Source organism: Parambassis ranga, chromosome 21, assembly GCF_900634625.1.
Source record: "Parambassis ranga chromosome 21, fParRan2.1, whole genome shotgun sequence".
NCBI lineage: Eukaryota > Metazoa > Chordata > Actinopteri > Ambassidae > Parambassis > Parambassis ranga.
Window position 1 is genome coordinate 8,223,749 of NC_041041.1, and position 144,179 is coordinate 8,367,927.

General features: G+C 40.7%; 7 protein-coding genes across 10 annotated transcripts in view; 3 read left to right on the plus strand and 4 right to left on the minus strand.

Moving 5' to 3' along the window:
• The first annotated feature begins 3,534 nt into the window (after nt 1-3,534).
• nalf1b (NALCN channel auxiliary factor 1b) lies at nt 3,535-65,419 on the plus strand. The gene is made up of 3 exons (XM_028393877.1): nt 3,535-4,808; nt 62,138-62,309; nt 64,053-65,419. The coding sequence occupies exons 1-3, from the start codon at nt 4,077-4,079 to the stop codon at nt 64,352-64,354; spliced, it is 1,206 nt and encodes a 401-aa protein (XP_028249678.1). The 5' UTR covers nt 3,535-4,076; the 3' UTR covers nt 64,355-65,419.
• A 28,378-nt stretch (nt 65,420-93,797) lies between these two features.
• On the minus strand, nt 93,798-109,526 carry cckbrb (cholecystokinin B receptor b). The gene is made up of 5 exons (XM_028393910.1): nt 109,361-109,526; nt 101,803-102,057; nt 99,324-99,585; nt 96,173-96,300; nt 93,798-94,385 (listed from the first exon to the last, which is right to left on the minus strand). The coding sequence occupies exons 1-5, from the start codon at nt 109,524-109,526 to the stop codon at nt 93,847-93,849; spliced, it is 1,350 nt and encodes a 449-aa protein (XP_028249711.1). The 3' UTR covers nt 93,798-93,846.
• Nucleotides 109,527-114,897: 5,371 nt separating this feature from the next.
• On the plus strand, nt 114,898-120,190 carry pdzk1 (PDZ domain containing 1). The gene is made up of 8 exons (XM_028393233.1): nt 114,898-114,976; nt 116,307-116,516; nt 116,639-116,852; nt 117,761-118,093; nt 118,178-118,374; nt 118,447-118,671; nt 118,746-119,054; nt 119,841-120,190. Exons 2-8 carry the CDS (start codon nt 116,310-116,312, stop codon nt 119,892-119,894), a joined length of 1,539 nt encoding a protein of 512 aa, XP_028249034.1. The 5' UTR covers nt 114,898-114,976; nt 116,307-116,309; the 3' UTR covers nt 119,895-120,190.
• A 30-nt stretch (nt 120,191-120,220) lies between these two features.
• si:ch73-390b10.2 (Golgi pH regulator) lies at nt 120,221-124,452 on the minus strand. Its single transcript, XM_028393234.1, has 14 exons — nt 124,212-124,452; nt 123,669-123,728; nt 123,481-123,584; nt 123,297-123,403; nt 123,043-123,144; nt 122,783-122,903; nt 122,520-122,600; nt 122,302-122,411; nt 122,094-122,182; nt 121,813-121,905; nt 121,601-121,696; nt 121,176-121,265; nt 121,015-121,080; nt 120,221-120,926 (listed from the first exon to the last, which is right to left on the minus strand). Exons 1-14 carry the CDS (start codon nt 124,251-124,253, stop codon nt 120,720-120,722), a joined length of 1,368 nt encoding a protein of 455 aa, XP_028249035.1. The 5' UTR covers nt 124,254-124,452; the 3' UTR covers nt 120,221-120,719.
• A 477-nt stretch (nt 124,453-124,929) lies between these two features.
• LOC114426083 (OX-2 membrane glycoprotein) lies at nt 124,930-135,302 on the plus strand. Of its 2 annotated transcripts, none has more exons than XM_028393235.1 (7): nt 124,930-125,084; nt 125,737-125,817; nt 125,904-126,224; nt 127,756-128,085; nt 131,181-131,465; nt 132,588-132,689; nt 133,705-135,302. In XM_028393235.1, exons 2-7 carry the CDS (start codon nt 125,745-125,747, stop codon nt 133,719-133,721), a joined length of 1,128 nt encoding a protein of 375 aa, XP_028249036.1. In that variant the 5' UTR covers nt 124,930-125,084; nt 125,737-125,744; the 3' UTR covers nt 133,722-135,302. The 2 variants fall into 2 exon arrangements, with proteins under 2 accessions (XP_028249036.1, XP_028249038.1); XM_028393237.1 differs by having other exon boundaries at nt 133,689-135,298.
• Nucleotides 135,303-136,746: 1,444 nt separating this feature from the next.
• On the minus strand, nt 136,747-140,458 carry LOC114426084 (B- and T-lymphocyte attenuator-like). Its single transcript, XM_028393238.1, has 6 exons — nt 140,337-140,458; nt 138,982-139,299; nt 138,858-138,911; nt 138,661-138,780; nt 138,553-138,584; nt 136,747-137,661 (listed from the first exon to the last, which is right to left on the minus strand). Exons 1-6 carry the CDS (start codon nt 140,404-140,406, stop codon nt 137,362-137,364), a joined length of 894 nt encoding a protein of 297 aa, XP_028249039.1. The 5' UTR covers nt 140,407-140,458; the 3' UTR covers nt 136,747-137,361.
• A 1,705-nt stretch (nt 140,459-142,163) lies between these two features.
• raph1a (Ras association (RalGDS/AF-6) and pleckstrin homology domains 1a) overlaps nt 142,164-144,179 on the minus strand; it is a 38,045-nt gene continuing 36,029 nt past the window's right edge. For all 3 annotated transcript variants that reach the window (XM_028393124.1, XM_028393126.1, XM_028393123.1), the window contains one exon: nt 142,164-144,179. This exon is cut by the window's right edge and continues 1,740 nt beyond it. In XM_028393124.1, the coding sequence (XP_028248925.1) occupies nt 143,553-144,179 (627 nt within the window). In that variant the 3' untranslated portion in view covers nt 142,164-143,552.

Below are 144,179 nucleotides of genomic sequence, written 5' to 3' on the forward strand. Positions count from 1 at the left end.
TTTTATTGATCGGTGTATGGTTTGAGAATTTTCTAAACATTAAACGCCACAAATTTTCTGTTTTTATATTCCTGATGTTGTGCAGGCCAGACTATTGACTAGAAAGATGCTAACTATTCATGTTTGATTACCTTTTAGAATAGTCAGTCAGTCATTTCTTAATAAGAAATGTAACAATAAAATCCAAAAGCATTATTATGTACAATAACAGCCCAGCGCTTCTATAACAATTTGCAAGGCAGACATTTATAATGCATTTTATTGAGAGGTACAGTGGGGTGTCTCGCTCTCGTCATCTCCTCAGACATAATTTACTTACAATCTCTTTTATCACGAGGCTGAATTTTATTACTAAGCAAAACTGTATTTACCAAAGTAAAGTAAGTAGGCTAGTTCATTTAAATATTTTTATGTACAAACAATACACATATTTGGTTAATTAATGTAGGAGATGATAGACAAATCGGTCTTGCTTTTCTAATTTGTCATCATCCGGACATCAAGCCTGAGCAGAGGGTGTTGTCTTGTCTGACCAATCAGATACACTGAGCTTGTCTCTTTCATCCTCTCTGACGTCAGGCAGATGAAAGGCCAAAAAGAGAGAGAAAATAGGCTGATGGTGAACGAGAACAGAGGGGGACATATCACAAGGGTCATATTGGGTTAACTGACTGAAAGAAGGGAGAGAAGGAAGGAGAGAGATAATATCAGAAGGAAAGATGAACAGAATGGTGATGGGTTACTGAAATGAGAAGGGAAAAAATAAACTTAAAATGAGAGGATCTATGAGCCTGCCATAAAGAGCAAACAAGGGATGGAAAGAGATAAAGTGACAGAATCACTTAAAGAGGTCCATTTCCATGCTGACACGCTGTGTAGGAGGTGTGAAGGTTGTCGATTTGACACAATTTGGCAAATGGCCATGTCAGCTAGATGATGTCACCTGTCTCTTCTCTCTCTTCCCATTCTCCTCCTGCTCCTACTCTGATTATCAGCAGCATCCACCTCTCAGCTTCTGCCTCTCTCTCAGGATGGTGTTCTTGACAAAAACTTAAAAGCATATAATTATGAACATATTAGAGACCAACAGTGTCACCCTCTGTTAAAACTCTATGTATGATGCACTGCACACCATTCAGCAACATCTCTGGTGCCATTTTTCGTAACCAGAGAAACTTCATTCATTCATTCATTTACCAGAAACCACGCGTCATGCGGTGGACACAAGAACTGCTCTTTAAATAAATATATCATGCAATATTTATTTCATATTAGCCTCGGTAAACCACCACACTACAGTTATTGGCCTTTGATTAGTGTGTTTTATTTTAGCAGCAACTAGCAAAGAAGGAAATAAGCTCAGTGCATTCTGGGTGTTGTAGTTTTGCCACTTGTTTGGCACAAGACAGTACCTACCTGTGTCTATGAACAACTTTAAACATCGAATCTGACTTCCACATGCTTTTAAATCTTATTTTTATTAGAAAGGTAAAAGTAGTTTTTTGGGCTTCCTCTGACGTCCTCTGCACTTTGGGCATAACGTGATATAAAAATAGATGTAAAAGACTGAGTGAGTGCTTTTATATTACTAAAAATATTGACAGGTGAGGCTACTCTGTTGAAATTACCTTTACATACTATATTATGTGTCACACACACACACACACACATTACCTAGCATGGATAGTGGTGTCATGTTACTGTAATGGCTCCAGATTTAAAAGCCGGTAATCTACACTTCTTCTTCTCTCTCTCTGTCTCTGCCCTTTTACATTCACACTACTTTTTTCTCTCTCCACACACACACAGGTAGGAAAATATTCTGGTCTAAACTGACAACGCTCTGCTCTTGCTCAGGCACACATTCTCTACGTTGCTGATGGCTCTTTTCTCATGATCTGACAAGTTAGACTAGAACCGCTCAAACGGAAAGATATGGGAAATGGTGTGTCTATGAGACAACTGGCCGGGTACCAAGAGGAAACAGGTGCACACACATACATACATCATAGTCAGGGTCAAAGACAGAGCATGAAATTGAATAACTAGAGTTAAAGGCAGACTAGAGAATCCCAGCCAAAGTAGGACATCTATCCCCATGAGGCATGATCGCAGCATCCTATGTGAGACGACAAATGATGAATGAGCATCCAGGCACCCCTAGCAATGACACAACAGATGTTTGTTATATCAGCAGCCATGACTTTAATGCCAGTTAATGCTCCTACACAATTATTGCCCCTGCATACTGAACTTTACTACCGGGGTAATAAATCAGCCATTCTGTCCTCCCTGTTCCCTCCACTCAGGTCAACACGACAGAAGCGGCCTATATTAAAGATTATAATAAACTTTTTGATGCTTAAATAACTCCGAAGTACACTTATTGGAAGCTGTAGTGCTGTCGACAACACAACAAGAGAGAAGCTCTGTTTACGTTTTTACAGAGAGAAGCTGCAGCCACCAGAGGACAGAAAGCAGAGAGCTATCCGTGGTGCTGAAATCCAAGACACATCGTTTTCCAGGGATATATTTAATTTGGATTAAATCCCTGCGATATTTGATATGATGTTGCATTGTTTTCTGGCAGAAGGACACCAGCTGCACTAAAAATTATTACATTGGTATTAGACCTGCCTCTTGCACGGCTTTAGGCACAAATTAATCAGGTAATCATCTCTTGTCCTCTCCCCAATATACAGCCCATTAACATTAAGCAACACTCTCTTGTCTGTTTGGTACCACTCCAAGCCATGCACACTGACAATGATTAGTAGCTTTAAGGATGAGGATAAATACTGTAATTTACTTTCAGCACCCTTAACAGCAAACTACTCTCCAGCCCGCCCTCCCTCGTCTCCCTTCTCTGTCACACACATTGCATACAGAGCCATACCCTCTGACCAAACACAACACAGCTGATAAGATGGGACCCACTTGCAGGAAACAGATAATATTGTTAAACCTACACGCACAAATCTTATGCTTGTTCAGCTGCTTTCCACTTATTCAGAGCCTGGATAGTTTTCAAAGCTTTTTTCTTACATCTTAATTTCGCCTCAGTCTCCTCAGAGCAACATTTGGAGACTGTACACACATGGCACACCTAACACTGCGTTTAAACGTGAGTCTTAATGAATATATGGAAACAGTGAGTTTCATTAACTGCACTATTGTCCTTGTGAATGGACTCGTGTCTATCCTGCACCAAAAGCAAGATGTCGCCACAAGTGTGTGTTTATTTCCTGCCAGGACATTATTTGGCGACTGTAACTCACAATGAGCTGAGTGGATACAGCCAAAACAACATTAACCACCTTTCTGTGTCTGTGCTCTCTCCCTCACCCTCCGCGCTTGCGATTGAGTGTGTGTGTGTGTATTCGGGTGTGTGTGTGTGTGTGTGTGTGTGTGTGTGTGTGTGTGTGTGTGTGTGTGTGTGTGGTGTACATATAGGTAATAAGCTGCTCCGCCACTGCGCAACGATGGAGCTATCGCAACGATGGAGATGACGCAAACAGACCCAGCTCTCCGAAAAAGTGTTTCAAGACGAACATGGCGGCAACTTAACCGCGGTCCAAGATGACAATGGCCAACAGGAGAAAGGATTTTAGGCTTTCCGCCCAGGTACGGGACAGAGAAACCAGCCTGCCTGCATCAAAAGGGCTCGTTGCTCTCCTTTAAGTGAATCTGCAAACCGAACGGAGGCAGACGCGCAGCATCAGTACCGAGAGGCTCGCAACAGCTGGTCTCCCTGCGCTCCTGACAAGAGAACAAACCCGGGGAGGGACGGTAAGGAGAGGGGGGCATGCGGTCAAAGAGGACGCCGTTTCCCCCCGGAGAGCCATGGAGAACCGGGATGCGGCAGCGCGAAGCTTAATCTGTGCGGGCACGTTAATTGGATCGGAATAGCACCGATAGCTGCGGGCGCGATAGTGGAGCGCCCTGGACCGGCAGAGGCACGGCACCCCACCGTTACAGACGAGAACCAACCGGAGTCCATCTCCCAACAAGTCAATGTGTATTGTGGCAGAGCAGCCCCCGCGGTGGAGTCGGCCAGGGCAGCACTTTCCTAAAATATGACCAGGGGTGCTTGGATGCGTCGGCAGCATGACGAAGGCTTAAAATACTGGTTTGCACCCCGAGAGAACGAGAAGCCATTTACCGAGTCGGAGCGGGCCCAGAGATGGCGACTGTCGCTGGCCTCTCTGCTCTTCATCACCGTCCTACTCTCTGATCACTTGTGGTTCTGCGCCGAGGCGAAACTGACACGAACCCGTGACAAGCGGTCGGACGAGGGGCTTGCAATTACGGACATGGGCGAGTACCCAAACTCCCTCCACCGACAACATATCCCATCATCACCTGACCCCCACCGTCTCGCCAGAGAGCAAGATGTTATTTTTCTAGGGAATTCTACCAAACCTCTGTGGCGAATGGACACCTGTCACCCTGACAGTCTGTCCAAAGACTGCTTTACTTTCACGGACGCGGAGACCGTGTGCCTGGGCCTCTCTGGTGGAGGGGAAAAGGGGACACAGTTGGCGTACGTGAATCTGAGCGATTTGTACCTTTCTTTTTGTAATTCCTACTCACTTTTGGATTTGTTTTACGGGTTTACAAGTCCGGACGATTTGAATTGCACCCTGGATATGGCCATGGGGGTGGACCTGCTGGGATGCAGTGAGTGTGTCCAGGCTTATCAGCGTCTTGACCAGCAGGCAGAGGAGAACTACCGGGAGTTTGAACTGCTGGTTCAGAAATACGAGACGGATGCATACTCGGTTAGGACGTGCATGGAGGAGTGCAAGGTAGGACTAACGAGGCCGGGTCACGCACGCACGCACACACACGTGCGCGCAAGTGCACGTGAGGGGAGGTGGGTTCGCGGTTGTCATAGCAACCATTGGGCATATCTGTCAATACATTGGCATTTATTTTTTTTGCGTATTCAAACAGCAGGCTACTAGTGTCTCCACAGCATCATTTGACCTGCACCAATCTCACAGCTGCAAAACAGCATGGAGGAGCAGATCCACAGATTCTCCTGCAGTCTGTCTCTCTCTCTCTCTCTCTCTCTTTCTTTGTTTCTCTAGCTTTCCATCTTTTTTAAGGACTGCTTTGTAAACTGTGACTGCAGAAGTGAGGTTTGACATTTGGAGCAAGGTCCAGGCTACAGTTTCTATGAAAGGGGTCGAGCCTGTAGAGTGGTGCACATTTCAATATCATTAATAGCACTCCAGTGATTTCTGCACCTAATCCTAGCTTTTCATTGTCCCCAGTTTGCTTGTTGTTCCAATAGCACGACAGAATTAGAGCAAATATCTCAGGCTTAGATTTTGTGCAAGTCAACAGAGAGCTATACAGACTTGAGGTCTGTATCATCTGTACACACAGACTCAAACGCTTGTGTTTCCTTAAACATCAATGCATCATCCGCTGTGTTGAAAAACGAAAGCCTGTGAAGAGAAACAGGCTGGGGATGTGTCAGTTAAATTACACCCAATCTTTTCCATTTGTTGTGCACTGGACTGTTGCAGACGCTTGTCTATCTATCAGCAGTGTTCACTGTCCATGGTGCTGAAAGGAGGCCCCTGAAAAAAGGCCTGTCAGTCAATGGTTATTTTGGTTCAGCTGTCTGGGGTGTTTGGCAGTTTTATACTAAGTTTACCACAGGACATTTTTCACACCTGAACCTGATGTGCTTTCTACTTTGATCCATGAAGGATATAAAGTATGCAGGATTGAGAATCAGTGGTGTGGAAAGTATGGAATATGGTTAAAGACATGAGAGATAGAATGTGGGAGTAAGACCTGACAAGGACAGCAGAGATTTATTATTTCAGCCGTGCTTAGTGAAGGTAAAGTACATGCATCATTAGACTGCATGTGCTATAGTGTTATTTTTCACTTTTCATTAATGCTGTGACATTTTTTCTACTTTGATGCACATTGGTCACTACAAAAGTTTCACTTGGGTTACAGGAAATCTTCCCTCAAAACTGTTGCCATAATGATCCTCAAACCAAAGTCGTTTTTGTTAAATAGATGTCATTGAAGGTCAGATTGTCAAGGTACTGTGAGTGGTGATAGTCCATGTGAGTGGGAGGATATGCAACAATGGAATCATAGTATCATGTGCTGTAGTATGTGTTTTTTTTTATTGTGAGTCATACCTTATTGTTATGCCTATTTGTCAGCGAGTGTGTCCATGCATGTACGTGCATGAATTTATTTCCTATGCAATCCTATGGCTGGCTGTCTGTTATGCTGTTTAATCAGCAGTTTGCATTTGCACTGCTACTCTTTGCTAATGTAATAAGACTCAGGCAGGGCTGCAGCAGCCTTTTAGCCCCTTTACAATCTGAATTGCTAATCTGCTTCAGTGTTCGTGTGACCTTTGTGAAACCGCAGCACCCCAGGCCTGCATTACGAGTCACAAGCCACTGCTCCTTGAAGAACCACACTGCTGGACAATAAAAAGACATTAAGCAGCTTGAAACAATTTTTGCTGTTCACTCTTATCTCTCTTAGTTCTGTCAGTGCAGTCGTCTCCACTCTTGTAAAGTCTTCATCTAAATTTAATCAAGACTTTCTTTTCAAAAACTAAGTGCACCCAAATTGTTACATAACATTGGGTTTGGATGTGTGTTGTCATCACAGTTATGGCGTAAGTCAGGGACATAACAGGATATGTAACAAAAGATTTAATGTGGGACAACAATGCTGTAAACTATCACAACAATTAGCCCAGTTCTAAACAGATCAGAAGCAGCTTTCATCTGGATTCTATATTTACTGTCTGTGAGAATGATGTGTAACTAGTCTGCCAGAAGAAATTCACCAAAAACATGAAGGCAACACAAAAATATCCACATAAAACATCCGATCTGATCATCCAAACACACACAACATTTTGCAAACTTTTAAAAGTAACTAAACTGTACATGCTTTGATTGAATATTGTAAAAACTAGCACTGAATGTACGTCGTCTATGTGTAAGTCAGAGAAGGTTGATGCATGATTGGTTTGGACTCTCCTTTGTTGATCTGGGGTTCAGTTATAGGTTCATTGTGAATGTTTTCTCAGTAATTACCCAGTTTATTGTACTGTATGTAGAAGTTTTATTGCAGGCCTTTTTTTAGTTTTAACAATATTTTCCATATTAATACGAAAACACTTGACCAATATATAAATTAAAGAAACATCATTTTGGCATCAGAATCATCCGTGAGGAATGCATAGCCCTTAACGTAATTTCAGTACTGGATATGAGTGACTCTCAGGCTCCTCTTGAATGTGTGTAAACATCCCATCACATTTGTTAAATAGCATCCTTAGCCAGATTCTTGTCATTAATGTACTCTAATCCTGAACAGTCTCATGTGGTTGACCTTTTTCAACGTATGATGAATGATGGCAGAATTCGATTTGAATGGCTATTCAAATAAAACAAATGAAAATAAATATCAACCTTCAAGGGTGGAAAATACTCAAATACCCACAATTGAGTCAGTCTTCATTGACAAAGTTTTACAAGAGGAAAGCCTTTATAGATAATTTCTCCTGTCAGTGTTTACGTTGTATTAAATGTTTATTCTCTGGTTGCTAGCCATCTATTATGGCACCATCCACAGGCCTCAGCTCATTACATGTTTTGGATTGGCTGGGTGTGATGTCATATATTTTCATATTTGTCCATCTTTATAGTCTTTGGAGCCAAGTTGTCCAAAAGACAAGAGGTGCATGCTTTACTGTCCACTTGCAGGTTTGTTGACCTCAGGGCTGCTGTCACCTCCTTTGTCACCTTTGTGTCTCTAGACCACACACATCTACACATTAAACTACTTTCACTGCATGGAGCTCCTCACACACTGTACACTCTGCCCTCTGTCTGTGTCACGGCATAGGGTGCTTATCCTCCCAGTGGGTGGCTTGTCCAGACAGACGTCGACCCTCTTCCTTCTCTGCTTCGGGTCGGCAAGCTCTGTGCATCCTTGTTGCGGCCTTGTGTGTTGCTTTGTCGGTTTGCTCTCCTCCCTGAGTATGTTCCATTGTGTTTCCCTTCCAGCTGGTTATTGTGCCTTCTTTGGCGGTGTAATGCTTCCTCACAGCTATACCCGAGGTCCATTGAACTGCATGTTCTTCTAGGGTTGGCTAGAGAGCACGTCTATCAAAAGTAAAAGCTCAACCAGGTGGCATGTAGTGGTATATGCTGTATCTGTACCTCAGTCCTCACCTGCTTGTGTTTTTCACACCTTCAAATCTCTGTTGAATGTGCCTATTTCTCACACACACACACAAACACACACACACTCGCGCATGCATGCACGCACACACACACACACACACACACACACTTTGTAATATTTAATCAGATTGTCTCAAGATTAAGGCTAATTTTTTAAGAGACCTATGCACATGACATAATCACGTCATGTTATCACACACACACACACACACTTGCATAAAGAGCCCCATGCGCAGTGTTTCCTGCAGGTCCAGACCTGACTGTCCCTTCCGGTGTAATTTAATTTGCACTCCCATAATTCTCTGCTTCTCTGGTGACTGCGTCTCCAGGGCTCCGTCTCAACATGTTGATCTCCCTTCTCCCTCTATCTGTCACTGTCTCTCTTACTTTCACATCCTCTCCCTGTTTTGTCTTCGTCCCATCTGTGTTAGAGCTCAGGGAATCAGCATCACACATGCACATGTCCAGTATCTGTCTCTGCATCACCTCCTCCCCTTTGTCCCTTGTCCTAGTAGACTTGTCTTCCCATCAGGGGCTTTGCTTGGTTGCACTTTCACTCTGCCTTTCTGGAATTGTGTAAGCGTTGAGCTCGCTTTTTCTGCTGGAGTGATAGATACTGATCAAGGTTAACGTCCTTTCCTTCACTTCAATTACATGGCTGTCCACACAGATCCCTCTGCATACTCCTCTACTCTGCCTCTCTCGTCCTATGCTTATTTAATTACCATTTTATCACATTCTATTTCTACAAGACCATTCAATTTAGTTTATGTGTAGCACGGAATGCTGTTGATATTGTGGGTAAATAGAAGGCACACAGGAAAGCTTGATCACCATCATAATGATTACCGTTTATTCTGAATGGAGCAATAACACATGCAACATATTTCAGGGCAACCCATTCACTAGTTGAGCCTGTTGATTGGGTGAGGGATTCCTGTATGGTACTGTGTTTCTTGGGGATCAATAAAGTGTCTATCTATCTGAGTGGTTTGCTGACACTATTGCTCAATATATGGAACATCCAGAAATACAGATTACTTTTAGGTCTTTTGCTTTGCTTGTGCTGTAGACTTGACAAAAACCTTCTCTGAGGTGGTGTCAAGCTTAGTGTTCATATGAAGCCAGTTTAGCTGTTTATTCTGGCTTCTTGATGGTAAACACAGTGCCAGCCTTTCAGCCAATCAGAATTCAACCTCTGCTAATTGTCATCACCCAGCAACAATGAGTGCCTGCAAGAGCATCTAGTTAGGATCCACATAGGTGGAATTCCAGTAATCCTATATATTATATTGTAGAGCTAAACCTGAACCTCCAGTCTTTATACAACACTATTCTTATTTCTGATGTAAAGCTTTTCAAGCGGACCGTATTTTCAGTCACTGTTTGTTAGTTTAAGATTACACCATGTTTTGTCTGAAAACAGACTCTTTCTCACTGCGTAACAAACTTCTTAACCCTGTATCTATCCATTTTTTAAAGATTTCATATGCACTTGTTTACATGACCACAAGAGGCCACATCGCTACCAAACTGTCCTATTTTATTTTTAAATAAAATCTTTACTGTAATTTTATCTGATAGAGCCATGTTTTAATGAGGTTTTATTTTTTTCTCAAAACTATTCAGGTTTTGTGGAGATTTTCTCCTGGGAACCAAGGTGTCATCTTGATGTCACCAGGTGCAAAGTAGATGGATTAGTAGAGTCGATAAAACAGCGTGGCTGTAGGTGTGAAATTTCATGGCAGTCTTCAGAATATGTCAAATAAAATCAAACAATTGCCATGGAGCTCTCCACAGTTAAAGATAGAGTTATATAATGTATCACCATGTGTCTGTTGTTGAGACCTATATATTCATAGGTAGTAACACTGTAATAAGCCACAGCTAACATATGTTTCTGTTAACACATTCTTAGTACAAATTCACATTGTGCAAAACCTTCGTTTGTGGAAATGAACAGCTTTTCATATAAATTAAATGAACCGAACACATGCTGCAAATGTACAGATGGTTCTGCTATCAACACAGACGGCATGGCCCTTGTGGATGTCCTGCACTTTTGTCTCTCTTCCTCAAATTCAATTAGGGCTCTGTTGCTTCTCTACACTGCTCAAATAGATCTGGGGAAACACCCCTTCGTGTGAGCTGCCAGTGTTTGTTTCTCCCCAGGCAATAGATAAGGGAATGCGTCTGTTCGAGAAGAACACAGCAGCACTCCCATGGAAACGCCTCCTCGTCATTCTCTATTCCCTGTCTACACAGCACAATAAGACCGTTCAGCTCCCTCCTTCACTGCCTTGAGCCTCAGCTCTCAACTATTTCTATTTCTTTCTTACCACATATTTTCCCACTTTCTTTTTTTTTTTTTGCAAGCCACCACACTGTGAGAATTCTTTTCATCACTCATCATGCTTCTCTGATGCATGTGTCCTGCTTGGGTCTGTTAAAAAAAAAAAGTTAAAATATTAGGGCTGTATGCTTATCAATGTGTGACTGCTATGAGTTGTGTGTATTCAGAAAATAGATGTGGACCAAAGCCCAGTCCCATTCATGATGATGATAAAAGTTACAATAAGTTCTCTTAATGCATCCAGTTCAGTCAAACCTATGATATAAACAAACTGGGACTTCTACAAAAGCAAACTTAGCTATCGGTCTCTTCTCTCTTCTCTCTCACTGGTATGCTTAGCTGAATGAGTTGATGCGTGGGTGATGTGTTATGTTTGATTTTCGGTGACAAAGTGAAGGGAGAGAAGGGGTGAGAGAGAGAGCGGAAGTGGCTTTATAAATCCATCCAAAATGTATTAAACACTGGAAGCATCACATTAGTAAACATCAGGAATTTATTTGCCTGAGATAATACTATTTGAAGATGTCTAACATCCCATATAAAGTCATAAGCATCACAGGAATAACAGTGGCCATTTAACTTCAGTGCAGATATTGATTGCGATATCTCACTTTTTTAGGCAGTGGTAGATGATGGAGTGCTTAATGTGTAGAAAAAATATGTTTCTGTCTAAGCCTGTTTAGTTTTTTAACCTAAATTTATTTAATTGCTACAGCACACAGACATCAGAGTGTTTTTGTCATACACTGTCAGACACTGCTACCGAGACGGAGTCATCCAACAACCAACTAGCATTATAATCAGGAATCAGACCTGTCTGGAGGGGTGGGAGTCTTTAGTGGTATCTAGGGAAGCAGAAATGAGGCAGGAGGTCCATTGTAGGATAAAAACAAGAGCTGGCTCACCCATTAACTGTGTTTCCTAATGGTTGAGCTTCAGCCATCTTAGCAATTCACTGTCATATGGTACCAACTGCCATCAAGCTGCTAAATTCATTGCAAGACAATCCAGACATATTCAACACAACGCCTATATGTAACATATATATCTATATATATATATTCTTTAGATAATTACAGTTAATTTTTCTGAGTGCAGCAGGGTTGCATAGTTTAATTCAGTTCTTGTGCATAAGCCTGACAATGATCTGCAGTCTGTATTGTTTATTTGAAAGGAAGAGAAATTTGCTTTTGAATGGAATGAGTCATTGATAAAAGTGGAACCCATTTAATCAGAGTTCATTGAAGCAGCTCTGTGGAAGTTATTTATAAAGTGTGGAGTGGAACTGCATGCTATTTGGACATTATATTTAGAGCTGCATCATTGAACTTCAATGATATTGTACATGTCGGCGGAGAAATAGAATGGAACAGCACATTACATTTCATTTACATGTAAATATGAAGGAGGGTCAAAGAATAAACAAAAACATGATTGTGCCAATGTTGATTTATTAGTGGTTGTGTCGGAGCTGGTTAGAAGACTGAAACACTGTAATTACCATTTTATTCAGGCTGATTCTGACAAATGTGTATGTGGCTCCTTATATATTCTGCTGAACACTGTCCAAGCTTACTGCACCTTTTCCTCACCTCCCCCGGCTGCAGTCAGCAGCTCTCTTACTCTCTCTAGATGAGCAGGGACTCATCTTAAACAAGCTTACAGCTGTGATCAAATCAAACCGCATCCTGCTTGCTTGCACAAATACCCGACTACTTTGTACACATAACTTCTGAGGCAGCATTTCCATTAGGCTGTGAGAAACAAGTCCACATTTTGAAGGCTAACACATTGTAAGGTAATGGATGGAGATTTTCAGCTTTTATGGATGTTCAGAAAATACCACCTGCCTGATGTCATCATTCCTGTAAATACATGTACCTACTCTGCTAGGGTTGAAGCTACGGGTCGGCCGAGGCATGAAGATGAGCCTGAATTGTTGGCTCTCTGCTTTAACCCTGTGATGGACTGTTTAGGGTGTTTACTCTGCCTTTCATTCAGTGTTTACTAGGATAGGCTCCTGCGCCCTGTCACCCTCCGCAGAAGCAGGCATAGCTAATGGAAGAGTGGATGCATATCCCTGCCATAATAAAAGCAATAGAAAGAAAGCAGAACAGCAATTTCAACACATAGGGGTCATAGGAAAGGCATACTGTGCTGCTGTGGCATTTATCTGACTGCAGATCAGTGCATACACTCAATGATATTGCTAGTTTATATTTTTACTATCTCCAGGAAATAACCATATGCTTGCAATCCAAAGTTCACCCAAAGTACTACTTTGCTGTCTCTGTAAACCAGTAACCAGCATGTGTAAGTGTGTATGTAGAACCTGAAACAATTCACAGGTGCTTAAGTGATTTGCGGTGCTGTATGTGTTTGTGTTCTGCTAATGAGTCTGTCTTGATCTTATGTTATTGCATTACTGCTTTTGATTTGCATCTACTGCAGTCTGGGAAGTAGTAGTCAGACTTTTGGTTAATGGTGATGTGTTTAAGTGTAAACACTGTGTATGAAATAAGCCTCTTGTAGTGGGGTGGCAGAGAAGGGAAGAACCAAGAGAAACTTAAGGCAGCAATAGTGAAGTGTGCCGAGAAAAGCTACGGACAGAAAAGCAGTCACAGTTCCCAGACTCTGGTGACATTCTCACATTACTGAGTCATCATCATCATCAGTCCCTCACAGCATGTCCTGATTCAGAGAGAGCATTGCAGAGCAGGGAGAGAAGACAGACACATGTACAGCCTCATGTCCACAAACCCATACTGTACTGTACATGCACACACAGAACACAGAGGGAGGCTGCTAGACAATGGAGCGGAAGGAGGAGTATGACAAATGCATGGTTGGATTAGAGTAAAATACCCAGTGATGTGTGCAGCATGATGGGCTTCCATCACACAGGCCAGACATCCCTCGACATACTGTATTTTGTCTGGGTTTTATACAAACAATTGATTGGAGCACCTGGTCCTGTAATCCTCTCCATTTTAATCAGCCTAGTGTTTCTCTCAATGAATGAGTGTGCATATGTGTATGCATGAGTGCACGGTAGCACATGGAACACTACAGTGCAGTGTGTTGTGTTTGATTCTGTGGTCACTGGAAAGTGGGTTTTAGATTGATTCTCTTTGTTTGGTTTCTAATATCTAGAATGATGCCATTCTCTTGACCATCAGCTGACTTTGCCAGAACAGCTGTGGGACCAAACTGCGTTTTTGCAGAGTATTTTTTTAATTAGTCAACATCTAGGTGGATTTTGTTACCTGAGGAGAGATTTGCTCTGACAACGTGAGGGGAAAATTGCACAACCAAACCAAGAAATCCCAACAAAATGCTTGGCACTAACTAAGACCTTCAGTTCTATTTTGGCACCATTTCTATCAATGTTAGCTCACCTAAACTGTGGTTAAGCAAAGAAATGTGGAAACAAGATCAAATTAAATCTATTAATCCACTTTCACTCTGAGAAAATCCAATCCAAAAATGGCTGAACTGCATACCAACAAAGTCAAAGCATACACTGCACTTCTATCGTGTCTCATTAAATCTATGAGTCTATTAACTGGAATGCTAACAGTAGCTAAGAGGAACATGATATATAAGCATCAAATCTACTCACACATTAGGTTTTCTTAAGAAACACGAACTATCAGCTAAACAGTAGCCAGTGAACTTCCTGTCAATAAACTAATCAATCAAAAGCTCTAGCTGTGACGTTATGATATTTGACCAGTGAGGCCATTTAGACATAAAAGCTCTGCGGGGCTGCTGATGCAGCTGTTCGACTTCTCTGGAAACTAAGGCTGAAAAAAAAGTGACTGTGCTTTGATCTGTTTTCAGTCCTGATGGATATTTTTTATCCTTGTCATGTAATTACCTTTCCCACGATGGAAGGTTTAGCATTTGCTTTTTTTCCAGTTAGAGGTTTGTGTGTAATTTCTTAAAAAGAAATTTCCAAGTGCGGTGGAAAAACCTCCAAAACAGCGTTTAGACTGTATTTTACACTAAATGCCTCCATTTAAACCCAATGCAAATGAGTATGTGTTGTCCTCCTCACAGCCTTCATTATGAAGCCAAAGAGGCTGATTATTCACATCATTACTCCAGTGGCACCTAGCAACCACCTCACCGCTGAGGAGCAGTTTCTGATGCGCGATGCAGGCCTGCATGCAAGTATGTCAGGAATAGGTTTGGTGGTCAGATTTTGGATTTTGTGATTGGCCGGAAGCTAAAGCAAACTGCACGCCCCCCCCCCCCCCCCCACACCTCTGACAGAGTAATTTGATTGTGGATGGAGCAAGGAGGAGAGAGAGAGAGACGGGGGGTTAGTGATGGGTACAGATAGAACATGGAAAAGGAACAAAGCAAGACAGAAGAGGAATAGAGGGGAGCTTGACCTGATGATGGGGGTCTTATCAGCACCTCTTCGTAATGGTTTTTCACCTGGTGTGTGTGTGTGAAAGTGTGTGTGAAGTGGACGGATGGCGGAGGGGGTGGTGAGGTTTTTCACTTGTGGAACTTTTTCTTTATGTCTAAAAGACTTTTTTTCATTTGTCTTCAGCCTGTATGCTGTTTGTCAACCACAGCACTCTTCACTTTTTTTACTCCAACCTTATTCTTTATTTTGTTATATTACTCCCCATATTTTTTCTATTTGCAAACTACCTGTTTGGCTTGAATAAAGGTCGGATCTTGTCCCAATTTGTCGTTTTGTTGCAGCTTTTCTTTTTCCAGTGGCACTGAACAGGCCTTCACTGATGCTCTTTAAATTATTTATCTATCATCGACTTTTCAGGAGCACAGAGGAACTGGAACACTCCTTTCCTTTTGCTCCCACAACATTTTGACTCTCTGCTGTACCTCAGTGTTTGTTCGGTACACAGACGCAGAAGTATTAAAATGCACAAAAACAGGAAGTTATGTATATTTTTTACACACTTACTCCCGTTTAGATTACTGAAATGTGTGGTAACAGTACATTTTAAATTGACTTTAAGTGTTACAGATGGCTGGATGATTTCAGAGATAACTACACTTGATTCACTGTGGTTACACAAAAGCCAAAAAAGCACAACAAAAAAATCACCTGGGAGATCATTTCAGCTTTGGAAATAACTATCATTATCTTTAATCTACCTCTGCACCTCCTCTTTACACAGCAACTGTAAATAGACACACAGTTGTGACTCGTGCCTCAGCATCCAAACTAAAGCTATGTTTATGCTGTTTGCTCTGCCTTATTGTTATTAAGTAAATTATAAATAAAATGATAACATACACATTTATGTGTCATAATGAATGTCCCATATACTTAAAAGCACCACCCTGTGTCCTGAATCTGACAGACCACTGCAGCCGAGTGTGCAGTTGCTGAGTAGGGATGGGGCTTACTTAAAATTAAGCTGTTTTTGAAGATACTGTCTTTCCTTCTGTAATCCTATAGAGCCTGACCTCTGTATTGACATTTTCTCTTCGCTGTCATCCCCCAGCTAACCCATTTCCTCTTTGCATTTATTCCATTTCTCCCTTCCCATTTTGGTTGTTGTGGTTACCCACCTTGTCACCTCCTCAGTCTCTCCCCATCTCACTCTCTGTAGTCCTAATCCTCCTGTGCAGGCTCTTAGCTGGATAAAAGCTGTCTCCCATCCTTTCTCTTTATAGCAGGATTTAGTGGTACCCCTTCACACCCCCCCCCTTTTTTAGCACTACTGTGGAAACTTCTGCTGTTGGAAGGTCATGCTCTTCGGAGATCATAAAAATCACTTGAACAGCAGAAAGAAATTCCTCTAAGGTCGCTAAAAACACAAACTAACCACCATTGAAAAGGTTTGAATATCAGTGCAGTTAGTGGGTTCAACAGAAAAGGGGAAATGTGAAAGAAGGACAATTTTTACACAGATAATTCCACACATGAATAGGAGATGATGATAATATATGTATCTGTTTTACATTCATTTAGACATTGTTACATTAACTGTCCTATCCATTGAAGACATGTCCATTAACGTGATTGGCAGGAGGTTAGAATTACGGACTGTGCTACTGCTTTTTCCTCTTGTTAGGCTGTATCCAGACAGAACACAACACTGACTCACTATCCCGTTGTGTGGTAGCAAGTGGTATTGCGTGATGGTACATGCTAGCACTAGCTGGTATATGGTGATGCAAAGTAACCTTTGCAGATATCCAATATGCACTGTCTAACGGTATATATATCAAATATGCACGTATGTCCACTTCACTGCAGAAACATCAGGTCTCTCCTATGAATATAAAGATTGTTAGTATGAAATACTCTGAGAAATAAATTCACAATATATACATAGTTAACTTTGAGATAGCATTATATATGTAATTTAGATATATTTTCGAGTGAATTAACACATTAGTACCTTCAGTATGTGTACAGTATTGCAATAATAGCAGTGATGGAATGGGAAAACATTTTATATGTGACTGCATGTGTGTGTGTGTGTGGTGTGGCTGCATCTGTGAGTAAGTGAAAAAAGTGAGAGAGGAAGGAGGAGGAGGAGGAGGAGGAATGAGTTCACAAACGTACTTATTGATTTCCCATTTGAAAGCAGGGCTGAGGTTTTTAGGTGGGAGCGAAAAAGGAAGGCATGAAAGAAAAGACAAAAAGAGGGGAGGAGAGGGGGTGGGTCTGAGACTGTCAACAGGATAATACAGACGGTGATTTGAAGCATCTTGTGCAGAAACACACATGTAGAAGTGGACAAATGGGTGGGAGGACTGGTGGTGGGAATTGACCTTACACCCCCCCCCCCTCCTCCTCCTCTTATTACAATGATGCTTTCAGTCAAAGCACACGGAAGTTGGTAGCACAACTCTGGCCTAGAGAATGATGGTGATTAATTAAGAGGGGATGATGAGGATCACATCATGTACAGAGGACAGTAGGACTATTACTGACAGAGCCTCTCTGTCATCTCCTCCCCAAACCACCATACTAGCATCTCCCTCTCCCTGTATGCTGCTTTTGTTTCTTCAAGACCTTTCCAAGCAAAGTTCGCCTCCTGACAATACAGACATCATCACATTCTTGTCCAACACACACACAGATAGAGCTGTATAATAACGACTGTTGTGACAGACCTGTCAGCAGCGGGGCTTCCCTCCACATAATTACATGCTTCTGCATCTCTTTACCAACACATTTCACCTGTGTACAGCTCTGTTTTCTTTCCCCGAGACCAAAACTGACACGCAAACAATGTAGCTCTTTCAAAAGACGCTATGGTTTTGCTGTTAACAAGATGCAACATCAGTCCTTATTTTCTGAGCTGTTTTGTTTGTTGAGCTTTGTTAACCCCATTAAGAATCCATATTTGTTAACTAACCGTTACGACTCTTTCTCTGCACATTTTTAGTCACTGTGGGTTAGTTTTTCACATCAACCTTACACTAATGCCACCACCATGCCTGGAAGAAGTCAGATTTGTCTTTATGTGCAGTACACACATAGATGGAAGAAGAAAATTTTTTTTTTCTGTAGTCACAGCTGATTCCAATCTTGAAAAAAAAAAAAGAAAAATGCCATTTAACCATTTGCAATTTTAACAACTTTGGGCATTAGCTAATAGGTTGCTCCATTTTTGTTACTTGACTGCTGGTCTCAAGTGAGTCAGCCCTAGCTTACCTGATAAGTTGAGGAGCGCAGAATTGTTTGATTTCTTTTGTGCAAAGAGTTCGATACATTGTTTTTATTAAGAATAAAATGTGAAAGCCACCGATTGTTTCTGTTTCACAGTTTGTGGTTGTGATAAACGGTATCGTCATAAAGTAAGCATCAGTTTAATGAGGTATTTGGGGCTAATTGGTCACACAGTAAAAACCTGCCACCGCCTTTAAATTAAAATGCATTTGTGCAGGAGCAAAAGTTTGACTGGTACAATCCAAATTCTCTTTTGCTTCCTGTCTGGATATCTGTCTCTGTTTGTACGTTAGCTGCAACAGACACACAGTACAAAGCAGACAGTAGAAAGAAGATCACAGGTGGAACACAAGATGCTACAGTATAACCAGTCTTCAACCCCATTTATGTTTGTTTGCACGACTGTGATGGTTAGGGCATGTGTGTGTGTGTGTCTGTGTGTGAGTGTACAATTGTGTTCCTGTGTGTTCTTGCAGCTCAGTGTAATCACAGCTCTAATCTGTCTGCTAGGATTCTGTGTGTGGGTGACATTAAAGTTCTCATTAGCACTGTAACTCAGCACCAATGTCACTGTGAAGACACCAACCACACATCCACTGCAGCAAAGTCTACCCACCACGCGTGTGTGTGTGTGTTGGAGAAGAGATAGACAGAGAATGTAAAAGCTTAACAGTTTCAATGATTTATTGTGCCCATTCTCTTCATTTTCTTTTCTTAGTCATCATTAACGTGCTGTTGATTTCATTACTCATGCAGACAGAATTAGATAAAACAGTGTTTCTTTTAATAGAACACACTATTAAAAAGTTGGGGAATAATAAAGTAATGTCGACATACCATGTAAGATAAAATGTATCGCTGCGTTGCATTTTCATTAAATATCTTTATAGACATAAGGCTGGATGGATGATAAAAAAGAGGTGGAAAGAAGGAATAGTTGGGAAGGTGGAAGAGATAGGTTGCTATGGTAACAGGAAATGGGTTGGAATTGAGTGAAAGATGTGGTGTAGATGTTTTACTGAGTGGAAACCATAATAAAAGAATTAGTGTTCATGGCAAGTTCTGCCATTGCTATTGCAAATTTGTATATTTTTCTTCTGGGTCCTCAGTTCCATGTTGTGTCTCAGCATCCTGTTTCTATACACTATCCTTAGACCCACCTCTGAATGCTGCGCCAATACTATTCCTTTCAGTACTCTGCACCAAGTTAGTCTTAGTCGTTTGTGGCAGCAAGCACATTAAATAAAATGAACCAGAGAGAGTGAGAGAGAAGTGGGTCAGAGGGAGGATGTGAGTCAGGTCGTTGATGTCTGATTTCACATGTCCTTGCTGATTAGCAGCTAGCACCTAGCATGCTCACAAAATGCTAACATAGGTATGTTACGATTGATTTTTGAGGACAATGCTAACATAAAACTAATTAGATTTTTTTAAACACAGAGTCAGCAGAGTTTTGGTGCTGGACAAGCACCACATTGATTCACAGCTGGTCTAATGTTAGCTCACTTACATCCTGTCAGGTTATGTCTGTTGTTGGCCGCAGCCTTACTATTGGAACAGACTGGATTTTGTGGTAGTTTTCCCTGCATCACAAATGCTTATTCTCTGCATGAACGTTAGCCGATCCGTTCGACTTGTCTCCTGTGTCCTTGGTGACGTAGATCTGCAGTTTTTCTGCAGCAAGAACAACACAGAGGGAGAGAGACGGAGACAGAGGGAATACATTTCTAAGGGTCAGGGGCGAGAGACAAACACTGAAGCTCCGGGAGTGAACATTCGGCACCTGCAGTGGGACTTGGCTGCTGAAGTAGTTCTATTTTCTGGAGAAAATGGGGTCTCTGATTTACATTATGCAGCATCCTAGCTGCAATGCCAGCTCTGCTGCAAAGTCCAGAGTTTGTTTTAAATGATGTATGTTAGAATGTAATGCAGGAGCTTTGCTAGCTGTCAATTAGAAGAAAATTAATGAATATAATGTTAGGAAAAAACACTGTATGCAGTCATAGCTGTTACGTACATCAAGCCTAATGATATAAAGTAATATTGTTCTCTTGTTTGTAGAGGTAAATGAGGCAGCCAGCAGGTTCACTTAGTCATGCAGAGTTAAGTTGATGACAGCCACAGGCTTTTATTACTGTTCTCACTTGCTGAGTGGTGCTCCTGTTGTACAGCAGTGTATTACACTCAAGTCATGTGCACAGACACTCACTTTTACATCATAGTACAAACATAGTTTCCTGTACGTACACTAATATTTATTATTTATTGATCATTTTTTAGCAGCAGCTTTACTACACAATGCCACTTAAGCTAGGAATGCACAGCATCTATATGACTATGAATTAGAAAACATGCAGGGCATACTGTAAAAGATGGCTTCCTTGGAAAAACAGAGGATGTTATTACCATACCAATCGAAGATGTTTTACATAAACTACACAGAGTTCATTAAATGTGTGCTTTCCTCTGTGCTGGGGGTTTAAATTTTTAACCAGCCATTTTTAAGCTTATCTAGTCAGAGTGGGTCTATAAATGGACCACTGAAAAGTTTTTGCTTAATTAATAAAGGTTAATGCATTCAAGATGGAACACTTAATCCTGCAATACAAGGGCATTTGGTTGAACATTCACTTTCCGTATGTTTGATATCACTTTCGTCAATATTTAATGTAGAAAATGAAGGAAAAAATGTAAATGATCTTTCTGCTCCTTTAACAGATTTGTTCTTCCAATGAATAAAGCATTTTGTTCCTCTTCCCCCCCACTACTTTATTAGTTTTAAAATATGCATATAGAGAGCATAGGACTGATGGTCACTCACTGGAGTTTGAATCTTATCACAAGAGAGAGAGAGAGGTGGAGACACAAACATGATGGGATTTAGCATAATGAAGAAGACGTCTCAAGAAGATTGAACCCAGGACCCCCAAAAGTTGTGCTTCCACTGCAAATGTGCCCAGAAAACATGGCTACGTGAGGAGATCCTTTGTTATCCATAAATGAATGATTGGATGAGTACAGGGACAAAGTGATTGCATTAAACTTCTGACATCATTCCAAATTCTCATGAAATCCCGTGCCATGTCCACCCACAGTGCCTGGGACAGGAAAGCACCAAACTCTGGCTGCAGGCTAATCCATGCTGCTCAGCACATCTCATCTCTGACATGCTGCCACAGTCCAATCTGTAACTAGATGCTTTATTTTGTTTAAAAATCCAGCTCTGTGAATTAAAATGAGTGTTACATGTGAGAAGTAATAACTCTGAAAAATGATCAATGCATCCACGCCAAAATTAGTCGATAATACAACACTTACATCATGCTTATGTTAGAAGCTTTGATCTCTCTCTCGTTATAAACTCATAAATCTCTGTGACTGTTTATTGATTGTATGCATCAATTTTTAGTTTATCTGCTGTCAAATCATTCTCACTGCTTTGATAATGTATCTAAATGATATATAAATGCAGCTTTTTGTGTAAGTTCAGGAAAAAGAATAAATGACTCTGAGTTTCTAATTAACTGTCCATCAAACACTCTGGGAATCAACCAGTGATTGCTCTAGCTGAAAAGTATTCAACTACAGCACAGCTGGTAATGTGTTTTTGCTGTAACTGCAGTTACTTTGCCTTTGTCACCAGTGTCAGGCTCCATCTATGCTTCCCTAGGGGGAAAATCTGAAAGGGCTACACATAAAGAGGCACTCTTTTCTTCAGTGCCCGCCAGTTTTTTTTCTGGAATCTAAAAAAAACTGTCCAGTGTGAACAAGACAGGATGGCAGGAGTGGAAACATTATAAATAAAAAGGCATCATGGCTAACCTAAGTCTTTGTTATGAGTTCAAATGAAATTAAGTTAAGAATTTATTTAGGACAAACAAATCAAGGCTTTTGCTGCAGTAAATCCTGAGGAAAAAAACATCCACCATTAAAAGCCAAATTTCTTTCTCTATCAATGTTATAAACTCCTGTCACAGTCTCAGATGTCTTACAACTGCCTCACTATAGCCTCAGTGACGGTAAAATGACCAACATTAAATCGAAGCACGTGTCCATAGACTTTATATTAGACTATATAAATGAAGCAGGCTGCTACCTTTTATAGAATTAACACAGAATAAAACACCATTAGGCAGACAATGCAGAGATTTATTAGCATTATAAAATGACACAGTGGCTGCTACAACTGCAGAGTTTTAACACACAGTTTACTGCTCAAAACTCTAAGTCTAGTGCACACTATTATGTTTAGTCTAATTTCTACCATAATGAAAGTAAATATAAGTTCTTGTCTTCTTCTCTTCTCTTTGCAGGATTGTCTTTGATGGTGGGCTATTTTTTGACATAATGAAAAATGCATACTAGTTCATCCAGTCTAATTAAAATCTTATAGCTTGTCATTAGCCATCTTAAATGTATGTTCCCGGCTCCGCCCTGGTCAGCACACTGACTTTATCTTCTTCTATTAAGTACTGCGAGAAGACTGATGGGGATGTGTGCAGGTTGTTTTTTATTTATCACACCTCATGGGCTGTTTTCATTGCAGCCTTTGTGGATGACTGACTGCGATTCTCCTGCTGCAGTTCACTGTCCCAACACCCTCCCATGGCCATTTCTCAGCAGTAACAAATTAATTGTGGATGAAATTTGTTATAAAAACTAGAAAGTGATGTTTTTTACTTTGATTTTTCTTTGTTATATTTATTATAGTACAGCTATATTACAGCTAGCTTAATAAAACGTTTCCCTCTCCTCCTGAGGTGGTACATTGTGCTTTAACCCTTTAACAATCGGCTCTTGTATTAAAGTACCCACTACACCATGTTTTATGAAAAAGAGACATTTCAAATAGTGAATAAATATCTACGGTAGCTATGATTTTTACTCTCAATAATAATTGTTGAGACTAGCAGGAATACATCTTGGCCTGCAAACACTCAAATAGTACAGAAAAAAACACAGTTCAATCACACAAACACAGGTTATCAATTTTAGAACATGTATTAACCATATGCAAGAGAAAAAACATCCAACCCCCTTTTATAGAAAAGCAAAAAAAAAGAAAAAGATCAAAATTACCCGGGTGATAATTTTGTCTTAAATGTCAACTGTCGTATTTTGTCTTTATCTTTTGAGCGCACTGCTCAGCTTCTGCTAGCTAGCGTAGCCGAACTCGCGCTAGCTTCGTCTAGTAAACACGAACGCTTCGAGAGCGAGGGAGAATCCGAGGCACACATTCACAGCACAGAGTCCGACAACTGTTCACAGTCCCTGTCTCACAAACACGCCACACAGTCCACAGCTGTCGGCTCTCCGCCATTATCTCTTAGCTTCTTCACCATTGTCTCTTAGCTTCTTCACTCAGGTTTTTGTTGTTGTTGTTGTTGTTGTTTCTTCTTCTTCTTCTTCTTCTTCTTCTTCTTCTTCTTCTTCTTCTTCTTCTTCTTCTTCTTCTTCCCGGAAGTGCCCATCTACCAAAGGGGTCATGAACTCTCACACGTAATAGAAATGAATTTTTTAACTTCTTAAAAGTATTCCGAACGCATGGAATTGTATTTTAAATTCACACAATTTAAACACAATCAATTAATTATACATGTTAATATCTTATTTATCTCAAAGTATAGTTTATGCAATTTTTAACCTCTCAACACTGGCACCCATGAAAGAAAAAAAATATGTATCAGAGTATTACACATGGAACCCAGTTACACAGCATTTTATGAGTTCGTAAATCTTAATATAATTCTAATCAAGATTATTTGTTATAGAGATTATACTCTGAGCAATCTATTAAATGGTAGTGTCTGTTTCTGTAGAGTCAGCTGCATGAATACACTGATATGTTCAAGTAGGAGATACAAAAGGACCAAAGGGTGTTTGACCACATCTGCTGATACAATCAAGACAATGTAAACCTTTGCCTGTTTGTCTAGTCTTTAAACACACACATAAAAATAATATTATTATTAGATTAAAGGCTAAACTGATCCTCAGCATATACAGAGAAAATCATATTGGAACAGCTGTGGTTGTGTATCACACCTGGTGTTGTAAGGGTTCCCCTTAGCTGTCAGAGGTTTGCCCCTGTAAGTGCCTCTTTGTGTGTGTGTGTGTGTTGCCTTGCACCCTAACAGAGGGAGAAGAGAAAGAGATAGAGCCGGTGTCAGCTGTGCACCTGTGTGTATTTGTGTCTAGTGTCAGCATGGCCTCTCTGAAGCCTGATGTTATCAACCTCTGGTGATGAAAGATAGATTTTGTACTATCCAGGTGTTGTGGGAGAGAGAGAGAGAGAGAGAGAGAGGGGGGGGGGGGGGCAGAGAGAGAGAGAGAGAGAGAGAGAGGGTTTTTACAAGTTCTCTGATCAACTTTCAGTACATGGGTGGTTGCCTGTTATTAAGCTATTTCATGCAAATCTTAAATCCCTTTGGATTTATTATCAGTCTTTTTGTATAATCTCTCACTGGGCTTAAGTACCTTGAACAGTCACCACAATAATGAAGCACCTTCTGGCTGAAGATTAAGTAACAGTCCCAATTAAAATATTTTCAACCTTTTGGAATTTTTTTGATCACTGACTCACTTATTCAGTGGAATATACCTTCATATACACCCCCTGTGCTGTGAAGGTCATCTCTCTCGTTGTGGTTAACCATGTGATGGGACACGTGATGATCAGTTGATCAGTTTGAACCAACATTTTTTACGCTGTTGCAGCAGCAGTGATGCAACACTGAACTGAAGAGCAACGCTGCGAGGAATATAGTGTAGCCTCTGGTAGAGGTTTTAGGATTCTCCCTATACTGTAAAAAAGAAACTCAGTGTTTGAAAGAGAAGATATACAATGAGACAAGGGCACACACCACATACAGCAATGCTATTAGCTCTCTGTAATAACATACTCTGAATATTTTACAAATACCAACCTGTCCAATCAGACACAATATTTTTTATCTGGTCTGAGTCATTCATCTTTTTTCCAGCACTTTATAGTGAGGAACATGTCACATCAGTCTGTGTTAGGAAGCTAGTCAGTGTTGGGCATTGAGGTGTGTAATACCTCTTACTGCCAGATGTAGGAGATACCGTAATAAAATTAGTAATTGTGACTGCTACACGATGAAATCCATACAATCAAAGCAGTATAATGATGAAATGTTCTAAATTAGCATGTGGCTGATATCAGTGTGATGAAATTTGAATCCACAGCTAACAACAACAACTAGCACAGATTCCATCCGAGATTCATTCAGTATAAAAACACAAACAGTAGTGTATCCTCTGTTTTCCTCAATAATAACCTGGTGTTTATTCAGAAGCAGCACGTTGCGGCACTACACCGCAACATATGGTCCTTTTCTCCCTTACAGCTTTCTCATTTCCAGTATTATCCCTCCCTGTAGCACGGCGCCATCACTGAAATATTCAGCAGGAGCTTTGTCACCTAATATTAACTCAGTGTCCTGAAAGGTAGGAGGTCTGTGTATTGTGTTGTTCCCTGGCCTGACCAGTTTTATTTTTTTTTAACATCATAAGGCCAAGATGCAGAGAAGATGAGGAGCGAAGTAAAAGAATCTGCAGGTTTTTCTGAGGATAAAGACGGAGAGGAGAATGTCAAAGAGAATGAATCATCTGAGGTTAAGGAGAGGAAACACTGTATGTTGGTGCTTTCAGACACAGTTTGAAGTGATTGATTCAGCCCAAGAACCATGACCACTGCTAATTAATTTTACTTGGAAGATGGCAGATGTTTGCGAGCGCCTCTGTTGTTGTCTTGAGTCTTTACACGTGCCCTTTTTGCACAGAGATATGCACTCACCTCTAGTGTTTTAATTAATGTGTCTATTAGCACAAACTGAAGCTAAAAAAAACATATATATAATGCATGGATTGGTGCGTAATTATTTCACCAGCAGATGAAAGGCAATTAAACTGTAAATATTAGCATGCTAAAAGCTAACCCTGTCTTTTTTTCCTTTTTCTTTGCTATGGGGGAGTTCTATTCAGTTACCTCAGTGTTTGGTATGTTTTTCACGGGAATGAGTATGTGATGCCTTCCAGGGAGCCGCTGGAAGGCTTTTAATGAGAAATATGTGCACTGGGATCGCTGAGTACACCCAATACAATGAATGGCGGTGGTTTACGAAAATATAAATGATGCTTAGAAAATGGTGAAAAAAACACACAAGCTTTGACACTTTACAGTCATTTTCTCTGCAGGTATCTTAGCCAAAAGAATTGAAATTCATCAAAATCATGTTTAACTTTCTGTATCATGCGTTAAGATTGATTACCTGAACCTACCTTAATCTTCATCGTTCTAAAATAGCTGTCACGTGACGTGTTAGCACCAACTTGTGATGTCATTTTTTCTCATGTCAACCACTGTTAAGGTGCATTAGACCATCTATAGTGACAATTCCTGTGTTTACATTGGGACTCCCACAGAGTTAAGGAAACACAGTATTACTTAAAGAAGCCATCTAAATACAGTATGTTTAGGAACAGGAATGAAACAGTGATCTGTGTCACATTGGCAGATCTGGATGACATATTGTAAAAACTGTGATCGTATCAGCCCTGAACGTATTGATTCTTTGACAGTGGTCAAAGAAAAATAATGGAAAAATAATTTAATAATATGCTTGGAGGAACCGAATCACTATGGAAGATAACAGGAAGGAAATAAGATGAAGGCAGTGCATCTCTACGTTTTTTGTTGTCTGCATGTTGGATGTGGGAAAAATGTAAATGGTGTATAGATCTACAGTTTGGTCTCAGTGGAGACAAACATGAATTGTGCTGGAACAAGTTCGATCTCTGATGACTGGACCACGCAGCTTCATAGGCCTCTTTGCCAAGCCACTGTCACAAGAAGAGAGTTTTTAGACCGTCTGTGTTAACTGGCTTGCTCTTTTGTGTCTGTGTGGCTAATAAGTGCTTTCCTTTGAGGGAGTCGTGGCAGGAGGTAGCCGACTACTGTTCAGGCCGCCTCATCTACCCTGCTGGCTCAGCTGGTCTGGAAACCCACCTTAATATAGATCAGGCACCTGGGAGAACAGCATGGGGTCTTGGCCCTCTGGCCTGTACCAGAGCTTTATTGATAGGCACCGAGCCGAGCTGCCAATATCACAGCAGCACACGGACCTACAGGCTGTCGTTGAGTGTGTGTTTTTGTGTGATGTGTGTTTATACTGTGGCACTTGTACTTTCTTTGTTTTTGTTTTCCATCTTTAAAAATCCTTTTGGGCCATTCTCATTCATGCTGCATAGCCAGGAATCAGATAAGTATGTCTGATTCAGGATCGGATATGCGTCTATACAGACTTGAAAAATTCAAATTTAAATCACAACACAAGGCAAACAGAACTGAGTCATTCAGTCTAAACGTAGCCTGTTTTTTTTTTTACCATGCTGCTGCTGCTGCTCATTTTTTAATGTCATGATTTAATCCATCTAAATAATGAGTCTATGATGTTAAATCAATATGGTGGAAAATGACTGCAGAGAATACACATGTACAGCTCTTATCTCTACCCCATTTTACAGACTTCATCTACACAGCATGAAAGAATGTGAGACATTTGTGAAAAATGGGAGTAAAGAGGATGGGTAATAAGAAACACAGGGGAAAAAAGTATAGGAGAAGGCAGACAGAATAGAAAGAAAATGAAGATGTGGTTAATATTTCATTAGTTAATTAGAGACTGTGCAGCGTTCTGAGCGAGCGTTCTGTAGCTCTAGGCTCCTGGGTGTCACTGTGGCTGGCACAGTCATCACTTACTGTACCAGCCTATTTCCGATGGCCTCGACTTCACAACAAATACAGTACCGGGACTAGAATGCCTCTGTTGGAGTCTGACAAACCAAGAGAAAGCGGAGTAAAAAGTGTTGTGAAGTAAAGTGCAGTTATATTTGTGGCCAGAGGTGTGTCTTATAACGAGGTAAACTTTGAGTGTGAAACATTATATAACCCATTATTTAAAGGAAGGGTAAAAGATTTTGAAAACTCAGTGAGAGTCAGCCAGATTTTGTAAACACACGCCCCTTTCTCTCGGAGCTCACCCCGAAGCCACGCCTCCCAAACACATGGACGCGCATTACCTGAAGACGAGCTGTGGTCTGTGACTTCGGCCATCATGCACGTACCTCTCTGGTGCACGCAGAGCAGGAAGAGAGTGACAACCAGCCAACTCTCCGCGCAGGGTCATCCCGGAGGATTGGCTGATGTTTTTAGCATTTTATAGCTTCCACAGATGATTAATATTCTTCACTTTAAAGCGAAACTGCTGAACTAATCGGTTGCTATCAAATTGTAAGGAGAAGTTACACTAATTTAACAAAAAGTGCATCAGAATGAAATCTCCTACCCTACCTTTAATAGTCCAACTTTTTGAAAACACTACTCTGCCCTCAAAGTCTCACACATTGGTCCACCAGAGTCACAAACAGACCAAAAAGCCCAAATGGAAATGTTACAATGGCCTTCAGTGTCAGTTGGCACAAATTTCCATAGACTCCCATGTTAAAATTGAAAACTTGTATTTTTGTATGCTTAATACAGGAAGTACGGGTAACAAGAACTTATGAAAATAATTGTAGTATGTGTACAATCACTTGCCTTGTACTTTGCCTGGCAGTATCACCAAGAATATGCAATGGATGATACACAAAAGCCTTAATATAGCTTCAAAAACTGTTACTTTTTGTGTGTATTATAAAAAGCAAAGAACTGAAGACCTTTGAAAAATCAAAGCTTCTTTTAAATGATTCCTTTCTGTCACAATTTTTATTAGAGCCAAGATTCTGCTGCAGACTTCTGGCAGTACTTGACCAGAGAGAGTGATCACAGAGAGCTGATCCTGCCATCTCACCAAGTGTTTATGGAAGATTATTTGGAGCCTGAAAGCACTGTGTGTAAACACAAAAACACGGACATGGAATTAACAGAAGCAGGAGCAGAAAGAAGCAAGGCTATCAGAACTGAAAAACTCAACACTCTAAGCTCAGCATGTATAGAGTGTAAATCCCACTGATAAGCCAGAAAACTGTCTCATACAGGGTCGGTCCATCTTGTGCCACCAGAAGAGTTCAGACTCACCACAGTGAGTGAGTGTTGGTGCGGGAACCACAAATCTTACACATCTTTTATTACCTCGAGTATGCGTTACTGTGATGGGATTGGCTGATTTTAAGACCTCTTTAGTTAGTGCATAACATTATTAGCAATCGAACACTTCTGTGGAGCGGACTGATTTAAAGCTGGTGGGCAGTCATACTTGACACTAGATATACAGTGTGTTGCTAGATTGTTAAATTGTGCTACTGCCAAGCCCTCAAAATAAAGTAAAGCACCATAACTTTGGCTGTCAGAGCTTTGCTTTTACTGCTTCTGTGCACAGACCAGGTCCAGAGAAGCCCAAAAAGAGGGAGGAAGTGAGGACATGCTTTAAGGATAATCAAGGACAGAAGGGCAGCACTGAGGAGAGCAGTGGGAGGTGTTGGCTTCCTCTGAGAGAAACCACAGAAATGTCACAAGGTACCTCGGGCTTCTGGGGAAGAGCACAGACAGAGAGTGGAAATGTGTGTTGTTTGAGAGACATACAGAGAGGAACATTTGGAGAAAGAGATTCAGCTTTTGACACGTGTCAAAAACAACAAGAGCCAGGTCTGCTGTGTGTTTGCCAGTTCTTAATGAAGACTCATCGCTATTTCAGGCATCAGTGTTAAAGCAGTGGTGAGAATGTTTGTGATGTGAGAATGTCTTAATTATGAGTCATAGAAATCACAATAGAAAGTGAGTGTGTGTGTGTGTGTGTGTGGGGGGGGGGGGGTATTGAATAAATAGCTCTAAATAGGAAACCCTGATCAGTGGTCTCAATAAGTTTGGAGTGTTTTGGTGCACACATGCAGTGGAAATGAAAAGCGAGTCTCCTGTAGAATAACATCTTGAATAAAGTTTTCCACAGAGGTGGAGCATGAGCTGCGGCTGATTCTTATCTGTCCAGAGGGAAACTAAAAGCTTAATTCTTCATCTCATTTCTTCCTCACTGCAAAACCAGAGAAGTCAGACTAATGCTCTATATATGCATATATAGATATATATACACTGTTCTAAGCTTTTATATTCGTGCACTGTTGTATCTGGACACTGTGGGATCACATAGGTTCTATGCCACTGTTAAATTTGTATTTAAGTACTCTTCAGGCGGTGCACCATAACTATTAATGAGTGAATATGTTAACATTTTCAACCTGCTATTTTTTGCTGAACTTACTCCAACACTGTATGATTTGTTGTACAAGCTATTCTATTCTATTCTATTCTATTCTATTCTATTCTATTCTATTCTATCTATTCTATTCTATTCTATTCTATTCTATTCAAGACTGAAATGTTTAGGTGTATCTAGCCACTGAGTGACATGGTGTTAGCAGTGGGGATGGGCGGCTAAACTTTTTATCACAATAATTTCTGCCATATAGCTGGTTACAATAATTATGAATAATCAAGCTAGTTCTAGCATTTATTTTTTAAAAATAAAGTACACTGGAAGTTTTCGGGATGAGCTTTTCCATTTCAATTACATCTGTGTAGAGGTGCACGTCAGGGTGTGTTGTAAAGCTATGAATGTCCAAGGCATTGATCCATTTTCTTAATGTGCTTAGTCAGGGTCACTTGAGACACAAGCAACCAATCACTGTCACACTCCTACCATGGCCAATTTAGAGTTCCACATTAACCTAACATGCACATGTTTTTGGTATATTTAAGGGAGCTGGGGTACCTGGAAAAAAAACCTACACAGGTATGGGGAGAACATGCAGACTCCACAACCTTTGACAGAAAATACAAATTAAACATATCAGAATATGTATGAGTCAGTAGTATGTAGTGCATGGCAACAGAGTTTTTATTTTATCACTAAAAGGTAAATATATATTGTTTGCTGTAAAATGAATGATAACTGATGATGAGGTTATGAACGTACAACAGATTGTTTTTTATTAGAGCTGTTTCAGGTGATATTAGGACTTACATACACAGCTTTTCATTCGTTTTGACCTTTTGCTGACACACAAAAGGTCAAAACTGTTTGTAAAAATCCTTCAAGGAGTGAAAATATTAATATGAATGAAAAATAATAATAATAAAATTACTTCTGCAAGGAACAATTTATTGTATTCTACATCTCACATTTTTCTGTTCAAGTTTGAATGACATAACTTGACTCTTATACTGAAATGTGTGTGGCTGACTGGCCTTAAGCCATTTTCTGTTTTCTATGTGATGTCTCAGGCATTTAATGTGAGCCTGAAGCGTGTCGCTGCAGTCAAGGAAAAAAAAAACACACACACAGCGCGGTTTCTGTGAGAAGTTTGAGGGCATTATGCAACCCAAGCCACCATACTGTTACAGTATCCGAGGCAACACTTTCATATCACACCTTCAACATTTAAATGGCTGAGACTGTATAAGCGTGAGTCGCATTTTGCACTTGAAATAAAACTTCCACTCAGATCCAGGCTGGCAAGTTTTCATTTTCAACCTTCAGTGTTTCACTTGAGCTGTTTTTTTTTCACATTGAAAAATTAACATTCTACAGTAGCTTTCACTCTCACATCAGGGTGTTGTTGCTGCTGTTTTTAGCAGCTTTCACTCCTACACTCCTGGTTCTAGCCAGCCATGACTCAGGACTACTAATTGTCTTCATGGCATGAAGGAAGCCTCAGGGGCATCAGAAAATAACCTTGAGTGATAACTCACGTTGATACTTTTTTTAGATTGGGCCTTCCAGGTAGATCATGTGATCTACTGGATGTCTGTTCACTGTATCTATCTATAGAAAAATACACAGAAAGTGCTGTTCTAGAGCGACACGGCTCCGGCCCTTCGAATCATGAACTCCTAAGACCTTCAAGGGTGTTAATGTGTTGTTACAGCAGATCACTTTAGTCCTGTTAATTGTGAGTTGGTGCCACTGTGGTCATGGCTATCACCTTCATTGTTTGTTCCTCATGCCACTGCTGCTGCCTTTTGTTTTGTCCACCTTGTCAAAGTTAATGATGTTTTAATGCTGTGGCCATATCACCCACATCAACATGTACTTCAGATTATGAGAAATGACTGCTCAGTTTACCAGCTAGCATACTGCAAACATTGATGTACACCATTTCAATGCATGTAATCAAAGTTACATGCTTCATTTGTGAGTGTTACATTAATGGTTTGGCTTATTAGTGTACATTATCTCTACAAATTAAATGTTCCCAGTTGTATTTCTCTATAGGATAGCATGTGTGTGTGTGCACTGATGCAACTGTGTTGATTTCTGCTGTTGGATAAGACAGTGATGACCTGGCAGTAGTAGTGTTTTTTTGGCTGACAGAAGACTCTGGTCCTCTCCAACCCTCTGCTGTTCTGATTACTGACTCCTGACTCCTGGCACATGCAAGCTAGTAATAGGCCAAGGCAGCTACAGCCCATAATCACTATTGATACCTGATAATCCAATTAGGAGAAGGCAAACTGCCTGTGTTTTGGCAAGACGAGCTACTTCTTTTAATACTGCTGAGACAGGAAGGAAGGAAAGAATATTATATTATCAGACAAAGGCACACAGTGGATCCGATCAGACGGGCACTGCTGGAAGTTTGTCACCTTTTTATTGTATTGAGGTGTGTGTCTACATCGCATCACACGTGGCCACTCCACTCAAGACCAGTCAGAGTTTAGCCAAAAGGGAACCGATAAGTGTTGAGCTATGCCTTGGGATTTTCCAGGGCTTCCTACCCTGCAGAATATAGTCCCCTGTCATGTGAAAACAGCGGCCTGTAAAATGTTCTAAAGGTGTGAAAGCATGAACAAAGGTGCAAGTAGCCTGTTAGCTCCTCCCCTTCTCAGTGTGTCTTGGATGCTTTCAAACTTGTACTTGGATCATTAAACAGATTCTAGCAGCAGTAAAAAAAAAAGTAACAATTTTGGCTTCAATCCACAAAATTGCTCACCTGTATGGAGTTTTTACAGACTCTACCACACTAACACTATCAACACATCACACGTCTGAGCCAATAAAGGTAAAATGAGCTGAATAAATCTTACATCTAAAGTCTTCACCCTTTAAAAAAATGAAATCCTTCAACTGTCCAGAAATAACTTGAATAAGCTAACATACATTTGTAGTAAAACTCTTCTTACGTTGGATGAAGTCTTTGAAAAATGAAAATTTAGAAAATTTTTCATTTTGCGGAGTGAAAAATTAATAAAAGCACAGTAATAATCAACTTTTATCTCCCATTCATGTTCACTTCTTGCAGTGAGTTAGGCAGAATGTGACACCACATGTGAGCAATATGGAATTAAATAAGTCATATATCTTTTTTAGTGTTCATATCATATCATATCATATCATATCATATCATATCATATCATATCATATCATATCATATCATATCATATCATATTATATCATATCATATCATATCATATCATATCATATCATATCATATCATATCATATACATCGACAATGTAGAGGAGCAATAAGAAAGCATAGTACCTTGTTTAGAGAATGTTTCAAACCAAATGCATGTAGCCCATGTTACACACAGGCCTGATAAGTTGTGACCTTAGCTGTGTGTGTCTATTGCAAGGACGAATTATAGTTGTTGACTACACCCTAAATTTTTAAAAATTGAGAACAAGTTTCTTTCTTGACATGTTTGACTCATTTCTCGCTGACCAGATGCAAAATATTAAGTCCATTAATGTCCTGTTACAATTATTCCATTGCACCAAAGAGCATTTACGCCTCAAAAAGCCATTAAAAGGTAATTCATGTTACATCTTCCCTGTCCTAAAAGACTTATTTTCTTTGTAACAGTTCAAGAAAGGGTGCATCTGTGAGTGCTGTCTATTTATGATTCAGTCCATTTGGTATAAGTGACTTATCAAAAGGATTTAAAAAAAAAAGAATTTGGCTTCGGTTTAAGAGAGTCAGATGAAACAGATTTAGAGAGAAGGAAAATAGAGAAGAAAAGCACAAAGGAGGCAAATGAAAAAAAAAGAGGACGGATAGGTTAAAAAAACAGCTTCAGTTAATCTGCGGTGTGGGAGATGAAGAAAAATGGAGATGTTTACTGTAGGTGTATGAGGCAAAACTGAAACAAGTACTAAGACATAAAGTAGATGTTTTTTTGGCACACAAGATTCGTGCATTATATCATACTGGAAGTCAGCAGCTGTGAAAATGAATACATATGTTTTAATCATTGCGTAAAATAAAATTATAGGCTACTGGATAGGCTACTGGACTCTACTGTCTGCATCACAACATGTCAGTTTAGTGAGAAATACAAATTAAATATTTTTAAAAACCACTTTAAATTTGAAGGAAGAACCTTTAAATTTATAGAAAATCTTTGATACATTCCCCATAATGGTTAAATGTGTGAAAGCAGGCATCTACTGCGCTGGGTGGCATAATCCTGGCCATCTGACTCCCACGCTCTCTGCATCTCCACAGCATGGAGCATCCACTGTCTGTCAACACTGTAATGGGAGGCAAACTAAACAACGCAGAGGGAATGGGACCAGAATGTGCACAAAATACACAGACATAAACACATTTTTAGGACAGTGGTTTTAACACTTTGTGAGATGATTCTGTTTTTAGACAATGTGTGTCGGACAGCTTGAGTGGACTTTTCCTTCCGTGTTGCATTTCAGCATCATTACTTCAGTGTAAAGAGGCAGCTGTGACAGCTGTAATATGATTATGGATGCTGCAGCTTGGTCACAGGAGGGGGGCAGGATTTAGAGGGTCATTACAGCAAACACTGTTAAAAAGTAAGAATAAACTAAATCCACATAAGACGAAAACCAATTAAGGGGATAATGTAAAAACTCCTTCGTGACATATTGACGAATATAAAACCTCTGTCCTTTTTTTTACTTCTTTTTACACGTGTATAGCTTTAACAGTGCTTGCAACAACCTGAATGATGATTAAGTGACTGAATGCATGATAATTGTATTTACTGCAATGCACACATGGGGTCAATAATGAGTGAATTATGCATGGCATGGTGCAGTTAGCGGTATACAGTGCTGCAGGGCCAGATCATGTACTTCCTGTTCTCTGAATATGGGGTCCCATCGGAGACTCATGGCAGAGATGGGAGATAAGTGGGCTCTGGATTGATGTTCTCCTACAGCAAAGCACTGCAGAGGCCTGAACTTTTGCTCCTCTCACAGCCCCCACACCCACACCCACACCCGCCCCACCACACCACTGCTACACCGCTTCTTCACTCACCTGCATTGCACCAGTTATTTCTCACCTCCAACTTAACATCTACTCCTGTCCTATAGATTCAGTGCTCTGGAGTGCTCCCACCTCACTTCTTCTGTGCCCCCCCACCCTCATCCTCTCTCTCTCTCTGTACACACTGCAGAGTTGGTTCATGTGTGGGCCGACTTCAGGGCAAATATAGGCTCATAATCTCACTGTACACACTGTGTAGGAAAGGTGAGGTTTAATACTGGAGCATGCAGCACTACAGATGTATCAGTAGTTGAAGCGGTGCGGCCTGTCACCTGTAGTCTCTCATATTTTCCAAACAAAAAAAAGTGACCATTTGGTAGATGTTTTCTTGATGCCAGCTGGCAATTTCAGTGGCAAATACATTGTTATTACTCTAAAAGCCACCATTTAAACGTGTTTAATGCAGTGAGCATGCATGCAGTAAGAAGTGTTTTACACTATTGTAATATGGCATTAGGAAAGATTAAAGCTGACATTATTTAGATAAAGTTGCAAATAGTAATACTGGATTAACCTATAAGCACATAAGGTCTTTTTTCACTGCAAGAAGACAGCTGGTTTCTCTTATGTGGTTTGCTAAAGCTGTGATCTGATTAGGAAGTACTTGCAGTTGGTGACGATGATGGAGGAAGCCATGATTGTTTGTTCGCTCACGTGGTTCTTGTGAACATTCCTGTCCCTTCTAAAACACTGTGTAACAAACCATCTGGCGCATCAGGGTAAGGAAATCCTGGCAGACGCGAGGTCATTTATAGGAACTGTTCCCTTAATCACTCCTTTCAGCCTTTGTGTTGCCATTGTGGTGCAGGGTTCAGCAGACTCACAAGAACAAGATGATGTAATAAACTGAAATGTCTTCAGAGCACACCTTCATCTTTTGGTCCATTCCTTCCATTCATCTCTTTTTGCCTTGGTTGCCATCTTTTGTGCATGTTCTCAAACCACAAAAGGTGCAGGCCAACCTAACATGATAGTAGTGAATGTTAACAATAACGAATGACCATGTGTCTTGTGCATTTAAACACAACAGATCAGTGACACTTGAAAGCAGATATTTTAAGAATTCATTCAATTTCTGCTGAGTTTGTTCAGTACAAAATACACACACACAAACACATATCCACCTAAGCGCACACAGGTGCTCTAACCAGTAACTGATTGAATTTATGGCCACCTAAGCCTGGTGAGCGGAGCCGAGAGAGCATCCATGGCGTGTGTTTAGAGGTCCCCCAGGACTATTAAATCAGCCCAGAGTGGATCAGGAAGTCATTGCCATAGTGACGGGGTAACGAAAGACTCAGATTTATGGTGGACCCACAAAAGTGTGAACACATCATGACCAATGACACACACACACACACACACAGACAAGAGTCTGATTTTCCTCTACTTAGCCGTTTAATCTCTGGGTTGATGGTGCAAATCTGGGTCCTGTACAGTCCAAAGCTCAGTAGACTGTTACGGATCACAGCACAGTCTGCCCACCCTGACTCAGCTCCAGAAGCAAGCCAGGACCTTCTGTTAGTGAGCAAACAGTACAACATTTTTCATGGTTGTATTGGTGCTATGAGGGGACAAGCTGTGTCAGCAGTTTGGTAATTTAGCAAAAGAAGGTGCTGCAACCATTTGATCTTTTTGTTTTGTTTTTTCTTTACAGTGGCGACTAAAAAAATGTATTGCTCTGTTCTATGGAGATATAAAGACCATACTCATGTGGCTTGTAGATGAAAGCACTGTTCTGTGAAAGGGGACCAGTCAGGTAAAGGCCACATCTGCATCTACAATAACATTCATGTGTGTTAGTAGTCATCCTCTCTTGTTTTTTGTCTGTTGCTTTGATGCACTTGATGATTAGAGTAGTGTAAAAATAAGTGGCATCAGATGGCTTATGTTTGAGCTTATGGGAGTTTGATTCAAAGCAGGGATGGCCAACCAGAGCCTGAACTATGTGGTTTATTTCAACCCACTGATTCGTGCTCTGTCAGGCAGAGGGGAGGGGGTGAAGTTGTCACTAAAATCACCTGCTGAGGTGGAATTCTAAATCCCACAGGCTCCCCACAGCACATGGCTGTCTGCGTCTGATTTTACTGAGAATCTGTATGAAAATCTGCCATCATAAAATCGCTGTTTGTGTTTCAGTACTGGGCCAAGTAAAAGCTCTGTGTGTTTTTTTTCCCTGATCCTTTCCAAACTTGCAGGAAGATGCTGTTGTATGACTGCCATTGAGAATCTGAATTTTGTATTTACTTCTTAGTGAGGCGAAGGTTTTGTAATTTTCTTGGCACATGCCGTCACCACATTCTGTTTACTACAGTATGTGCAGAATAAGCTCATATCCTAAGTATTAGAAAACTAAATATGCCAGCAGGGACCTTTTTTTGCAGCAAATGCTGAGATTTGATAGAAGAAGATAATTTAGAGGGAAGCTCTGCATTTTAAAAAGTGATTATTTTGGCCAGTGGAAACATGTTAAAAGCAGCTTGTATACACGTCTAGCAGTTATGATCAATTCATATAGTTACACAATTTTAGCATGCATTATACAGAGGGCTTGTGACTTGTAAGTTCAGTTACAAAACATGTATGTATATTAATGATCATTGGGCGGCAGTGGCTCAGTGGTATAGCAGGGTTGTCCAGTAACTGGAAGGTTGGTGGTTCAATCCCAACTCCTCCCTAGTCACTGTTGTGTGTCCTTGGGCAAGACACTTTACCTGCATAGCCTCCAGTGTACTCACTGGTGTATGTTGCTCTTTGCTATGCTGCCTTAAGCAATTTCCCCATTGTGGGACTAATAAAGGTTTCAAATTTAATTTAATTTAAAAAAAATTAAATTATATTCAGATCCTGGATGAAGTACCAGTAAACATGTAAATCTCCATATCCTGTCTAAAGTGACATTATGGTTTCTCCACAGTGCCTGGTTTGTTAGAGCTGTTTGTGCTGTTATGATAATATCTATTGTTCCATATTCATGTCTATATTTACCATCCGTGGATACTTTAATATGCACTAATAGAATATAAATTTAGCTTTACTGCTAAACTCGTTCTAACAAGTGCTGTTGGTGGATCTAGGTCTGTGGTTGTCATGGAGACCACTCTATTCATGGCGGGTGATGTATGGCTGCTTCCTGCTAGCTCCATCACTGGACATTTCAGCCTAATCGCCTGGAAACAGGTCAAATATAAGAAAAAAAATTATGACATTTACAGTGCAACAGTTTAAATGTACATTATGGCTTCATGTGGATAAGATGTAGTATTTTTCAGCGGGTTTGACTGTGTCTGGCAGTTCAGATTCTTTTCTCAACCTTAGCAGGCTGTCTCTATAGAAGGAGATGTGATGTCTTCCTCAGTGCTCACAGTATCTGACCAGCAGCTGTCAGCTCTCAGTTCTGAAGGTGAGGATCTGTCTGTGTAAGCTCTAAGCGATTGGCCTGAGGCGATCACTTTTCAAAGTGGCTGGAAAAGGCCTTTCAGCCAGCCTTCAGCTCCTCCACAGCTAACATACTGAAATGACTGCATTAGTTAAAATATGAGAAAACAAATGATTGAGAAGGAATGACTCAGCTTTGGTATTGTAACTCTTTCAAACAAAAAGCAGCTGCGTGATATTGTTTCGCTGGATTCTCATGCAGAGAGCATAATGCAGCATTGACATAACAAAAGTCAGCTAGGAAAAACACATTCAGAAGGAATGAAAAAAGGCATGAACCAGACAAAAGAAGGGGCACATAAAAATAGAGACAAAAACCTAATGCTGTGATTTGCGGTGCCAAAAACGAAGATGAAATGTACTGACACTTTCGTCAACGAATAAAAACGAGACGAAATTATTGATGGAGACGAGATCCAATCAGAGCAAATTTAGTTTGTGGAAGGGAGGGACGAATCAGGAGACGGCGGCAGAGAGCCAATCAGAAGTGATCTCTCTGCGTAAGGATGTTACCCCGTGATGTTGGAAGAAGGCGTACTCATGCATGGTAACTCAGAACAGAGAAGAACAGACAACAGACACGTTTGATGTCAAGACAAACAAGACGGTTTGCAAACCGTGTGGAGCGACTATCAGCGGTAAAAACACAATAAACGTGAAGCGACATTTGCAGATGAGTCATCTTAACTTCCGCTCAAAGATACACGTGACAAAATCTATAAATTAAGACACCGCTGCTGATGGTTTTACAGCATGCGACCTGTTTCTAAGTTGTCACTGAAGTATTTTGCTGTAGTTATGGAGTATTCATGAAGAAGGTCATGACTGAACAGCGTATTCAGGGAGACCTTTTTGTGAAAAGGTAATAGCAATTAAATAAAGAGGTGTTTGTTTCAAACAACAAAAGTTAAAGCTGTGCCTGTTTTTATTGCACTTCAAACCTTAATTATTTCATGAAAAAATATATATCAAAATATATAGCATGCTCTCAGCAGCTCAGTTTCTGGATGGTCACCACTGGCTGTATCCTTTACAAGGCTTATGCAGCTGCAGCCTCTCTCTGCTGCAGTCATCCAACACACTGTGTAAAGTATCCTTGTCCACAGTATCCTCAGGACTGTTTGTTTACAATACAACAAACCCTGGATTTGAATTTCAAGTGCCAAGAAGAACAACAGATGTTGTACTTAAATCCAAGAGATGCTTAGCACAACAAAATGACCCCTACTATCAAACTGATCACAATAAGGTTGAAAATTGGATCGGAAGAAAGAAAAGGAGGAACATTGCAGGAATTCAGGTGGGCACCAACCCAGGTGGGGTCCCGGTCATCAGCCTTTTTTCAAACTAGTATTGTATTCATTCAGTCAAATGTTGCTAGCTAAATTTTCTCAAACTATCACTTGAGCGTAGTCACTGCTATAACTACAGGCAGTTATAAGTGTACAGAAAATAAACAAATTATCTGAAATTAATTTACAGACACAGACAGTAAATTAAAAGCCACTACAGGAAATAAAAGTAAAGCAAAATAAATGCATAAAAACAAAAACAAATAGAGTAGTTAACATCTGTACTCTGGTGAATATTTATATCTAATTGATGCTGTTTGTAATCCTCCTCTGTGACGTATTGTTCATGGTCACCCTTTCTTGCTCTGACATCTGACCTTTCCCCATGAGGCTGCACTCCAATCACAGAAAAACAGGAAGAACATTGCCTCTGACAGCAGGCGTTACGAGTGGCCTCATGGGAAATGTAGTACTGGCAATCTAAAGTGGGGTATGAGTCACCATCTGTCTCCTTCACTCAGTCATTACACAAACCCTGCAAACGTGTTGTGTGTGTGTGTGTGGCTGCATAAACTGTTAGTGGTTATTTAACACAGTTTGTCCTCCAGTTTGAATCTCTTTGACGATAAGGAAACTGTCAGTTGACCTTGTGAGGTACCAGGACAGTCTTCCGTCTTGTGGTTGTGTGTGTGTGTGTGTGTACAGGTATTTTTTTGAAAGTCCGGGAAATGCTGTCGGGGATGTTGACATACACTCAGAGGATACTACTGCAACACACAAACACACATGCACACATAAACACACCACCTCAAGGCTGAGACTGTCCTACTGTGTCTCTACTTGGCAGCACATTTGGGTATTCCAGGCAATGCTCACAGGGTGTATTGACATTCCTGTCTCATTGCTTGCTCCATTGTGCATTCTGTGAGAGCTAACCCTCTGCCCCTCCCTCCTTCCTCTCTCTCTCTCTCTCTCTCTCTCTCTCCCCCCTCTCTATATGTCTATTCCTTACTCCACACCGACTTATTATCCTTACACTCTCAGCAACTCAGCAAGGGGATGCATAAAACAGACACACGTGCAATGACATCCACAAAAAGCTGTGATCTTTCAGCTTGTTTTTATCTAAGCCCTGACACACTGTTGTTTATCTGAACACTACAGAAAGGAACTTAACACACTGCCTGATCATTTTAAGCAGTTCGTTAGTTGTGTATTCTTTATCCATGAATCATGCATACAATAATAAAAAAAGCAAAACTGAAAATATAATTAAACATGGATCCATTGAAGATATGAATTGAAAAGGCCTGAAATAGAAAGTAGGACTCATAATCATTACACACACATAGTAGATATACACACATTTGCACACCTTCAGGAGCTGGAAGCAAGGTACCTTCCTTCTATCACGCTGGCCTGTGATGTTGGTTTGTTTATGTGTGCCGAGGGAGTGATAACCTGCTACTGTTGCTAACATTTCCAAACAGCTCCAGCGGCAGCTCACACTGAGAAAATGAACGGGCAGATCTGGTCTCTCTGTCTGTTTAAAAAAAAACACCCATGGGTATTCATCTCGACCATGCTGCCTCCTTATTCTCTTCTCATCCACATCATACCTCTCGCCACTTGTCAAAAGTTGTTATCCGTAGTAGTGGTGAAGAGACATAGAGTCTTTTGAGTTGTTTTAACTTACATCACTTCAGGACACTTTCTTCCTGTCTGCGTCTGTGGATTACAGGTCTACTGTAGAAATGTGAGAAGTGAGCAGCTACTATTTGAAGTGTGCTCTGGATACCAAAACTGCCTCCATCAAGGACATTTATTAGGAAATTAATCAAGTCAGTGTTTCAAAGTTAGTAAGCTATTTTCCTCTCTCATGCAACCGGAATTTACTTCAAGCACTTTCATTAAAGAAAAAGGGAGACAGGGGGCCATGAGTGATAAAACAGGAAGAACCTTGACACTGATGCTAGAGGAGAGGGATACAAGAAAAGGAAAAGACTGATAGAGCTCCTGATGGGGGAGCAAAACAATTGGAAGAGAAGAGGCAAGATAGAGGACATAACTCAGGGAGTAAATTGTGCGGAAACTTTTAGAAAAAAAAAGGACAAAACACTGTCAGTTTTATGTCAAAAATATTAAGCTGTCAGCTGGAAAATAATCAGCAACTGCCAAGAAGTTTGACGAGCCAGTGTAGAGCGAAGTACAGAGTGAGGAAAGGCTGTCCTCACATAAAAACTCACAGAAAGTCCATCTCTTAGTGGAGGACCATATCAGGGGACCATAGTTTGGACCAAGAATAGTCCATATACCAACATGGCTGTCACTTGAGCACACTTTAGTTTCAACCCCATAAGTCTGGTCGTGTTCTGAGTAGAGATGCATCAATTTGACTTCTCTGTCCTGATAATAATACTGTGTTTTGCATATCAGCTCATACCTGATCCAGTCCATACAGATCTGAAACCCAGCTAGCATGAAATACTATTTGGCTACGTTTTTGTTCTATGTCATTGTTGTGGGTCAGTTTCTACGGGCATGGTGTGCACACTGCTGATATAGCATGAGCTGCAAACACAGAATCAGAATCAGAAATACTTTATTAATCCCTGGAGGAAGTGAAAAGATCACCCTGATATTTGATCAAGCTTTTAGGTCCACATTCAGTTATCACAATGACACTTGTATGACTTTGGGTTGTGTAGTTTTTTATACGTATCTTTAGCCCCTTAATGTTATATAAGCTGCTGTTACTAAATTCCCAATAGCCTACATGCCCTCAATATACACCACACTAACAATTGACTATTGTGAGCAGGGTTTTATCGAACCGTTTAGCATGAACACACACATGCGCACACACAGACACAGACAGGCCTACTGAACTGCATTAAGTAATTCGGCATTGATCAGAACCCCAGAGAGTGGACCTCTTAGCTCTGTTATTAATAAGTGATACAGGCTAGGGGAGCGCTGGGGCGCTCATCTTTACTTAGCATATTAAGGCAGGAACCTTTTCCTTCAAGGCTTAGAGGCAGAAGCCACTTATGGGAGGTTTGTGGCTACTGTATTCACATGCTGATGACATTTAGCTGAGCAGGGAGTCAGGGGACCTTATTTAGATGACAGAGACATTAAGACATGGCTGTAAGCAGGCAGACCAAAGTCATATTATCAAACCAAATAATGTGAAGTACAGTGCATTCCCAAGAGCCACGCTTACTTGCTCTATTATCATACATATTTGTCATCGCTGCGTCTTTTACAGAGGTAAAAATAAAAAAAAGTTGGAGTACAAAGAAAAATAATGAGGTCTGATTTATTTTATTTTTTAGTGTAGACAGGGTTTGCAGACATCTATTTTCTGTTGTAATATAGCTAACTTGTTATGTCTCACATGGTGAAAATCACTGTGATTCAAAGGATAAGATGTGTGATAGTGCAGTGGAGCCAACCCTGCTGGTGTTTATACTGCAGCATGCTGTTCAGAAGGCCTGCAGGTCAGAGCTGCAAGCAGACAGTAGTTTCCCCCTGGTGAGGGGGGGGGGGGGGGGCAATCTCATACAGACGACACTATCCACCAAGATGCCACTAAGCTGGTGCTGACAAAAGCCAGAGGGTATGCAGGCAGCACACATCCTGGCATTTTCTCTGTTATGTAACTGCTTGTGGAACATTTAAGGCCATGCTGCACCCGGAGCAGCAGATGCACATGTTTTCTTTTTTTTCTTTTTTTCTGGTGTTTCAATGGACACATGAAAGAGTCATGCTCTCAATGAAAGAGCACATGAAAGAGTCACTGGCTGACTGATCAATGTATAAAATGTGGTCAGTAATGAAGCTGAGGGCTCTGAGTCTACCTTCCTCATAAAGGGGGAGCTATATATGGTCTCTGCCATGCTGAGTCTGCTGTTTCATTGTGGACAATGAAAAGGTCAAAGATGCAAAGCGTAGAATTAGAATTTAGAAATATAATTTTATTAATGCAATCTTTATTAACATCATCATCACAGCACATTTAAAGGTTTTTTGACTGTAATTTCTTTTGTTGGACTGTAGGACATTTTCTTGTTTCCTGTTTCATAATTTAGTTGTGTTCAGTTTCTTAGTTTAGTTCAGAAGGTTGCCACATGTCCTGCCTCAAAATGTCAGCATCTCATATTTTCTGAGCCTGCATATATGAAACAGTCATCCTCAGTGATATTGCTGATTTTTCTGTGTGATGTGGTTTCCTGATTTAGATTACTACTACTACATTTTCTACAAGTTATTGTTCCATTGAAAGGCAGTGATTCTGTCATTACTGTTTTAGGGTCAGGCACCAAAATGCACCCTTTAACAAAAATTATCCAACCATTTCTTCTCGTTTTTCTCTGTTGCCATGGGGAAGTCCCACCCTATACAAGCTAGCATGCACTTAATCACACAACCACAAGAGATTGCTGACATAATCATGGTAACTTCCTCTTGTTCACCCTTCACAATCGCAAATTTACTTGCCCATATGGCAATGATGTGCAATAATAATAGCTGGAATGAAAACGAGCTGACTGCTGTCTCAGTGCTGCTTCCACTTCCATTTTATTGACTTAATTCAGTCAGTTTTGTTTAGAGGGCTTGAAAATATGTAAAGACTGAAGAAGGACATGCTGTTATGAAAGATAAGCTCTTGCAGGGTTGATATCAAAAGGCCTGGTAATGTTATGTGCGTTAACATTACCAGGTGTGTTATGCGTCAGTTAATTGTGTCTTCCCAGCAGCATAATTTCCCCCGGTTGACAGAACGCAGTAGACAAAGGGTGTCCACATAATAAAGTCATCACTAAGGAAGCAAAGAGCTCACAGTCGTGCAGGAGTCATTGTATTTCCCTGATAACAGCACAGATCCACACACACCCTGCTTCCCTCTTTTGACCTCACTTTATGTGTGTGTGTATGTGTGTGTTCCAGTGAGTCCAGTTTGTGTTAATGCATGTCCGAGTGTGCACACCCTTTGTGCATAGTATGCGGGGGAGGAGGAGGAGGAGGTGGAGGAGGAGGTGTCGAGCACACAGTGGTATCCAGGAAAAGATTGTTCTGTTCTTGTAGATGTGTGTGGGAGGACACTGTGGAGTGGAGGGGTCATCATCTGGGACTGTGGATACTCAGGGAATTAAGGAATTACTTACTCTGTTTTCGATTTAAATGCAAATTTTGGGAATGCAAGCTTCTAGAAGTGGGCAGAGACACCACGAGGAGACCAAAGTGGGCTACGTATGTGTGTATGAGGATGTTTAGAGGCCTGGGTATATTACCCATTATTGGCTGCTGTTTGTAAAATCTCCAAGGGCACAACCTGGTGGGATCATTACGTCTCAGAGAGAATGACCTGAAGAAGGTCAGGGTTGTCTTTGTGCCAGCTTTTAATGCAAAAAGCTGTTAGTTACTGTTCATTCATAACGCCATGGCGACTAGCTACAGTCAGGTGAGGACACAGCGTATGTACAGTCCTTATAAATGTCTGCCCCTCTTTCATGAATTCCCAGGGGCAACTCCTACAGGCTCATTTATACATAATGGAACAGGACAGACTCATTGGGGACTGAGAGCATGCAGAATTGTGCTCCAAATTTTCAATTTTATAAAAGACGTCACTGTGGCTGAGCAAGCCATACTCAAATACTTCAGAGCCACACAGAGTATATTATACTTACTCCTACTTTTAGTTGTAAAATTAAATGGGAACTGAATGAGCAAAAGAAACACAGGAAGACATGAGAAAGGTGGCAAAGGGGTGAGTGGACAGATATCAAGGACGGAGGGCGTAAGACTAGCCACGGTGCAGCCCTTTAAGATCAGACAGATAGTGGAAAGGTGCCAGATGTGCAGTGTATCACCCACAGTCCGTTCAACTCATTAGGCTAAACTTTAGGTCTCCACAGGGCAACTTTTACAACCTCTACATGAATAACTTAACTTTTAATCATATTCCAAAATGCCTCACATGCAGCTGACCTCAGCATGCTTACAAAATAAAAGAGGTGTTGGATAGGTTCCTGACCTACAGAGGGAGTCCAGCAATTATTATCTGTCTACAGATATGTCTACATTCTTCCCTGCTTCCTATTTGTCTGTCTTTATGCCTAACTCCCAAATGATTTTACTGGCACTGTCACGCCTTTCTGTAGCCATTAAAACCAGAGCTGGGTTAACAAATACACCATTTTCCCCAGGTTGGGTAACATTTGCTTAAATCTACATCATGATCAGGCTGTCTGCTGTAGACGTAAGTACTGTAGATATTTATGCCTTCAGCACAGATAAAAGGGCTTAAAGCTGAGAGCCACAGACTTGCATGTTATTGGTTTTGGCCATTCCGTGGTATTTGTCGATGATAGCAGGACATCACAGGGCTAAATGTGAGCTGAATGGTCGTATGGCTGGAACTGTAATCCCACAACTTGGCACTAACCCATCGCCTTAGAAGATTTATGTGAAAGGGCCCTGAGCTCTAATGTCTAGCTGGGCAGACCCTGAACTACAGTGACTTATAGGCTATCAATTATTGAGGTGAGATATGGGTTATCTATTATTGCTGTGCACAGAAAAAAAGCATTGTACTTTCATCTGTGCAGACAGTTGGTAAGAATGTTCTTCATTAAGCAGGGTCCTCAGTGAGTGGGTGACAGCTGATTAGTGCTAAAGAGGACACATATACTTGATGAAGCTGACGTGTAGTATTCGTTTTTGTTACATGGGGCATGTGTTTGGAGTGGAGCAGAGTGCGCAGAGAGTTCCTGTGTTCTCTCCTCCTCACAATGGAGGCGACGGAGTGGAAAATCTCTGGATTATGAAGAGCCTGACCCAGGGACATGTACACACACACAGACACACACTCGGCTGCAAACATGCTCCACCCACCCCCATTTATGTAAAACCCTGCTTTGTCCATGTGCCTACAAACACAACATATACTGTACAATGATCATGGGTGCTGCAGGTATTGCAGTGTTACTATTATGGGAAGCTGCAGCTGCTCCCCCCTAAGGTGCTCTCCTCTCCTCTCTGCTCCAGTCCTCTCATATATCAACTCCCCTAAGCTGTGGTGAGCTGGGCCTCGAGGCTCTTCCAGCCAATGATGCTATTAGATGATCCATTTTGTCATCACAGCCCAGTGGAATTACAGCCATGTTCCTGTTCAGATAAATATTGGATGTGAATAAGGATGACTTGAAAGAAGACAGCTTAGTGTGCCTTTCTCTGTCACGCCTGCCCATTATCTGCTTTTCTCTTGTAAGTCCTAAATGCAAGTGGGTTTCATGTGATAGTATGGTTTAGATTGATGATAGGAGATGACAGGCAAGGTGTTTGAGTGGGCCCTTGAGTTGTAATAAGCCAGCAGGGAATGGGACGCAGCCATGTTCCTACACCGCTTCGTGTAATGGAATATACAGGATAGCTAAGATTAATGGACCTGTCATTGGTCTATCTGAACATACGGTGCACATTCACCTCAAAAACATGTATTGGATTTTTGTATGAATACAACTGAAATCTATTTTCCACTGTTATTAATATTTAGAATGAGTTTCTTTTTTTGTAGCCGTGCCAACCAAAAACTTGGCAGTTAGGGTTTGCTTTGCACTACCACTGTACTGAGGACCTGCGGGCACACACAGAGTTAACGGTGGGTGAGATGTGTCAAGATTTTTTGTCTAGATTTAAAAACAAAATATGGTCTGCCAATAAAAGCAGGAGGACCATTGCCCTCTTAAAAGAGGTGCAAGTAGTGAGCTAAAAGTTTGAAGGCCCTTGTGCATACACTCACTTGGCTAGTGACCTGCAACTAAGGTTGTAGCCATGTTCTTCTGCTATGTTTGGAGATGTGGACTCTGAGCTCAACCAACACAACAATGGATGAAATCCCCACTATGAACTAGGTAGGGTAGGAGATTTCATTCTGGCACTTTTTGTTAAATTAGTGTAACTTCTCTTTACAATCCGATAGCAACAAATTAGTTTGGCAGTTTCGCATTAAAACAAAGAATATTAATTATCTGTGGAAGCTATAATACGCTGTAAACATCAGCCAATCCTCCAGGTGGACCCTGCTCGCAGTATTGGCTGGTTGTCACTCTCTTCCTGCTCTGCGTGCACCAGAGAGGTACGTGCATGATGGTCAAAGTCACAGACCGCAGCTCGTCTTCATGTAATGCGCAGCCATGTGATTGGGAGGCGTGGCTTCGGGGTGAGCTCCGAGAGAAAGGGGCATGTGTTTACTTTCGAAATCTGGCTGACTCTCACTGAGTTTTCAAAATCTCCTACCCTACCTTTAAGGAAACCAGTGGGTGCTGTCACAGAGGGTCTATCTATCTTGGTGACGATGATGTAGTCAACACATCACCACATAAAAATGCCACATTTGGTCAATTACACATCTATCTGATACAACACATGGTTAGGTTTATGCTAAAGGCACATGTAGACGACGTATTACCCAACATACGTGTGTAGCTGCTGTCTTTTTGATAGCTGACTATATATATTTACCCAATCATACTATATGCAATTGTGTACACCTATGTACATGTACTACAGGAAGTGGCCATATATGGTCTTACAAAGTCAGTCTTTCCTCATATGTATCCTTAGTATGTATTTTTAGTATACCCCTTTCATCTCATTGTGTCTGGGGCATTTCCAGCCTTTTGTTATTTGCTTCAGTGCTGTTATTCTCAAGATTCTGCATAATTCATTTTCCTCTTGATTAAGATCTCTTGGTGGTTTTCCCAGATCTCCTTTTAAATACAGATGCTTTATTTTAACACCTCTTGTAAAAATTTAAAGATGTATTGTTGGTTAGAGAGATTTTAATCACTAACCTATGATTTTAGACAGCTCATCTCAGAGCTGCTGCTGTTTCAGGAACATCTGGTGCTGATGCTACAGTGGCTCTCGTGCAGTGGATAGCAGGCCTTTTATGGAGCTTTTTTATATGCTTCAAGCATCACTCATGCACACACACACCTTTTTTTGACGTGCTCAGAAATACAAACCTTGACAGGCCTGCTATGCCTAGTCATGGTTATAAGCTTTAACTAAGCAAGCTGTGAGTTAGTTTGTGTAATCCTCAAATGGCTTTTCATCCACAGTGTTTTCTCTCTCTCTCTCTTTCTAAGCTGATGATACATATAGGATGCATTTTGACACATACTTTCTAGGACCTTGAATTTTTAACTCCATCATGATAGTATCCTCCAAGCTATCATTATAATTCAGTGTAAAGTCGATGCCTTTCTCTGCAGTAGGCCTAAAAAGCAGTGCGGGGGCTGCTCTGTTCTGCTTCTCCTCTGCTTTGCTCAAACTCTCATTCTCTCCTCGATACAGGGGCTGGAGATTATTCTGGCAGCGGCAATCAGATTAATAAGTAAACAAGCTAGTAATTGGCCTGAATGAAATATTCAAATGATACGGCTGTTTACTAAAAGGATACTCATCCTGGAATTTCAAGCATTAACCACCCATGATGATGTGACATGTGATTACAAATGCCATCTCTCCCCCCTGTCTGCCCTCCACCACCCTAACCTCTTGCATCTGAGTACACTCTATGGTTGTCTGTGTAACATGCATGTCATTTCCTTTTAGTTATGGAGTATTTTAGCCTTGCTGCAGCATACTAACTGATACGTAACTTAAATTCTAATTCTGAAAATATAAAGCGCCCATTCAAACATGCATCTGCTGTATGTATTTGCCATCGCATACATCAGATTTCTGTGTTAATCCTTTCATCTCACAGTGTATGAGTGCCCATGTAAGCTTGTGTGCCTCTCTGATCTTGCTTTCTGTCTAAGCACAGCATTGCAGAGCACAAGCTGCATACTAACCCAATCATTAAGACATAAATGAGAACATCAGAATCTATCTGCAGTCTCGCACACAGTAGTCCTGAGAGAGAGAGGCAGAGGGAGGGGGAGCGACGAGGGGAGGGCTGACCAATTTATCTTCAGTCTCTCCTTCCTCCTCTTCTAATGTTTGCATCTCCCCATTTCTGTCTTGCTCTCCCACTTCCTTTCTTTCTCTGACAGATAGAAGCACAGGGGCGGAATGTGGCCTGGTTGAATACATCAGACTCAGACTTTCTGCCTGTAGTTTTTTTAGCCTAATTGGGAGCAGCAAAGCGGCTACGTCTCAAGCTTGGCCCAGACGATGTGACCCCACTGGATTCTTCCATTCCTTTCTAATTTTGTCCTGCATTTCAAACCCTAGCCAGTCCTGGCCCACTTTTCCCATCCAAATGTGTGATGAGACGACAACATGCGATAAAACATTAAAAGATGGAAAGCTATGGCGGAGAGTGAGCTTGGTTTGCGCGCAAAGCTACCTATGCTCACTGTAGATGAGGATGAACGCATGAAAGAAGCAGAGATCTTTCAGCTTCTGCCACACTGTAGCCACAGAAGCCAGGATAGATAGATGAGAATGGAAGGAAACCATGCTGGAAGCAGGAGGGGGTCGTTGCGGATCAGGTTAATGAGTCATGGAGGTCAAAACAGGCATTACTGACCTCTCTGCTCCATGGAGACCGTTCACCACTGGGAATAAATCCCACAGGGATGATGGAATCCTCTTCAAACTGTGACAGCTGTAAAACAGAGAGCGAGAAACCGCTGCAGTATATTTATGTGTGTATATATACCTATACGTTACCCTTGAGTGGCTCCTTGAATGTGGGCTAAAAATGTTTTTAATTAATCCTCTCAGTATCACTGCTGACAAAGCATGTTTTTTTTGACCCAAGCTAAAATAAACACTGTCATAAATTATAGACTTAGCAGGACCATCCTCTAAAATGTCTTTTAAGAAAGTATGAGTGAAAATGAGATGTTATGTGTTATGCTACAAATGTCAGAGTTCTCATGGCTGTTCCTCGCTTTACCTTTGATCAGGATTTTTTCCCCCTTTAAACTGTCATACACGCCTTATTTTAGCCTCAGTGCAGAAAGCAACGCAGCAGCATTTCGGGGATCATAATGGAGGACTACTGGGCCAAATGTATTTTTATTAAACAACACACATAATTAGACACATGGATGCAGTGACCCTTACTCATGCCTCTTCTGGGTTTGTTTCATGTTACGAATCACGCAGTCAGTGTGTCAAAACTGTGCTCGTCCAAGCAATCCTCATTGGCTCTGTTAATTAGAGGCTGCTTCTAGGGTCATTAACTGTAACTCACCATCACCTCTATTCAGCCTGTTCATAGTGTTCGTCATGCAGCTAACGGTGAAGATGTAAAGCTTTCACAGCCACATTTTTATACTAATTGGTCAGGAAATTGTGTTTAGGTCTAAGAGGCCATTTTACAATTATCTATCTATCTATCTATCTATCTATCTATCTATCTATCTATCTATCTATCTATCTATCTATCTATCTATCTATCTATCTATCTATCTATCTATCTATCTATCTATCTATCTATCTATCTATCTATCTATCTCATGATCAACATCAACTGAACACCATCTCAGTCTCCCATCTATCTATCTATGACTCAGATCACATTCTTAATAATAGATGGCAGATATAGGAGCATGTGCCTATAGGAACATCACACAGTTGGGTTCTATGCTGTCGATTCATTGCACACTAATAATTATTTTCAAAGTTACATTCTGAGTGCAGCGGAGAGTTTTAAGAATCGTTGGTGAGTAAAATTTCAGTGAATCAACTTGTTTCTATCACTTGTAGATAGAATAAATGTCAGTCTGATCAAATATAATCACGAAACGATTTGTTGACGATTTCATTTCACCACCGTGAAATGAAATCATTTGGATAATTGGTTCTAACACTTCACTATTTACTGTAATTGCATTTAATTCGATTCAACATTTAATATGATGAACATTTTATTCAATTGGCCTTTTAATTTAGTAGCTTTTTAATTAAGTCAGTGTTTAATTGATCAATTTTATCACCTCTAACCATGTCTATGGACATGTATATCAGAGTTTATTGGGCAAAAAGCTGCCTTCACTTCCACTGCTGATATATATATATATATTTTTTTTAAGTCGATATTTAAACACAGAGATAGAGAAAAAAATTGTAAAAAAGTGATGTCAGCTAAAACATTACTATGGCGTTGAACAGCTTTCTGACACATTGCTGAAACAATGAAAACTTAATTTATATATTTTAAAGAATTACATCATGTCCTAAATTCTCTGTGAGGATCAGCATTAATAAGAGTCAGATGCATATATCTTGTCGATGTCATAGTGTGTGTGTGTGTGTTTGTGTGTGTGTGTGTGAGCGAGCTAACTGTAGCTGGACCAGTCCAGACAAGACTTTCATTATCGATAACTCTTCAGCTTTGTTAGCTGCTCATCTGATAATTAAACACTGGAACATGATTCTGATTGTCTGCTAAATACCAAGAGATGTTGTGTGCAAATGTGTGTGCTTATATGTGTTCACATTTTTTTTCTTTGACTGCTGTGATATGCGTGTTATGCTCCTGTGGTCACGATAAACACAAAATAGAACATACAGTATATGTACACATACTGATTTGACAGATGAGGTTTAAAGACTTTTGAGTGTCTATGAATCTCAAACACAAGCACGATGAACCTAAATTCTATAAGTTGTCTTTTAAAAAGGAATGAAATGAGTTGCTTTTAATGTCTTACTGTTCACTGCACCACATTAAATGGGCTGAAGCTTTTTTTCCTGCGCTCACAGGTGTACAGAACAGACAGAGGGTCTGTCTGCCTTTCAGTCTGCCTCTTTCTGTATAACTTTGTAATTCTTATGGGAGCTGTGTGCTATAATGGGCATATTTAACAGCAGGAGCAGGATATCTTTATTTTTTAGATCAGGTGAGGGGTTTTATTCCCTCTAATCCTTAAAGACTTGCTGCATCATGTGACCTCTTCATTAACACTGCTGCAGAGGAATAGGCAGGATTTTTATGTTGGCGTTTAGTAGCTCCTTCTGTTACGTGTTCCTTTACCTTATTGATATCTGTCTGTGGTAGATGCTACCTTTTATATTTTAATTAAAAGATGCAGCTCTGATGCTTTGAAGAAAGCCTTGATACCCCTCCCCCGACCAATGCAGCGATAAACTTTAGTGACACCCTTTGATGATTCCTCCCTCCTATTGCTCATGCCTTTGCCAAATGAACATGGACGAAATCGGTTCATTTTTATGCAAATGTGACATGAAAGGACCTTTTTACATGTCAGGGTGCACACACATGCATTCAATTTACTGTACAGTATGTTTATATATATATATATATATATATATATATATATATATATATATATATATATACATGTGTATATAGATAGATAGATAGATAGATAGATAGATAGATAGATAGATAGATAGATAGATAGATAGATAGATAGATGATCTGTATTCTTTTTTTATTGAGTCATGCAGTAACAGTGTATGATAATACATACTAAAGTATGTGTGTTGTATAAAGGCATCCAGAAGGTCCACAGAGGAGCCACCTCAGCTGGCTCCTCTCGATGTGGAGGAGCAGCAGCTCTACTCCGAGCTCCTCCTGGGTGACCGAGCTCCTCACCCTATCTCTAAGGGAGCACCCACCCACCATTCGAAGGAATCTTATTTTGGCCATTTGTATTCTTGAACTCATTCTTTTGGTCACCATCCAGACCTCATAGATAGACCATAGATGAAAGTAGGAATGTAGATTGTAGGCTGGTAAATTTAGAGCTTCACCTTTCGGCTTAGCTCCATTTTTACCACAACTGACTTACATCATCAAGCTGCACCAACCAATCCACCTATCAATCTCCTGTTTCATTCCTCCCTCACTTGTGAACAAGACCTAGAAATACATGAACTCCTCCACTGGAGGCAGAAGCTCTCCTCCAACATGGAGAGGACAAGCCATCCTTTTCCAGTTGAGACCCATGGCCCAGTGCACATTGAAGGCAACAGGACAACATCATCTGCAAAAAGCAGAGACAGAATCCTGTGGTCCCTAATGTATAGTTCAGTGATTATGGGGTGATGGAATTGATCTAAATCTGGGATTATGTTCATTACTTCCATTGGAATCAACAGACTCACTGCCTGTGTACTAAGAGGCGAGGCAGTGGAAAGCCCATGTGACACAGATACAGGAAATGATGGCACACTGAACCATTCTGTTTCATAACATTTAGGAAGAAAACTGTTGGTGATGTATGGAGAGATGTTGCGTCTACTTTTATGTCAGTGTTGTTTCTAACCTTCGCTGGTGATACACTGCCCGTCCTGAATGCACACCTCCTCTGTGCATGTGATTTATGTACCTTTGAAACAAAAGCTGATAAAAGTAGGAGCTCTATTTAGGACAGGGGGCTCGGTTTCTTTCTTTAAGAGGCTCCATTGGGCTTGACATGGCTGGCCTGGGTGGGTCAGTGGCACCTGTGGGAGAAGAACCCTCTGATAACAAGATACTGACAACAGTAGGTTATTAATACTGTAAAGACCCACTGACACCGCCGTTCCTCCTTAGTCTCTAAGTCTTCCTCTGATTCTCTTTTTTTCTACTTGCCTGTGTGTCAGATGAGAGCAGAGGCAGAGAAATAGCACAGCAAAGTTAGAGAGAGAGCGAGAGAGAGAGAGAGAGAGAGAGAGAGAGCCACCATGGTGTGTGTTTGAAGGTGAGTGTGTATATCTGTTATGTCTCTGCAGGCAACCTTGCACCAGCCCCCCCTTCCAGGCCATTTTTCATCCAGCTGCTGCAGTACACACTGCAGAAGGGAGATGACAGGGAGGAGAAGGGGGTGAGGGGGCATGAATATCAGCAGGAGACATCGCAGCGAAGAGAAAGGGATTTTTTTTTATCTGTGGAACTGTGAAGTTATGTTGAACAGTTGCAGGGATCACTTACATTATTTAACAGGTTTGGATGCTGTAATGGGACCCCACAGAGGCACACACACACACACACACACAAACACTGCACATGCAAGCACGGTCTGGTACAGCTAACAGCAGGCTGCATGACTGCAGTGGGTGTTGATTCATCACTCTCACTCACAGTAGGCCCATCTTGTTGATAATTATCTTTGTCAAATTAATTATCAGTGTAAGTGTCACAGTGACAGTGCCGATGAATTACATCCGGATAACCTTGATTAATCAACAAAATGAGTTTTTGGGGCTAATGTTCAGATCAGATCCGTATGGATGTTCTTATACAGAAAATGTCCACTTTCATTTTCATCCATCTTCATGTTCTCACATCTGTAATTCCACAACCTTTCAACCAGACAGCATTCTGTGCATCTCCATAGCTTCTACGGTTATCCTTCACTTCATAAACAGAGATATTTAGAAACTGACAGCAACCGGAAAACCATAAATCTCCTTCAGTGACAAAAGAAAGGTTACCCTGGAATATCTGAAATTTTCTGTGGGTGTACATGAGCTGCTCTGATCCACAAAACTGTTGCGCTACAGAGAACCAAAATAGACCATGAATTTAAATAGAGGCAGCGTGAAGAGGTCCCGTCTTCCACATCTGTTCTGTATCTGTTTGCATTTAATACAATAAGAAGACAAACAAACATGAAGAAAAACTCTGCAGACCTTGAGAAAAACACTGAACCTGAAAACTGAAGGCAAATGAAAGGAAAACAATAAAAGCACACACAGCAGACTCAGAGGGCGCTCAGGAAATTATCACTTTTATAGCATTTCCTGCACCATTATCTAACACAGTTCATGTTTATAATGGTGGATGCATGATGGGACTTTTTTTGGAAGTTTTCCAGCAGCACAGAAACGATGATGTTCTGACAGAAAGACGTGGAGGGGGGCGTCTCAGAGGCCCAGAGGGCAGCACCTGACACACACAGGCAGTGAACACCTCCTGCATGCAGGAAAGTCATTCCTTCATTATTAATTCACACGCTGCCATGACCGTATCTTTCATTCATTCATTTTTCATGTACCCCTGTACTGCTGCTGTTTTGTGATTCAGCACTCATGATGCTTGTTGTATTTTTTTTTCCTTTTCATTGAGAGTCACACTCGGTGAAACATGGCCTGTCAAACGTCTGAGCATAACTGTCTGGTGAACTTTGTGCTGTCTGTACTCTGAGGTTATTCTATTTTTACTCTCTCTCTCTCTCTCTCTCTCTCTCTGTGTTAGGATGTGTACATTCCCTTTTAATAAACCCCCTTTATTTTAATACCGAATGTCCTCTGCTTCTGGTAATTACATTAGCATGGCTTTTGTTTACCAAACGAGCAGCACATTTTAAAAGATATGAGATGGTTGATGTTGATCGAGTGTGTGTTTGTCTCTCTGTGTGTCTGTGTCTGTGTGTTGTTGTTGTGTGTGCAAATGCGTCTGTTGTGCTTTCGCCACAATCAGCAGGTGGGTCATTACTGAGAAACCATGCCTTACATGTCCACACAGCTATTCAAATGTAACATGAATGTAATTGAATAGGTGGCGCTCAGTGAGTTGCATGAGTGCTTTCTACTTCACTTCAATCAATGTATTGTGATGTAGCATCAGTCTGCTGCCAGTCTCAGCCTTGGCTTTTGTTTTTACTGTTACGTTCTCGTTGGCTCCTCTCGTCGCCTTGGCTGTTTATTTCACGTCTGTCTTTGCTGTTTAGATCATTAGTTACGTTACATTTTCCCCATAGAAGCGCCTCTGACATGGTTTGTATGCATGCCAGGTACTGTGGCGCCGCAGGCTAGTCAGTGTACACACATGCATTGATTCACTGTACACACTAGGAAATTGCACATTCAACAATGTACCAATTAAATATTATCTGCTTAGTTAGCATGATAGCAATGCAGTGATACCAGATTGATTACAGATGTGCTTTCTTTGCAGAGATGAAGATGGTTTGTTTTCCCATTTTGTGTTTCAGTTCACACTTCATCACATTCATTGACTTACTGTTTGCACACGTTTGTTTCACATATGTGGATGTTGTTGTTTTTTTAGATTATATTTGGTGTAAACTTTGCTGTTTGAAACTTCAGCTTCATATTGTTGTGGATGCTCTATTTGACCCCTCATCTCTCTGACTTCCTTGGTGTCACCATTTGAACTGACTGATCATTTCTGCACTTGTGCAGGATTGGACCTATCAGATCATTTCTATTTTAAAATATCGTAACCATGTCAAAATAGACCAAATGATTTTTTTTGTAGTTTTCCCTATTGTGCATCATGTACAAACAACTATATTTTCATCCAAGCATAGCAAGAACCAGTGTTTACAAACCACCCTCCTGTGTCCATGTGAATACAGGACACTGAGGTAGAGACCCATCACCATGGTGACCAGGAAGATGGTAGAAAATCTTGTTGCAGATGGGAGAATTGCTGTTTTAAGCCAAACCTTGATCTTTTCAGTCTCACCAAGTGGCTTTAGTGTCTAAATCTAACTGCAAACAAACGGCTGTGAACAGATGACATGACAACTCATCAGGCTCTTACACACAAAATAGTGGGGGGGGGGGGGGGGGGGGCTAGGCCAGAAGTCAGAGAATGAGAACAATCCACTACATAAACAACAGCCTGACAATGACACTGGCATTGCCAATAATGTTTACAATCAAGATACATGCAGGACTGGCTGTCCTCTAGGACTCTAGGAGGGTTTATAGTCTATACTGGTCCAGCACTGTGTCACTTTACCTTAGTTTGACATGGTTCAAGGTTGCACCTTTGCTCTCATTGCAAAAAGCTTCTCTGTCATTTCCTTGGCTACTGTGGTGAGGAGCCGACCTTACAGTTTGTTTGTACTCAGTCAAAATACCATATGAGTGTTTCAGAGATGTGTACCTAAAATATCTTGAACTACTAATGTTTCCCTAATGAAGATAGAGTGAAGAAAATAAATATGTTTTCTTGTTTAAAAAAGGCGATGAGCCTTGAATTCCCTGAGTAACGCAACCATCTGTTGTTTCCCTGTGCTCCCAGGCCTCAGTAGCCTGACACAGCTGTAAAGTAATCTAATGGCTTTTGTGCTGTACGCTTGTCCTCGTCTATTATTTAAGACGAGGGTCATTTAAATAAACAGAGCAGAAAAGAGGATAAAAGAAAAGAGGATCGACTAGACGCAGTGAAGCGGTGAGTCTCTTATTTGTAACTGAGGCAGCTCATGAGACGCTGCATGTTTCAGCTACCGTGTGTTGAAGAAGGATGAGTTGCAGTAATTTTGTACATTGCTACCGGCTCCCTTTAGCCTCTGTCAGCAGTTTTAGCCACAAGTCCAGATAAAACATTAAAGAATATGTACTGACAAGGCAGGGCCATCCGGGGCCACTTAAAACCAATACCACAGGGCAGGGTATAAGGCCTTCCATCAATTACAACCTTATTAGCCTAATCGTAATGAAATAATCCAATTCAGGAGACAGCTGAGTCTCAACTCTGCAGATCACCAACAGGCAAGCAAACCGGTGGAGAGTAAGGACAGGAGCGGGTTATAACAACATTTAGTAGCATTATCAGTTTCCAGATGTACGTTGCAGATATAAAAGTAAATACTTAGGCTCGACAGTGATCCTCAAAACTCCCATGAATACTGACATGTGAAAGAGAATTAGGCTCCTGACACTTGTCACATGTATGTGATATCAGTGCAACACAATTGTTCATTACTTAGAACATATGTCTTGTGTATTATCAGCTCCTATAATGATAATAATAGACATGATCTGATTGCCTTTGTGTAGCTGATCATCCCTCCCTTTGTTTAAAGGAACAAAAGCCTTGTTATAAAAAAATGGACTAATGTTTCAGCTGCTGGAGTTTCTGTGAATCACATCAATCCATTTGTTTCTTTTTTGCCACTCACTGGGTGTAACCGCGGTAACATCCGCATCCCCTGATGTCGCTTGCATACCTTCTATTAGGTGTGACCACAGGCACCAACAAAGTGACACCTCAGAGCCGACAGACTATAAATGAGGAATTCCAGTCCTTAACCGGTGCTTCTCCTTCACTTGGGCACATCTCTGATATCTTGGTGCAAAGTTTCTGTTCATGTGTATTCTAATCTTTCCATCTCCTTTCTTTGTATTCATACAAACTCTACATATCTCTGGATCATATATTCACTAGCAGCAGAAAGTTCAATTTAGCACATGAGACTTTTTTTTTTTTTTTTACAGTGCATTCTTTCATTTACATGCGTTATATTATGTAAAAAATGCTTTCTATCCATACATTACAGTCTCCATATGCGTTCAAGAATGGCTCTTTGCCATTCAGTCTCATACAGGACAGAATAAAGTCTTCATTCTAAAATAAAAATGTGGTTATTTTTAGTGCAACATTGTTAGGCTTAGTAGATTTTTAATGTGAGCGTCTGTGTGAGAGACGACAGTCAAAAGCGTTGAGACAGCAAACTCCAGGGAGAGATGTAAAAGGAAGTGAAAGGTGACAGAAAAAGGAGAATAGAATTTTTAGAGCCTGCTGGCTGACTGTTTGTCTGTGATTGAGGGGAAGGCAGTATTTTATTTTCTCCCCAGGGGAGGAGGGGCTGAGAGAACACAAAAGTTATACACAGGAGAAAAAGAGTCCAGCCTGCCACTCTCTCTCTTTCTCTCTATCAAGACTCTCCTCCCCGTACCCATTTCTCTCACTGGGTCCTTCTTCCTCTGTGAGATCTGACAGACAGATGATGAATTACCAGTCATGGGTCTACAGTAGACTGATGGCTGAGGGAGTACAGATCTCCCACGCAGCAGCAGTGGGCTCTGCTAACTGGGGCTGAGTGCAAAAGGACACGACTGTGTGGCAAAGTGCCAAAAAGAGAGCTGTGGTTTTTAGAGCACATCTGTCACATCTCGTGCATACGAGACAGATGTTCTGCTGACTGGCAGCTCAGAGGCCTGCGGAGGTTTGAGGACCACCTGTAGATGTCATCAAGATACGACCTACTGTAGATTTGTTGTGTAAATACTGTCAGCACTGTGATATGAGAAAGGAAGTGTTGCTTCTATGAGACCTTTTAAAATACTAAAACGGCTGCTTTATGTGGCTTTTAAGATCTCTCCTCAACCTGATGCCATTAATTATTCAACCTTTGATTTAGCTCCATGACGGAGTCTCTGTGAGCAGACAGACCTTGACTTTAAAACTATTTTGAGATTCTGCTGCGTCTGGAAAATGTCAGATAAATACCAAAATGGATGGTGCTTGGCCCTCACTGCCAATGACATTGAGGAAGCCCAACAGTTTCACCAGGTTTGTCTTTATCTTTGCATACTGACAGCTACAGGATGAGCTGGGATCTAGTGCACTGCAGCATCACACATGCTCTTAAAAAATGATAAATATTTCCTAGAAATGAGCGCATTGTGTTTCCTCCTCGTCATATGTGCATTCAGTTTAACCTCCTAGACTAACTTGATGATGCTACGACGATGACCACAGGGGATATACCATCCTGCTGCAGGACTCCCTGTTCCTCTTCTTGCTTGAATACATTTCTTTGTCAAGCAGTAGCTGATGCTTCTACATTATGGATAAATAATCCAAACATCTAAAGTGCCTTAAACATTTTGACAGTACTGTAAATACACATAACTGTGGTGCAGCTATTAGCATAATGTGTGCAAGACTTGAGATCATAAGGCCATGCAATGCTTTTTTTTGCTATCCTGACATTTATACAGAAAAGCAGATTAGAAAGAGAGGGGAGAATGTGTGTGTGTGTGTGTGTGTGTGTGTGTGCATGCACGTGTGTTTGTGTGTGTGTGTGCATGTGTGTGTGTGTGGGTGTGTGTGTGTGTGTGTGTGTGGTCAGGAACAAACCTTATCTTTAACTGGAAATCTAATTATTAGCACACAGCAGTTTTACTGTACAGTGGGTGTGAATGTGTTCGATCACATGTTCAGTCATGCATACATTATATGCCTCTCAGTCTGTAGATGATGCAACCCCACAGTTACTTATAGATAATAAGTACCAAAATTGAAAATGCACACACTGAAATGAGGAATATGTTGCTATATGAATCAAAGAATGGTAATTTCAGCACAATTTATTTATGTATTTTTTTTTGTTTTTGGACAGCTTGCGTGCACACACCCATGCTGGTAATATGTGTTTTGAGTGGATAAATCTGTAGTTTGAGGCACTGTTTTTTAGGTGCGATGATTAGCTCACAGCAGGTGCTATAGCTTGCCTCACAATCTCTGGGAGTGCTTCACAGGAAATGCCAGCTAAAATTGCCACAGGTGATAATGCCACGGAATGAGACGACCACCTCTTCACATGAGAAAAGGAAACTAAAAGGCGCTAAGTAAATCATTTGTCCCCACTTGTGCACTCGTGGAGTTGAGAAAATAAGTGAGAAACATTAACCAAATTACTGCACACAAACATTATGTTGTTTTTTGTTTGTTTGTATATTTAAGCTAGTCTTCCATATACACCCGCCAGCTTTGCATGCAGAGTGTGAATGAATGAATGGTGCCTCAAAATCTGGAATTTCTTTCTCTTGTGTTGTGGGTATTTTCATTGAAATAATCATATAAAAATACCACAGCAATTGTCCCGAAGGGAATATTTTAGTATTATGACAGATAAAGTGATGACTGCCCAGCAACAACCGTGTTCATTAAACAGTGGCTACTCGGATCACCAGGATATCTGCTCAGTCCCTTGTGAATCGATAGCTGTAGAGGATGTGAGAGTGTCCATTTGAGAGTGCGCATGTGTGTGTGCGTATCATCCAGTGCAACCCTCCCTAACTCATCGATATCCTCTCACCTCTCTGTCTTCCACCCAGATGGTTTATAAGCCCTGGCTGTGTTCTCAGTACTTCCAGACCACCCAGATGCACTGCAGCAAGCGAATCCCCTGTGGTCAGTACTGCCTGGAGGTGCAGCAGCGGTGCCCCTTTGTCCTGCCCGACAATGATGATCTCATTCATGGAGGCAGCCCCAGTTTTATATGCACAGGTACTGTTGATAATTTCAGTCTTGTTTGTTTTAGGAAGTATAGCTATTCTGCTCCCACCCGCTTCACTTACAGTAGATCATGCCCTTACCCTGATTAACTTACAGTACAAAGCATGAGCACATCTCATGCTTCAGAGGGACACACCACCGCTGATGGACAGACACACTTGTTACTTTACAGTTACAGGATGTTCAGTGTCATTGTCAGAGGGTGATACACCACAACAACAAATTACTGCCTATTACTCACAGCAATAAGAGGTCGCAGCACAATGGATCACTGGGACACTAATGTCCAGAACATTTCCCAGGAATCAGCAGAGGATTTATAATTGACGCAGCAGAGCGGTACGCTGACGTATCAACACAGGCTGACCTCACTACAAATGCGTCACACACAGATACTTTGTAATGCAGCACCCTGATTTAGCATCAGTTTCAACACAAGTCCCAAAGCATCAGGTATAGATGCTATGAGACTGTAGCTAAACCAAGCCGGTACCTTCACTTTTGCCCATAATAGATGGGGCAGGACTCATTGTCATAGCAACAGTGGTACAAATCACAAACGTTTCTTAAACCTACCCTAGTTTTTTGTGTCTACTGTGGCACCGAAGCAATTTAAAACAGCAGGACAAAATGAAACCTAACAAGATCTCAACTGGGAATGATCCTGGATCACAAAAGTTACAGCACCTCTTCTACCAGCAGGGCAAGGCCAGGACAAACTCAAGCAGCAGGACCACCCCACAGGCCGACACTAGAGCAGTATCTGGGGTGTTGATATGATGTAACAGGAATAGAACACTATGAATGAGTTATAATTTTTACATAACATTCACTTGGAATATTGCCTTCTGAAGACTATTTAAGACTTAAGCAGACTATTTGTTCAATGTGGACTGTTTACATGCTACCTGTGTAAGTTATAAAGGAGTACAGTGGAAATTGATAGCACACTTGACAAATCACTGACATTTAGGTCTGTCATCCATTCCTTGACACTTCCTGGTTCATCAGAAAGCACTAACTTTATAAATGTTAAATAAAAACTTTGTCTCCAGAACTAAATTCAGAACCAGGTTCCTCTATTTGACCCCCCAGAGTGTGGAAATGTGTCTAGGATCTTGTGAAAAGCTGCATTCTGCTGACTGATGTGTTCATAGTACTTACACCTCAAAGCACACAAACAGGCAGCCGTGCACCATTCTGTCTGTACTGTCACTAAACCATGCCACAATCAGCTTCTGGTTCTGTGTACAGTACATATGAGGCCAAGCCCCAACAACATGACTTCTATCATGTGCTGATACTTCCCTCTGGTGGCCACAGTGAGCAGCAGGGTCCAGAAATGTATTGGATTTTTTTATTGATTTATTGCTTTGTAAAGAAAACAGTTTTTGTCAACATTATGTAAAGTACAGTAAAGGACAAAGCATTTTATCAACAACATGTCTAATACAAACCTTGGACCAGATAATAATAAAATATCTTGGAGGTCTTGTAACCATCTGTACCATCATGATATTATTATTAAAGGGAGGAATGCGTTTGTTTAGGGACTAATTTAAGTCATAAATTACTTTCCACTTCAAACTAAACATGCGTTGTGAACACAGCAAGAGTGATGTGTTCCACACTAACAGAGCAATCAAACCAGAATAGCAACAACCTTTGAAACGTGCAGTAATTATTAAAAATGTTACACTGTCTTTGTCTTCACCCTCCCACACCAACTTCTAGGGCTGCTGGAGGACTATCCATCAGGTGCGGACCCCGATGCAGAGTGCTGTGATGTGCGGTGGGACTTGAAAGTGGACAACCGTTCCAGGGGGACCCTGAAAAGAACTCACCCGCCATGCCAGCACCGTACCTCCCTCAGCTCCTCGGCAGCCTGCAGACTGTGTAACAGCCGGCTCAAACTCTGCTTGCTGGTCCTTGTCCTCCTACACACTGTTGCCAGCCTCACTGCATCCCACAATGCAACAGGACTGGGCCTTCCCACCATCACGCCTCTGGAGGAGAGCCCTGCCAACGAGGAGTGATAGAGCTGCCAGGAGGAGGAAGGGGAGGAGGAGGAGGAGGTTGTTGAGGTGGGGGATTCCCTCACCATGGCAACCGGTGTGGAAAAATACAGCCACAGTTGTGCGAACGGCTGGAGCTGTGCGCCTGAAGACATTCTGCAATGCTTTCTGGCAAACGGGAAATGTGGGATGCTTTCGAGATGAAAGACACACAAGAATCAATCAAAACAAATAAATAAGTAAACAAACAGACACACTAAGGGATTCAAGCAGTCTCTTAGGTAGGAGAAGGGGACAATGCCACAGCCTTTGTTGAGAGGGAAGGTCAGCTTCCTCATGGCTGAGTTTCTCTCACTACGCTTTTTTACACTGTGTTCCAATTATTGGTTTCTGTTGCACTGGCTGACTATGGAATAACACAATCATATTCTCTTTCTAATGTTCATCCTTTGTCTTCGTTTCTGGGTCTCTCATACAGGAAGAATATGTGTTAAAAGAGGGATAATGTGTAAAAAAATTTAATTAATTAGCTGCAAGTTTGGTGTGTGTGATAGTTTGTTTTCTAGATTAACTGAGTGTGTGTGTGTGTGAGCATGTGGGGGCGTGTGAGTGTGCCTGAATGCATGTCTTCACATATGTACGTGTGAATGTGTGTCGCTGACACGTATCCTAAAAGCCTACCTAAAAAAAACAGGCTGGTGCAGCTGATGGTTTTAATGGAGCCCCGCACCCTGTACATCCACCCCCTCTCCACCCTCAGATGCCACTTAGCTCCACCATGCTGGTTTGGTTGGCCACAATCCTGTTAAAAGTACCCCGGATTTTTAATGTGACTCTGATGTCCATCATAAACTCTGTGTTCAGCACAGGTTTATGGGTCCACTTTGTTTTGTGAGATAATATTAACACTGTTGTTAAGGATCAAGAAATAAAGATGTAAACGCAAAGCTTAGCTGTGAGAATCAAACAGGATGTGCTCCTTCAGTGATGCCAATCATCAAATTATATTATTTATTATTGTTACAACTCGGGCCTTTTTGTAGTTTTGACCATAACAGTCTAATTAAGGAAGAAACACGAGCACTTAATTTTCTGATATCTGCCGATATCACATAACAAAGGCACAGGTAGAATAATTTTATCTCACCAAAACAATATATATATATATATATATATATATATATATATATATAGAGAGAGAGAGAGAGAGAGAGAGAGAGAGAGAGAGAAAGCATGTTGCCAATAGCCTGATGAGATTCTGGTCAATTTTCAGCCACATGGCTCAGAAAAGCTAACTGATACTGGGATGAAAACACTGGCTCAATATATTTAGCACTGTTTGCTCCACACATAAAAGGAACCATCCAGTCAGTGTCTGCAGTTACCTAAACAGTGGTTTCCTCTGCCTCAAGCCTCAGATCTTCATCGCCTTTATAATATAAGGTGGTGGCAGCATGCATAATCACTTTATTCTATCACTTAAGAAAAACTCAATTGAACTGAAACTTATCAGTGGTGAGATTTTAACCTCAGGCCTTTTTATTCAAAGGAAACACAATGACTGGATGTTACCTTTAATGACTATTCATGATGAAAACTGTTAATTCCCATTGCATTGGCGAAGAGGACAAACAGCAGGTATATTACTTTATGCTCCCTGTCTCATTGCATCGAGCTGGTCTCACATAGAACATATTGAATGACATCTAACAGAGTTTCTGTTGAATCTGAAAATGTGCAACACATGAAATGCATGTGGAGGCTCTGCAAGGTTATGACAGCCTCTTTGTTGATCGCAGTCCCTGTAAGCACTGCATCTGATCCCCAATCAGCTCCTGTAGCATGCCCACTTGTCTTGTATTTTTCTCCTCAAAACATAATGTCTCATCAAGTAAAGGGCTTATTAAGATATACAGTACAAACATGATCATCCACACACTTAAAAGTATCCAAAATTGCTAGCAGGCAAAGGGTTAAAAAAAAAACCCAAAACATGGCTCATTTGCTGTTTTAATTGTTTTGTATCACTGGCTGTTACAAGAAAGCAGGAACACAAACAAATCCAGAGGGGAGCATGTCGTTGTTTGTCTAAAGCAATTGTCCAAGTCAGCTGACACTTGGGTTCTTTTATAAATGTTGACCAGTGTGTGTGTTCGGTGTGTGTGTGTATGAAGAGAAAGGAATGGCGTGACCTTAAGGGCTGACCTCTTCTTTAGTTTTAATTTGCGTCTCTGTGATGGCTGTGAGATCAGGAATCCGATGAACAACAGACATTGCTGGATGCGTTGGTTTTTTCCCCTCACTCAAGTATGTTTGTTACTTATATGAGATGTCCAATCTAATATCTGATGTCAAGAATTTTATTATACAACGTATATGAGGATTTAACATTCATTGTTAATCACAACATGTCTGTGTAAAAAAAAAAAAAAAAGAAAAGAAAAAAAACATGTTGACTTATTTTGACATTTGCTGTTTAGACCCTTCCTGCACTTCCTGCTTGCATGATAACTGCTCATAATCTTTTGGCACAGCACACCCATGCCCATGTTGGATGACTGTATTCAGTGCTGCTATTCCAATGGCCACCACTAGATGGAAACCTTTATACAGATGCTGCTGCTGCTGCTGTAAGCTTACCATGCAAAGATTTACAGGAATCTGAAAGAATGAGTGAGTTCCCTCCTACTCACTACTCAGTGTGTGTGTGTGTGCATGTGTGTGCATGTGTGTATACGCACACACAGATGTGTGTCTACGTCGTTCTCTCGAACCTGAGGCCGCAGGACAGATGTGCTTTCTTTAGATGCACAGGGACCTGCTACATTAGCTGTCCCATTATTCAATGCAGCCCCAAAGCTGCATGGATCATAGTGTGAAATCACTGTGCTGCACAGTGTGTAATAAGAGTGTTATTTGCCCCAAGATCCCAAAAAAGAGACTAGAGATGATATGTAGTTCCTTCTGTCCTTCTCCTTCTCTTAACACAGCAGAAGACGGTGCAGATGAGAGGACAGTGAAACTAGTGCCAAAGCATTCCTTGTATTGAGTAAGATAAGCCAAATTCATCTTAATCAAAAAAAATGGGCGTAAAGGAGGAATACAGGGTCTGCCAGAGTGAATGTGCCGTGTTAGCAATATGAGGATTGCATCTCAAAAGTGTCATGCAACCCTCTTCACAAGCACACCCAGGAGATATGATCCCATCTGTGGCCATGCTGTCATGTAAGGAGTCATTCAGAGAAATGCAGTTACACATCATCTCTGTGGCTGCATGGGTGTGTATGATGCACACATATGTGTTGTCTGACATCACACCCCCGCACCAGATAGGTTTTTTCTTTTTTTAATGTGTATGTGTGTGTGTGTGTGTGTGTGTGCAAGGTTTCTTCCAAAACAGTAAAATAATTAGATTTCACAGATGTAAATCACTGATTTGACTTCTGTTGGTAATGCAGGCATGCACGCAACATTGATTCTGTGCTTAATTTCTGTATGTTTTTGGTTTGTCACATTTTTTTACTGGGATGAAAATGTGTAGGGTTCCTATAGATTCAGTCTAGATTCCCGACAACGGTCTGTAGCAGTCATAGGGTATGGTCTGTCACCTTCCATAACACGCTGACCTACAAAAACTAGCTTTGTGTTTCAGCCCTGCACACAGAGACTGTGTATGCTCCTGCAGCCACGCCACCAAAATGTACACGAGTACCGCCCTCTTTCACTCTTTCTCAGCCTCTCTCTGTTTTCACAATAGTTCTGTTCTCTATCCTGTGGATCTATGCAGAAGCCCATTCCTTTTTTTGGTTGTAAATACGTTCCCTAGTATGCTGAACAATATATGTCTCTCCTTGTGTATTTTGAGTTAATGTCATGCTGTTACTTTCTTCTCTTCCTCCTCCTCCTCCTCCTTCTTCTTCTTCTTCTAATCCTTTGTCTTTTAATTTAAGCGTCTGAAATCATTGATGTTAAAAGAGAATGTGGTGAGGTTTAACCAATAGACTTGTCCTCAGCTTCGCAACCTTATTGTGAAAGGTTGTGGTTCTGTGTGTGTGTGTGTGAGTGTGTGTGAAAGCGAAAGATTTATGATTATAGAAAGGTTCAAAGGCATATAGAAGTATCATTGCGATTATGATTATTATGATTACTATTATACTACCAGTATATTGTAATATTATAGATGCTTTAGTTCAAGTAACTTCTTTAATTTTTTACAAACAACTTTGATGAAATGATTTATAAAACAGTCTCACGAGTCATGATCTTTTCGAGAAGTATGAAAACTACTGCTACAATGATTAAAATTGTGTTCTGATGAAAATAAATACAGACATATAATCTGTTCCTCTGTGGTGTTTGTGTGATGTTCATCAGTGTTGGTAAAAAAATATATTTTTTTTCAGTGTTGGAGCTGAGGACAAACCAAGCGGCAGCCTTCGGGGCTCAGAGTTGAAGCCCATGCGGAAGTGTTAAAAGTAGTTGTAGTTCACGCCGCAACCACTGGGGGCTGGCTCCAGAAGCGAGTCATTTCGCATAGACTCCCATGTTAAAATGACCGACTTCACAGCAGAAATGAACATGTTTACAGCCTGGTACAAAAACCATTCTCGTCTCAAATGATAAGTTCTCTTCTAGTGTCAATTGTATGGGGGTTTTATTTCAACTCACTCGTTTTAATTATATTTGCATAATTATGGGCGTTGCCGCTTGAGCGACAGGCAGTTGCCATATCACAACGTGAGTTTCCTGCTTCCATGATCGCCCGCCCCCCTAAACTCCGCTCGTACGCCCCCTTTGTCCATATTTGGAGTTTTGGCAGGTGTGGCGCTGCCAACATGGTGTGTCTGTGTGTGTGGGTTCCTGCCTGCCTCACCTGGCTGACTGACACACACACACCTGCTGTTCATTGCCTCATCAGTTCCACTATGAGAAGTGACACACTCCTCCACACTCACCACTTTGCTTCTGGCATTACTAATAGTGGATTTGTGTTCAGGCCAAATAAATCTAACAGGTTCTCCTCTTTGTGATCGTTTTATTTGTGCTTAGGCTCAACAGCCGCAGCACATTATCCCGACTAGCCTAAACTGCCCTAGAGCTTCAGTTTGAAAGAAAAGGTTGGACAGACAACATGCGCTTCTATATAAAACCTTGAGGTGGCAGTGAAAGCACAACACATGGAGTGTGTGCAAGTAGAACTGGCCAAGTATAAAAATAGACCATAAATAAATAAAAAAAAAACAGAGACTGCATCACCACAGGGATTATGAATGAATGCTATACAGACATTCATTGACTCTGCTAAACTCAGCCTATCTTAACAGCAGCAGACAGATCAGTGTTGAATACTGCATGCATGTTCTTCATTCAAACAGGTCAGTTCAGCTACGGGGATGGAGGAGCGCTATCTTCCCATCATGCATTATGAATCTGCTGACCAAGGCCTGCTGAAGCCAGACGGATCAATTGCATACATACTAAGCCTCTGAATGTTTAATATTGCAGCACATGCATTTATTCAGCTGTTTACCATTCAGCAGTCACATTATGACTCTATAATAACATGCAGAAGTGTTTCCATTCATGCTTTTTTTGTGGCCAGTCAACTTGTGTGGATTAAATTATTATGGGTCACAGAGAGGTTCTGCCTGCGCTGTATTTTTTCCCCCAGTAGGCTAAATATTGGCTACAGACTGACTCCGAACTCGGCGTGAATGATGGATTATAAAAAAACGGAAGAACAACAACAAATTGCATATTCTTGTTTGCCTTCCGCTCTGTGCTAGTGGCCCTTCCATCTCGGATTAAAGCCCTCATTTCTATTTCAGCTTGTTGGGAGGGGATGAAGTGCTCAGCTGACTAATCCTCAACAAGCCCGCCAATACTCGGCATCCAATATTCCACCTGTCATTCAAACCAGCACAGACGCCGTCTGATTAAAATGCCATGTGTTTCTTTTTTTTATAAAGGAGAGTTGATTGTTGTGTTCCACCACCGATGAATACAAAGATTAATGGGTCACTTTTACTGATTTTTTTTATCCTCAATCAACAACAACAATCCCACCCTGCAGTGCAGAAGACACATATTTTATTTTGATGACAGAAGAAATGGGATTATGTGAAGTGAATTAAATCTGTGCTGTCATACATCTACCAACAGAGGTCAGCATTATGCAGGTAAACATATAACAGGTACTGATGCGGTGGTTGATTAACGTTAACACTTTTTTGTTGTTACATGAAAAACTTTTTTCTTCGTTGCCATGGTTGCTTGTACCCTTTTTAATATGAGATTTGCTGCCCGGAGAGGAGCAAGACTTTGGTTGTGACCTCACAGCTGCTTGTTGAACAGGAAGTATGATGCCAATGGGACACATTACCATGTCTACACAAGAGGACTTTGTCTCACAATTCCTAATAATAGCTGCGTACACAAATAATATTCAAACACAAAGTGTTTCAGTCTTATATTCACTTACTCACTTTGGCTTTCATGGAGTTGTTGGTTCTCATATACTGTATGTAAGCTCCTCTTGAGAGGAGGTGAAAAATGTCAGCCTAGTTTAATATTTCACAAAGTTAATGCTTCTGAAATCCTTATGTAATGGTCCCTCGTAACAGTTTTTAAGCCAAGTTCTGGCACATCCTCCTGGTTTTTTCTCACGTGTTATTGCAGCAGTGTGTGTGTGTGTGTGTGTGTGTACTGTGTGTGTTCAGGTTTTAAATATAAAGGAGGAGAGCAGAGCAATGTTACGATGACAAGGACTTAAAGGAGATGATCTGCCAACACATCGGATGCAGCACTGCCACTCACATAGCTGCTGTCATATGAGTGCTGAACTCTTTCTGAGCCACTAGTGGATAGTTTGGTCATAGAGTTGAATGAATGAGATGTAATTAAACAGATGTTTAACCTCAGCTGATTAGTTGAGCACTGAATTGTAAATGTTGCCTGCAGCAGCATAAGTGACATTATGGCACTCGTCAGAGAGGTCACCCCTCGGTTACTGGTCACTGGATAAGGAGACAATCACAAGCAAATTAACCCAAAGCATGTTTTTCTTTTTCGGGTAGTGATAATGCCCAAAAAACGAAAAGGAAAGTTGAGTGATGTTTGAATAAAGCAGTAAGTAGCAGACAACAGAACACCCCTACACATCTCCAATTACAGTTCAGCTTACAGACTGATTATGCAGAAAGTTTGAGGTCAGTAACATTTGCGGTAGTTCTGTTGCAGGTGATTAAAAATCACAAGTCAGTGGGTCCACAGAGGTGATGGCTACCATCCTGGAAGTTTCTCGAGGTACAAGACACCAACTTCTACAAAAAGGAGGTGCATATTGGAGACAGGTCTGCTCCTCTCCAGGTAAACAGGGTGATATTTCAGGTCTTAAAAATGGAGCTTGTGTGTGTTTTTCTTCAGGCATATTTCTATGTGTTTATGGGGGCAGGACTTATTGCTCATGGTGGCTGAAAATGGCGACTACAGCATTTCATGCAGCACGCAGTGTTAAGAGCAGCACTGTTGGGAGGACTTCTACACTGGAGTGCTGGGCGAAGGTCCACAACCACCCTACTTCCTAATGTGGACTTTCACGGCTGCATCTGTCCCATGTTTGGATGATGATGGGCTCATATGTTCCATTTAGGCCATCCAACCAGGTACGCATACTAAATATAAGTGCTATTGGAAATGAAAATAATTGAACTATACAGTTCAAAATCATCAATCTGACTCATGCAGAGAATTGAAAGATACGTAAATTCCTGCCTGGTTCTGCATTTACTGAGTCACATGGCAGATAATAGGGTATGAATCACTGGGTACATATGGTTGCAAAGAAGAAGTACTGTCTCCATCCTGCATCCGAACATTCCCTGCACAGATACCTCATACCTGCTGTTTTCACACCCCCACTCAGCTTGCATCCTTTGGTGTATAAGAAATAATGATGACAAGACGTCAATCCGGAGCTGATAATAGCTGTTGATTTTACCTTTACAAATGTCATGTTATCTCTGAACATCTTTTTCTATTTGGGTCCATACCTCTTAAAGTTAACTGTATTGACATCTGTGTCGGTTCAAGCAGGAATTCACATATGGATTCCAGTGTTATTTGGGTAATTAAGCCTGTTTACCTTGTAAGTCCCCTGTGTTTGCGCCTCCTCCCTTTATGTGTTAGGATTAGGGTTAGTGTGATTTGTGATTCTCTGCCCTGACTTTATTAGTTTTTCCTTTGTCTCGTCTTATCTGCCCACTGTGTATTGAGAGCACTTCCTTTCAGATGCTAGTTTAATTCTCTCCTTTCCCTGCTTGTCCCATCCCAGTCTGTAATTACTTTTGTTTTTTTTTTCCTCTCCTTTTGTTGGACTTCATTTCCAGCTTAGTGCGATGCAACTGTTCAGCTTTCTGAATTTTTGTAAGCCTTTGTCTACACACCATCTTCGAATGTCATCCTCAAATTAAATGGCTCTTATTGAATGGAATCCATCAATATATAAACACATAAATGCCTCCTCTTCCTATCGACCAGCCTCCATTTTCTCAGTTGCCAGGGCAACATGTCTACGCGGATGTGGAGACGTATCCACATGGCTGCAGGGAATCAGCTGCGTAATTAGGTGTTACATTCTGTTCTGTTACTCTTCAAATAATAATCATCAAACATAATGCATGACTGTTAAATGAACTGATGAACGCAGAATGACCTGTTGCCCCTTCACTTTAAAAAAAGTTATTTATTTAATGATTTTATACATATATTTTATGTAAAATCTGGACACAGAAAGCAGAAAAACACTACTTCATTTGAGTTAACAGGTGGGCTGGATGGGACATGACGATTATTCATAAATGTGCCATGCCCAAAAATCAATCAATCAATCAATCAATAAATAATCACGACAAGGAAGACGAGAAACAGGACAAGAAATAAAATGCTGAAACACAACACCACCAACAAATAAAATGGCCAAATTACTTATAGGTTGACCAAGATTATGTGCACCCTAATAATAAAGCTGTTAAATGATTATATTTTTGTAATAAAGGAAGAGACCATGACGTTATTTAATTAAATGAATAAAACCAGCTTCATGCACATACAAGAGTTCACCAGCTACATTAACCTGCATGCAGCAGGAATCATATTCATCCATTTACCTGGGATCATGTAATGCTGCTTTCAACAGCACCGGAGTGCATTTATCTCAGTATTACTTAAACATCAAAGAGGATGCTTGCATGGATGGATCTGATGTGTGTGTTCATGCCTTTCTGTACTTGTGTGTGTGGGGGTCACACACTGGATTGATGGCAGTACACAAATGACACAAGTGAAGCCAGACTGAGAATATGACAAGAAGGATGTCAGCTGAAGCTTTTTAAACTTTGTCTTCTGTTGGTGTGAAAATGAATGTTTTTATGTCTCCACATTGGAGACTGTCATGTCTGCATGCATTATGTTATCTGCATCCTCTTATGATCATGATATCTCAAAAGAAAAGTACTGTGACAATGTTTTTTGAAATTTAATATAAGTAAAACTCAAGGATGAACTGGTGAGAACTTAATCGGTTTGGACATGATCAATATTCCAGTAAGGCCTTAGAAGTAAGCTGATTAGATTTTAAAAGTCAAAAGTCATTGTTTGAATTCTTTACAAAATGTGATGCAACTAATGACATGTCATTATATTCAATTAACTTTTTTAATTCAATTTCATTTGAATAGTTCTGGCTACAAGAAAGAACGGTGACAACAACATTTATGCAAAAATCAGCAGGTCAACCACACCTCAACATGGCAGCACTGAGTGAACAAAGGTGTATTAATGCTCAGTTATAATACACTCTATGATACACAATCACTTCAACAACTTCCAACAGTTCTCCACTTAATTTTTTTCTTTCTTTTTCTGTCAAGGCTGAATTATGCAAAATATATTGAAACTACATCATATAGTTATTTCATGCCTCGTGCAGCTGCAGTGATCTGTTTCATTTCAGTGCATTCAGAGGTGCAAACAGCAGGAAACATTCATCCTATACGTGTCAAAGTTACCCTCCATTCCATCTCTTCTGTTTCTCTATCTGTGCCAAATTGTGACATTATAAGTTTACCTATTGAGCCATCCTACTGACTCCATCCTATGTGGAATCTTTTATTGGCCGAGAAAACATAGAAAATCTTCCAGTTCACATCTGCAGTGGCTGGAAACACAGCAGGAACCCTCCATCATAAATATAAGAGCCTGCCTTTCTCCTCAATTTATTGTCAGCCATCAGCTGCAACTTAGGCTGGGAATCTGTTTCATGTGGTTCAGTTGATCTGATAGGATTATCAGAGGATAACATCCACCATATAAAACTCTGTGGTATTAATAAAGCAAAGGTCATTTTAGGAATCCACTACGAATAAGCTATGAGGAGGTTCCATGCATCATTTTAACATGTGTGTCACCACTTTAAAGTGTCTGTTTATCATATTTATTTTTGGCCCTGATTAAATGAAGGGTGTTAAATATGCAAAGCTTACTGTGATGGTTGCAACAATTTACATGTTGTGTCTGATGGTGTCTGAACATATGTGTTAACAAACACACACACAGAGTCTGGAAGCCATTCCTCATTGCCATCATTGCATCACCATGGCAGCACTTCAAAGTGCTGATGGGAGGCTCTAATGTGTGATAAGAGCTTCTTAGAGACTCACCTTGAAGATAGGGCACACAAACACGTGTATATTGAGAACATTGTACTCTTCTTGTGTCATTGTAGGTATGAAATCTTTATCATTTTTGATTGCTACCTCATATATTAAAAAAGGAGAGAATAGGTTCTGAACATGAAGGATATGAAACCATATTTCAGATTAAAATAGAAGTCTTCCATTTAATGTCAGAAAATGAACACATTGTGCATTTCAGCTGAGCAGAAGCTGCTGTCACACTTTCTGCTCTAGTCAAATTATTAGCAATGCAGAGCTGAATATTGACGACGTGCTGACAAAAGTTTGGTTGATGGGGATAATGGAAAAGCAGAAGCCACACTGGATGCCGTCTAATTCTACTCCTCAACAAGGCTGTGTGCCTCCTGAGAGTTAAAAATCTTCAAAGCTTGGATAAAAAGCTCCGTCCAATTACTGAGCTGCTGTACTCCCCGTACTCCAATCTCATATTCTCTTATTTTCTGTCACTTTTTGGCTCACAAATGAATGTATAAAAATGTGGAAAAGTCACTGACTGAGATCAAGAAAGACCTGATGTTGGACATTGTGGCTATGTGTGCTTGTGTGGCTACCAAGTTAATTTTGTGATTACGGCTGCAGCTCAGCAGCTACACAAGTGAGTGAATCACAGTTGCTCAGGAGGCTAAAGGTCACGCAGATGGAATGGACAAAAGATTCAAAAGTTAGTGGGCAATGGGCTAAAAATATTGTCATCTGTCTAGCTGTCTGCTTGGGGATGGCTACTTTTAGATCTCACATGAACAAAGAGATGCACATCTGTGCTAATCCAACATGCAGTTTTTAATTGTTGCTCAATTCAACATGCAGTTTTTCCAGTTTTTGTTTCAGCAGACAATAATCAAACAAACACACACACACATGAATGCATTAACACATGCACACACATACCCAGGTCACACAGAGCAGCAGTGATTAGACCCAAACGGAGCTGAACCCTGACTGATAGCATCTGTTTGTAATGCCATCTGTCACAGACATCAGCTATTGGCTCATGATGGACTAGCTCTGTTAGTCCGGAGCAATCACACTGTGACTTTTGTTGTTTGCACGGTGGGGAAACAAAAAATGCATATTTGTTTTTGTTAAATCAAGATAAAAACAAGCCTGTATGCTAGGTCCTACAGGGCCTGGGGACACCAGTGCATGGAGTGGGGTTTGAAGGGACAGAATACAACTACATGATGTTTCTGAAAAGCACTAACAAAATGATATACCTCACTTCTTCATCACACTTTTGTTTGCTGTCCCAATTTTTTACTGGAGCTCCAAATTCAGAGACCTGCTGCAGAGAGAGAGAGAGAGAGGTGGGAGGCTAATGTAATTAACACAATGTGTTTAGTTGACCTGGCAATGCTTTCTTGCCTAATACTGTGTGTGTGTTAGCCCTGTGATGGACTGAACCTGTCCAGGGTGTACCCCACCTAAACAGACCAAAACAATAAGCTGAACACACAAAATCTCTTCATAACTAGGAGTGTCACGTTTAATATTTAAGGATTTCATGTCTAATGTAGAATATTTCCCGCTCATGTTGGAGGTTTCCTGCTGGCCGCAGCTACAGCAGAAATAAAGACAGAACAAGCTGAGAAAAAACAGTCTGAACAAATCTTTTGAGAGGATTAATAAGTTTGATCTGCTGTTTGTACAGCATCAAATAAATAAGCTTCTGCAACAGCTGTTCTCCATTGTGACTCAGTGTGTGTTCAGAGTTACTGTGACATCTTATGTTCAGCAACGTAGATAGTTTCCTTTCAATGAATGATGATGATGACCCGGAAAAATAAATGTGATTAGGTAAAATGGACTGTTTTGTACATGTGATTCACTAACAGCAGGGAGCTTGATCACATGCCTAATGTCCATTAGACAAAGCACAGCTCTCATAGTGTGCAGTGGGTACACTGTCTGCCCAGCAGAACCACCAGAGGGATGGCCGCCTCAAAAGAAATCAAAATGTTTGTCCTGCAGAGGAAGGGTTAGGGTTAGTTAAAAACCCTAACCCTAGGGTTAGGTTTTTTAACAAAGGCATCACACACTGAACATATCACAGCAGGAGTGTGAGTGAGCATCGTAATGGGAAATAAAACAGCCATGAACATTTATGATGATCATATCTCATCTGTCGTAACCTCTCTACCCTACACACATCTACGCACTTTTAAGACTGGCAGACTTCACACAGCTGATGGCCAGATATTAACCTTATCACGGTGGTTTCATGGCTGATTCTGATTAACTCATTAGCAGAGGATGAACCTTCACCTGAGGCTGTGTTACTTGAACAGTGTGCAGGCAACATAAATGTTAGAGGTTCCCAGCACCTCTACTCTGGTTGTTTTCATGTCTCTGGGCAAAACTTCTCACCTCGAAGATATTAGATGACTGAACAACATGAAAAATGTAAGGCTCTGCTTACCTTTGGAGCAAGCTTGAATCCATCTCACAGTGTACTGTAAGGACTGCTGGGAGGTTTTTGGTAGTCACATACTAAGGTTCTGCTACATCAGCTTAACACTATACAACATTTTTCCAGCTTGCATTAGGTCAGGTCTTAGGTCTTAAGGTCTTAGGTCTTAAGACAGAAAAGCATAGGTAGTTACTGTATTATGTGCCAGGACAAGCCAGTCTGACATCAAAAAATGTAACAGCTACACTGGACCACAGCATGAAGGTATTGGACTTACATTCAAAACTAACTCCCCTCATTTATTTCATGTTCAGTTTTAAGTTTCTTCTTTCTGACATTAATATTAGGGTTTGGGTTAAAATACACTGCTTTTGGATGTTTCCTGCATCATGAGTCCCACTGCAGAAGTCAATTGGTTTATCTCTTACACCTGCTGCTGCACAGTAATAGTTTGGCTGCAGCAGCAGGTTTATCTCTTGCACCTGCAAAATGTGTGTAGCCAGCCCCAAAAAAATCACTGGACTCATATTCCATATTTGCTCCAAATGTGACCAAACTACTACCGATTCTCAGACCTGGACCATTGTCAGATCTGGCAACTACTAGGGGTTCAGCTGCCTAGCAGGTGATAAGAGTCACTCCCAACATGAACAATCTACTATATGTAAAGTTCGACAGTGGTGCCCTAATAGCCAGCTTAGACCGGGGACATGTTTCTGAAAGCTCCACTATATCTTACTTTAAATTAAAACATGGAGGAGAATGGGCCCATCAATGTGACTTGATGTGCAGCCTGTGTGTATGAGAGGTTGTAGCAGGACAACAAATAAAAAAAGACATCACACAAAGAAATGGATACCATAAACTCGTTATTCTGCTTCACTTGTGTACCAGCAGTCAGGTGGAACAGTATAGTGCAGCGTAAGTGTTTTCTTAATGCAAGCTAAATCTAATATACAAAGAGAAAGCAGGCGATCTCATGAATTCAAGAGGATACATAATGTTTGGTTCAATCAGTTTGATTATGTTTTTTTTTCCTTCCCATACATCACCCTGACAGGCAGGCAGCAGCGGGTTTCTAACCTGTGGGAGACTTACCTCCCTCTTGTTAGTTATTTTAACACTCTTGTATGTTACATTTTGTGCACAGAACAGGCTGACCAGACATCACACTGAGCCATATTATTACATTAAAATGTCATGTCTCCCACAAGCTCTGACAGCTACTTACTGGGTTCTTTTTTTTCTATCTAAGAAAGATGATGACGTTGTTTGCTTAATTTAGGGAGTTAGAAGACTGAATTATATGTCGGTGGTATAAAAATATCAGCTGATGTTATGAAAGCAGCTTGGAGTGTAAAAATAGTTGCAGGTGTGTTTGCTGTGACCTCTACCTACTGTGCTCAAAGTGCAACGCTGTCAATCTCAGGACTTCTAAATATCAGTGCTGGCCACACAGTTTGACTCTCTCCATGCTGTTTTCATTCAGTACAAAGATTTTTTTTTTCTACATTAATCAACTGCATGAAAGGATGTCCGCTTTTTACAACAATGATAGTAATTGTTTAAAAGAACACTCTAGAAGGTAAACGCAGAGACGGAAAGCGCTCTCCAAAAAGGGAACATCAAATAAACTGAGGCATAACTGCTCTTTCTGCTCAGTGCGGTCAAGTCAACCTGCCATGCAGATAAACTTTGTATTCCTACATTCTGTTTTTTGTTGTTGTTATATTTCTGTTTTTAAGAGCATGTTCTGTCTCATCGTCACTTACTCTCTCTGCTAGGTTCACTCAGTACTGCATGTGATGTGTGTGTGTAATGCAAAAAAGGGAACCATGGGTAAAGCCTCCTGGACATGTTCTTGCTTCTTTTGCTTGCTGTATTGAGTCAGCAGCTAAGCCATGCCAGATCAGTGTGTCAACAGGGGATTCCAGTCACTTAAGCTGCTGGGGGTGGACGCCTACCTGTCTAGGCTGAGCACTGTGTGGGACACGTTCTTTTCCAACCAGAAGTGGAAACTCGATCACTTATCCAGTCCTTATCAAAGTCTATAGCGGCACAATCAGTGTTTTCTATCGGAAAGGCCAATCTGAGGCTCCAAGGCCAGCAGGCCGTTGTTATGTGAAGGCAAACAATAACAAGACGGAGGCTGTGCCAGTCTCCATGGCAGATTTAAAACAAACTCAGTTATGTCTACAACAACATCAACCTTCTATTTTTTGTGTGCATGCAAAGCATTTCTAAAACCTCTTATTTCTGCTCTCCCTGCTTATTTTCATCTGGATGGATCTGTTTTGCTTTGGACCACATCAGGGGTATGTTCAGACCTGTCATCATCCACGATGGCCCTGGCACAGAACTAAAGGAAACATCTCAAGGTGCCTTAACCGCACAATAAGGTCTAAAGTTTTAGTTCAAACCCTGAACCTTCTCTGAGACTAACATGGTTTTAAAAAAGCTGCTGAGAAATCCCCAGGGTGCGCTCACACATATATGTTGACTGCTGGTTAAACAGTGACAAATCTGGTTGTGGGAGGTACAGGTAGACAATGCAGACAAAGATAGAAGATCATAGAACAGATCACTTCACAATGAAATCAATGTCTTCCATCTGCAACAAACTCATCACTCATCATTTTTAGATCACATTGATTGCTACATAAACACCTTTGAAATATATCATTTTGAAGATGGTGAAGACAGCTTGAGAGTATTTGTGTTCTACTTGATGCAAAAATTGATCCTGGGATAACATAATCCTATTCAGGTATTATTGGAATGAATCCTCTGGGGACCTTGAAATGTACCACTGTAAGAGGCCATCTGCTGAATAAAGTCCAAAACTGTACATGGCCTATACAATATCGACCTTATTTCCAATTATTTGTGATGTGGAGTCTAATTGCAATCCTACTATTGTTGTGTATTTGGTGATCTTCAGTAACATTTTCTCACTTTTCCCTCTGGTTAGAGCCAAAATGTTTTGGCATTAGGCATGAAAGATTAAATCACTGGCTTTAGTTGCTGCAGAGTTTGAATGTGACATCTAACAGTTGGGTTTGAAGCCCAGTTTGACACAATTAACAATTAAATCAAATTATCTCAACGCTTTTGAACCCTTTATAGTCGAGGGACAGTCTAATTGGAATGACACAAGTGGATGAAATCAAACAGAAGCAAGAAACTGTGGTCAAATTAGAAATGGAAATTGTTAAATCCTAAGGTACAAAGGGAAGCGCAGGGATGAAAAACCTCCTTTGCGTTAATTGGTGGCATCGTTGTTACAGCTTTGTTCCATTTTATTCTACTGCTAACGGGAAGCACTAAGGGGAAGCCAGCAATTTGTACTGATACATTTGGTTAGCAGAGTTGTCATCCACTAAAAAAACAGCCTCCGGTCATCCACACCTCCAAGCAGGAGATGAAGAGCCACAAGGTTAATTGAAGGTTGATGAGATCTTTCATGCCTGACGCAGAAAGCACATTAATGTTTAATAAAACACGACACCTCAGCTCAGTCATCATGGCAGTGACATTCAGGGCTTGTGGCCATTGCTGTGACTTCAGACCGAGTTCATTTATCAGGCTTTTGCAAGTTCATAATGTAGAATGATGCCTTGAAACACAGCCTTCTGCTCTCACAAACACTTTTTGAAACTGTAAGGGAAAATGTTCACGCATTCCAGAGTGCCTGTGTAACCAGAGTTTATCCTCTCCGAGCATGTTTTCCTAGGTCCTAACTTAACTACTGATTTCCCTTTGGTGGAAACAGTGTCATTCTTTGATTAGCATGTTGGCATTCAGCTCTGTCGAAGCCATATCTCCACACATCCCACAGGCAGACTCATGCATGCTGAACACATGCTTCTCCTCTCCTCTACGATAGTATCAGTCATCATTAAGGAATGAGGAGCAGGTGACTTACAGTAATTACTTTAAACCATTTTAATTAGAAAATTATGCTTTGGGCGTGTGTGCACATGTAACCATTTCTGGTCTGTCTGGGCACTGATTGATTCTACATCCCTCCAACTGACCAGTTTTGGGTCCATATAATCTAATAATCCAGGCAAAGTTTCATTTGTCATCTTTCATCTTTTCATGAATATGGGACTGGAGGCCATCTTAAGTGGTCTAACCTTGACAGAGGAAATAAAAAATCACATTCAGAACATTTCATTCCAGATGTGCCCTGCTGTAGAACCCAAAGGAAGAAATGGTTTGCTTCACTTAATCCCTAGAAAAATCCCTCATAATTTCCTTATGGGTTTGTGCAGTGTGAAGTCATGTGTTTATGGCAGACCCTACGAAACTTCTCTAATGAGTCTGTGTGTGTCCAGGTTTTGCTGTTAGTTTCGGTTGTCTTCCTGTGTTTGTGTTTTCACTGCCTTGTTGTTGTCACCTGTGTCTTGTTAGCCTTGTTTGTGTGTTTTCCCTCTGCCAGACAGGCTGCAGTTATCCAGCCTGTTCTTCCTTCAGCTTTTGGGCTGAATGTTGTAGGTGTACTTTACTTCTACTATGCTGTGCTCCTTAGTTTGAACATTTTAATAAGGTTGTAAGGCACTGCGATATTTAACACAGCAGTTGTCTAATTGTTTTTTAACCTGCACTTGAACCTTTTTTTGTTGAGTCACAGTGGTACATCGTAATTAGTTGGGTGGAGCATCTGCCCTAATGCATTTATTTTACCACCTGTTTATCCTCAAACTCAGGTTCCCTATGTTTTTGGTTATTTGATTTCCCATTTTCCTATTTGGTTTCTTATCAACTTTTTCCTTGTGTGTCTCAGTCTGTTTACCTTCCTCCATTATGATTGCCTGCCCTGCCTTCATTGTTTCCACCTGTGCCTCGTCACCCTCGCCTGGTGTACAACGTCCATCTTCTTACAGTTCTCTATAATATGTACTGAGAATCATTCAATTCTAAACAGTACAACAGTTAATAATACCACAGTGTTTTATGATACGTATTGCAGAACCAGTGGTCACTACAGTAGCATTTAATGAAATTTTGTGATTAATATTAATTTGGTCATTTCTAATTGGTCAAGAGCAATGTCAGGATTGCTTTGTTCTACTGGTGAACTTGCAACACAGTCCCCTACAACAAGTTAAGCTGCGAGTGAGTGTGCCTTCGTTGTTTCTGCCTGCGTCTACCTGCTGTAATTACTCCTTGGCTGTGTGATGGATCTTTTGGACTTTTAGATCCTTTGGCTTAATTTCAGTAAAGCTCCACTTGAACTACACACATTATAATGATACTAATATAATGCACAAAATTTGTGTAGGTTTTTTTAGGTGCAAAATAATCTTTTTAAACAGAATGCTGACTTCGGCTGTCAGGCTTTTGCTTTTGTTTTGTTTTGTTTTGTTTTGTTTTTTACCACCACAAAGGTGGAGATAAGAACAAGTGTGACCTAAAGTTGTTTTCAAACTGGCCCAATTATCAGCGTCCCCACCACACTATGTCTTCAGCAGTGGCAGCCTTGACTGTAATGCACTTCTCCCTGAGGAGCATTATCAAACCACCTAAAGGTCATCTCTCTGTCTCATTGGCAGATTTGAGTAAAACCCTCCTATCATGTAATCTCCTTATACAACCCACTCCCACCACTAAACAGCTGCCACTGCTAAAATAAGGCGGCGGCATCTCATGCCAAATGTTTCAGAGTGAGGGTCATACTGCATTGTTTCGGGCAATGTCACAATTTTTTTTCCTGGAGTGCAAATGTGTGTAAATTAATTAATAAAGTAAAATTCTGGCATTGTCTTATTATGCTGCAGTCACATTTGGCAACTGTGATAAATCAGTGCAGGAAATCACTCCTCCTCCATCAGGACCGATTGTACTCAGCATTTGCTGTTGCACAACAACACAGTTGAAGTGGCACAGAGAAGAACTCTTCTATCACCTTTTTTTAATCACTCTGCAGAAATGAGTTTATTTAGGGATACGCAAGTGGATTAATTGCTTGGAACCTACTTGGCATGCAGATCAACAGCTTGCCAGAGAAAAAACACAGCTGGGCTTTTCAAAGAAGATGCAACAATAGTACATTCGTTAACGTTCAACAGCTACAACTCCCGTGTGGCTGAGTTGGCAGATATTGCCTTGACAGTGGAGCTCAAGTGCAATCAGTGAATCCAATTTTTTTAACACTTTGGTGCTCTTAAACCTCTAGATTTGTGTGTATGGATGAAACCAGTCCGCGTAGATCGATATGTGCGTACTGCAGCAGAATCACTGAGGTGACTTGAGTTTTTTTTGTGGACACAGCTGGCCTGCTACAGATTGTTTGTGTCAGCTATAATTTTGCTGTATTTAAGAGTTCCTGCTAAGCTGCTGATTTCTATTAAGTTACTCAATCTCCCTGTAATCCATCCTCCTTAGATGCATTGATGGAGGTATTGATGTATGTCTCAGGGTGTTTGCATGCAGATTGCTGTACTGAAGATGTACTGCTGCTCACCGACCACGGCCAAAGACTGGGAAAATATTTGACTCTCTTTTGTTTTAATACAAGTGCTACAGTTAGATATTACTGTATGCACAATAAATATAGCTCTCATCAAGGATTCAGATGGGCTGATCATGGATCAGGGTACCACTATTTGATGTGCTATAATTATCATCTCTATTAATGCTTCAGAAGTCATCTGTTAATGCTTTATAATAATTGATAGGCTATTAATCAAGCATATATGGCTGCTGTTCATTAGCCATGACTGTTTTGATTATTTTTAACCAAACCTTTATCTTATGTTATCACATATATTACAGGTATTAATGGGAAGGCAATGGCATGTTTTCAGAGGGTAAAATGTCCTTTACTGTAGGCTGTATGTCTTGTTGTGTAAAGAAAAAAATATGTATTTTATCATCAGACTTGCAGTTAGAATGATCTCTTAAAATTACTAGTAATACTGTATGTGTGTGGTTGATGACTGAAAGACATTTATTTGAACATAGTTTGTTTTAGAAGATAATCAATCGATGTCTAATTTTTGCAGATTATAATTGGAGTACATCTATATCTAAGACAGGAAATTCAACGGCTCCATAATGGATTCTAAAGCAGAGATTTGGAAAATAAGAGGTGAGGGACGCTTTTAGCAGTGTGGTAATAGTATCTACACTGAGCTCCATCAGGTCAGTGGAATTGCTGTACTCTACATTAAGACTCACTCTTGCCTCTATCTCCATGGCTCTCAGTGCCGTGTCCATTTTTCCATCCTGTCTTTAATGTGGTGTTGAGGTAAAGGGAGACAGAGAGTCACCATCCATACTCTACTGTTTCCGCTGTTACAGTCTCTTTATGGTTTGTATCGGCACCTTTGTCACACATTTTTTAATAAAATCAAACTAAAATTCAGCAGCAATGTTATTATTATTATATTTTGTCTGCATTAGCTCAACCTTATACTGTCATTTATACTCATTTTTTGACAATACACAGTTGACATCACTGGGATTTTCTTGTAGCCTGAACAGGTAAATGTCACTGTGCGATCAAATAAAGTCTGCTCAGTTTGCTCAGGTGCAGGAAAAAAGCTGGGACTGCTGCTCGAACAGATGTTTTAATTTGTGTTAGGGAGCTGTGATATTCTCACAACTTTCTGTGACACACAGTGAGAGACAACCAATAACTCTAACAAGTTAATGACACATTCAATTCCTGTTAGAATAAGAGGCAATTGTCAGCCTTCACAGAGGCTTCTACTGATTTAATTTATTACGTAAGTCGTCATTGACATTTCAATATAAATGTGCTGTGAAGTTAAGGTATAGCATCCACTGGTGTTCTAATAAATCAAAATTCAATCAATAAATCATTAAATTAAATGAAAGCGCAGCTTCAGAAAATACAATCAATTAGTGTTTATTCAATATTTAGACCTTGTGAATATTGTAATCTACAGACCTGCCTTTACACAATATTTAAAATGCTCCAAAAATCACTGTCTATCAAAAACATTTTTCATTAAATAGTTTAGGTAGGGTACAGTCAACACACTGGTTGTCCAAACTGCCAAATCATTTTCCATGTCACCAAGACACTTACATCCCACCACAGCGATGAACAAAAGATGCATCATCCTCCTATTTATCACAGCAGTTAGTTGCTAAGTTACTGCAATCAACTGATGAAATGTTCCTTGCAAAATGAAGTCTACTGACAGAAAGACAAATGATGTGTGCTTTCTGTTTTTTTTTCTGTGGGTGGTCTTGTCCCCACACCTGTAAAGTGCAGGTAGCGTTGTCATGGTGATGTGAGTCATGTTGTTTTGTATGCCTATTAAGAGTGACCGCTCTGTGTTCATCCAGCGAGACAACACCTGCCTGCATTTGGTCCTTCAGAGTGACAAAACCTGCAGCACCATTTGTATCTCAAACAGCAGCAACAATTGATTTAACCTGTGATATTTTATTTAAAAAAGCCAATAAGGGTTTTTGTGACTGATGACCATGGGTGATTCTAGCATTAGTTTGCGACACATATGGGTGATTTTTGTGTTATTGTGAGGGTCGTTATCCTAAAACCTAAATTTAAAAGCTTAATCTCTTTCTATACATTAGAATGTTTTATGTTGATACTCTCCATAACATTGTAAACAGTCCTGCAACCTGTGGTTTAATATAATTTACATAACCACTGTATCCTAACCGTTGATTATCAACTGACTAACGAAACTCATGAATAATCCTAGTGAAGCTTTTCTTTTCAGAGCGTTAGCCGTGCTACTTCTGCTTACCAGAAGGAAACAACAATCCATCCTAGCATATGTACTCTCCAAGAACATGCAGATTTATTTTCAGTAGCTGTTTTCCTAGTATTGTAATTCTGCCAGTAAATGAGATGCATCTGCTGGCTGACAAATTAGCACCAGTTTAGCATTATAACATTTGTCCTAGTGTAGGATTAACCCCTTTCACATGCAAATCATCTCTATAACATTTAGCAGCATCCAGGTCATAGGAACAAATCCTCACCTTTACAGCACATTGAGCTCCTCCCTTGTAAAAGCTGACATTCACCAGGAGACCATCTATGCATAAAACATGAGACACTTCTGTTCTCAAGTCTGTTGTTGTTGTTAACAGGTCTGGCTAAGGCATTCAGGGTGTGGTGATCTGACAAAGCAGTTCAGCAGTTATAAATGATTTCCTCTACAGAGCAATCTGCAGACACAATGACCTCAAAGTCATAGTTTGATGCTAGTGGCCAATGCTGTGTTAAAACAGGTAGACATAGTGACAGCATGCCAACAACCTGTGCCACCCCACACTATTGCCATTTGTGACCTTTCACATCGAAGGTGGTGATTGGAGGATGCACAACAGGAGGTAATGGCTGTTGCTGCTAGTTTGCTGCCTGCCTTTAAGTCGCTGTGGGTTTGAAAACATGCATAGTTAATGATCCAAGGGGAAAATCTATAGTTTAAAATGAAGGGTGAAGCACTAACCAGGATATATGACGCACAATGTACACCGTTCCTTTCAGTATGATCTTTAAAAAGACAAACTGTTTATCAGTGGCAGGTGCAAGGAAAGACAGAAAATCTCTCTAATTGATGGGCTGAATGCCTGTTGTCCACTCCTGAATTATACAGGCTGTGCTAGTGCTTGTCAGAGCCGCAGTATTGATCAGTAGTGATCCACTGAACAGTGAACATTGCCATCTAAATTATGTTTACTTTGCAGTGAGTACCCCTTCACGCCCTGGGTTATCTATTACAATTAAAGTGCTGTCAAGAGATGTCAGGCCAGACCTGGAAGGGTATTGTATTTTGAAGGTCAACACAATGGATTTAAATCAGCACATCTCTGCTTTCATTACTACCTGTGATGAAATGCTCTTGTTGCAGGTTTTGTTTCACATGTATTATGGCCAAAGGCTTACTGGGATATAGATTTATATATCACACAGGCTGTCATAATAGCAACTATGTATGAGCAGCTAAGCCACCATGAAGTTGTTTTTTGAGTCTAATAAGACCACTCTAAGCAGAGCAGGCTGAATCAGGGACAAAACCTGGACATGCCAGTCTGATGAGCCCTGACTGCATGACCAATTAAATGCAAAATTAGTCAACTGGCTAACTTAGCTGTCGTCACCATGTCAAGATACAACCAAAACCAACTCTTGGCATAGGTGACAAAGGCGGTCACCTAGGGCGCCACTTGCTGGAAGGGGCGCTCGCTGCTACAGGTAAAGAGTCAGTGAGATTTTTGGGTCCCGATGTAATTACGCCTGAATCAGAGTGGTGGAGGAGAGTGTAAAAAGTGGTAAGGTGTTAATAAATGGTTGAAAATAAGAAAGATACAAAGTCCAAGGCAGAGGGCTGTAACAGAGTTCTGGTCTATGCTGGTAAAACTGGCAGGTCAGGTCAGGAGAGGGAGAAAGGCGCTATGACTATTTTTTATTTTTTTTTTTATTAGTAGCCTAAAAGCTTTGTATTCTATTGTCTTCATTTTTAATCTCATAAATCTTATAGCCTAACTCTTAGAAATATAAACAATTTCCCTGGGGGAATAATAAAGTATATCTATCTGTTATCTAGATAATATATCTAATAACTTAAGTCTTTTGTTAAACTGACAATAAATTAAAACAAAAAAAACATAAAACCATATAAATCATCTCATTTTTTATTTGGAGTTAAAGACACAAGTTTGATCCAATTTGACATACAGACTTTATTAGAATTAAATAACATTGCACAAAATCAAAAGCGAGTTATCATCGCCTGGAAACCAAACACATTGAACACTGTGTGGATAGGAGAGAGACAGACAGGAAAACACAAAGTGTGTATCTGTCAGACATGAGAGTCACCAGTCTGCAGAAGTAAGCCACAGCAGCCTGCATAAGAGCCTTCCATATTTAGAATATACAAACTCTATCCAGATGATCCTCATGCAGAGAGATCTGCACATCTGTCATGCCTGCCAACTCAGAAACAATGGATAGGGACTGTAAGGACAATCATAATAGTAATGAATCAATGCTGTCATAAGGGAGGTAGACGCGTTAAACCTCCTCCTCCATCTACTGTAGAGCATAAAGTACACATTTCAAACCACAAGCAAACACCTAAGGCCTTACAACATCATAGCAGCACAGACAGCAGCCACAGAATCCATATCAAGTATTTTCCACAGACTGTCACAGAAAGGATATAAAACACAATAAGTTCTGTTTCTGTACCCACGGATCGGTGTGAAATGTCAAGCCAACTGTGACTTTGTCAGGATTAAGAGTGCTTGCCATTAACCGCGTTCTTTTCCATGGGTGAAGAAACAACATGGCCAGATGCTTTCATCTCCAGCTCTGACTCTGCCTCAAACAACAGTTACTCATGTACACACACACGCACACACGCATTTATATACTGTACACTCAAAACACTCTTAAGGCAATGGTGGCCTGGCAACTGTGACTATTCGAGTAAATCTAAATGTGCCCTCGTATGCTTCCTCTCTCTGTTCACCCTGTAGACATGTGCAGCCTGGTCAAGCTGCTCACAAACACCACTCAAACACAAAACATCTTTCACTAAGCAAATATACAGTAACATACACTTACTTTGTGAACATTCTGAATTATTCAGAATTATATATTAACTACAGATGAGCAGCTATAGAGAGGACACAGAGGCTTTTGTTTCATTGTGTATCGTTACTAACATTCACAGAAAACTTCCCCAGAGACAGCCAACATCAACAGTATAGAAACAACATGCACTTACAGCCTTTAATCCACAATACGTTCTCTACACTCCACATGAGTCATACACTGGCTGAAATGATGTTTTATACAAGCGTATATATTAAAACATACGTCATACTGTGACTTGCTGCACATGTGCAGGAGATCAGTCAGTTCTGTTCATTTTTTACAATTCCACAGCATAGATGTTTGTGACAGCCATTAAAATGGAAAGCATTGTATTTTTTTTTTTCTTCTTTCCATTCATGGGACAATAAAACTGCCACTGTGCCAGAATAGGGCTCCTCATTTTATAAGCAAATTTATACAAGTAATTAAAGGGGCGAAACCAGATTACCGGTCTGGCAGGGATGGCAATTATCCAGGTTTTCCAGACCTCCTTTGGGGCCCAAGAGCCCCAAATTCTCTGTGTGGCTTCAGTAATTTGATTAATTACACATTTGTTTGTGAATTTGCAATCAAGTACAATCAACAGAGGCAGAGGTTCAACGTTGTTAGCAAATGTTGTGGCCCTGTATCAATATTTATACATCTCATACAAGCTGTTTCTTTAAATTATGTTTGGTTATATCCAACTCATTTGAAAGAGAAAATATTGAAGAAATGTAATACTGGCCTAATCGCACTTTTAAAAATATCTTAATTATATTACGGCTATCTAAACCTGCCCCAAACAAGTCCAGCCTTGTTTCAATCATATTCTATTTAAACTTTTATTTTGAAATCAAGGCCTTTATTTTGAAAGCCAAAAGATTTTCTAATACAACACAAGCCAAACCAAGACTTGCATACTGCATAGTAAGATTTGGCAGTACAATAATTACATGACGTATCTGCTTGTTTCATCTAGTTGCATTCAGTATTTTGAATTAAAGTAAAATGTCAATAACAAATAAAACTGCCTTAATAATAAAATACTGCTTCTTAAATGGCAAGCTAAATGTCACAGCTTTACTATTTACTTGGGATTTGCACTCTCTAAAATTGCCCAGACAAACGTTTTATTTGCAATTCAGCTTTTTATTTTTTCATTTTTAATCGTCTTATTACTGCAGAGCGGATTTGTGATGAATGCACCTGGATCTGTTGCCCATTCTGACATATTTGCTGCTCAAATATCAACTTCCATTAAACACTTATGACCCGGCTGCTCAATGGGGTGCCCCAGAGACAGTATTTGTGGACAGTTGTCCTTATCATTCAGCAGCAGCATCACCCCCAGAGTACAGCTGCACAATTTGTCTGTTTATTCTAACAAATGGCTTTACTTTTATTTTTTGAGGAGCAGGCTCCTCTCGTGGGGCTACTTTGCAATGCAAGCAGCAAGCAGAGAGTTTCAGTGAAGAATCCAATAGCACATATCACCAAGATACGAACTCACATATTGCGAGAAGGTGGCATTGTGAAGCATGATAATAAGAAGCTGGAACAGGGGAGAGGTGAGGGTAAAATCAATCAAGCAGTTAGTGGTTTGTGTAGTCTTTATGAAGATGAGAGGGTTGTTTAGACAGCAGCAAGGGCATAATAATAATAAAGCCGGGAAAGAGCAAGGGCAGGCTTGTCACTTTGTAAAGGCCACCTCATTGACTTGACTGAACATGATTGATTACACAAGTAGGCTACATGTGAGCCTGTGATGTCGATCAGTCAGTTTTACACACAGCATAGAATGAATTAGAACTATATGCATCTCCATCAACATTTTTCTGTCTTACTCGAGCATGAAGTGTTTTGTTTTACCTCACCAAATCCTCTGCATGATTATCAAACTGTGTGAGCAAGTACTCAGATGGTTACAGATGAACTTCTACATAGATAGTTTTGTTGTGGAATGAATGGCACCTTTATATGTCACCGATTTCATAATGACCTATGAGCAAGTTCGAGAGAAAAGTCAGCAGACATATGGACAAAATGATGTCAAATGGGCCCGATCAACAGAGTGTGGTACTGGGCTCAATGACAACTCTGCTTTGGTCCAAATATTTGGAAGATTCTAAGCTGTGGGTTTATAGTAGTTGTACACTCTTTGGTCAGCGCATCAGAGCTCAACTTTGGGAATCACTTGCTACAACTGACCCTTTTTTTGTTATAAAACATGTATATAAAACTCATAAATTGCTAATGAAAAAATATTGGTAAGTGCAGTGTCAATTAGATGGCCCAAAATAGGGATTTCCACTAACGTTTACTTACTAAAGCCTACTTTTCTTCATGCTAATATGTGTTTGTGATATAAATATGCAAAGTGGAGCATCACAGCCAGGTTGCCATTACAGCTATTTTTATACCGCGACTGAATTTTTATGGCCAGTATTCATTTTTTGAGGGAGGAAAGACTGAATTATTGGCATCTGTCTGTAATTAGATGTGAGCAAGTGCATAATAACTAGTATAAACTGGAGTACTCTGCACATGTGTGTTTGCAGCAGTGGAGGTGGGGTAGGGAGTCATAACAGCCTCTCTGACACCGTAGGGAAATCAAGTCTGGCTCTCAAAAAAACACCCTTTAAAGTGTCACTCATAAATAACAACGCAGGCGGCTGTATTATAGTATTCTATTACATCCGATGGAGAAATACCTCCCGTCTGCTACCGTAGGGGGAGAACTTCACTCACAGAGAGAAATGTCTGCTTTCCCAGAGTTTAACAATAGGATTTTAGAGATCAGATCGGTGCCTCAGTGGTAATCAGCACAGGGCCATGAAGCCCACACAATGTCAACAGCTAGATGAAAGTCTGCCTTTTGTGTCTCAAAGGTGATGTGGGCCAAACTCTGCACAGAGACACAAAGGGAAGGTCAATAATGGCTGTCACTTGGAAGCCAGGGTTGCTCGAGTAATCAAGGCCACAGATTAGCATGTAAATGGACAATTTTGCTAATCTGGGTGTGTCCTCAGGACTGCCATCTGCTATATTATCTGTTGATTGGCTGAGATTTCAGCTGACAAATTTCTTCACTCAGTCATGATTGATTTATATTCAAACTCAAGGTGAGTGAGAAACCACAAAAAAACCTGCAGGTCCCAAGTTTGCTTCCAAAAAACACTCACAAAAGCAGTCCATAAATCTATCGGTTATGAGGCTGACAGCGATGTTGCTTTGGTGCACTCAGTGAAAAATGTTCAGTGGTTCATACTGGCAGGGTTGAGGTGGTAACACAATTAGTTTGAGGTGAGTAGGGGAGCCAGAATCAGGCACCACATGACAGACCGGACACAAAGCCTCCAATGTAACTTCGCCTTCACTCAGCAGCCTGCAGGTGAGCTCAGCAGGGGCGCACAGCCATGAATTCCTACCTCAGGGAAGCATGTCATGAACCAGTTCCCTGCTCATATCAGACACATAAAACACTATTTAAATAGCACTCGGCAGCAGACTAGATGGCTGCAGTGTAGTGTGTTTTTAAGCAGCTTTATCTTTTTTTAAAAAAAAAAAAAACTGGTGCTGGTTGCATAACCTATAGCTGGTATAGCTTCTACTGTTTTAGTTTAGACAACAGAGGCCCCTTTAGAAGACAGAGGACTTCTCAGCAAGGAAATCCAGCAATGGAGAGCAATATAAGGACAAGCAGAGAACAAAGCAGCTACACTGCTCATCACTAATGCACCCACTCGCTGTGAATTCCCCTGACAATGACCATTATGCAGACTCTGTACTAGGGAGCATAAAGTCAACATAAGGATCGACCGATTTGAATATTTGTGTACAATTCCTCCTGATGTCTACAAGATTTAGGGCTTTTAGTGCACATATGAAAGGGTCTTACATCAACACATATGTAGGAATGTCAGGTCACTTTTGGTAACCATGATATTCTTTAAATACTTTAATATAATAAATCTTTTTTTGTTTCTATTATTTATTATATACAGCAGGATATAGTATTTGTCTATTATGATATCTGGTGTATAATAAGATTAAATACATTTCAGTTCGCCTTGTCCGTTTTTGCAATTGTGTTTCGACAAAATATAAACTTGCAAGCGCACAGATGGTAAGAATTACCATTTACAATCACAACACAAGGCGTTACCAAGGTTTTTTTAGTATTCCAAACACTGAGGTGGATTTTCAGAAGAACGTTATTTTTTACCAATTTCTTCTAAAGCCCTACAGTTATAACTTGGTTGTGATTATTATACCAGTGATGAATGAGGCAAATAAAGATCAGACAAATACAACATAGTGTTAAGAAGCAGGCACTTCCACAAGGCAGTTTGCTTCACCATCATTATCACTGATGAACACTAATGACTGACAGTCGAAATATAAAAACACAGTTTTGCAAATGGTCTTTTTTTATAGCTACATCAATACGGCTTGTCTCACATATCGCGCACACACTAGTGTCATTGTAAACATCTAAGCAAACAATGTGCCTTGGTCCATTCTGACATGACATGATGTGCTTTTTCAAAATAAAAGCTATAGAGGTATTTACAGAGTCACGCTGGGCTTCATTAATCTCTACTCAGTCATTGTTGCTACATTACATGGCCGTTTTTTTCACTCAACAGTATGTCGCTATGAGCACAGCGTACGCCTAAAAACAAAGGATGCGGGGTGCTGTGTTGCCGTGGTAACTGTCTTTCTTGTATAGTGCTGGCATGCATCTCCCTCAGCAGGTTCCCATGGTGCTGACAGTAGTGTAACTGAACTTGGACATCGATGCCCCAGTTGCCATGATGTCCTCCTCGTTGTCCCGAAGCCCACGGCGACGATGGTAATGGCAAGGTGCAGCGCAGCACGAGAAAGTGGAGAACAGGGCTTTGCGGAAACGCGTGTTCATGAAGCAGTAAATTAGTGGGTTGACGCAAGCCGAGATATAGGACAGCAAATGGATAAAAGCGATGGGCAACCCAGAGAGGGCACGCTTGGCAGCCATGTCATCAAAAGCCCGCCAGGTGTTGACACAATACAGCGGCATCCAACAGAGAAAGAACATTACCACAATGACCACCAGCATGCGAATGACTCTCTTCTTGGCCTCCAGTTTAGCCTCAGATGTGTTACTGCGTGGCCTTTCTGCCTTCAGTGCCCTGCTTGATGCAGCCATGGTGGACATCTCCATCGAGTGCGGCCGCTGGACGTTAACGTAGCAACCGTCTCCATCGTCGCTGCCACTAGACACAGTGGAGGTCAAGCCATTCTTTACATCTGTAAAGGAGAGGAGAGGATTTCTGGGTTAATTAACATAAAGAAAAAATAAACACTCAATTATTTAGAACTTGATCCTATAATACCTTACTGGATATGAGGCATAATCCTATTTTGTGATGTATTTGCTCCAAAATGCAGCCCAATGCATCTGCATTTTGATACCTCCAGGTCTTTTCCAGTTAAACATAAACACAGAAGGGGCTCTGTCTTTTTTATTATGTTCACACTTCTTGATTGACCAACAAAAATATGCATTAACCAACCATCTAAACCAAGTCTGACCACTTAAACAGTACACCTTAACCTAGAACAATTCTACATTTCCTAAATAAACCCCTTCTGCATATTTAATATCTATTTCTGTTGCAGAATATATAATATAATAAAATAGTAATAATATTACACAGCTCTTTGGTGAATTTTCTAAGTAATTTTCTCTGCAGAGAGAGAGATTTTTGCCAAGTAATTCTTGTCCCAGGATGTGATATTCTAGTTTATTGATGCACTTTAATCACTCTCATTTCCTTCCAAGAAACTGTACAAGTACAGTAGCAAGTGCCCGCGGAAAGACTGTTCACTGTAAGGGGAGTATATACAGCTCACTGAAGCACTCCTGGATTATTAAATCCTGAACATCCTCCAAGAAGATGTTTTATTTCTGAGGTGGTTATTCATCACCCCCTCTAATTTCCTGTTTGTTTTGTTACCTCCTGCTCTTTATGTCTAGAACTCTTCATTTATTTATTTATCTGGGCAACCTCTTTCTCTCCGAGTCCAGACAGATGGTAATGCCCAGGCCTGCAGCTGCCAGGCAATTCCATCCTCTAATAGAGCACTAGCAAGCACACTCCACACTGCCAGTCACCCCAGATACACACACTCACATGCCCACAGAAGGTTATGTTTCATATAACCCACACACATTACTGTAATTATAGCAGTAATGAAATTGTTGTGATTAAAATGCAATTCCTCATCATTCTGCATAAACCACACATGTCAATTCTAACAAGAGAGCTCAGTTTGAGCTATGAGGTATTTGAGGTATGAAAGTGTCACCTTCCTCACTTCTACACTCTTTGTACAGCATTGTTATAAACATAATTTATGAGTCATCATATATTCAGGGTCAAGCCATTTACATGTCAATAATACACTCGCAACAATTAAAGGGGCCAAATATATGTAAGAGAAGTGTGCTATTCCCAGGACTAGTGACCCATCCTTGTAAATTAGCTCTGCAGTGCCAGAGAAATGCATAATGGAGTGGAGGAGTGCCTGTCCTGAAGAGCATTTCAAAAGTTAGAGAGGTTATGAACTTAAGCTCATGGTGACAAACTGCAAACTGCAACTCTCAAGCAGCCCAAAAAAATTTTATGTGTGTCAGAGTGTGATGCTAGAAGATGGTAAGCCTTTGACTAATAGTCAAAGAAAAGCTTACCACGGTCCTAAAATTGAAACAAATGTTCTGCACATAGCCCAAAAAAGAGGAGCTGCAATCTAATGGCTTTTACTATGATACTAAATTCAGATGGACCTTGTGTTATTTTTGGGGTACGCCATAAAGTGTTTACTTTTAAATGTGACTGTTGGTACAGTTTTTAACAGTATTCATAATATTTTTATCCAATCATTACAAATTAAAATATACAAATTGTAAATTAAAGTGGGCTAAATTGGGTCTTCAAAACACTTTTTTTAATTCTCTCATCTCAATAGAAGGGGTTCATTTTATAATCAGTGGTGTCTTATGGTCTTACTTAAAGCGGTGTGCAGGGCCTCACCAGTAGAGTCCTTTTTGTGTCCCATCTCAAACTGGATGCCTCGATACAGTTCTCTGGAGATGAGTCCATAGGCCACCATCATCACAACCCCTGGAATCGCAAACAGTACAAGCAGAAGCAGAATGTACCTAAAAAGAGACACAAAGAGGTAGGAAAAAAAATTTCAGTTATAAAGATAGCAGTAGTCCTAAACTCGTTTAATTCACTTCAGACTGCAGATGACTGCACAAAGGCTCATGTTATCGCTTGCTGACTTTCTGCCACATAGTTGTCAAGAGCTGAACTGCATGTGAATAAAACTAACCCATCAATAACCAATACCACAAAACAAGGTGAAAACCCATTATGAGCAGCTGTAAATGATAAAAAAACATGATACCAGGCAGGGTCTTCTTCAAAAAAATATGTGTAGCCCCAATCAAAACAAGTACATTTATACATTATAATGTATTTCAGTTTGTCCAACATGACATTTTCCCTATTAGTCCAACATAACCATAACCTATCTATGAAATACATAATTATACACAAAAAGTCAAATCAAGCTAAAATAAAGTTTATTGAGGTAAATAAAATTATGTTTGTCTGAAAAAATATAATTTGACTGAGTAAAATTAAGCCACCACCCCTTAAGAAAAACATGACACTATATCTGGTTGAGGTACTTTTATTGTGAAATGCAATTAAAATACAGCTAGTAAGCTATTTCAACAAACAAAACAAACACACACAATTCATGTTACATACAATACTGAACATCACAAAAACATGTACATATTTGATTCCTTAATATTGCAGCTTATCCTATTCCACAATAGTGCGCTAGTGGAAGAAGAAACTACATAGAAAACTGAAACTTAAAAAGGAAAGAGTTTGGATCCTCAGGTAGATAACAAGGCTTTTGAGGACATACCCCCTTCCTGATATCGATGTCGTCACACTAAAAGACAGGACATACACAAAGAGAATATTTAGCCCAATATGCGTGCAATTGCAAAATAACAGGGAGTAAAGCAGGCTGTAAAGGAGCAGTGTCATTGGTGTTTATAGATCTATGACTCCAACCAATGTTTCCCCAACCATTGTATTTCCTACTAAACATAAAGTATAAACATATAAAGCGCCAGATCACAACAGAAGACATTTAAGGTTTCCCTTCCTGTAGAACAGGTCTCTTTTATCCAACAAGTTAAGTTTCTGTCATTTCTGCACGCTTACAATTCTCCTCTGCTGTCTGCGTCACGCACGGCGCAGTTCCACCTCGATGCGCACCCCCGATGCACACGCGCGCGCACACATACGTCCACACAGGTGAGCACACTCCCACAAGCAGACAGAGCGCGTTCGTTGGAAAATAAATGGCGAACATATGCCGCCAACTACTACTGCTCACTACTGTATGGTTTCACATAAAACCTGCATTTAAGCACTGGCCACACACCTCCCCGCGGTCGCGCACATTCACACACACACACACAAGCGCTGCCTAAGCTAACACTAGCCTGCTAGCTAGCTAGTTAGCAGCTAGCAGGCAAACTACAAAAGTAAAGCAAAGCACTTTAAGATTATGACATGTAACTACATTGTTTTAGTCGTTAGCTTACAGCCAGACGAGATGTCTGGCCTGGTTGACAGCTTATGTGACGAACAAATCAGAAGCAACCATAGACGTTAGCTACACCGAATGCTAACGAACGTTAACTGCTTGTATAGCCCGTTTACTCCGACTTTACTAATGACTGAACTTTCTTCTCAACGTTGTCACACATGTCACATGTCCATTTATGTTAAGGCCTGCACATTATTACACAGGAAGGTATTAAGCCTATGGAAAATAAAGCTTACCCACAGTAAGAGCTGCACCCGCGACGCCGCTCATGTTTACTTGACAGTGAAGTAAATGAGGCAGAAGCAGAAAATGACGATGGTGAGGTCAGAGGGTGATCTCCCGCGCATGCTCTGTTAGTTGAACTCATTCAGCCTGGGCGTTTCAGTGCATATATTTTATAAACATATTTGGGTATTGTTGGAATCAATATATTTTCATAAGGCAAACAATATATTAATATATCACCTCTAACAATATAGTACTCCCATAATCAAATCAGAAACAAAAAAATTACAATAGCTTCACAATGAAGATTATCAGCTCCACATTACAAATTTGAATGAAATTACCAGAGCCTGTTCTACTGTAAGTCCAAAACAGAATCTCAACTGAAACAGTGTCTGCTCTCGTCTGTCCTAATGCTTCCACAAAACACTGATTAGACAAACAAAGCTGCTAAAAACAGGCTGCAGGTCCAAACATGGAAGCGAGTAAGATGCTTCGGTGTGGTGTGCCTTGTTGAAAGTACACAGACACAGTCAAACACACACACATACACACACCCTTCAGACACAGACATGGTTCATCTAAAGTTTATTTGATTCAGAAGTGCACATTGTCCAGGCAGGACGGGCAGAAAAAAATGGGATGCATGACCTGAAAGCAAATTTTATGATAAGCTTGATTTTATAGGCCCAGGGAATACTGCCAACCTGTTCTACGACGTTTCCCTCGATGCAGCCTGAACTTCTACATACAAATACCCAAAGTGCTGCAGCAGAGATATTTTCCCATTACAGGGGTAAGCCTGGAGGCCATTACAAGGCAGACAAGGTTTAAGAAAACATTGTGGAGTATTAGCAGGTAACTGGTAGAATGTCCTCGCTAATTTCTATTTGTTCTACTATTGATTTTGTGGGTTTTAATCTGTCAATGAGTTGTTCCGAGCAGCAAATGGTTTCAGAGGGCTTTCCAAAAGAAGGACCTCTGTGCCGACTCCTCGGTTTTTTATAAAATTAGTGAGTTGAGTGAATTTTCTTCTAAGTGAAGAAAACAGCCAAGTTATGTAGTAATTTGTCATTTCATGCTGTGTATAGACCTAATAAAGGAGTGCTTACCTCTGCATACATGCATAGACTTTGCATGCAATATGTGCCTGCTGTTTACAGTATATAGTACACACTTGCACTGTGTCGTGTAGAACAGAAGTATGGCAAAGCTCAAACAACCCCAGGAGGCATACAAGTAATTTCTGTTTCCGATAACATTGAGAGAAAGGTCTGCAAATATGGTTTTAAATAAACGGTTCACACAGTAACTTACCAGGTCTTTTCTGCAGTAGCGAGGGGCCACTGGTGGCGACAACTGTGCGCCGTGGTGTTGCCTGGACGCTGAAAGGTCTCTAGATGACTGACGACCGGATAGGGGACCATGATGGTTAGGGCCAGCATCCACGTAGCCGCGATCACTCGATAGGCATGGGAACGGGTCTGCCACACCCGGGACTTCAGGGGGTTACAGATAGCGCTGTAACGCTCAATTGCTATAGCAACCAGGCTAAATGTCGATATGCTTACCGATATGCCTGCAAGAAAAAGAACACACATTATTTGAAGTCAGATATCTTTTATTTTATAAGAGGTTATTACCACTGTGTGCTGTGAGTTTGGACCCGTAATAAAAAGTACAAAAAATAAGTTTGCTGATGTGCAAATAATATCTGCAGTCATAACAAAGCTCTGTGGAGATGTGGTTGCAAATAAATATAACACGAGGTGGGGAGATGGGGACGGTTATCTGAATCTTGTGGTGGAGGAAATCATGTTGGCTGGGGCCACTGCTGTGATTTGTCATATCCCTACTGACGGCGCAAGACGGGAAATTACTCTTTACTTCTCTTATTCACGTCCTCAGCAAGAATACAGACTAGGTGTGCGTGCACATATGTGTGTGTGTGTGTGAGAGAGCTGAAGAGAGAGTCAGGACCCAGGGGTGCACTATGTTGTCTACGAAGGAAGCTTTAAAGCAGACCCAAGCGAGGCGAAGGACAATCAGCCGTCAGTCTCTCCCCGGGGTTTGAACGTGTTTCCTCAGTGCATCCTGATGATGGCTTTCCTACATTCACCAGCTCTGAGCTTTACTTAATCCACCGTTTTCCATCTTTTCAATTCACAGAGGGCTTTTCTGTCAGGAACCACACAAATATATTCATCATTTACAGAAAAGTTTTAATTTTTGTTTATCACAGTAGATGAATGTAAAGTACTTAGTTTGTTTTTAATCGATTACCACTGGTTTCCTCTTGTATGCATGAGTTATCAGTGGTAACATAAACTACAGTAAAAAAACAAAGAGATAAGATGCGCATTAACCTTCCCTCCTCTCCGACTGTAGCTAAGTTGGCAACATCTAAGTCCACCTAAACTCACCATTAATCCAATACATGCAAAGAGGTAGCAGGAAGCCGCTGACAATGTGAGTCAACCATCCTGTTACGTAAAGTGATGGGCAGAAAGGTCAGATACCTTGTTCACTTCAAGATGGATGTTTTGTTCCATGGGTGTTACGGTTCAGATTGAGGTTAGAGTCAAATAAAGTCAAATATAGTTTTACTGGGTTATAAAGTGATGGACTGCAAAGTCTGGTCCGCTTTTCATTCTCCTTCACTGTCAAGGCAATATGGGATTAGTCTGATAGAAAGCTTTAAATGTAATTGGGTTCTATTTAAAAAGTCATGCCACATCAAACTACAAGGTGAAAGTGGGGAAGATTTTTTGTTTTTGGAAACTGATTGCCTGTAGGGGCACTTTGCTGGATTACACTTGTAAACGCCCACTAGCATTTGGCTGCTACTCATGCCAGGTGACTCTGTGACAGTACTCACAGGTATTATCTGCTCGATGTTTGATGTTTTAACAGATAGAAGTGTTAAAATACAGCCTGTCTCTACTGGAAAAATGTAAAAATAATGATTGATATTTCAGTCTGTGAAAATGGAACATATGAGCATATTTCTCCAGCTGCATCTCTATGTGTTTATGGGCAATCGTCCAGATGGTAGCAGAAAATGGTGACCGTGTGACAGGATTGACTTCCTTCTCAAACTGATTATATAACTGATATTATGAATTTGTGTGTTTTAGGAGGATCTTTGCTAAACCCTTTACCATGTTTTAAATGCCAGTGTTCATGCCAAATTCAGCCACAACTCAACAGCGGGTGAAAAAAAGCAGTTAGTGGTGTCAGGGTGACTCAAACCTCCTCACTGCATGTAAACGAAATATGAGGCATTTTTGCAATTATGAGATTACAAAGTCACATAAAATGTCATTTTTTCATTATATGAGCTTCCAGCTGTCTGAGTGATATCAAAATTCTTAAAGTATGATCTTGTTTTTTAATCATCACTTTAGGACTGAACTTTGATCTTTTTTTTTCCTCTGAAAATTATTCCAGACGTGTCTATCCATATAGAATCTTGACTGAAATCCCCATCGGTGGAGGCTCCATCAAAAGGCAACTGACCTCCCATCTGCAAGTGCTCATCCCAAAGCATTGAGGTACAGCTGTGCTGCTTTAAATTCAGTCTGATCAGATATAAATGGCATTTCAGGGGATATTCAACTTAAAAAAGAGCTTCTGATAAAGGTTGCAGCAAAAAGACTGCAGATGTTGTCAGCCTTTCATGTTACACTGTGTGTCACAGCTGCTGCATCTGTTGTCTTCAACAGGCTTAGCTCAGCAATTTAAGCTTCTATTTAACCCAAAGACACTTTGAGGGAATATAGATAGATTCTCTCACCCATGAGGTAGGCCACTATCTTGCACATGGCAGCTCCAAAGATGAAGTCCTTGAGGATTTTGGGGATGAGTGTGAAGGGCATGCAGAAGATGGCCATCATCAGGTCGCTGATGGCGAGTGACAGCAGGAAGCTGTTGGTCACGGTCCGCATGCGCTTATTGACCGTGAGCACTATGATGATCAGCAGGTTGCCAAATAAGCTCAGAAAGAAGACGAGCGAGTAGAGCAGGATCAGCAGCAGCATGTGGTCGTCACCTGGAGCAAAGAAAAGAACACAGATTTTAGACGGATATGACTTATTGATTTTTTTTTAGATTTGACTAATAAACAAAAGAAATAAAGGCTTGATCCTCTTTAAAGAAATAGACTTAAGAGCAAAATACTTCATCCTAAAACCTGTCTTTGCACCCTCGGCCATGAGCAGCTTCACTGGATCATATCCAGTAAAGACCATGTTATCTGCGTTCTCTCTTATCTTTACCTCAACCACCTGCTTAGACACAACATTTTTTAGCAGGTTACCCACTGATTCCTGGGGATTATAGGTGCCCATGCAAGCCACAGTTTCAGGACACAAATCACGCACAAATGCCCTGAGCGTACACAGACACAGCTGTGAAAGCATGTGCAACCAAACACACTCAAGCTTAATTCCCCTGAAAATAAACCACCAAGAGTTTCTCAAAAAAAAACTATATTACCAAAAACCTGCAAATACACACTGAGTTGAGTCTTTTCCCTCTCACCACTTTGATTTTCTCACTTTTCCTTCTCCTCACACTCCCCATAGTACCTTTTAACTGCACTTTGTTTTTCGTCTTTCAGATGTCTTTCCTTGATCTTTAGCCTTTTCCGTCTCAGAAGTCTTTCACAGATTGGCCTCTTTGCTTCATTTGTCCTTCCATTTCCTGTCTTTCCGCTCTAATTTACAGGTAGACAGCTGAAGAAAAAGCTTTTTACTTTCTACAAGTCAGAAAGCTAGCTGTGTATGACTCAACTCTTCCGCACTTAAAATACAGCAAAAAGTAATTGTTTTCATAGTTCAGAATCGTGATATACCAGAAAAATTTAAAGTTTAAAAAGTGTAAAAATAAAAAAAACACATAATGATTCACATTATAGTAATGAATGACTGACAACCAAAATAAATCATAATAAAAAGGGCCAGTTCTCAATTTATCTATGTCTCCAGCTGACATTGGGCCTCTCTAGGCCTAAGCAAACCCAACGTGATTGAACTATCAACTGGCAGGCTTTGCTGTCTGTTCTTTCTTGGCATGCCAAACATTATCCCACTATTCCACATCAACAACTATACCGCCAGGGAGAGATCACCAAAGGAGGCTGCCCATGCAGTGAACAGACACGTGTGAGATTGTGGCAATCCCCGTAAGGATCACGCATCACTGACTCAGCATCACAAATGGAAATAAAATGAAAATAAAACAGCATCATTTCCCCTTATCTAAACCAAATTCGTATTGATTCACAGTAATTCATGTGGGATGCAAATTCATGTATTGTGCACAGGTGGCCGGGATGCATAATCCAGGATGCTCCATTTATAAGCCTGTTTATCACAAAGCAGCATAATGTTCAGATCGAGCTGCACAAGAGCACACATGAAGTCAAAGAGGTTATTATTTCTGCACTTCTTATAATCCATGTGGACTTACAGTATGTGTGATGGATAAAACTAGGGAGATATGATACCAAATTGCTTCAGTGCTTTTTTGCCTCCTGTCACTTGGAAATGTTTTTGTATCGGTTGCAGGCTTAGCGATGATTCAGACACGGTCTGGTCAGTGAAAGTCAGTAAGTCAGTCAGTCTTTTCCTGTCTCCGTCATCCCCTCTCTTTCTTTCTGTCTCACTCTCTTCTTTTCTCTCTCGCTCTGTCTCACACACACACACACACACATGTCTAATGACATGTGGCTTCACCATCTGTCTCACTAACTCCTATGCAAATAAAAAGCAGTAAGCTCTAACATGCAGGGTGTGCTGCTGACAGAACATCAGGCTTTCTCCACCATTTCAAAAACTCAGTTTGCTTAATTTTGTGTTTTTGTGTAAGTCTCCACAAAAGCATCTGCATGAGCATAATGAAAATGTGCAGAGACTTGATTGGCAAGCTCCCCTCTACTTTATAAGCGTCACTCTCTCTCTCTCACTTAATAAAATATGTTACACTGGCTTCTGCCTAATCGAAGCCAATTAGCTTTCCTGCGCGCCGGCTGATAACTCCCTCAGCACATTTACCACTTCCTTCAGGTCAGCAATTCCAATAGTTGCTCCTCTGCTCATAAGTGAGCAAAGTGAAGGTATTCGTATTAGTCACCTTGCTCACCAAGCTGCACTTTTGAGCAGCCCAGACTGATTATTGTGGTCTGAAGAGCTGCTGTAGTCTTTGTTCCACAGCCTGACTGGACTGATTCATTCTGCAGTGAGACTGTTTAAATCCTCTAGTTAATGTTGTTTGCTGATTTCCCGGGGTCAACCTGAATGTTTTGTTTTCCTGACAGAGCTGCAGCCCTGCTAAGATAAACACAGACAGACCTGCAGTTTCTCTGCTGGCTCTAATGGCGTTACAAAGAGGGAAAGCAGTTCATCAAAGTAGTTCCTTCCAAAGAGGCGTTTACATGTTCATGATTATTTAGGTGGTCTGTGGGTTTACTTGCTCCATCACATACTGAAACACAGCTCCTGTTTCTTTAAGGTCCCTTGCCAGAAGCCTCAGCCTGCTCTGATTGGTCAGTAGGCCTCTTTTAATTGTAGGCAAGTGGCAAGCTCAGGTTCATTTTAGTCATATGACATAAAAGTATGCTAATTATTATGGGTTTGATCACCTTGAGTAAAAGAAAGGAGCTTCCTGCTTCCCCTGAGCTTCACTTGCACTCCACCTCTATGCCTGTGTTAGGAGTTTAGGCAGACCGTGTTGATGCCAACATATTAACAGTTTGAGCCTCCCACAGCCGTCCATAGTTATATACTAGATGGTTGATCCTTAAAGATTACTCCTAAATCCTACATTCAATAAAAATATTCAAATTATTAACTCACTCTGAAGTCACTAAACCTTACTAAGTCTCTCTAGAGACATAACTATAAATTAAAAATATTACACTTTACCTGATATGATAAACCACTGTGAACCTTTTCTGCTCTGTGATTCAGCACTGCTTGATGGAATTTCCAACAAATATACCGCTTGCTGCAACAAACAGAGCCAGCAGGCTGTGAGGTCTTTTTAATCATTTTTATGCCTCCATGCTGACGACAGCCATGGCCACAGGAATTAATGTCCTATTGGGTTTGGGTCCCACTCTCATGAATGTTATATATCAAGGAACAATGCAAGGGCATTTTCTACAGGTTGGCACAAACACCCACTTCATGAGTCTGCACAGACGTGGATGTTAACTGACTGGCAGTAACTCATTTCTTATTGATGAAAGAAGACAAAAGTCTTTCTCTTCAGATTTGTTTGATAAGAGAGAGAGAGAGAGAGAGAGAGAGAGAGAGAGAGAGTTTTGTCCAAAATATTGACCTTTAAAGTCCAAATAATATCAGCGTACATTTGAGACATGGACACACAAAAACAGTTTTTAATTCTGATTTCTGAATCAGACATGAGTCACTTCAGTTTGTGGTCCTCATATATGTCTGAATCATTGCCATATGACATGAATCAGACAGTCAAGATGGGCAAATGTGTAAAAATGATGTGAAAAAAAAAATAGGAAGTGAACAATGTGGTTTGTAATTTGCATGTAAAAGCCATGAAGCTGAAGGTGGCGTGGAGAAATTATAATATCACAAAGGTTGCAGGACACTTTAATTATGACTTATTAGGTTTTGTTTGCGCTCAGATCCGCCGATTATTTTAAGCACAGCTTCAGAGCCAAATGACAGAAGGGAAGCCTGTAGCACGAACGCGTCTCGCGGTCTGCTCTGTGTTTACAGACGCGTGCAGCATGTGAGCAGGTTGTGTGAAAAAATATCTTTGTTTGAACTTCCTGAAGAGCTTTCAGTTATCAGAAATAGGCTGAAGGATGCTGCTGTGTTTTATGTGTTTTATTAGAGTCCATTACCTGCACATCTCACTAATGCATCTAGCATCTATTTAAATCACATACAGGATGTTTGCTATATTAGGTGGCCTTATGAAGCCGAAAGTGCTCCTCCTCTTGAATCACATCATTCATCTCACATCATTATTATTATTAATTTACTGGTAATTCAAGTGTTGATGAAAGACTGGCAGACAGATTCTAGCAGTGACACTGTAATGATTCAAGTGGAAAGTTAACTGCAGTGGCAGAGGCTATTATTAGATATGCGGGGAAATTGTGAATGAATTAATAACGAGTATCGTATTCTATCCATAAATATTTAAAGTTTTCATTTGTTTCTCTATATGCAAGACATCATATTGACTATAAATTGCCTCCACACACCCTCTAATACATATGCAGCATGTGTCACTTTCTATCCCCATTGGCCCTTGTGTCACTGCACCTATATCAGAGGAAAGCTGGCTGCGCTCCTGTAAAACCCCCGTATTGGTAAATGTCACAGCTAGTGGCTAATCCAGCATGGTAAATGTCATCTAAGCCTTGTCGCTGAGCCAACTGCACCCGCTGAACAGTTGATGGAGGCAATGAACGACACCACTGTCTGTTGACTGACGGGCCACAACACAGGGGCCGCAGAGGCTGCGATGGGAATAAAAAAAAAACATGCTCGGCCTTACATGCAGGCATGTATCAAACATCAGCCCGGTATCACTGTTAAAAATCCACCACCACCATCACCACTTATCCTACCTCCGTACATGGACTTGATGACGTGTGAGGTGACATTGTCCAATATGTCACCAATGGTTCCACTTTTGGACAGAAATGGCATGAAATTACACAAGAGTAGCTTAAAATGTGACTTAATGCATGCAAACAGCATGCAGATAGTTATTTCACATGAAATGTCTTAAAATCTGGGTGTTCAGAGACAAACAGAGGAAACAGATTTTTAGCTGGCTTATGTTATATATAAATCTCTGTGTGAAAGCACTGGAAATCGTGGCGTGTTCCTGTCAGCGACTGACTGATAACCTCTTTTTTGTTGTTTACCTCCATCGTCTCCAAAGTAATGACCTCCCGCTGCTGATGAATTACATTTCAATCAGCCGGCGCGCTAGATAACATTTTTATTGACTGATTGAAATCCACCTGTTCTCCGTTCAGCGTGTCACTGCAGCCCACTTTAATTAAGTCACTACAGCAAGAAGGCGTGTCAGCCTGTGTGCCACGACCCCCTCCCTGTGCGAGCATGCAGGTTTTGTGTACCACACCGACCTAGACTGCTATTTGTGGTGGGGGTTTGGAGATACTTTTGCTCCCATTTGATGACTGTTCCAGGGGTGGATGCCAGTCTCCATGGTGAAATTCTCACAAAGCAATGACGGAGGCAATTCACGGAGGCATCAATGATGTGAGAGGACACTGTAAAGCTCTTTTTAAATTGTTTTTCTATACATTCACTGCTAATGCCATCACCTCAATAATTACTAATCTTATTAGTACAATTTGAAAGCATAATACTTCAGTCTCAGTCTCACAGAAAAATGTGTAATCACTGCAGTCTAAATGTAAAAGTTCCACAACACAGGCATACAAAACCTCAGATCCAATAGGTTTCAGTGTGGTGGTGGGTGGGCGGTGGGACTGATGATGTCAAAAATCCTCAAATAGAAATGGCCCTGCCAGATCATTATTTTTCCACTATCCTTGTGTGATTGTGTTAAATTAAACATCATTAAATACATAAAAAAAAAATTCATTCACCAAACTGGCCAGCAATCAGTCACCAATCAGCACTCAGCTGCTGGTATATCCAACCCAATCTTGATCCTTTTACTCAAAGCTCTAATTTATGCAAAACTTTAAGCCTTACTACAATTAAGATTGTTATTCTCCGTACAAACAGAAATATCCACAGAGAGCAAAATGTGTTTTAAACCAGCCAGTAATCATGTCTCTCTCTGCTGTGGAATTGGTCATTTTAACATCGATGTCTGTGGAAGTTGGCTCACTTTTGGAGCCACAGGTTATAAAGCTTCAACAGAAAGTGAGTTTTAACAGCACAAAAGGTAGAAAAACCCAAACAGTATCACATTAAACAACACACTCCACTAAGCAGTAATCAAATCTGTGTTCTGGGTGAATTTTACACTTGTCACTGATCTATGAAACTATAGAGTCAAACTATAAAAAAAGAAAAAACTAAACAAAATAAATGAGAGCTGATGAATTCATTTGTGAAACCCCTGTGTGGAAATGATGTGATGCCTGTCTCTGGCAGTGACAACTCTGTCTGCACCATAAACGCAGGGACACTGTGATGAATGGAGAGAGATGAGTGATGGGGAAGCAATGATGGTGACAGCAGTTGGACAGAGTGAGACATCCTTATTGTTTTCTTGTGATGATCATAGATGGAAATGAAGTTCTAACACAAAATATATACAATGAAATAAACAGAGAAAAATAAAAGCCTGAAGCTCATGCAGAACTGAACATATGCCACATGTCTCAGCAGACGCAGCCCGCCTTGGTCATGATCTGTTCTCATCAGATGTGATCTGAGTGGGCTTTTTTATTTGCAGTGTACCAATTTAGCTCAGTAGAATCGTCATGCGCACGCCTGAGTGCTCGAAATTAGTTATTACTGCAGGTGTAGAAGATGTTAGATAATGACGGGAATCACTGAGGGGGAGTGAAATCACTTAGAACACAGTGTAAGTGTTAAAAACTGGAATTTATAATGTTCATTGGATAACATGCACGCATGTAGGCACGTGTACCTCCCCAGGAAAACATGACATCAGCTGTTAGAGATGAGGTGGGGTGAAAATAGCAAGTGTTGATTGATATAGCAGGTGGAGATGGAAGAAAATGAGAGGAAATTGAAAGTGAGCAGAATTGAATGTTCCTTCTTATTCTCAAGTCAGGACATGTCAGACTTTTTTTCCCTAAATCAGCTAAAACCATGATATTTCCTGTGAGGATTTTTACAATATGATTGTACAGGACATGTTCTATCATTAGACTCTCAATTTGGATAATGTGCATAGAGGCAGCCACATTGAGTATGATGGCCAGGAGGCACAGACTGGATATTTGACCTTTTTTTTATGAATAAATCCCCTGTGTGGGCAGGATTATGCTCTGTCCATGCTCTCTGATGTCACACATTCCTTTAAAATATACCTTTAATATGTGCCAAACTACAGCTTTATATCAAGGAGAAATAATGGCCAACACATAATATAGTGCAAAAGAATTTCATCCTCTGACCTTATAGCACGATTAATGGAAAAAAATTACAAACTACAATTTTCTGTTTTATTTGTTGTCTTTTGGGCGTGTGAAGCCATCAACTATCACCTTTTTCCTTCTTCAGAGGTTAATTAAGTGCATCAATCCAATAAAAAAGCAGCTTGTAAGGATTAACTGAGATCATGGTTGCAGCTTTATAATGGAGTGATGTACGTGTTACCTCTCTGTCTCACACGCTGAGGTATGAGGAGTGTGGACGCGTCGCCGCAGGTGACGTTTGATGTCTCCAGACTCTCGTTACCGGTCCCGTTGTGAAGCGCACCAGCCTGCAGCCCTCCGACGCACCCCTGAGTCACAGATGTCTCATTCCGCACATATAAATCCATGTTTTTTTAAAAATACATATATTCAGCAATAGTGATGAAAAGTTAAGTCGTGTAAACTTAAAAAGAAAAAAAAATCAATATTTAGTCAAATACGCGCCAGGACGGTAAAAGCGGTGAAATAACTGGACTCTGCATCCATGGTCCATCGCGCTTGCTGAATGTGGTAATTTATCGCGTCCAAAACTTACAAAAGATAAATAAATAAAACTTTTCTTGTGTCTGTTTTTTTCTCCGTCGTTAGATCACCGCGTCCCACTTGGAAACACGCGTTAACAGAAGATCGATGCGCACCAGCAGGGACAAGGAGCGCGGGCACCGCTGCGCTGTTGCCAAATGAGCTGCCTGGAGAGAGAGTGAGGAGTGGAGTGGAGGAGTAATGTCATAGAGGGCGTGTGTGTGTGTGTGTGTGTGTGGTAGAGATGGAGAGGGGTGGGGGTGGATTGGATTGCCACAAACTGTTGTAACTGTTGTAACTTCTGCGCATTTAACACTGTGTATAATTAAAATGCTCAGCGCACTTCATGTAATCATCACACTGAGCAGGAAGCAGAGGGTGCTCAAGCTCAGAGAGTAGAGTATGAAACTTTTTCAGCAATGCCACTGTGCCACAGTCTAAAGGATTCTACCACGATGTGTCATAATAATTATTCAGTTATTATCTTAATATTTGTCCAGTTTTACGCAAAAGATAGAATTTATAGGAAAAAAATCTCTATCATATCTCTGTCATCAGTTCCTCATGTCTGCAGTAATTTGCTTTGTAATCTGACGGTGTCGTTTGCAAATTTAATTAGGAGCAGGAACGTTTCCGCTTTATTTAAGCTGTGATGATCTGATGGCCCTGAAATCAAAGCATCTTTCTGGATTTACATGCTCACTGCTGCCCTCGTGTGGTGAGTCCAACATAAAGGTTATCCTCATCAGATCTTGCTCGTCATGCTTCGTTTTTTAGAAGAAACTAATTAGTTCTTATCTTATTCATTTTTTTTATGGTTCATCTGTATCTTTTGCATTTTTTTGCCTGGCTGCCTCCTCTCTGGTTGTGATCATAATACTGTCGTAAATTGTAATTTTAATGCCGCCTTTATTACTCACATTGCAGTATTTTTAATGGATGATGTGGGATTCTATGTGTGAGCAACAGCAACTATTTTCATACCAGTCAGAGCTGGTTTCTTTTTTATCAGCCACAATGAACAACGTCTTAGTATTTAGGTGGGCAAACACTCACAGGAATTTATCTTTCAACAGTTAAACTGATAAAATGCTCATGTAGTTCATGTTTTTGAAGGCAACGATCTGTTTTGACATTTAGAGTGTTCTTCTAAGTGAAGTACTCCTTTAACCATCCAGACATTTATGCCGGGCACTGGTGATGCAGGTAATGACCCTTAAGTCTCCCCTTTAGCCTAATGATATAAATAACTGCAAAACTGATCTCAGTGGACTCTCAGGAAATGTCAGTCCTCACCTACTCTGTGGTCCACAGTGATCTGGGATGATCTCAGGGTGCCAAATCAGGTGAATATAGGGCAAGGTAGTTCACATTCTGACGGCCATTCCTAATATTGATTGTTGTCCCACAGCTGTATCAGAGATCAGCATGGTTGGTCCCATCATTAATTAAGGGGGAAAAAAGTCTGCAGATGCGTTGACCATGAAAAAGCTACATGGTTGTTTTCCTAGAAAGCAGACGGTCTGTTCTGTGCACCCGTGCATTTGGCAGGTTAAAACGTCACTGCTTTGTGAGGTGTGTTATTGCTCTGGAGAACAGGGAGCATCTGGTTGGCCTCTTCACACTCAAATGACTCCCAAAGAGGAGGGGGGGGGGGGGGGGGGGGGAAGTAAAAAGACGAGGTCATTATTTCAAGCAGCCCATCACTAATTTTTCTCCTGGTCTAATTAGCTGGCCCGGCAGGTCATGTGCAGAGCCACTTACCCCAGAAAAACATGCCATGTGAGGATGCCAATCAAGATGAGGAGAGAGACTACAGTGCTCCCTGTTGAGTGTAGTAATCGCAAACTGCCGTGACATGTTGATTACTGATGCTCCACTGCTGATGAAGACAGGTTGGGGATAATCACCTCTGGGGCGGCGCTTTAGGGCTCATGCTGCTGTTTTCCAGTGCACGCTTTTCCTGCCCTTTCTGTAAACACAGGTGAGATTCCAGATCAAAGAAACAACTGCAGCACCAGATGATTCATCAGTACAGGCGGTGAGCATCACAGAAAGACATTAAAGCCTCTTTTTTTTCTCTGGCAAACACAAGGTAAAAAACTGAAGATAATGGGTGCTGAATGCATCAGTGCTAAGCCAAGCTGAAGAGGATTTCTGTCTCCTTCCACTCATCGTGACCCCTGGGATCGATTGTTCAAAGATGGCTGCAGGCCAGCAGTGACTGTGTGTGTTTTAATAGGGAGGCCCATACCCATCAGACGCCATAAGAGCCTGGTCTGGAGTTATACACACACACCTGAGTGTTGTGCACAGACCAGTGACGCCCCATTGGTGGCACGAACACACACACACATGCATTTGAACCGTGGGGCATCCATTTTGTACTTGTACTATTGTCATTTTTACACTGTACTGTAAACAAAAGTGTCTCAAGATGGTGGAAGGTAATACAGTAATTATTCTTTTCTAGTGCTGTATAGTAATATATAACGAGAAAGTTTTAAATGCACAAAGCAGAAGGGTGGGGGCGGGGGGGTGGATAATGGATCCACAGTGTACGTCTTTCCATCACCAACAGCATATCAGTCAATATACATTACTATCAGTGGTGGTAATGTGCATTGAAAGGCAGCAGCGTGCCAAAATAAGAGGAAAAATAATGGGGCAAGCTCAAAGTATCGACCAGAAGAGTTTGTGAGGAAGGAAGTGTTTGTTAGGCCTCATAAATATATAGGACAGGTTTTAAAGATGATATGAAACTATGATTTTGTTTTTTACATGCCAGGAGTCTTTATTACCAAATAAAAGAACCTGAAGCAGCTGATACCCGACTCCTCTGCTCTGCAGCAGAGGTTACAACCTCTCAGATGACTTTCTGGAGTTCTGCACTGCAGGTTTAATATATAATAGTGTGTATCATTTTTAATGTTGCTTCTCTGCAGTTTGGTTTTTATTTTCAGTACAGCAGTATTCTAATATTTCCAATAAATGACTTGGCTTTCTTGTTTCATGCTCCTGTGATTGTTTGCTAATTGTTTCCACCTCTGCTGTATCTTTTATTGGTAGTTTTACTTTATACTGTATATTACTCACACTATGCACAGTTAAATCTACAAACCACTCCTACCTGCAATATCTGTTATGTTATCTTATTTTAACTCTGGTGAAACTCTTATTGGTAGTTTTACTTTATAATGTATATTATCTCTTCTATTTTTACTACCACTGTATCTGTGCAGTCAATCAATATTACAATTTCCCCATTGTGGGACAAATAAAGGTTTTCTTGATCTTATATCGTCTTATTGCTGCTGTTGTGGTAGCTCTGTGAATTCTCCTGTTTCTTATTTTCTGTATCTTTGTTCTGACTTTAAGTCAGAAGAACATTAAGTTCTTTGTTTGCATCAGTATAGTCAAACATTGGTGTCATTCTTTATTGTTTTATGTCCTGCATGTTTACCCTTTTCCCCCTTAAATTACCCTTAAATTCCAACATTAATTTGTGTGCTCTTTTGCAACTACATTAAAAACCTGTCTCGCACTGTGCAACACCAAATATGTCCATGTTTTGCAAAGCAGAGCATATTTGCATGTGTGCAAACTGAAAAACTGGAAGAGAACAGGACTGCAGATGCAAACATGCTTGAGAAGTTTGTTTCTTAAATAAATATTTATCTATGTCCAAGAGTTTAAATCCAGGCAACAACGAGTGATGAATTAACAGTCTGCAGATTTGTTTTGCTTGGCTTTGCTTAATTTTTGTCACCTTTGTCCCATCCCGAGGACAGCACTATCATAATAAGCCTTTTATAGCCAGGAGACTCTCCCAGGGTTACGGATCACTATGAACGACTCACCTCACTCTGAACTTTTAGAACCTTTCAGATCAGTTCAGGGAGTAAATATCAATTTATTTAGACTTTTAGTCTTTGCATTGTATTTACATGCAAGAAGGCAGAGAGGTAAAACTTTAACTTCAGGTGACAGTAAGGTGCAAACTGATTCTCAGAAAACGAGTTTAAAACGTATTTAATCAACTCATTGAACTCTTCATTTAACTGTATATGAGCTCATTCACAGTTTTAGTTCACAGTTTTGATTCGTTTTTTTTCCTTGTGGCTGTTGGGATGTAATGATATTTTTATTTTATTTTATACCACACAACAAACTACTTCGTTTAAAATTACCATATAAATAAATCATCACTTCAGTACTCTTTAAATAGACATCACTGTCTTATTGCAGATTGCTTTATTACCAACCAAGGTCATTGGTTTATGACTTCAATGTGTATAAAACACAAAATATTTTTTTAATAAAAAAAATACTGCACACAGAACCCTACACTCAATTTTCATTTAGCTGTCATGTTACGAAAATGTACTATTAGCACACTAAGATCAAACAAAATCCACATTGTTCATTGGTGTTTATATGTCCATAAATCGGGTTAAGAGTAGGTTTTATAAAGTTGTATTTTCTCTTATACAGATTTGCAAAGGATGCTATAATGCAGAATCAAAAAATGTACAGTAAATGAATGAAATATTAGAGTTTATGACTGGTTCTAAGTGTTTTGTTTAACACACTCCTATATGTTAGTATGTCAGTTTTCATCAGACGATGAAAGGGAGAGTAAAAAAAGAAAACATTTAGACTGATTTTTGTCTCATTTTAGCTAACTATTAGATTTTCTTCGTATGAAACAATAAGAGAATCCCTGTTTGGAACAGCTGTTCACAACTCAGAGAGATAGTAAATACAAGCCTACACTACACATTGCTGTTTGTGAGACATTCAACGGCAATAAGGTCTGACACCACTGGTTTAATTTTTAACAATGTGTGGAGAGGAGAAAGAACTACTCCCTCTGGAATGTTGTGAAAATATTTACTTTCCATTATTGGAATAAATACAAACAGAAAATTCACCTTACATTCAAATGTTCCAATCATGCATGCATTATGATGTGGTGCTGACAGTGATGCATGTGCTGTAAAGCTCCTGCATCGTGTACCTTTGGCCTCCGAACAGATGAGTACCTCCCCTCTCAGGACGGATTATACAAGGCTGCCACCTTCACAGACACTCATGACACGAGACACTGTTGAATAACTCAGCCTTTAGGCTCACCTTTGGTCCCTGCATGAAGGAAAGAGGGAGGAGAAGGAAGTGAAAGGAGAGGGGGGGCAGGTTGAAGATACAATAGATAGCTACGCTGTGACAGGTGAGCTCCTCCTTTGGACAGGGACACTGAGCAGAGAAGCAGCTGGTGAGTGTACTTTAAAAACACTTTATGAGATTTGTAAACATGAAAAATTTTCTTTCTTTTTTAAAAATATTACACAGCAATGGCTTCTACCTGATTAACAAACTCTGCATCGTTTTAGTTTCAGACTTCTCTTTGTCTAATTAAACTCTTCCTCCAACATACCTGTTAGGCAGGTCACAAACAGTGACAAGAGGTTGCAAGGAGACATCTCTGTTTTTTTTTGGTTGGGGGGGGGGGTGTCACAAAGGTTAGACACCACTGACAAACAGCACTATATAAATTCCTCTAGGGAGCTCTGTTGCCCTTGTAACATAGAGTTAGCCTCTATAAAGGCAACATAGTTATTTCAGATGAATTTATATTTTACGTTATCTCGCATGTTAAATCAGATATTGTGTACTCTATAAAGATTAGAATCCCTCAGATATCCTCTTGTGGATGTAACTTTATACATTTGTGTTGTTCCCAGCGGTGCTTATCACACCCACATAACTTTAATTTAAATTCTACAGATGATTCACAAGTATTTGCAGATATGAGTTTTATGTCTGGGTTTAGGATCATAAAGGATTTACTATAGCACACACATTGTATGTTACCACTGATGGGAGTCTAAACCAGCCAGTTTATAACATGCATGATAGTAATAAATTAATTAATTACTAAATAAGAATAAGTAGTACTTAATTAAATAATTAAGTACTACTACTAATACTTTTAAATAGATTTTTGGCTAGTTATTTCTACATCCAGTGGTATGTGAAGTACCTTCACCAACTCTGTTCAGCCTTTATTATTGCTATTTATTTCTCTTTTACCCATTTCATTTAGTGGAAACACAGAGAAGGTCAATTTTAGTAATTCAATGGATCAAAATGATCACAAATGATTTTGGTCTACTACAGATTTTTCTTGGCATTCCTATAGCTCATCTTGTACCCATTGCTGAGCAATCATCAGCGCACATCCGGCCTTTCTGTATAAAAAAATAATAGTCCAACAGATCAAATCATATTCTTCAATGTGCAATCAAAGTCCAGTTTTTTATGCAGTCATCACCACAGTCAGGTGGGCCTACTATTAACCATTAACAACCAGTAAGGAGCTGACATGGAAGATTAACTTCTGAAGTTATCAGCGCTTCTGTGGCTTTTTTAGGTCCACAATTATGTGACGTTGTATCTATGTTTGAAGAAGTGACAGAAAGAAACAGAAAGAAGACAGATTTAGAAGGTTAGAAATAAAAAATAGGTTAGTTTTATTGTAATTTGTTGGTTTACATCTAAAGGCTTTAAGAGTTATGAAATACTCAACCTCTCCTCTGTGTCAGGACATGGCTGCGTTTAAGCCAAAGGTGATTTCTCTAACCAAGAGGCCAGGCCAGACATTTGGCTTCTATCTGAGAGTGGAACAAGGTGAGGATGGTCACCTGATCCGCTGCTTGGAAATGGGAGGACCAGCTGAACTGGCAGGCATGAAAGATGGAGACCGGATCGTCCGGGTCAATGGAACATTTGTTGATGGAATGTCCCATTCAGACGTGAGTAGGATGTAAAATAACTGCAGTGCATTAATCAGATCGATGCTGGCTTCTATACCTTGGACTGAGTAATCCTGTGACAAGCATTTTTCTCAGGCCTCTCTCTTGTTTCACCGAGTCAGGTGGTGGACCTGGTGAGAAACAGTGGACCATCTGTCACCTTCCACATTCTGGATGAATCATCTTACGCACAAGCTAAAGCACAGGGTGTAAACCTCTCCGAGCCTCAAAGCACACCAGTCGCCAATGGAGTCAATAAACAGGCTCCGAAACCCAAACTCTGCTACTTGGTAAAGTCCAGCTCAGGCTATGGGTTCTCTCTCCGCTCAGTCAGAGGTGAGATGAGGATGAAAGGCTAGAGAACTGCTAAAATAAAAAAATACGACAAAAAAATGATATTAGAAAACGTTAGCTTTTCCTGTTGATGCACAGAGCAATGCCATTAATAATACCAGCACCTTGGTTTGTCAGTTTGGGCTGACACCAGCAGAGCGGTCTGTTATTATGCAATTGTATTTCTTAGCTAATAGCAGTTTTATATCAGTAACCTCCAGTACACATGTGACATCAATACTGGGTGTGGTTACATGTGTAGCAGAGCACACCTGCGCCTACACCCACTTACGTGTTATGGTGTGTGATTAGAGGTGATGGAGGCTTGACTCCAGATACAGCAGCAATTTACTCCTGTAGATCTGATGGATCATCACTTTTTAAAGATTAAATCCCATTTCACATCTGGCTTTACTGGCACAGGGTACACTTGGTATTGATTCACAGGTCTAAGGGCTCTGGCAATCTCATAATCTTATCTAATCTCAGTATAAAAAGGATAAATTAGAGACAGAGAACTTCAACAGTGTAAGTTATTCACTATATTTTCACATGTACTTGGACTACATTTAAAGGTAAAATGTGTGTTCTGTAGTTTTCCTACTGACATTGACATGTTAACCAGCCACCAGCAGAAGGTACCACTGTACAGCACCTAAAAACGTAAATGTTAATAACTTGTCAATGCATATTTAAATCATTTTGAGTTGCTAAATTGCAACTAAAGCTAAATTGTAAGACCAAGTGTTCACAACCTGGCAACCAAAAATCTCTTTATAATGGCCTAACTATACGTAACTTTTAGATGACATTAGAGAGTTAATTACTATGACTTCATGGGTGTGTTATAAAGAATGTCGTACTGACCCTGTGCTCTGGTTATTTCACATTTTATCTGGCATCCCCTGCAGGTGAGGTGGGTCTGTTCATGACTGAGGTGATACCAGGAAGTGTGGCCGATAGAGCAGGTGTCAAAGTCAACGACCGTCTGCTGGAGGTCAACGGGGAAAACATAGAAAGCTTCACGCATGACCAAGTAGTGGATAAGATCAAAATTTCAGGCAGCAGCATCATGTTCCTGCTGGTCGATGAAGAGACAGACAGGTTTTATCAGAACAAACGTGTGAAGATGGGCGCCTGGTTAGCCACAACCAAGTTCCTCCCTTGCAAACCACGCATCATCAACATAACCAAAGGCTCTGATGGATACGGCTTCCTGCTCTGGGAGGACCCCAGAAAAACAGGCAAGGCCACGATCAGTGTATTAACATTATGCACCTTATATTGTAGGGGTTGTTTTTAATAAAGTGCTCTGTGACTGTATGCAGGACACTTAATCAAGGACATAGACAGAGGCAGCCCGGCAGAGAGATCAGGTCTGAAGGAAATGGACAGACTGGTGGCTGTGAACGGCACGGAGGTGGGCGACTACAGCCACGAGCAGGTGGTAGACAGGTTTCGGCAGAGTGGAAACAACTGCTGCCTCCTTGTGGTGGACAAAGAGACTGATGAAATATATAAGCAGGTGAGTCAGTCTGTACTGTGAGTCCTCAGTGTATCCTGCTACCTACACACAATCATGTTGTGACCCTTGCAGGGAAACGTGTCCCCGATGCTTTTCTGGGATGAGACAAAGGATTCCAACTCACCACCCAGTTACACAGAAGCTGTCAATTTACCTGCTCCAGTCCGTCCATCCACATCTGTTCAAGAGAGGGATGAGGAGCTCAAGCCTAAACTATGCAAGATGGAAAAGACGCCAGCAGGCTATGGTTTCCACCTAAACGGCATCCAGGGGGTGTGTGGTCAGTACATCAAAGAGGTAAGGACTTACATGGATGTCCACTTTTTGATTATTGCTTCAAATCCAAGTTGGTAATTCACACTTTGTTTTAGGTGGTGAAGGGTGGAGTGGCTGACAAGGCAGGCCTGGAGGACGACGACATCGTGGTGGAGGTGAACGGGGTGAATGTTGAGCAGAGATGCCATGAAGAGGTGGTAGCGATGATCCGCCGCAGTGGCGACTTCCTGGAGATGCTGGTGGCAAAGAGGAGTGTCTACGAAAAGCTCAACGCTAAAGGAGTGACCATCACACGCCTGCTTCTCGGAGACACATCCTACGTGGACGTCCACACCAGCAGGAGGGACATGCAGCAGCAGGAGGAGGCCAGACCTGACACCCCAAGTGAACCAGAAAAACAGAGGGTGAGTGGTAGCACTGTAAGCTACACAAGCAGTTTGGGATATGATAATGTTTTGTTGGTCTGTCAATCCACTACTAGTCCAAATGAGACACTTGTGCATGTATATAGAATATTTAGAACAGACATTTGTGTTCAACATACTCTTACACACTTATAATCTCGCTTAGGTATCACATGGTGTCATTGTAAGGCAGCGTTTAAACTCACAACAAAAATAGAAAATGATATACAATGACACAGACGTTCCCTTTCAGAAGAATAGAATGTGATTAAGATGAATGGTAAAGGAAAAGAACAATACAACCTTTCCCTAAGGTACATCTCTTCAACCTGTACTTTTCTGAGTTGTCATGGTGATGAGCTCTGGCATCCAAGTAATGACTAATTTCCTGAAAAGAAGTGACCGTTACGAGAACACAGTTTTCATGGCAACTACCAGTACTTGCATCCTGGGATAATTGCCAAATGGGACACAATTACTGGTGTTCTTTCCACAAGTTATGTCAAGATATGACAAATTCTGACATGGGGACTTCTGGAAAAGAAACACCGACGACCCTGCCTCTTAAAAACCCACATCCACATACAGGGTACCCAGGGTTAGAATGTCCTACCAATGAAACCCTATCAATTCAGTTCCAAATGACATTCTGATCAGCCTCAGCTGCATGTTAATGGTGGTGTTAAATACCATCCATGTTAGCATGCTAACAGCACTTGCTGCAGATGTTTGGCCTTGTTTGTACATGTCCATTTGCTTATTTTTCCATCGTATTTTCTCTTACAGACGCCATCTGTGTCGTCATCTTCATCTGAAGAAAGCTTCGACGTGAGACTCTGAGAGGAAATCAATCTCCTGATTTAGTCTAATCTAATGTTGATCTGTTAACAAGAAGCTCTTGGGGCTTCACACATTCAGTCAATATCACAAGAGATGAAAAAAAAACAACATAACCAGGGCGTAAAGACTTGAAATCCACCGTCAACAACGGATTCACAGCAGCTGCATCAATTGTGTGAATGGGCTGAGAGCAACGATGTTTCTGAGTGTATATGTGCTCTTTTGATCTGCTTGTTGATGAGTTTGTGCAGTGATGAGTAATATCATATATCTGACCTTATCAATATTAACCAGATTGGAAACACTATTAATACTGTTGGTAAACATTTTCCTTGATAAACAAACTGCTGTCTTTTTTTTTAATGTTTCAAAAATTAAACAGAAATAAACAAACCTGCTCAGTTAACCCAAAACTTACAGGATATCTATTTTTGATCATGACATATTTTGCTAAATATTACAACTGCTTTGATTTTTTCTTTGTATTTCCACCTCAGCGGGAGTGAAGCAGAGATATGCTGTGAATAGTTCAGCTCCAGTGTGTTCAGACTGAAGAAATGTTGGAAAAAAAAGAGTACAGAGAACAAAGCAATACTATTTTTAGGACAAACTGAATTCCTGATAGCAGTGTTGTTCTGTCATTTTAGTCCATTTCTAAAGTTGTTTGCTTAGATCCCCATCAATTGCAAAAAAAAATAGCTATTAGCTATAGCTATTCCTGATTCAGGAATGCAAAGTCCAGGTAATTATGTCCCATATATTTATAAATATAAAATATGTCTGGAAGATCCAGATTAAATGTCAACATGTGAAGAGTGGAAAACATTAGAGGGCCATGTGTTTTTCTGGTGCCTGCTTGTGTGCAAGATAAAGGAACAGGATGCTGGACAAGGCGCTGACCAGGAAGATGACATCGAACCAGCGGTGGTAAAAGTTAAACTGCAGCTCTCCCAGGACCTCTGTCACAATGGAACGATACTCCAGCGGCATGCTCATACGCATCAGCAGCACAGATGACACAAAGTACATTCCCTATTTGGTTTAGACACACAGAGACAACAGTTTAGGTTTCTTTGTAGTTTGTTGGCTGTGCTCTGTTGTAAAATACAAAATCACTCACCATGATCTGGGCAAGGACGAGCACGATGACATTGGACGACTTGCTGCTCGATATGGCATAGAAGAACTAGACATTCAAATTAAAAACAAAAACGTTCAATTTGGAAAACATACATCAAGTACAAGCAATCAATCAGGAGCCTTTAAACATAATTGCTTTACCTTAGTGAGGGTGATGAGTAAGCCACGTATGGATGTAACGATTATAATTCCAACCAAAATGAAAGAGATGTGTTGGGACCAAAACTTTACCTGACATGGAGAAAAACAGTAAGAAAAGCAAAGAACAAAATCAGCATGAGCAAAGAGAGGGAGAGATTCACATGTAATGGCATGCTTGATGAGTGGGAGCTGTGAGATTAAATGCACACATGACCGGGTTTACTGCAGAGCAAGCAAGAAGAGACGATAATGAGCCAGCAATTATCTTTACAACAAGTCATGCTGTGTGACACATGACTGTATTACTGCAGCTGTGTGCGATTGTATTACTTATGTTTTCAGTCATGTTATCTAAGACTTCAGTTTCAAGCCATTGATAAGGTTATGCTTAGTTTATCTTGTGCACGTGTGTATGTGAGTCTCACATCAAACTGGATGCCCAAGTAGTTCACTGTAATTTCAATTCCCCTCGTCACTGGATCCGTCTTTCCAACTCTGTCGAACACTATGTTTATTGTGGCCTATTTTAAAAAAGAAACAAACATATGTGATTGTGAGTGACATGCGTGAGTGTGAAGCAATGACACATTGTCTTGAGTATAATGTATACTAGTGATATAATAGTGATTGTTCTCACCATGAAGATTTTCCAAACACAATAAATGGAAAAAAAGTAGCCGAGGAAGTTGAAGTATTTTCCCTGGAATGTCTTTGAGTACTCAATGCGCTCCTGCACATAAGGGAAGGTGGTGTCAAATAATTATTATTATTATCATACATTCTCATAGGCAAAATGAGGCACCGCATGTTAAACATGTGTCCCTAATGACTTCTTGGTTTTAATTGAAGCGCTAGTTTCTCTGTAAACCTTTGTGGCTAGACATTAGCTAGCCTGTGATGTTTATACAAATGTGTTACCTTAGTGGCTTGAAGGTCTACAGTCTCAAGGAAGAGCTGCCGACTTAACTCCTCTAGAGCGTCGACCTCCTGCTGGATCAGAGAGAGGTCTGAAGGGAAGAAGTCAAGGCTAACATCTACTACAAATACTATAGAAAGTTAATGCAGAGGTAGTGCGTGGTAGTGATAGCCATGAAGAATTTGATAGTCATAGTAGCACAAAGGATACTCTCACTGCCTGTTTGTGTGGAGGTGACGCTCTTGATCATACCCCAGAATCCTGTCTGTTTGTTCTGGTCTTCTCCACGTTGATACATCTGCCTCCGTGTCATGGCAATTCTTCATAAAGGGTACAAACCAATCATAAAAACCATCCACACCAAACCATTCATAAAACTGCACAGACACAAAATATGAATTAGTAGTTGATGAATAAAAAAGTTCCACCGTTTCTTTTTGCTGACAATCATGTCCATAGTTTGGAGGAGCCGCCTCTCAAGAGCAAGGATGTCACTGTCTGTCACATTTCTGTGAACAAGCAAGAATCATAAAACCATTGCGATTTTTTGTCAAAGTAGTGCTAAACAAGGAGAGATACAAATGAGTATGATCATCACTGAGACTAAGTCAACTCAGATCACAGCATTGCATGAAGTACTGTACAGTAGCTGCTGAAGATAAGGTCAGAGAAGACCCACAGCTGAGCTCACCTTAGAAAATAGGACATGTATGTGTATGGACAGTTGACGGCACCAAACCCAGACAGCAGAGCCATGAGAGTGACTCCAATCACACCAACACGACTGATTAGCTGCTCAATGGACAGAATTCCTACACGAAACAAAAGCCAACACCACTGTTTTACCCTTACAGGCAAGGGGAAGGTCACATTGTACTGTAATTTAACAATTGCATGATGTTTCAAACATATGACAGGTGAATAAAGGTGAAGACAGCTACACACACTCACCATGTTTTGGACTTAGGATGGGGAACGGGTCTCCCAGCTTCCAGAAGAAATACATGAAGGTAAACCACACCATACAGGCAAAGAGAAGCCTTTGTCTATGCACTACAGGGACACATAGCAAATAAGATTAAGTTTAACTTTATTAATCACCATAGAGAAATTAGAATAAATATGTGACATAACATCTCACCAGCACCATCAACAGCACACTCATGCTTTATTTACATCGGTCAAAATGAAGTGATTGTACTTACAAAGGCGTATGTTGCTGACAACGAAGTAACCAATGTAGAAAGGCACCACAAAGATCAGAACCAACAGAATCACATACAGGTTCAGCTTCCAGTGGAAATACCTGGAACTGTGGCAAACAAATGAGGCCGTGTAAATTAAGTCATCTGCTGAAGGAAACAATAATAACACAAAAAATACACTTACCTGCTGCTTAAGGCACCAAGAATCTCAAAGATGATGAGTTCAAACATGGTACATGAAAAAGCAAAGGTGACAGAGAAAACCACCTGAACAACATACTGCCGCACCTGCAAACAAATAAACACAGCACAAATAAAAAAAAACTGGTCATGTGATCAATAGTAAATAAACAGCTCATGATAACACTGTACCTCATAGTCTTTGAACAGCTGCCGCATAAAGAACAACCAGCCAAATCCAAAGAACAGCACCTGTGATGAGTTAAATGGGATTTATTCAGAGGAATATCGTCACATTTAGTTAAATTGCACTTAATGATGCCTGTTGGCTCATTCTCAGAGACTGTAGGAATATTTGAATAAGTTAGAGACATTATTAATATTATTTGCAATATTGCAGCTGTACACAAAAGTTAATCCCACAACTAAAACACACAAAAGCCTAAACACACTGTTTATTCTAACTCAATCTGGTAGCATTACAGTATTGGCACAATGACAAAGTGAATAGTCCTATGCTAAGCTAATTAAACGTTATTTTGAGAAATGGCCGTAATTCAGACCATTGTGTGCTCTGAGTATAGATAAGCTGTATCACAACCAATACAGGATGTACAGGAACCACTGACTGTGTCAAGAACCGTTAAAGGTTTTATGCTAGGTGGCTTACAACATGCGCTTGATATTATTACCAAAGTAGCCATAGTTTGTCAACTTCTCCCACTTTATCCTTACCTGTGAGGTGAACATGATAACAGAGTCCACCAGGAACGACATGATGATGTCTGTCAAACAGCGTTTAGTGCCTTAAAAACTCACTGTACATGTGCGTAGTAAGACCGTTTCCACTCACGCAGACATTATAAATACTATTTAGGCCCAAGTGAAAAGTAATTGTTATGTCGCTAACGAGCTCATTTCAGAAGCATTCAAGAGTAGCTGTCACTATTGCTGTTTCAACGGCAGCCCAGCAGATACGTCACCAAGAAGAGTCCTGCAAAGCACTTCCGTCGCGCTGTTGTGACGTAGCCCAAACAGACAAAAAGAAAAGATAGAAAAATACACCGATTATACTAATTAAAGGCTAAATACATATATATTTTTAACCAAACTTAAAAAAATGAACATAATAATATAATTCTTCGTTAGTTAAAGCATAAATCAAAATACAAATGACGATAACAACATTATTAATTCACCTTGTATTTTTGTATAACTCGACTAGATTTTAAAGGATTTTTAACCAAAGATTGCGATCAGGTAACTTTAATTCAACCAATTAAAACGCATTTTCTTTGTCGATTTACCCATCAGCATCAGACATTCAATGTGCAGTTTCCTCCAATAGAGGGCGCTGTATGTTAAACCAATAAGCAGCGCAGCTCCAGGCTCTGTCAGAGCTCCACCACAGCCCGGTGCTGCCGCCGGCTGGTGTTCATTGTGTTAGTGTCGGCGGTGCGCACGGCAGAAGACATTTGGATGGGTAAAAATAGTTTGTGGATTGTTGTGGAGTTCTAAGACTTGTGGACCATTAGGATGCACGAGATGTTACCTCTACGGTAGATCTTAAACTGTTAAAGGCTTTTAGTTTTGTAAAGGAAACAAGAGGTAAGTGTCCGAATATCATGCTTGATGGCGCTTTCAGCTTGATGTCCTTATTAACAACAGATGATTTCATAAAATCTCAAAATGTACAACTTTAATGCAACCTAATAATTACAGATAATTTGTTTTGTAGTGAGTGAATTTGCTTGTTAACTGTTTAATTTCACCCTAGCATACTGATATGTCAGAAGAAAATCAGTCCAAATTTTAATAAAACGCCCTGATACTATGCAAATTTAAACTCTAAGATAGGCCTACTTAAATATCATGATGATCCTTCTAATCCACTTTATGATAAAAAATATTGTATTTTTTAATTTAATAACCAAAGATAGGCTATTGTTATATTAAATTAAACATATTGAGATAAAATAAATGACTTAAGATTTACAACAAGTTAAATGGAGTCCTTTTGCTTACAACTGTGTCCTAATTGTATTCATAAATGTTGGTATTTCTGCTTTTTCTACTATAAAAGATGTGAATGGTGCTTTTATAGAACATATTTTGAATTTCACTGGGCAACGTCTGGCCTGTTTGAATGCATTTGAACATGCTGCCAGCATATTGTCGCTGGTACCATCAGGAGAGTTTCAGTTAGTTTGAGGCTGGTGCCTGAATAATGGTTCATGAAATCTCTCTGTTGAATAAGCAGTGAAGAAGATGACAGTCCAAGCCTCTTGTAGGAACAGTCTGCAGGTGTGGTTACTCCTTCTGGCAGTGGGAAAACTACAGGGTGAGTCTGTCACACCAAGCTAAGAACACCCTAATATGACAGATTATTATTCCTATATGAGATTAACCAGTTGATGGATGTTCCAGGCAGAGTAACGGCACCGGCGTACCTGGTAGCTCCAGTGGAGAAGCCCTTCACTCTGACCTGCACTGTTTCAAGGGAACGAGGTGAATCCTTGAAGCAAGTGCTTTGGCTGGATGTCCAGAATCAGACCTTGCTGACCTACCAGCCTGGCAACAGAGACAGCGTGAGTGGACAGCAGCACGTGGAGCTCGCCACTTCTCCCAAGGACACCTCGGCTATAACTATTCGCAGGGTGGGGTTCCGTGATGAAGGATGCTACACCTGCATCTTTGAACTGCATCCTTCTGGCTCAAAGCAGGGACAGACCTGTCTCACTGTTACTGGTGAGTAATTGTTAAACAGAAATACATCTATTTATGTCTAAACTGACAATCAGTATTTCCACTAAGACACAGATCATTGATCAATAATTAGTAATCAGAGTGCAGGAGGATCATAAATAACGTGGATTGAACTACAGTCAGCATCTCGTTGCTTGTGCTCACATGCATGGTCACACCTCCAGATGTGGTAATAAGCATCAACCATATAAGATTAAGATTAAGAATTACTTTATTAATCCCTGTGGGGAAATGAAGTTGTAGTAGCAGCATATCAACGAACAATAAATACAATATATACAAGGCAAAAAACTCTTACGTACACATACACGCACCTAGAAGCAGAATATATGGTACATGGTTTGTTGTACCTTTATACTTTTGTAGTCTTGCCCTTTTGTAGTTCAATATGAAAGAACTAACGCCAGATCCATGGCAACTACCTAGACCTAGCTGGCTAACTGCTCCTGCCTTTCTGTTTGCATACAGTTATTCTATGCTGGCTTAAATCTCCATAACACACAGCATGTTTGCATCATGATCATGCTGGATGACAAGATAATAAGCTAGCCTACTGTTGTATCCAGTGCTATTGATGACATTTGCAAGCAAAGTAACGTCGGCTGTAACTTAGTAACATACGCCGCATGGATCTGGCTTTCATTAGTTTGTAAAATCAGCTGTAATTTGCAAACAGCAAGCGTTAGAGCGACTGGAACTCTGCCAATCAAGTTATATTAACGCTTCGTTCTGCCGATCATCACTGTTTGAATAGCAGTGTCCCTGTATACAGTGATGAAGGTAGCTGTATTTGTTTTTTATGGCTGACACTGTGATGGGGGAAAAAAGGAAAAATATACTAATAAATAAAAAAACTAAAGGCTGTGCATCGTGACACAGGTCATGAACTGGGTGGGAGAATCCTCCTTGACACCAGCTTGAGTAATGATCCTGGTGACACAGAGAAGGGAGACAGATCTCCCCCTCAGAGACAGACTGAGGAGCTCAGGTATTCAGAGTCTGAGGTACGAACCAGAGATGACGTCCTCTGTGCCTGTATCACTCACATCTGTTTTCTGTTTTTGAGTTTGAATTTGTTGGTGAAACTTTTTTAATATAAATCAGTGTAAGTGAGGAGTAACGCAAAGATGCTCACATGAGAGTCATAAAAGATGGATGTCAGGACTCAGTTTCCAGTATTGCTCTTTCACAGTTAAACTACTTTTGAATGCCTGCCCAGTGCACCCAGCCATTAAAAATGAAAATATGTGAATACAGTTGTCCTTATAACCACTGCTAACTTCTGAACACAAGCTGATAAGCCTGTTGAGACTCAGCCAGTCATGTTAATAAAGAGCTGTGGAGCAGTGGGAGAAGGAGGGCTCATTCTGCTAACCAGAACCAGCTGCTGCAGATTCCACTCATGGGTTTCTGTTTGGGTGCCTCATATTTCTGAATTTTGAACATTGTCTCTCACTGTTCTCTTCCATATCTTTTCTCCTCATCCATCCATTGTTTTTTCTTTAATCCCCAGCTTCAGTCACCGCTGACAGCAACAAAACAGCGGTGAGCGGCAAGAAAGCCTCCCTTTCCTGCTCATACAATTTGCCTGAAAAGGTGCAGCACATTGTATGGAAGCACATCTCACCACAGGGAGACCACACAGAGGTGGCGTCCTTTGCAAAGCGGAGTGATCCCATGATTGAGCCGCCATACCAGGGAAGAGTCTGGCTCACTGCCTCTCTTTCTGACAGCAAGCTCACCATCCAGCCTGTCGCCATCGAAGATGAGGGCTGCTACACCTGCCTGTATGAGACACACCCCGATGGACAGAAGAGCGGCACGGTTTGCCTCTCCACTTTTGGTAAACATCTTTTTTTTTTATTCCTGCTGTTTTTAATCAGCCTTGAACTTGGACTGAATAAGTAGTCGCTGCCCAACTGAAGTGATCCTTTAGAGCAGCTGTGAGCAAGTGTGCAAAAGCACTTTCCCTAATGTAAATGTTCATTTCAAGAAACGAGTTAAGAGAGGAATATTGATTCCAGTCTAAAGTTGTTGTGTGAGAATGGAACCAACCTCTGCTTTTATTGATGATGGCTGTATTCCTGGCAGATCCTTGTGTTGTGCACACTGTTTTCATGGACACTTTGGCCCCGTTCACACTATAGAAAGTCAATCCAGCTAGAGTAGGATTGAATCCAGATACCCTTTAAACTGGATACGTTCAGACCTATTTTCAAATCTGGCTATCACACACGTGTCTGTGCTCAATCCGGCTTGTTTGGTTTCCCCCAAACCACTCGTAATATACAGAGTCCGTTCAGGTTGTGGTAGGACCACGTGTCGCTCATTCTTTTGTTTTTTTTTTCGGTTCAAAAAGTAGTTTAATTCTTTGTAGCCATGCTGAAAATAAACTCAGGGCAAAGCTGTTGTAGTTTGATTGTTGTTTACATACGACTTTTGTAAGCAACCAGGACACTGTCCCCGTGAACCGGAAGTATCACATCGCTAGCGGGATTCACCAGCTGCATTTGCCAGACCTGAGCCACATTTGAGCCAATCAATCCAGATATATCCAGATTCACATTGTTCAGACTTAGAAAAAACACAATCCGGATATATCCAGATATGGCCAGAATCCTGTTCTAGCTGGATTGATTTCCCCAGTGTGAACAGGGTTTTAGAGGAGCTGAGCTGCCATTATAGCTGCGTTTACTTTGGAAGTTGATAATGAGGTCACACCCTGTCTAGTATAAGAGAACCCCAAAAATATTTTTTAACCATTGTTATTAATATTAGCTAGTAGCAACGCATTTTGCAGGTTTATTTAGCTGATTATCCACAGGTAAACACAACAGCAGCCATCTTGGATTTTGACAAAAGTCTGTATCTGGGCTTTCCCAGCTAAGCATTATGTGGGTTTGTCCATCTTTATATTCTGTTATTGCCAGGCTTGAAGCTATGCAGCCCTGTCCAATGCCAAGTGGAAGTTAATGTCTTTTGACATTTACTTCACACACAAGTAAATTAAGTGTGCGACAAGCAGAAAATGTAATTTGATATTGCAAGATGAAAGGTCATGGGCCAATAAAGTCAGTAGGAGTTTTGAGCTGGGGACCATAAACGTTAGTATTAAATTACACACTAAATTTTAAGCCAAATTTCAAAGCAGTCCATCAGATTGACGTAGTTCACTCTGGCTTCACAGACTGAACTACACCCCTACAACCATAAATTTAAGTGTTTCCATCGCTGTTGTTTCTGCTGCAGCCATCAGTCTTGTGCTGCTCTGTTTTTACAATGGTGTCACATTTGTTTTGGTTTTTTAGATGTGCAATTATGAAGGCAGATAATTGTTGAGTGAATGTCCATTCAGTGGACGTAGGCGCTGACAGAAGAAAAACAAACACGGTCGGAGATTTAGCCTGGACCTCGCAGGCAGGAAAAGACAGGTACCCCTGGGATTAAGACAGGAATGTTGATCTCCTCTTCCTGATTGTGGGTACTCAAAGTTTTCATGATATACAGCAGCGGGGCCAGGGCGCACACAGAACGAGTGTGTCCATGTGAAGAATGGACCATTGGAGAGAATGATGGAGGCAGGGAGAGAGGTCCTGATGCATGACTGTGTCAGTGTTCGCAGCAGACAGTGAGTCCCTCTGTGCTTTGTCCGTCTCACTCTTTGTGCTCCATTGCTTTTCCACTTTTTTCCCGTTGCCTTTCTCTCACAGTTATCTCAGGAAACAGATGTGCTTTTGTTTGAAATTGAACTGTACAGTACAGTAGGTGTTCCTAGAGCCAACGCAACATCAGCATTAAAGTCCCATGCTGCCAGCAGGCTTCAGTTCACTGTGGATGTGGCAGGAAGCTGCTTTCTTTTGTCCCATTATCATTATTGTCCCAAATATTGGTGTGATTGGTGACAACATGATGTGATTTCCTCAGCCAGGGACTCTCAATGAAGGCTACAGAATCAACATTTAACTGTACTCTGCAGGAATTACTAATCTAATACTGTATGTGAATCTCTGCACATGTTACAGTCATTATAACACACACGCGTCACAACTTCAGACGTGTGGGGCAAACCTTATTTACTCAGATTATCATTATATATGAAATGTAATGATAATTACTGTAATTAAAAAATCAAATTATTGATTATTGGTGATAAAAACTACATATAAAATACAACCATAAATAATGCAGCACTAATGTATCTTGATTGTAGTTATTTTTGAGAGAGAAATCACCAAAATGAACTGATAGCATTTTTACATTAGGCTATTTCATTTTAACTATTTAAAAAAAATCAACATTAAACTATAGTAATGAAATACCTATTGAAAAAATCTTCTAGACACTGAAACTGAGACTGAAATAAAGCAGAAGCATATCTCTAAAATGTTGAATCAAACTACAGCATAAATTACAGGAGATTATGTTGTAAAGTTAAGGTGAAAAAAACATTGATATTATATCTTAGAATAAAAATGGATGGATGTTAATAAGTGGAAAAACTGCCTCTGCAGGGTATCATTACGGTTTGGATTATTTATCACGATTGTGTTCTTTGACCCCACCCTAAACTCTGACAGTATCCAGACTGGTGGTGGGTGAGTTTTTTTTTTATCCCCTGAAACCTCTGAGAAGATGCTTAAACTGTGAGTGCCAAATATCTGTGGCTAAATCTGCCAACAAAAATGTTCTCTTCCATTGTATCACATTCCTCGCTCAGCCCTGAGAACAGAGAATTGAAAACACTCAGACGTTTACTTATGGATCTGAACAGGGAGTTCACATGCTTTAGCAGATTCAGAATCTTATCCCAGGTATCTGATCGTAGCAATTTAACCAAATACATTTACATGAAAACCAATCACAAACTAAACAAAAATATGATTTTGAGCCAACTCAATCCACCAAGGTGTATCAACAGACTTTTTTTCTTTCTCCCAGTTCTGCCAAAACCTCAGGTGAGCTACAAGACCACGTCCCAAGGCGTGATCGAGGCTAACTGTACCTCCGTGTCGCGACCTCCTGCTGAGATTGTGTGGAACGTGGAGAGAGACAACCGCACCATGGGCCCCCCCGCGACCACGCTGGTCCCCCAGGCCGACGGGACCACTCTGGTCATCAGCACGCTGACTGTCCAATCAGGGCTGCTAAAAGATGTGTCCGTCAAATGTTTGGTGCACCACAAAGGGCTCGAGTCACCCATTGCTGTATCCATGAACACTAAAAGTGAGTAATGCCCTCTGCAAGGAGCAATCCTATTGGCTGGAGTCAGGCAGCTGTTTATCCAATGATCTGCCAGCTCCTCCCAGTTTTCACATGCTTTTGCGCAAGAAACTGAAATCTGGTTAGCCTGACCCACTTTTCTTCTAGCTGAGCTCTGGATCAATACACACATATATATGGAATAAAATAATCATCCTACTGGAATGGATCAAATTCAAATGAAAGTGCTTCCATGTAGTTTGTAGCAGTTTTACTGTGGCTTCTATTTTATGGTTGAAGGTCATGTGAGTCACATGATGATCACACTAGACCAAAATCTCCACTCAGTCCAGCACTATTTGTTGGGGATTGGCAGACTGATAAGAGAGAGGCACAGCTTGTATTGTGTATTTATTGTAAACCTGCCACAGAGCCTGTTACATTTACATTGATCTGAACGTTTTGAATGTTTTGGTTAAGAAAAGCTAACATATTACTGGCTAGCATCATCATTAAAGGTAGGGTAGGAGATTTTGAAAACTCAGTGAGTCAGCCAGATTTCGAAAGTAAACACATGCCCCTTTCTCTCGGAGCTCACCTTGAAGCCACGCCTCCCAATCACATGGACGCATTACCTGAAGACGAGCTGGGGTCTGTGACTTTGTCCACCATGGAAGAGAGCGCAGGGTCCACCCGGAGGATTGGCTGATGTTTTTAGCATTTTATAGCTTCCACAGATGATTCATATTCTTCATTTTAAAGCGAAACTGCCAAACTAATTGGTTGCTATCGGATTGTAAAGAGAAGTTACACTAATTTAACAAAAAGTGCATCAGAATGAAATCTCCTACCTTTAACTTGAAAATGGTTGAAATTTTCATTTTTCATCCAACTATCTGTCATAAGCACATTTTATTTTTTTACCAGAGTTGGGCAGGATGTTTATATATAACACGTGCAGGTGGTTTCAACCTAAACCTTTCTTTTTAAGTTAACAGGTCAAGAACGCTCACCTTAGAGAGATCAGACAGTAAATATATAAATTAAGGCTCAAATGTAATCAGCAGTGATCTATAGTAGTGCAGGCCTTGTTGTACCAGCAGTGTTATGGCAGATTAAACTCATGGGATCTTTTCCCCCTTCTAGTTGGGAAGGCCCTCACCATCCTGATCTCAGTCACCACAGTGGCAGCTCTGCTGGTCATGTCCCTCTGCTTCTGTCTGTGGAAGTGCTTTTTGCGCAAAGAAGGTGAGCACCAATGTAACATTTCAACGTCGGTTCACTCCGTCTTTGATGTGATTTTGAGGCCATTAGTGCTCCTGTTCTTTCATGCATATTGTTCTCCTGGTTTATTTGGGAAAGTTTCTGCAGTTTTCCACTCATATCAGTCTCTTAAGCTCAAGAAATGATTTGAAAGTCAATAGAGTTTAATATTTAGGACCCCTCCCTATTGTGGGTTTTGGCAAACAGCCTGAGTGCTTCAGATACAATAAAGGAACAGGGGCCCATTGGGATGTGCTGCAACAACTATAAAACACTGTTCATAAATAACAATTGGACAGAGATTTTGAAAAACACTATATTATCATAAATTACACTTAACAGTCTATTCATCTTATTTTTTTTACAAGTTGGATCAAATTACTGTGTGGAATGTGAAATGGGCTGTTAATGGAGGAGCTTAAATTCTGTCAGAGCTTAGTTTAGTCTTATTAACACGTTAGATTGCAACAAAACTATGATGAACATCTAATAAGTGATAACAGTGTGAGCTCCCAATGCTGCTTAGTCAGTTTCAATAATCTCCTAAATGAGTCTAGGCACAGTAAATGCATATGTTTCTACATGCATGATACAGTGTAAAGTGCATATTGGATAAATGTCAAGCTAATGCCTTCTACACTTGACAGTATCAGGCATGTCATGTCTTTGTTCTTCTTCTTCTGACCGGCACTTTACTGGCCTGCGTTAGCTCTGCTTTCTGTCCATGTGTGATTGGACTCCATCATTGCTAACAGGCTGAGAAGGAATCTGCACATCAGCCAAAACACAGCTGAAGCAGCCTCTGCAGACAAATTAAGAAGCATGAGTCCTGCAGTTAGATTTAATAAACACACGGAGCACCACAGACTCATCTCTCCACAGGGGACCTGAACTGTACAGACACACCCCATGCAGGGGAACCACGGTCTCTTCAGTGTTGTTGGTGTTACACACTGTAATGTCTCTGCACACGTTTCTTTTCAGCTGATTAATCTTTCAGATGAGTCCAGAGACTGAGAAGTAGAAGAGCTGTTTCTCTCCTTCATCACCATCATCATCATCAGTATCATCGTCCTCCTGGTTGTATGTTCACCTTTTCATCCTGTCCAGCACAATCTTATTTATGAGCACCGACTGGACCATGACATTCAACTCCTCTGCTGCCTCCTGCATCTGACTCTTATATAATCTCCAAGCTGTCCTCACATGGTGAGAATTTGCTCTATGAGGAACTCTTGAACTGATTTTCTCTCTCTCTCTCTCTCTCTCTCTGACTATAATTGATTGATGGACACACATTCCATAACCAACAGCAGAATCACTGTAGGTCAAATTAAGGTGCAGTGATTTTAGGGAAAAATGTTTCGTCTTGTTGCTCTTGCCTTTTGTATATTTTTCTTATCCAGCAAATGCTACAGTGGCGTCCTTCTGTAAGTGTGTGTGTATATATTTATATATATATATATTTACACATGTTTAACAGAACTGTTTTAGTTACTATTTGAACAATAAAACTCTACAGGACCCTTCAGCAAAGTGTTAGCAAGATCAAACAACACTTTGATGTTTGGAGAAGTTTCATGGCATTTAATAGGAAAAATATGGCTGCCCTGATGTTTTTAAATAACCCAGCTTTAAACACACACATGCTGAAGGCCACAGCTCCCTCACTGTCTGGTTCAGTGAGGTTATGGATAGTGCAAACTAAACTAGAAGGGCTGCATACTTACATCTTATTTGTATAATATCTATTGCAAATTTTTCTACGTCTGTTTGTGTTATGTGTGTGTGTGTGTGTGTGTGTGTGTGTGTGTGTGTGTGTTAAATTCCATGGTCAGATGGCTTGAATCAATTGCCCGAGGAAGTAACACTGAAACCTTTTTTTGGTGCCTCTGACAGGAATGCGTGTCTTGTTGTCTGTCCTCATTGGGTACTCTGTGTGTGTGTGTGTGGTTACTGGTTTGAAAAATGACTCGAGGGCTGCAGGTTAAACATCCAAAAGAGTGAGCCTCTTTCTAAATGGATCAAAGTTGCCCTTTAACACGACGACACTTCTCTGTAATACGTCTGCATGTGTGCAGGGGGCGCCTTAGACTGTGAGCTTTGTGGTAAAGTAACGCTGCATGTCATTTGCATTTATCAGTTATTTACTTTATCAACAAAAAAAAACAGAATTCCAGCAAAAAAATTTCAGAATAAAAGTCACCTTTTTATAATCTTGTAGCATCAAGCCCTGCAGCCAGGAAAAAGAGATAAATCATGACCAACTATGTAAAGAATAATAATAAAAAATATTTGAAAATAATAACACGCATGTCTGAATTTTTAAAGTCTCTCCCCTTTCATTTTTTTTAGGTCAGCTTAGTGAATTCTAAAAAACATCAGATTCTTGTCTGGTGTGCCAAACCTGGTTGCCAGATGCTCCTTCTTCTTCGTCTTTTGTTTTTTTAATCCCAAGCCAGAAGGGTTATGGTGGACTTTACAGAACACACACACACACACTTTTAGTTTCCAGGATAACATTCAGAGTTTGTATTTTCCTTGAGGTATGTGTGTTTGAGTCAGCTCTTGTATAAATATATAGGATAAGTACAGATCCGATTACTTCAAATAAATATCACATGAATAAAAACAGCAGCCAGGTGTTATGTACATTTCAATATGTTATATAATATTAAAAATATTTACGTAAAAAAGCCTTTGCTTCTAATTGATTGGTTCTTCAGTGTGATAACTGTGTATTTTAACCATGTCTTTAGCGATAAGGCCGCAGTCAATAATCTGTGTTGACAGAATCTCCAAAGACTGAAACCCTGTTTGTTCCCATGAGCGGTCTGCATGCCTCAATATGAGTGTATATTTTCAAGTGAAGAAATTGTGTGTGTGAGAGGACTGTGTGTGCAGAGGTCACACTGTGGTAAGATTGTATAATATGACAAAACAAAAAACAGGTGGTTGAACAAATTCTTACTTCACTTGCGAGAGGAAGTGAAGGCCCTGAGTGACCTTAAAGCCGCTGTGCGTCATGCGTTCTAAATCTGAATATCACAGTGCTGTAGTGTCTGTTTCTTAGACTGTACTTTGGAACAGGACCACAAGCATCCATCGCTGCTGTGTCAGACAGTTTTGAAGCTGCAGCACTTCAAACTCACTCTCAGTGACCTCAGACCCGATTTAATCAGTCCTGCCTTCGCTGCTGCCTTCGCACAATCCTCCACACTCTGTGTCTCTTTGCAGTCTGAATCAGGGCTTTGTCCACCATAGAAGAAATACAATTACCAAAGCGTGTGTGTGTGAAAGAGAGAGAGAAAGTACAAACAAAACGTGTGTGGGAGCTGTTGCTACCAGACCAGATACCATTACTGAGATGAAAAAATTTCCACTCAATTCGTCGACTCATTTCACGTATGCAGCTCAGCATACAGGCTGCATTTAACTCCTCACCTTCCAGTCAGAGTCGGTATTTTTTTGTGTGTGCATTTGTTTAATAGGTGCCATTTGTGATGGTGATTTAGAGCATCTAAGGTAATACTGTGGTCCCCTGGAGATCATAATAAATAACCACCCTGTTTGTCCATGTGACACAGATGTGGTGAGCGGGACAGCGTGGGAACAGAAATCCCTTCGATACTGATACTGATCGTTTCAATTGAGATTCCTCTAACAGATTAAATGTAGAGGCAAAATAAAGGACACAGAATGTGTCTGACCTTGTTGCACGTGTCACACAGGACAGTTATATCCTGCCTGTTATATAACATAGAAAAGCACAGCTTGGTTTTTGAGTCATGGTTTTTTGTTTTTAGTTTCTAGCTTTTGTTGAAAAAGAAAATGTATACTGGTAGTTAGAGTCCAGATTTTTGTACTTCCTGTTTTATTTTAGAAAGACATTTTCCTTAAGTCTCCTGTTTCATATTTAGTTCATACACCTTGTGATTGTAGTTAACATGCGCTCTGTCTGTCATGATTAAAGTTAAAAGACAGTAAATAGTAAATATCACCTTGACGACAACCATAAAGACACCATCACCTCTCTGCCTTTAAACCATATGTGGTTGAGGTGTGATGTAAACATCAGGAAGCGCTGCACATTTGAGTTAAACCACAATGGTGTGTTTGTCAGGCATAAGCACTGAGATGTGAGAAAAAAGGAAAAAAAATCACCTCTGGGCTTGTTAAGTTAGGCTGTATTTCACAAATAGGTTAATAGATGGAGCAATTCTTTTTTTAAAATATCCAACTAATGAGCTCCACTAAAAGGAATGTTCAAAAAAAGCCAAGAATTATGTTGCAAAGTGATTTTTTGTTTTTTTTTGTTTCACAAGATAGCAAACCACCCAAACCTCACATCAAGTCAGAAAGATTGCACTAAACTTTGGCCAACAGTATTAAATACATTTTTAAAAAATTCCTCCAAGTCACGCAAATACTGCAAGAAAAAGAAAATTACAAGAGATTGATCATCAACAGCAGCCCTGCCTGGAACAGACCTGAGCATGAGAGAACACACTCGCTGCTGCTTCTGGTCCTGCAAGGTCGACTTAAGACGACACTCAGCCTGACCACAAACCTTCATTCACGTCTGCACTGTGGTTGATTGTTTCCATGACACCTCCGTGTACTTTTTTTCCCACCATTTCATCAACATCAAAAATATTCAGGGAAGACGGATTACAGCATATTCTGGGTCTTTCTCTTGTTTGGCATTGCGCTGTTGTTTTCTGGCTGGTGTCCCGGACTGTCTATGGTTGATGGCAGCATACACTGCACAGTCTGACCCTCGGCCTTTCTCCGCTGTGCTGCCAACAGCAGCCTGGTTCCCAGTGGGTGGTGGATTCGGTGTTAATGCAGAACTTGGAGAGTAGATGTCATTCAGAACCGAGAAGTGGGTTTGCAGGACAGGAGTGGGAGGAGCGCTCCTCCTGGGGAGGTCTGGTATCACCTGTGTGGACATTACCTATGACACAAAGAAACAGAATAAACCATTACATGAACCATTAAAACCATTTAACATGAATACTGATATTTCAGTACCAAATTTGTGTGTTTTAAGATGAGCTTTACCTAAACACTTATCATGTTTTGTTTCCTAACCAGTTGTTTTTATGCCAAATGCAACTGGATGTGAAAACAAAACAGCTGACAGTGTCAGGTGGACTGAAACCTTGGACAACACCCACTGTGTTGCGTGTACTCCCACGATAATGTGCCTTCTTACTGTGACTTTTACAGCTGTATCAGTAGCATGTTCCAATGATGCTCGACAATTTGATCATATGTTCTGTTCACGTAGCATAATGTCGTGTGTTGGTAAAACATCCAAATGTTCAGACTTCACTTGAGGACCTATTTGATTTGTGGTCATATGATATGAGTGACAACAGGATTGACTTTTACCCTACACACACACACACACACACACACACACACACACCGAGCATCGTTGAGCCATCAAGTATGAATGAATGTTGTTGGTGATAGGTGACAAGTGAAAGTGTCGATGTGCACATTGCAGTATGGTACAAAGCTGTCAAAGAGAGGCGTGTAATATAAACATAGCTGGTGAAGGACCGCCTACCTTTGTCAGGTTAACAAACAATTGAAACTGCTGGTGTTTATTGCGTTGCTAGCACTCTGCTGGTTGTGGCTAGACTCATTGTCATGGTAGCTAGGAGAATGGTGGGTGTTTCCTTTTATACACCTGTGGTATATATTTTGGGGGAACTTATCTGCACTTAGAGTCAACAGATTCTATGAAGGCCGGCCATTAGAGTTTTGGTGTTTTAGTGTATGGTTCCTGTGCATTGAGTTGTGTAATCGCACTTCACAGCCAGTTAGTGCACTTTACCTTTGTCTTTGCACGGCTCACAGTCAGATTTCCTGTAAAGGAGACAAACAAACAATTGTTTTAGCTGGTAAAATGTAGAGTTTTGATTTTTCCACATGATATTCTTACTTTTCCAGCCATTAAAACGGAAGGCTATGACGGTCAGCGCGATCACCGTGAGGACGACGCTGACACAGATGTACAAGTATGGCAGCCAGGGCCTATTACATGGAGGACCCTGTAACTGAGCTGCAACAGAGGATCAACAGATCAATTCTCTTAAAGTCCATATCTGCATAAATGAGCTAACAACTATAAGCTCTTACCTGTCTCATCATCATAATAAGATGGAATGATGTTTTCAGGCTCATCGTCTGTGACTTAGAGGAAAAACATCAGCTTGAATCACGTCATCAGATACATTCATATTTTACTGTGAAAAACAACTACCTGAAACTGAGATGTTGATGGCGTGACTGACTGCGCCACCGTGGACTTGACACCTGTACAGGCCGTCATCATTAATGGAAATCTGCTTGAAAGTCAGGTGTGAGATCAGTTTATCCTTCACATGCTTCTGTATTATTTCTGTATTGTTAGATTCATGAATCCGTTCACAGTTGTTCGTGTTCAGGAGTTTACACCAGGTGACATTGGGTGATTGTCCACAGTGTTTGACGGGACATTTGACAATCACATGTTGTCCGAGGGCAGCTCTAAACACCGTTTGTCTCCGGACCAGAAGCTCAATTTCACATGTAGAAACATCTGAAAAAAAAAAAAAATCAGTTATGATCTATGAATTTGAATTTTAAGATTCTACTTTTGAAGCATGTCTGCGGCTGCATCTGCTCCAAGCTACACATCAAGACAGGAAGATGAACATTAGGTGTTGCCATGTTAGCTACATAACAAGCTTGTGACTTACAGCAGAATTTATGTATACTGATTGATTTATTTTGTAGTGTAATGATCTATTCCACAATCCTAATTCTCATTCTCCACTTTTATAGTTAAAAAGACACCAATCGCTATGAGTAAAAAAAGGTACATCCCACTGTAGCTATGCAGGCATTAATCAGCCATTTACCAGCAGGCTAGGTAGGCAACTGCCTGTAGCCCCGGAGTAGACAGGGGTACAAATGTCAACAATTTATAAACTACAGCAGTGGCAATCCGAAAAAAAAAAACTGGACTGACAGTAGGAGACCTCCCTTTGCGAGCCTAGTCTGACTCCACTCACTCATGCTGCTGCAAGTGTCGTTCATTTCTAATGACAACAACAAGCGAAAGGAACATTTAAAGCTTTCTGATGTTGTCAGATTGCTTAGCCAGGGGCCCCAACAGATTCGAGAGCAACCTCTGCTCGTTAATGTTAATCTTCTTTGGTGAATATGAGTCAATTTTGTTTTTAGACTGTTGAATATAAGTTCAGTTGAAAAAAACTGAAAACCTCAGAAAAAATGGATCAGAGGAGGAAGAACTCTTCCCACACTGACTTACACAGAGTTTTATATATTACTTGTAATGATTTGAGCATAAAAGTATATTTTGGCACAACAAAAAACTCCACAACCCATAAATACAATGAAGTTTACATTTCTATAATAATACATGTGTATATCATTAAACAGGTAAATGAATACATATTTCAAAAACACAGTATGTTATTGCCCTGTTCTTCCTGAACTGTCTTATAGATATTTAAAGCCCATATATAGATACTCCTTCAATGTACTGTGGTCTAAAAATGTCCCGTCAGTCTCTTGAAAGTCACATCACCAATGAAACATGTCAAAGTTTACCTTTATGTCTTCCATCAGCACAGACGCACATAAAGCAGCCACAGATTAACAGATAGATAAATCCACCCATGAAGCTCAACAAACTCAGCACCTCAAACCTTTCATTTAATCTACTGTTGTGCTGCAGGGGCTCATTTCTCTCATGTCAGGCTCACCACTTCCTGACCTCCCACTAAGACCATCTTGCTCAGACACACATATTTCAGTATGTCATGACATAAAGTTTCCATTGTGCACCTGTGGTAAGAAAAAGGTACCGAGTTTTACCTCTGTCATTCTGTTCTCAGAAAGCCACTAATTTAGAGAGGTGCTAAAACACTATTTACTGGCACTGTACAGTCTAAGAAGATGTTCAGACTGTCGGATAACATGACCGGCTGGATGGAAACACTGTTCAACACCTACTTATTTCTTAAAGTAAATATGCCACTGCACTTCTTAAATGCAACCAGATGGAATATGCCTGGTCTCTCAATTGCAGAGTGTGGGTATGATCTTATTAGTCGATTTTATCAATTTCCCAACACTGCCCCCTGCTGTATTTGAGATTACTGCAAGTAGACTTATTAGATACGTTTTTTAAATACCTCTTTTGTTTTATACCTTTATATCTCACATTTTAAGAAAAAACACACAACAGTGGGCTGGTACACTGTTTATTTGGCCTAAACATATGTCTCATGTTCTTAGAAACTAACCTGAAAAGCTGGCTCTGCTGCCCTTGACCTGCAATCTGAAGTTACAGTGTTTCCCACAGACCAGGTAGTGATCATGTGTGCTGGCACCTTGGTCTGTCTGTGTCTGCTGTTCTACACATACGCCCGTCATTTTTCAAACAGCAGTTTGTAATGCTTAAAGTGTTTTTTTGTAGTTTTGTTGTACACTTACTGGTATGAATAAAGGGCATTTTCTTTCTGTAGAATCCATGAAGTTGATTGACCCTGAAAGCATCAATATAAATATTTTTTATTTTTGCTCTCTTCCCGGTGAAGAAGTGTAAACTGAGCAACCCCTGAATGACCAAGCGCCAGCAGGAGGAAGACCAGAAAACAGAGCATTCAGTGCAATTCCTCTTATCGATGAGAAGGGAGACTGCATGGATGCCATCCGTGACTCTGAAATGATGGTATCGAAAAACCACTTCATATTGTTCATATCTTTGTAGGATTCAGCAGTTTAGTTCCCAGTGTGTCCATGGTAAAACATATTCTGGTCCTGCTCCTGATTATTAGGACTAGGGGGCTCATTTATTTTGTATCTCTGGACAGAGGAGCTGTCAATGATGACATCACAGACCTTTTTTTTTATAGCCTAAATGTGACTAATAACAATCAAAATTATTGGAAAAAAACAAGCACTGGCATGATAAGAGCTTCTGATGGTCACATGAGTGAATAGGTGTTGTGGAAGTTGCTGGATACAGAGAGGTGTGGGTGTCCTAGCCTTCCCTGTTGGTAGAGAAATCACTCTCTCCAATCTCCTAAAAAATAGCGCTGCAGGAAACATAAGATTTGAATCTAGAACAAACTGTTTTCATTTTTGCCAAAGTGTTTAAACTTATTTGGCTCAAATCATGTTATATACTTAGATACTTTTCTGATTCTACCACACGGATCTTCTGTGATGATACACTGTGTCTGGCCCTTCCATTGCTGTTCTTAGTTTGCTGGCTCCTCCTCTGTTGTTTTTTTGGCTGATATGTGACTTCTGAGTGGGGATTTGGCAGAACAGATCACAGGCAGACCTCCAGTGACTTTATAGTCTTATGGTTTCTGATGACCACACACCCTCTATAACTAACAAATTGAGCAGCCATCAACAGTGACAAACATGTGACTGATTTATTAACAAGCAAACTGACAGTCGCTTTCTTTCAGGCAGATGATTGGCTAACACTGACTGTTTAAATAAGGTGGTTAAGTCTGTCACCAACATGTGAGGACTTTTGCTGACGCACTGAAGCTGAGCTCAGATTACAGGAGGTTCCAACATGATACAGTGCTGCAGGATTGGAAACATCTCATCAGCCCTCTGTTGAGGGGACCAAGATTTCATATAGACCTGCCCTCTTCCCGTTAATACCAATGTGCTACAGCTTACCTACACAGTGCTTGTGAAGTCATCCTAAACTTGAAAGAGTCAGAAAGTTTTCTGCCTATAAACGACTAGCTTCTGATTGGTTTGCTCAGATTAAGACTGACAGGAGATCCTCACCTGGAAAGTAAATTACAAGGCATGAATTTGTATTGTGACTTTGAGGTGGGTTTAACCATGAAGGTATTTTGGGAAATTAAACTGTTGACCAACATTATTTAAATCACCAAATACCAGAAAGCTGCTCTGATTTGTTTTTTTTTATTTGCACAGTAGGTATGTTGGGCAGTGCGGTTCACAGCAGTGTCATTACACAGGAAGAGAAGCTATGAGTACAACAAGTGTGATAACAATGATCACACATAATGCAGTTTCTTTCTAAACTGGTTGGTGTTTTTTTTTTTTTTAAAAAAGCCTGAAATCTGAGCTCAGTCTTGCAGGAAGTATTCATTCAGTCTGGATGTTGCTAAAGAAAGTAGAGATGATCCAAATAGAAACTGAATGGCAACCCAGATGAGACGCATTTAGGGAATCAATCAAACTCTTCTTAAAATAATTATAATAACAATATCTGTCCAGTATTAAATAATCTTATATAAAAACGCACACACAAAAAAGTTTGAAATAAATGGCAATGCTCCCTCCACGACTATCCCCCACCCCCCTCCCCATTTCACAACACACATTTCTATACACACTGTCTCCTTCCATGAATGCCTTCATCAGTGACTTCCACTGTCTCCTTGCAGTACCTGTTGCGTCGCAGCATACGTCTCTGGTTCCGTCGTCTTTCAAGTCTTTTTGTATATTTCAATGCAAAGCTGCAGACGAGTGAAAAAAGCTAATTCTTCTGGCTTGCTTGTATACAGATATATGTACATATATATACTTTATGTCTCATGTCATTGGGTTAAACATGTTGGTAATGATAGCAATAATGGGGTTAATATTAACAATCGTACTCTGAGAGTACGAGTAGGAAACGCGGCTTGCTACTTGCTCAGAATCCAAAGGGTGAGGAGAGACGGACGAGTCAAGACAGACACTGATTATTTTCTGCGAGAACAATGAGACCTCATTGGTCAGTTCAGTTCTTTAGGCTCCACCCAGTGTCCTTGCTCTCTACCACTCACTGGTCAGTTTGGTGCTTTGGTCCCGTTTCGGAGGAGCGGGAGGCGGGCCTCGCCGCAGCGTTGCATAGCCTGAGATGTTGGCATGTTTGGTGGAGTGGGAGTGTGTGTGGTGGCGAGACAAAGTGTGGGAATGTCCCCGGATGCCCTGTTGCTGCTGCTGCATAAGCTCGGGTGGAGGAGGTGGAAGGAGAGCCATATCGTCCATGGTGCCCATGGGCTCCATCTTAGAGGAGGAGATTAGGTGGGAAGAAGTGAGTGACCCATGGCGAGACACCGACTTCCTCTTAAGAGTGCGGTTAAGGTCCTCTAGGAAGTGAGGCTTCAGTGCCAAGGAAACAGGCCCCGCTAATTTTGGAGAGGTGGGGGGGACAGGAGAGGAGGAGGAAGAGTAAGAAGTGAGAGAGGGGGGCGGAGTCTGAGACAGAGGCGGCGGCGAGAGTGGCAATGAAGGTGTGTTGTCATACTGGGCCGTGTTGCTTGTCCGCCTGTTTAGTGATGGTGGAGGGACAGCCCCCTTTTTCAGTGAGCCTTGTTTCCATGACGATGATATCAAGGATGTCGGTGGCTGCTGAGGCACCTGCATCTGAGGCTGGGGGTTCACCACGGCAACCTTTGG

Excerpts from the sequence above, each read along its gene's own strand:
- nalf1b (XM_028393877.1), top strand. The coding sequence starts at position 4,077 with ATGACCAGGGGTGCTTGGATGCGTCGGCAGCATGACGAAGGCTTAAAA. Across the intron at positions 4,809-62,137 it reads CGTGCATGGAGGAGTGCAAG|ATGGTTTATAAGCCCTGGCT; the intron begins GTAGGACTAACG and ends TCTTCCACCCAG. Across the intron at positions 62,310-64,052 it reads CCCCAGTTTTATATGCACAG|GGCTGCTGGAGGACTATCCA; the intron begins GTACTGTTGATA and ends ACCAACTTCTAG.
- cckbrb (XM_028393910.1), bottom strand. The coding sequence starts at position 109,526 with ATGGATTTATATGTGCGGAATGAGACATCTGTGACTCAGGGGTGCGTC. Across the intron at positions 99,586-101,802 it reads GATAGTGGCCTACCTCATGG|GCATATCGGTAAGCATATCG; the intron begins GTGAGAGAATCT and ends TTTTTCTTGCAG. Across the intron at positions 96,301-99,323 it reads GCTACTGCAGAAAAGACCTG|GTACATTCTGCTTCTGCTTG; the intron begins GTAAGTTACTGT and ends GTCTCTTTTTAG.
- pdzk1 (XM_028393233.1), top strand. The coding sequence starts at position 116,310 with ATGGCTGCGTTTAAGCCAAAGGTGATTTCTCTAACCAAGAGGCCAGGC. Across the intron at positions 116,853-117,760 it reads CTCTCTCCGCTCAGTCAGAG|GTGAGGTGGGTCTGTTCATG; the intron begins GTGAGATGAGGA and ends CATCCCCTGCAG. Across the intron at positions 118,672-118,745 it reads GTGGTCAGTACATCAAAGAG|GTGGTGAAGGGTGGAGTGGC; the intron begins GTAAGGACTTAC and ends ACTTTGTTTTAG.
- si:ch73-390b10.2 (XM_028393234.1), bottom strand. The coding sequence starts at position 124,253 with ATGTCGTTCCTGGTGGACTCTGTTATCATGTTCACCTCACAG. Across the intron at positions 123,404-123,480 it reads CTTGGTGCCTTAAGCAGCAG|TTCCAGGTATTTCCACTGGA; the intron begins GTAAGTGTATTT and ends TGTTTGCCACAG. Across the intron at positions 121,906-122,093 it reads TAGACCTTCAAGCCACTAAG|GAGCGCATTGAGTACTCAAA; the intron begins GTAACACATTTG and ends CCTTATGTGCAG.
- LOC114426083 (XM_028393235.1), top strand. The coding sequence starts at position 125,745 with ATGACAGTCCAAGCCTCTTGTAGGAACAGTCTGCAGGTGTGGTTACTC. Across the intron at positions 125,818-125,903 it reads GGCAGTGGGAAAACTACAGG|GCAGAGTAACGGCACCGGCG; the intron begins GTGAGTCTGTCA and ends TGGATGTTCCAG. Across the intron at positions 128,086-131,180 it reads GGTTTGCCTCTCCACTTTTG|TTCTGCCAAAACCTCAGGTG; the intron begins GTAAACATCTTT and ends TCTTTCTCCCAG.
- LOC114426084 (XM_028393238.1), bottom strand. The coding sequence starts at position 140,406 with ATGGGTGGATTTATCTATCTGTTAATCTGTGGCTGCTTTATGTGCGTC. Across the intron at positions 139,300-140,336 it reads TGCTGATGGAAGACATAAAG|ATGTTTCTACATGTGAAATT; the intron begins GTAAACTTTGAC and ends TTTTTTTTTCAG. Across the intron at positions 138,781-138,857 it reads TTATTATGATGATGAGACAG|CTCAGTTACAGGGTCCTCCA; the intron begins GTAAGAGCTTAT and ends CCTCTGTTGCAG.